Here is a 111,886-nt window from a genome sequence, read left to right as displayed (position 1 = left end):
GCCTTTCCCCGCCTCTTTCCCCGCCCTGAGCCCGCTCTGAGCCCGCGCATCGCTGAGGTAACTAAGATGGCGGCCGCGGCGCTCCCTCCCTCCACGTTCAGTGACCATCACGTGGGCGGCCCTGCTTGTCCTCACACCCCTGTCAGTTTGGGGCAGCGTGGCTCAGTGCAAAGAGCCCGGACTTCGGAGTCAGAACATTCAATCGTATTCAATCAGTCAATCAATCAATCGTATTTATTGAGCGCTTACTGTGTGCAGAGCACTGTACTGAGCGCTTGGGAAGTTCAAGTTGGCAACATATAAGAGACGGTCCCTACCCAACAGTGGGCTCACGGTCTAAAAGGGGGCTCGTTGGAAAGAGCCCGGGCTTTGGAGTCAAGGGTCATGGGTTCAAATCCCGACTCCGTCAACTGGAAGCTGTGTGACTTTGGGCAAGTCACTTCAATCAATCAATCAATCAATCAATCAATCGTATTTATTGAGCGCTTACTGTATGCAGAGCACTGTACTGAGCGCTTGGGAAGTACAAGTCGGCAACTATAAGAGGCAGTCCCTACCCAACAGTGGGCTCGCGGTCTGAAAGGGGGCTCGTTGGAAAGAGCCCGGGCTTTGGAGTCAAGGGTCATGGGTTCAAATCCCGACTCCGCCAACTGGCAGCTGTGTGACTTTGGGCAAGTCACTTCACTTCTCTGGGCCTCAGTTTCCTCATCTGGGAAATGGGATTAAGACTGTGAGCCCCCTGTGGGACAACCTGATCGCCTTGTAACCTCCCCAGCGCTTAGAACAGTGCTTTGCACATAGTAAGCGCTTAATAAGTGCCATTATTATTATTAATTATTATTATTATCATTATTATTATTTATTGAGCAGTTATTGTGTGCAGAACACTGTACTAAGCACTTGGGAAGTACAAATTGGCAACAGAGAGACGGTCCCTCCCCAAAAACGGGTTCTTAACCCGACACCACCACTTATCAGCTGTGTGACTTTGGGCAAGTCCCTTCTCTGGGCCTCAGTTCCCTCGTCATCATCAATCATATTTATTGGGCACTTATTGTGTGCAGAGCACTGTACTAAGCGCTTGGGAAGTACAAATTGGCAACATATAGAGACAGTCCCTACCCAACAGTGGGCTAGTGGCAAGAGCCTGGGTTTGGGAGTCAGAAGTCATGGGTTCTGATCCTGGCTCTGCCACATGTCTGCTGTGTGACTTTGGGCAAGTCACTTATCTTCTCTGAGCCTTAGTTACCTCATCTGTAAAATGGGGATTAAAAACTGTGAGCCCCCCAGTGGACAACCTGATCGCCTTGTATCCCCCCCAGCACTTCAAACAGTGCTTTGTACATAGTAAGCGCTTAAATGCCATCATCATCACTGTACTATGTGCTTGGGAAGTACAAATCGGCAACATATTCATTCAATCGTATTTATTGAGCACTTACTGTGTGCAGAGCACTGTACTAAGCGCTTGGGAAGTACAAGTTGGCAACATATAGAGACGGTCCCTACCCAACAGTGGGCTCACAGTCTAGAAGAAGTCACTTAACTTCTCAGTGCCTCAGTTTCGTCATCTGGAAAATGGGGATTAATACTGTGAGCTCCCTGTGGGACAACCTGATCGCCTTGTGACCTCCCCAGCACTTAGAACAGTGCTTTGCACATAGTAAGCACTTAATAAATGCTGTCATTATTATTGTTATTTATTGAGCACTTATTGTGTGCGGAACACTGTACCAGAGACGGTCACTCCCCAACAACGGGTTCTAATCCCGACTCCTCCACTTATCAGCTGTGTGACTTTGGGCAAGTCACTTCACTTTACTTCCAGCGCTTAGAACAGTGCTCCAGCGCTTAGAACAGTGCTTTGCACATAGTAAGCGCTTAACAAATGCCACCATTATTATTATTATTCACTTCCCTGGGCCTCAGTTCCTTCATCTGTCGTGGCTTTAGTGGCCACTTTTTAATCAAGTGGATTTACAGTGTGGTCTCATAATCATGTTTACACCATGAGTGGAACAAGGAAAATCCTCCAGATTAATTTTTTTTTCAACTGCCTCCTTCTAAATAATTTTCCCTCTAAAGGCAATTTACCCAGTAGAAGGAAATTATCCAAATTGGAATGTAGGCTAATTCGGAATATCAAATACTCAGGTAATTTTGCATTAGCATTTGCCTCCACTAGACTGCAATCCCGAGGCAGATACCATGTGATCAACTTCTATTTCTCCCACGGATTTACATCAATGCTGTCCCCACCAAAGTAGGGGAATGCCTGTTGTGGCAATGCCATCAGTGGCGGAGGTTTCTACCCAAAAGAGCCACCTAAGGCATCCCAAATGGTGGACAAGCTCAGCAGGAATCCTGAAAATATAGGATTTTCAGGAGGCCTTCCCAGACTGAGCCCCCTCCTTCCTCTTCCCCTCTTCTCCCTCCCCATCCCCCCGCCTTACCTCCTTCCCCTCCCCGCAGCACCTGTATATATGCATATATGTTTGTACATATTTTTTACTCTATTTATTTATTTTATTTATACATATTTATTTTCCTGAGGGTAACAGGGAAGGGATTGTAGAAATCTTTGAGGCCGTTCAGCCCTCCCAACCAATGGACCAGTCTGCGTCGTTCCTTTACTCCACGGCGGAGGGCGGGGCGGGAGTGCTAGGACCAGAGACTGGGTCCAGGGGACAGTTCTAGTCCAGAGCAGCCCCAGAAGGGTCATTCCCCACTCCCAGGCTCTCCAGGATGCCAGGTCATTTTCAGGGCCAAATGAGATGTGGGTCCACGAACAGGGTCATAGGACTTGGGAGTCAGAATACCGGATTTGAGTCCCGGCTCTGCCATTTGCCTGCTGTGTGATGGCTAACTTCTCTGTTTCTGAGTTTCTTCCTTTGTAAAACGAGGGAGAAACGCCTGCTTTCCCTCCCTGCTTTCCTTCCCTCCCAGACTGTGATTCTCATGTTGAACAGGGACTGTGTCTGATCTAATTATCTTTGACCCACTCCACCACTTAGCTTAGATCACGGTACCTAGTAGTAGTAGTAGTAATAGCAGTAGTATTAATTGAGAGCCCACTTGGTGTGGCATATTCTAATAAGAGTTTGAGAGGTATAGAATACAGAAGTGACATGTTTCCTGCCCAGGATGCACTCCATAAATACCCACCTCTATTATTATAATTATCATTATTAGTACTGTTACCATTTACTTCCGGATTTCTAAGACCCCCTCAGGGTAGTCTGTTGGTTAAAAGGTATGAGTGTAATGCAAGTTCCTACTCACTTCACTACAATTCCATCCTAGTAGAGAAGCAGTGTGGCTCAGTGGAAAGAGCATGGGCTTGGGAGTCAGGGGTCATGGGTTCTAATCCTGACTCCGCCACTTATAAGCTGTGTGATTTTGGGCAAGTCACTTAACTTCTCTGTGCCTCAGTTACCTCATCTGGAAAATGGGGATTAAGACTGTGAGCCCCATGTGGGACAACCTGATTACCTTGGGCTTAGGACAGTGCTTGGCTCATAGTAAGCGTTTAACAAATACCAAAGTTATTATTAGTAGTAGTAGTAACTTTCAAAAACCTCTGAGATTGGACATAAAGTTGACTTCCATTATTCCTCCCCCTCTTCGTTCTTTCAAGGGAGCAGTGCATTGATGATGATAGTGGAGTCTCCAGTGGGGAACAACGGTTGAGCCTTGGTGGGGCTCCAGTGTAAAGGAATTGCTTAACGAGCCAGTGGTTTGCGTGACGCCATTCACTCTCTTGTCCCTGCCTGTTGTGTTGTCACTGGGGTCCAAAATGCAATGGGTGACTAAGCAGTCAAGGCTGCAGCACATTGCAAAGAGTCTATCACAGTTTTTGTCTAAGACAATTCTCAGCTGTACTATTCTGAATTCACTTCCTCAGTCCTTACGCTTCTTCATTTGCCCTTTTCCAATGCTACTTTGGGTGCTGCAGTTTTCTTGCCTTTTGACAGTTTTATGCCCATCAGAAAGGCTGGGTGTAGTGGGAGTGTGGGAGCGTACAGATGATGTTTTAAAAGTCACTGTCTTTTAAATGTCTTTAAAAGATGAGAGAAACGTTTTCTAAAAGTCACTCCTTCAAGGCCCTAGTCTTACAGAGGGGTAAAAAAAAAAAGATTCTGTGACAGCTTTTCATTTTGTAAACTTGTCCTCATGAATTACATTTACTTTTCACATAAGTACCCATAGTGAGTACAAAATCTGTGATTTTCATAAGAGAAAAAAAAACTAGAAAAATCCACCAGGAAGTTTGTTCAGTACACATAAATGTACTTTCTAATTAACAGGCAGTTAACTGATTGGATTTCAAAAATTCCAATATCAAACTGGTACGAAAACATTCCTCACCTCTTTTCAGAGTGTCTTCATCTGTTCCATATGACCAGCATGGCCTAGTGGCAAGAGCATGGGCTTGGGAGTCAGAGGATGTGGGTTCTAAGTCTGACTCTGCCACGACTGCTGTGTGACCTTGGACAAGTCACTTAACTTCTCTGTGCCTCAGTGACCTCATCTGTAAAATGGGGATTGAGACTGTGAGCCTCACATGGGAAAACCTGATTACTTGTATCTACCCCTACGCTTGAAGCAGTGCTTGGTATAGAGTAAGTGCTTAACAAATGCCATAATTATTACTATTCTGACTTTATTATTTTTTCACAACTTCACCCAATGAAGCTGGGGCTGTGTAGTTGTCCAACCAGATGATTTAGACAACACTGGAGAAGGACAGAGAGGAGGAAAGAGACTGAGGGATCTGGATTGACAACCAGGACTATTCCTAAATCACAGAATAAAAGGAATTCACACAGTCATCATTAGTCTGGAAACCACAGGATGCTGAGTGTGGCTGTGTCCTCCGCCTCCAGGCAGGGTCCAAAAGAGCTGTAGAGTGCCATGTCATACAGCTGGAAGGACTCTTTAGAGAACATCTAGCCCAGCTCCCTGATTTCAGGCAGGGAAAATAATAATAATAATAATAATAATAATAATGATACAGTGGCATTTATTAAGTGATTATTTTGTGCTAAGCATAGAGGTAGAAACAAGGTTATCAGGTCATCACAGTCCCTCTCCCACATGGGACTCACAATCTATCTAATCCTCATTTTACAGATGAAGAAAATGAGGCCCAGAGGCGTTAAGTGGCTTCTCCAAAGTCACACAGCACGCCAGTGGCAGAGACCCAGGAGAAACTTGGATCTCCTGACTCTCATTCCCATGCACTTTCTCCTGGGCCATGCTGCCTCCTATCAGCTTGTGGCTATTCCAGAATGAAGGCAAGGATAATTCTCCCAAAGTCCCTGTCCTGTGTCCTCTCCAGGTACTTTGGCCCGAGTCAGGGGCAATGTAATTTGGGAACAAGAGCAATTATTGACCCCCTCTACTTCTCTTTTGTTGGAGAAGTTTGGCAAATTTTTCTTTACATTTCTGAAAACCATTCCAGGAAAACACTGATACCAGAGTCAATTTTGCCCTGGCCCTGACTTGCTATGTGACCTGGAACAACCACTTAATCTGCTCAGTTCCCCGCCATGCAAAATGCGGGTAATTACTAGTTTCAGATCGTTTTATAAGGCTCTGCCACATTCTTGGATGAAGAGGGCCATGGGAGAGAAGTGAAAGGGTTCAAATGATGCTAAAATGTAGTTCTGTAGAGAGATCTTGGATAACTGATGTATTTATTTTCTTAAATACATTTAAATATGGTACATCGGACAGTAGTTGTACAATAAATTCATAATAATAAAAAGCTGGACAGTAGATCAAAAAAGTCAGTGCTGAACATATCAAATTCTGTACAAGGAAGAATCGAAGAGTATTTCACAAAAGAGTTGCATTAGCAAGGAGTTCAGAGTCTACAAAGATGTAGTCCATCTATCTGAGCAGTTGGACGGTGACTGTCACTCCATTATATATATACAAACACATACCCATTTCATTCAATGTAAAAATTTCGAGTTGGCTTTCTCTTCACCAGCCCTGGCTACCAGGTGGGTCACAGGGCAGCTACCCAGGGGGTCTACTCCTCACAATTTATTTACTGGAATAAATAAGCAAAGGCTGGATTGAGTCTTGTGCTCCATGAAGTGGATGATGCCCCATGTGTACTAAGGATTGGAAAGTCAGTGACAGCAACTTGGCAAAGCAGTGTGCTGTTATAAAATAGGAAAGGAAATATTTCATCAAGGGTTTTCTCTGCTATGGAGGGTGTGAGAGCCTTTCTTCTCCTTTGTAAAGCGGCAGTGCTTTGCACACAGTGGTTTTCCATTTGAACAAGTTCTGGTGTGGAAAGGGCATCTGTCCTCACAGCTGTCAATAGAAAGGAAAATTAACGTTAGATTAATTTTAAGTACCCCTCTACCTCCAAAGGGCCCTAAGGGATTGAATTTGATCTACTCCCACAGCTCCCCCAACTCTGTCCCAGAAAGTTTCCGTGTTCTTGAGTTTTCTGCCTCAACTCTGGTACTCCTATTTTGTTATATTGTACTCTCCCAAGTGCTCAGTACAGTGCTCTGCACACAGTAAGCACTCAATAAATAGAATTAATTGATAATGTTTTTCACTGTAGTGCTCCCAAAAGATTACCAAAAACATTAGGGATCTGAATTCTGAGCGGCCAGACTGGCCAACTTCATAAGCAGTAAATTCCAACCACAAGACCTGTCTTGTTTAATCATTTAATTCCAACTATAGATTAGTTCTAAAAATTGGAATTGCATAGACAATTCATTGCCTGGTATTTCTGTCCTGCTTGTGAAACCCATCAAACCTCACTGACCTTATTTATGCTTATTCTGCCTGGCTCACAGATGTGTAAGGTCATTGCTGGCTAGGATCATTGTCTTTCTAGTCCAGGATTCTTTCTCCAGTAGTGGTAACAAAGGAGCATTCGTGCTGGAGAAAATTAGTCAGGTTTTCACCATTCCCTGAACAAGGGCAATCCCAGCTTCTTTCAGCAATAATCTCAGAAGCAAAAGGCCCCCAAGCAACAAAGGGAAAGTATAGAATGAGTCCCCGCAGGGTACTCTGTAACCAATTTAAGCAGTGGACAATTTCCTAAATGGTAGTTCGGAGGCTCATAGAGTAATGCCTCACTCCCTCAGGCATCAGGATCAGGATGTAGGACAACTGTAATGCAGAATCTTCCAAAAAGAAAATCAAGGTCCCTAATGGGCTCTAAACTTCCCAGGTCCCAAGTCATTACCTGAGACAAGATCAGTGCTTAAGGAGGTTGCCTTCACTCCTCTAGACTGGTAGGAAGCTATTTAGGGCAGCCAAGCTGCCCTATAGAAGGGCTTCATTCAGTGGTTTGAAGGAATGAGTCCCCCTCTTTAAACCCCGACTTACATACTGTACCAGGAGTGGTGGAGCCTGGGGAGAATTGAGCTAACTACATAAAACCTGCAGCATTTGCAGAACAAACTAATTAATGATGCTATGTAGCATGATGCTGTACAGAGAAGAATGATGTCCCGTAGGCTAATGTCCTAAAGGAAATATCCTGAGGGAAGGCTCTGGACCAGGGAGGGTATTATGCAATAAGATGATCAGTATTCTAAGAGCTATGTTATGACCTATGTTATAACATATGTTATATGTTTTCATCATATAATGAACAAGCCTGAGTTTCATAGCCCTGGATCAGCGGTACACGGAAGGGCTAAAAAATCAGAATTATTGCTTTTGCCTGAAGGCACTGGTTCTTGCCTTCCCAGGACACCCTGCATATTGCCCCAAGCCTGGGAAATATACCTTCAGGGTGTAGGGGAAAGAATTCCCACAGGGTCCCAGGGTCATTCTGAACTGGGAAGGAGTTGGGGTGGAGAGGGGGCTCGAGGTCTCCCCACTCAGGGGATCTGCCCCTAGTGTGGAGAAGGGCAATACCAAGAAATTGTGGCCCCTTAAAATTGGCAGCAACCAGGCAAACCTCTCAGAGTCTTCTGAACCTGGCTTTGCCTTCACCTGCAGGTGTCTGGATGAAAAATTTTTTGCTTCTGACAGCAGCTCTCTAGGCTCTCTCTGCATTCAAAGCAGCTGCAATTTTCTGGGTTTTGGATGAGGTCACTGGGGCAGGGCGTTTTACAGACACATTCGCAGCGATCTTCATCAAATTTCATGTGAGACCCACAGATAGCCAACTCTGAAAGATGGGAATGTTCTGCACAAAAAGAGAAAGATATGGGTGAGCTACAAATATAGACATCTTAATATGTTTGTTGCTCAAATGGATAGGGATAGTTCTGTTGGTCTATTTTTCTTTCGTGGAAAATAGCTAACTAGATGAAGGATCTATTTCCTACCTGTTCCAGTATTTCTCCTCAGCTTTTATAGCATCAGAGAGCTGCAGGGACCTTGAGAGATCAAGTGGTCCAGTCCTCTGCTGCCAGAAAGAATTACCCAGGACCAATGTTTTCCTGTACATTTATGTCAATTCATTTACATATATTTTCTCCCTTTTAAAAGATACATTCATCAATTTATAAGGCAAGGATCACTCACATCTTTTGCATATTCTACAGGGACCTAGTGCAATGTTCTTTCTCAAAATATCCATGATACTGAAACAATTCTTGTTAAAAAAAATCTCCAGGGATGGAAATCTTCGTAGGCTAATCCTCTGTTTTATCACTGTGATAGTTAAAAAGTTCTTCCTGATGCCAACTGAAATTTATCTTGCTGTACTGTAAGTTTCTTTCCTTTTGTCCAGATCTCAGAGGGTAAGGAAAAAAACCTTGGCTGTCTCCCCTGACCATACAAATCTTGGTTTAGCCTAGCATAGTTCTGAAGTACCCCTGGGCTTCCTCTTCCCCTCATAGTTGATAACACTACTGCTTTCCCTGTCCCTGAAATCTAAAATCTTAATATTATCCTCGACAACTCCTTCTCTCGCGACACTCATGTTCAGTGTACGTGTCAACAGCAAGTCCCCCAGTCCTAGGCTCTACTGGCATTAGTTACTTTTATTTCGATCCCCAGGTGTGTTTCTCTCAACAGCACCTCTGTTTCTTTTTTAAATGCCCCATAAACAGTGTCTCTGACATTTTGTACTGTAATGCTGTTCTGTTGATGGTTCTGATTTTAACTGAGTTCTTAACCTCTTAACTCTGGTTCATTTTCTTAAGTTACTAAGCCTGAATGTCTTTGTAAGGCCATTCTTTTTTCCTGGTAGTGTTTTCTTTCTCTCCTTCTACACGTAGAAGTCCCAGTTAGTGTGTTGGTGCATCTTATTACATAGCGACTTCATAAAATTGCAACTTCATATCAAAAATGGATATAAAGTTATCTTGGAGCCTTTACAAGTGTTTTAGGGGAAAAAACATGTGTAACTTTGAGGTTATTAGTTAAATCATCATAAGAAAAACGTTTGGAGGAAAGAAGAGAAAACGTCTGTTGCCTGTTATTTGTATTCAGGACAAAACACTCCTAGATTAGCTCACACTATTCTAACGGAGGTCCCTGTAGGCTTGTAAAACCTATATCTCAGATTGGGCAATTCCTACTAATTGGTCTCTGTTCTGTTGAACCATGTTTAGTTTCTCTGGGAAGTGGACCAAAAACTACACTGGTTTCACAGCCAAACATTTATAACCCCCTAAATCCACTTCCGAGGCTCCTGAGGAATTTACAAGCACTAATGATGGCCAATGACAAGTTTTCTTTTCCCTTTGATCCAGAATCACTGTTTGCTTTTTTTTTTTAATCTCAGTTTTATACAAGGCTGCTTATATTCCTTGTTGTGCTCTGTGGTTACAAATTATAGGCCTGTTTCAGCCTGAAGTAGTTCCATCGCCCCAAATAGACTGTAAGTTCGTTTAGAGCAGGGATCATGCCGATCAACACTGTTGTCCTTTTCCAAGAACTTAGTGCAGTGCTCTGAACGCAGTAAGTGCTCAGTAAATACCACTGATTGAATGAATTGATAGATTGACAGCGAGTTTGGAAAGGTATGCTACTTCGGGATTTCACAGAGATCAGTTAGCTGAGTAAATGCTAATGTATCATTTTAGTTGGGTTTGGCATGATTTTCCTCCTAATGACATTTTGCCAGAGAAACGGATTCAGGCCCACAATTACCATCTTTGTTTTTTACAGAAGATGGAGAATTAGATCAGTTAATCGGTGGCATTTATTGAGCGCTTATTGTGTGCAAAGTACTGGAGTAGGCATTTGGGGTAGTGCCGCTCGAGATTTGAGTTGCTATGGGTGCCATTACCTTCCAGTCCACTGAGGGGAATTTCTTCCTGGGTGACACATTTACACTTCCTGCTATCCCATACCAAGCCACCTGTGCAGAATTTCTTAGAGTGGGGGCAGCTATGAAAAGAAAGGAAAAGGAATGAATCACCCTAAAATGCTTTCAAAAAGATGATTCCTGGAGAAGTTAGAGGACATTTTATCTGTCTAACTGATTTGCCTAGAAGACAGTTTTTTCAACAGATCCAAAGTACCCAGTGCACTAACTGAATTGCAAGTAGTCACAGGTAACAATATTCCACACTTTGGAAAACAGACTTCCTTGCAGGGAGTTTGTATTCAGAGCCCAGGCCGGTTCTTTTGGTTTTTTGTATTACGTTTTTTACTCAAAACAGACTAAAACTGCATCAACATTTTCTCATTTTAAAAATGGAAATAATACTATTGGGACATAGAGAAACACATCATGTGAAAAATATGCTCTGGAGTTTGAAGGGTAAGAGACATTTTGTAAAACAAAACACAATATTACAGAAATGCAAGTTATTATATTTCTTATCATTACTTGACTTGGGACTGACTGTCCAGTACTACCTTCTACACAATGGGTTTTAGTTGAAAAAGATTCACACATTACGGCTGACCTTGGTCATAATAATCAGGACATTATTTTTCTGTGGCTTCACACAGTGAAGTGGTTCCTGGTATTTTGAGTGGGGAAAGTGAAACACTCAAAAGCTGGAGAGTAAACCCTTGGGAAAGGAAAAAATTAGTATAGGGAGGGTTTTCAAAAAGTTGCCCAGCCGCTGTCTTGCCCAAACTCATGCTCAAAGTCCCTAGAGCAAACAATATTGAGAAATCTCTTTCAACCTGAGACCCAGATTTTGAAGGCTCAAAGAGGTTTATTTGTTGGTCGTTGTGCTGCTAGGTATATCTTAAGTGACTAGATGAGAAATGGAATACTTTGCTTAGTTTTGAGCCCTCATGGTCAATTTTGAAATCAAGTCAGTGGATACAGTAATCATGATGGTAAGATCTGGAAGCATTTGTGGACTGAGAGAAACAAAGACTTGCATATAATTATCCTAGAAAGCATACTGAATCTCCTGTCTGTCCTAGGTCAGTAGGAGGTGCAGTCAACTGCTGCCCTTGCTGTCAACTGTGTGTAGCAAGGCACTATCGGAAAAGCAAGAAAAAACATCTAAAATGAGCCTTTCTCCTCAACCCAGGCACTGACCACCTCATCCATTTCTGTGGCCTTCACTGCATTTACTTAACAGGCTAGAAGCAAGAGAAGAAACAAAAACGTCCCAAGTTAGTGAAGAAGCCATCGCCCCAAGCCATGGGGAATGGGCAGCAGAAGTTAAATAGGAGGTTGCCTCATCATTAAAAAGTCTTGGAAACCCTTTTCGAGCTCAGAAGGGAATTTCTCCCACTTAAGGATCATAATTGTCTTTAGAGTTTGGTGGGACAAAACACATAGTGCATCAGTAAGTTCCTTGTTTTTGCATTTTGAGGGCTTTAACAACCTACCAGGGTTGAGGAGACTTATTTCATCCAGGTATCCTGGGGCTGAGGATGTTTGCCAAGCTGGACTCTTGGCACCTGGAGAGATGTTTTACTACTTTAGGGAACTGTGCATATTGAAAGCAAAAGTCTAGATTCAGCACACCAGCTATGCAGAGACTGTGGCTGACAAGCTTTTGAGGCTCGCTGTAGTATATAGCTAACACCTAATAAAGACTATTTACTGTCCAGCAACCCCATTACTCTAAAGGGCTGGAAATGTAAATGGAAGCAGGCTGGAATCTTACACAATGAAGCAACAGTGAAAGGCTAGAAGCAAGGCAGGAATCATTGCACCAGAGACACGTTCTACACACGAAGCTTTCCAAAAGGAACAGGAAAGAGACACTGCCTTACCCATCCTCCTCCGGGGCCTGGATGGACCTTCGTATGATGGAATACGGGTGGCGCTGAGTGGTGGGTAAACACTTACAGCCTGTGTGGTTAGCAACTTTGACTGGGACCAGTTCTGGCACGGACGTCAAAGGAACTGATATCTCAAAAAGCTGTTGATGGGGAGAAAGATGATTATGGTCACGTTTGTAAATTCTTCTCCTCCCACGGCCCGCTCCCTGACCTTGACCCTTTGAGGCAGCAGACAATTTTACAGGTTTAGTTAGGTTGCCAATGAAATACTAGTGATGTAGGGTCAGTTCCATTCCTCATTCATCACTTCAGGAGATGGAGGCCCAGGCCCAGAATAGGCGGAGACTTTTTTTTTAATGGTATTTGTTAAGAGCCTACTAAGTGTCAAGCACTGTTCTAAGCACTGGGTTAGGTACAAGTTAATCAGGCTAGATACAGTCCCTGTCCCACACGGGGCTCACAGTCTAAGAAGGAGGGAAAAAGGTATTGAATCCCCATTGTGCAGTTTAGAGGAAACTAAGGCCCAGAGAAGGTACGTACCTTGCCCAAGGATACACAACAGGCAAATGACAGAGCTGGGATTAGAACCCAGTCCCTCTGGCTCCCAGGTCTGTGCATTATCTATTCGGGCCCACTGCTTCCCTTTGGAGTTTGATTAAGCTGTTTCACTCTAGAAAGCGGGTAGATAGTGCTTGGCACATTGTAAGTGCTTAACATGCCAACTTGTACTTCCCAAGTGCTTAGTACAGTGCTTGTACACAGTTAGTGCTCAATAAATATGAATGAATGAACTACCATAATAATAATAGTAATAATAATAATAATAGATGAGCAGAGAGAGGAGCAACCTCCTGGGTCCTTGCTGCTCCACCCCCATAGAAAACTCCATCTTGGGAGTTGTCCTTGAGCTCCTTTCATTCATTCATTCAGTCATATTTATTGAGCGCTTACTGTGTGCAGAGCACTGTACTAAGCACTTGGAAAGTACAATTCAGCAATAGAGACAATCCCGGCCCACAAAGGGCTTACAGTCTAGAAAAGGGGAGACAGACATCAAAACAAGTAAACAGGCATCAAAACCATCAATATAAATACATAGAATTATAGATGTATACACATCAAAACAAGTAAATAGGTATTAATATAAATAAATAGAATTATAGATATGTACACATATACACAAGTGCTGTGGGGCAAGGATGGAGGGTAGATTGTGACGTTAACATCTAGTGCCTGAAGTACTTTCTAATGTAAGCTCTGCACACAGTAGGTGCTTGGTAAATACTATTCATGATGGCGAGAGTTATGATGGCGGGGTTTCTACCTCTACGTATCACCTTCCTGAGCCCCAGAGCACTGTCCTTTCCAGTAAAAACACCAAACCCAAGCCGGGGGTGGTCTCTGGATCACCTGAAAGTCAACAAGCACTGGAAGATAATCAGTGGGATTTATTGAGTGCTTACTGTGTGCACAGCACTGTACTAAGTGCTTGAGAGAGTACAGTATCACTTGGTAGACACGTCTCCTGCCCACAAGAACTTACACTCTACATTATTTTGTGATCTCTTGGCATCACGATATAAAGATATTGTGCTCTCATGACGTGAATTCTCAACAGTATATCCCATGCCCTGCTGAGGATTTAGCTTACTTTGTGTTTGTTCTCTATGTTTCAGCTGAACAGTTTTTTAAGGAGGTCAGAATTCGGAGGTGAAATCTTTCTTGTTTTTAAATGCTCTCCAATTCATATATTAGGAGGAAAATTCAAGTCATATGGTGAGCTACACATTTGAGCTGATTCTTTTGAAAAGTATGTGGGTTGAGTCCTACTCCAAAGAAGAGTGCCCAGATCCCCTCTCAGGCAAACCAGTCCTAGGCCAGCATCTGGGATACATACCCAACAGCTCCCCAAACTGTTTTATTTGCTTTGTTCTCTTGCTGGAGGAATAAAATCGACTGCCATCATTAGCCTGCGAAAGAGATGGTCTTGTAGAGTGGGTTTTGCCCAGGGATTTTATTTCAATTTCAGTGGCTGACATGTTATTACATAAATTTTCATAAGTGCTCTGAGGAATGAAATTTTAAGTTACATCAGTTTAATGACCGTTGCATTACACATGATGTGTCTGGTTGACAACTGCTGCTAAGCAGTATTGACTCTATTTTTCTAACTCTTGAACAGTAGAGGTCAGAATTTCCACAAGGATCCTTTATTGCAACATTACATAGTGTCTCCCATCCATATTCAGCTTCTAGAAACCACCAGGCCTCACAAAATATGAGGCTGAGGAGGCAAACTCCTTTGTGACAAATCAGCTGGTGTTCTGCTACTAACATACAACTACTGGGATGAGGACAGTAGAAATGGGATTGTCTTTCCCTTTTAGGCTATTTGGGACTTATGCTGCAAACATCTAATTGCACAGTGCCGCTGAATATTAGGGTCCAGTAGGCTAGCATGTCAATGTACGTATTAAAACACTCTTAAGGATTTAAGATAAGCCATAAAAACAAGAAACCTGAAACTTGATTTAAAAGCCTTGCCAATTCATTTCTCAACAGAACACTGGATAATTCCCAGGAAATTGGCATCTCTTATGCCTCTTTGCTTTTGCCATTCTTATTTGGAATTCTGAATGCAATTCAGAATCCAGTAGAGCTCCCTAAGGTGAAGAATCATTTTTGCCAAGCAAGTAGAAAAGGATGTTGATTTCGCTTTTATACTTTTGGTTGTGACTGATTGACAGACTACCATTATATTTCTGGAGGAGGGTAGGCTGGTAAATAATGTGAAGTCAGCTCAGTTTTTGGCAGAAGTATTCCTTCCATATTGTGTTTTTACACTCTGTGTTTTGGATGGAAATGGTGATTGAATTAGGGAATGTTATTGCAGCAATCTGGACAGAATGCATTGTGATGTTAGAATAGATGGTTGTAAGCATGTGCTTGGGACAGACCCTAAAACCCTAAAATGAGTTTTCCTTAACACGGGTTTCGGAAGGAATGTTACATAACCCTTGCAACAGAAGAGAACGGAGTGTACTTAGGGATTATATTTATCATCAGGCTTTTTTAGCCTGTGGGTAGGGAATGGGTCTAACGACTCTGTTGCATTGTACTCTCTCGAACACTTAGTACAGTGATCCACACTCAGTAGGTGCCCAGTAAATACCAGTGATTAATTGCATCTTAGAAACTTGAACCTTGATTTCTGTTCTTGGAAAAAAAGAGTCATGATTCCTTCAGTTCAAAGGGGAAGTAGTAGCCTTACCTGTTTTGAAATGTATGATGTGCTGACATTGATGCAGACAAGGCTCTCTTCATTACAGCAGCCCCCGCAACGGAAAACATTCACACATGGAGGCTTAAAGAACGTGTTGGTGCTTCTGCCCAACTCTTTGGCCACTTCCACACATGTCTCTCTTGGCATACACTGAGTTCTCTGCCATTCTTCATCAATGACTATGGGAAGCAAATTCAGAGAATATGGAATGGTATTTTCATTGCTAAAGTAGAGCCAGTGTTTGGTGTATGAAAAATACAAAATCACTTACCCAGTGGTGGAAGATTAAAACCCAGATCCCCAAAGATATCCACCTCACTCACTTCACCACTCTTAAGCTAACTTAACTATCCTCACCCATGCTTTTCCCCGGCCTAGCACTCTCTCCCTTCCCACAGCCAACAGATCACAATGCTCCCCATATTCACTGTCTTCCTAAAATCCCACCTTCCCCCACCAGCCTTCTCCCGAGTTCTACAAACCTACCAGCAGTCTCCAGCACTTAATTTATATTTACTTATACACAATTTGAGAACTTTTGTATAAGTTATTCAATGGTACATTTAGTTACCTTATCCACTCTGTTTATACATAGTTTCACATCTGTCTTCCCCATTAGATTGCAAGCTCCTTATGGACAGAAAACATACTCCCTTTTTGTACTTCCCAAGCACAGTACATTGTCGTTGGTGGGAATGTAATACTGCTACCTTCACTACTACCACCACTACTACCACCAGAGGCAGGGCACGTACACTTGCACTTGGTACAAATAAATTTCAAATTCTCGTTGCATTCATTTGCAGATCTTTTTTTTTTTCCTTCTTGCGTTTTTCCCCTCCCTCCCCAAAACGGTCATGGAGAGGCTGGTTGTTTTGCTTCCCTTTGACGAACATCTGATCTATTTTGTTACCATACTGAGCCCATCTGGGAAAGCTGATGAGTGGAAGGTTTGTGGAAGCATTGCTGAATCAAATAGTATTTATTAAGATGTTCAGAGGAACCAGTCAGAGGGGACTGGTACATTTCGAAACCATACTTGCACACATTTTTAGGACTAATTGGAAATACAGTTCAAATGGTTGTCTAAGAAAACATAGCGGGGGTTGAGTTGGGACATCTGAACTCAAAGTATAAAATGATAAATGGAAGTTTTACGTGGGGCTAGTCTGTCCCACGCTTATGCGAATAATCTCTTTTGAAACATCCTAGATAAGAGATCACATTAAGTGATGCAGAATCCAATTCTGGCCTGCAGAAGGAACACTGCAACAATTCTAACTGAAACAAGGAAGGGAAAAGGAATAACCAGCTGAAAATAAGGATTTCACCCCTCTTGACTTGTATTAGATTTCAACATCGGGATAAGCAGCCTTGTGTAAACCTTCCTGAGTACTCAATTGCTTTCTTGGAAATGCATAGATTTTTCTGATAAGGCCAGTCCTAGCAGTTTGTTACAGCTCTCAAGGAACTGTGTGGCTTTCTAAGCACTAGAGAAAAACAAACTCTTCCATTCTTTTAATTCTTCATTTATAGTCTGAATTTATTACCAGAAGATTCTCACTGCAGGCCTGAGTACAAATTCAGTTAGTTCTGCCTAAACATGTGTTTTTACAGTACATTTTGGCATAATGCTTTAGGGAAGCATCTTTAGCACACATATGTCTGGATAGAATGTGACATGGGTTTGGGAGAAATGCTTGTGTGCCATATGAAAAGCTTTGGGAAGGGGGAGTGTACTAAAATGTAAGTTTCCCGAGGTTGTTCAGGAAAAAAAAAATCCCCCATTAAAGGAGAACTGACTGGAATTCTCCTGAAAAGAAGATCTACTGGTTGAAGTCTTTAGTCAGAATTGCTGGTATCAGCCTCTGTCTCAAGTCCCAAGACCCCTGTCCTGACTCTAACTTTTTTTTAACGGTACTTGTTAAGCACTTACAGAGTATTGGGTACTGTGTAAAGTGCCAGGGTAGTACAGAGTATTGGGTACTGTATAAAGTGCCAGGGTAAATACAAGATAATCAGGTTGGATTTAGTCACTGTCCCAAATGGGACTCACAGTCTAGGTAGGAGGGAGAAAAGGTAATAAATTCCCATTTTACAGTTGAGGAAACTCAGGCACAGAGAGGTTAAGTAACTTGCCCAAAGTCACTAAGTGTTGGAGCAAGGATTCGAACACAGATTCCTCTGACTCCCAGGGCTGTGCTCTTTCAATAGGCCATGCTGTTTCCCTAGGAACCTCTCCCTGAACAACTGAAAATATTTCCCTAATTCCTAATCCCTTTCCCTACCCCAAAATTCTAGTTATGTGACATGTGGGTAAGCATTTCATGTGTTCCATCATTTACCTAGGGAAAAGCTCTCACTTGAACATCTTGCTCCATGAAAGGATTCTGAAATCTATGCTCTAAAGCCTATAGAAGTGTATTCATTCCAAGAAGAACTTTGATCCAGCTTCTCTATTAACTTAGGTAAACCCACTTCATAGCCTGATGAGAGGAAAGTGACGATTTAGGCCTGCTGGTAGTCACTTAACAAGAATGAATAGGAATCGGCCACATGCTGTTACTACATTCTTCTTTCCTTCAAAATGAGCATAGAACTGTACTCGGTTTAGGATGTAAAGGACCTTGCCTAAACTGGTATATTGGAAGACTGTTTTCCTCGCTTGTTGATTTCTGTGTAATTTATATGTGTAAATTTGATTGTAATTTGAGAGTCAGCATGGCCTAGTGGGAAGAGAATGGGTCTGGGAGTTGGAGGACTTGGGTTCAAATCCCATCTCTGCGACTTTTCTGCTGTGTAATTTTGGGCAAACCACTTAACTTCTGTGTGTCTCAGTTACCTTATCTGTAAAAGGTGGTGGTGGTGGTGGTGGGGTGCTGGGGGGATAAGATTGGGAGCCCTACTTGGGACCTGATCTGTGTCCAAGCTGGTTACCTCGTATCTACCTCATATCTACCCCAGCACTTTACAGTTCCTAGCTCATAGCCCTCAAGCTTAACAAATACTGCTTCCCCCCACCCCAATCATATGAAGTTCAACGGTTCTCTCATTTTGTTTTTCCTCCATCCCAGTATCTTTTGATGAGAAGAACCCAAGGGGGGGGGGGAAGAAGGGTTGAATGGGTCAAATAAGTTGAATGGCTCAAAACAGCTTCTTCTAACAATAAAAAGAAATGTACCTCCAAATTCCCTTGCTGGCACTGTTTTGACCCGCTTTTGCGCATCTGGACAAGGAGCCAAAGGTTTGGGGGATTTTGATGTGGAGACACTCGGGAGTACTCTCCCTCCCTGCCAGTATTTTCCATCCCCCCTCCTCTCTGCCTTTAAAAAGCTCTCTAATGGCCTTAAAGAGACAAATTCAACCCAAGATGGTCCCTTGTGTGTGCAGTGTGAGAGGACTTTTGCATTTAGCATTATGTGTATGGTGTTAATGTCTGTTCTTGGAAAACAAAACTTTTTTTTTTCCCTTTGGGGTTTGCTGATCTTGGATAATGTGTGTTATTGGGTTAATTTCTGCTTATTAAAAAAACAAAACAAAAAACCCCCAAACTTCCACTTCCATTGTGCAGAATTGTTCCAAGAGGTGCTCTTTTGCTTTTTTGTTTTTAAACTTCCAAGCAGGTCTAAAATTAGGTGTTAGTAGTAGGTAATACTCCTACATTTGGGTAGTTATTTGAAATTTTATATTTCATATGTTGCTGATTCTTGAGACCTCTTGATAAACAGAGAGGGAGGCTTAAAAGGTCTTTTTCTTCCTTTATATGTGTGTGTGATCTTACCCGGACCTATCTAAACACACGGAAGGAGAAGCTGGCACCAAAGAAGCAGTGGGAATTGGTGGCAAGATCGCAGGACATAGAATCAGGGAATTACAGATTTAGTCCCAGTCCTGCCACTGGCCAACTCTGTGATCCTGAAGTAGTGTGGCCTAGTGGAAAGAATATGGGCCTGGGAGTCAGAGGACCTGGGTTCTAATCCTGGTTCTGCCATTTGTCTGCTGTGTGACCTTGAGCAAGTCACTTCACTTCTTCTGTGTCTCAGTTACCTCATTTGTAAAATGGGGATTAAGACTGTGAACCCCATGTGGGACCTGAATATCTTGTATCTACCCCAGCTCTTTGAACAGTACTTGACACATAGTAAGCGCTTAACACATACTATTAAAAAAAATCCTAAGTCACTTAGACTCTTGGGGTCTCAATTTCCCCATCTGTAAAATGGAGATAAAATATCCGGTCTCCCCACCTTTTACTCTGTGAGCCTCATGTGGAATAGGGATTGAATCTGATCTGATTCTCCTCTAGGGTTTAGCACAGTCCTTTGGCACATGGAAAGCACTTCATAAATATTATAATTATTATCATTACCTTTCAGTGTTTCAATGTCATAAAAGGCAGCAGCAAATCGTGTGGAGCGATGTGGGGCTGAGCGGGAGTCTAAGTTAGTGAAGCTTTTCAGTTTTAATCTGCATTTCCACAGCTTCCAGTCCTCCGAGTGAGTGATCTGCAGCAGCTCTTCCAAACTGGAGGCAGCCTTGATTTGCTGTTCTGATTGCTCTAGGGTTGACCGAGGTGCTCTCTGAGAGAAAAAAGACATCCAAAGAGAGATTCCATAACTTCCAACTGACTTAGGCAATTTAGAAATACCTCCAGTCCCTTGAAATGATCTTGACTTGTTTGCTGCCAAAGAAAGAGATGGCGCACGTTTGAATACATAAAAAGGCCTATGGAATTAGATTTCCTCTGGCAGCATAGTGGAAAAAGCCTGGGCCCAGAAATTGGAAAACTTGCATTCTAGTCCCACATCTGCCGGTGATCCGCTATGTGATCATGGGCAAGGCACTTATCCACTCTGTGGCTCAGTTACCTCATCGGGTAAATGGAATGACATTCATGCTCTCCCAACCACTAAGACTGTGAGTCCTGACGGGGACAGGAACTATGTCCGATCTGGTTATTTTTTTTCAACCCTAGCACTTAGCATAGTGCTTTGGCACATAGTGAGCATTTCATAAATATCATAATTATTATCAGTTATTAATAACTTGAAAACTGTGCCCCCTGAAGCAGTTCACTAGAAAAATGTTTTGGTTTTTGTCTTGGCTTTTCTCTACCAGGTTCCAAACATCTTGCAAGTAATATCTATTCCTGGGAACTACACAGATTAGACATAACATTACTTACATTTGGAAGATGAGGAAACCAAGCCCCATATCAGGCAATGGTAGAGGCTGGTGTAATGGGGGCCTGCCTCTGACTCTCAGACTTCCTTCCAACCTAAGACACAGTTCACTTCTATAAGCACTCTAGGTTCATAGGTTTGAAAAACCTACCTTCCCATGGTGTCTTATGCAATGGAGGTGAGGAGGAAGGAGTGGAGGGTGAATTCTCCATGCCTCAGTGCCTAATGTGTGCATAGCACTGAACTAAGTGCTTGACAGATGGGAAACTCTCTATGCCCTAGAGCTGGGCTTGCCAGGACCTTTGAGCACACAAAGGTAAATTACCTCGTGGGCCTTTAATACAATGCTGCCATTTTCAGCTTCAAACATTGAACAAGTAAAATTTTAGTTAGAGAGATTTTGTTATGTGCAACAACCCAAACAGAGCCTGATCTGACCTTGCAGACCACTGGAATCACAAAATGTGACCATCTTTCTAAAATTTAATATCTACTAATCCCCACCAGACTATCCAAAAAGATATTGAGTGAGAAACAGAAGGCCAGGGTTCACTAAAGATTTCATATAACAGGCCTGGAACCATCTAAAAATGCATTGGTCTAGGCTACTTCTGATGTTGGGCAAGATTTCTGAGACACAGACACCACAAACTGTGAGAGGCAAAGCCATAAAAGTTGGTATGTTTATTTCCGAAAATGTTATTCCAAACAGCTTAGTGTTATTTCCAAGTATGTTTTAATGAAATGTATCTCTCAGATTTTCCACAGTATCATACAGTGTTTTCAGCTTGATGTAAGCATTTATTTTTGAGAACCTACAATAGTTATGAAAATGGCAAAGATTATGAAATTTCAAACAAGCCTAACCACTAAATCTAATAGCTTTTGCTACCTCTCTGCCTTAGCTGATAATAAGTAACTTAACTTCTGTTAGGTATTTTCTTTGAATGGTATCTAGAAGGAGAAACTCTTCCTAGCCGAAGGCAGGAGTGTGAAGAATTTAGAAGCAAAGTATGGTGGTATGTCCTTCTTAAGCTCTAGGCTTTTAAGGAGGCAGTTTGGGTTTTAATGTCACAGTTACCGGCATGCTGTGTGACCTTATGCAAGTGTTTTAAGCTCTCTGTGCATCAGTTTCCCTACCTCAGTGGTTATGCAGACGAGTAACAATAATGGTATTCGTTAAGCACTTACTATGTGCAAGGCACTGTTCTAAGCAATGGGGTGAATAAAAGCAAATCGGGTTGGACTCAGTCCCTGTCCTGCATGGGGCTCCCATTCTTAACCCCCATTTAACGGATGAGATTACGGAGGACCAGAGAAGTGAAGTGACTCATCCAAGGTCACAAAGCAGAAATGTGACGGAGCCGAGATTAGAACCCAGGACCTTCTGACTCCCAGGCCCGGGCTCTATCCACTAGGCCATGCAGAGTATTATCATGCAATATGTGGGTCTTTTTTTAAATTCTTCAGTAGAAAGCCATTACATAGAAGAAAACTGATATAATATTATTGGAATTTGCACTGTTGCCACCACAGCTGCTATATCCAAATGTGGAACTTTTTCAACCTATTAGGCTTTTCAGACTGCGAATTCTAACTATGAGATTCTCCAGAGTGAATGAAACTCAGAACAACAACTACTTGTTAAGTTCCTCCAAAGGACATGCGGCATAAACGGGATAATCACAAATTAAATTCAACATCAACCGGAGGCTACCTTATGCCTCCTAAATTAGGAGTGCATATATGACAGACAAGCAGAAACAATGCTGAGTCCTGATCAGAGCAAACTCATCAGTGCAGCAGAGAATAAATGATCCACGCTTTGGGGTGGAAGGAATCAAGTTCACCAGGCCTTGCATGGCCTTCAAACATGCAGGACAAAAATATTCAGCAGGTCTTCACATTCAAAGGGTTAGCTCCTAAAGGGGAAATCTATGGGAGTGGATGCGGCTGAAAAGTTCAAACCAGAAGTGACCTAGTGGAAGGAGCTTGGGACTGGGAGTCAAGGAGACCTGAGTTCCAAACCTGGCTCTGCCACCCACCTGCCGGATGACAATTAATTAACCAATCATATTTATTGAGCCTTCTGCGCAGAGCACTATATTAAGCACTTGGGAGAGAGCACTTGGGAGAGTACAGTATAACTCAGTATAACAGAGTTGGAAGACATGTTCCCTGCCCACAAGGCGTTTATGGCACTTGGGGCACATAACTGAATTTCTCCGTGCCTCAGGTCGTCATCTTGGGGAGAAGCAGTGTGGCTTAATGGAGAGAGCACAGGCCTGGGAGTCAGAAGGACTTGGGTTCTAATTCTGACTCCCCCACAAGACTGCTGTGTGACCTTGGGCAAGTCATTTCACTTCTCTGGGCCTTAGTTACCTCACCTGTAAAATGAGGATTAAGAGTGTGAGCCCCATGTGGAACAGGGACGGTGTCCAATCTGATTAGAACAGTGCTTGGCATATAGTAAGTGCTTAATACGTACCATCATTATTATTATCTTTAAAGTGTGGGTTAAATACCTGGTCTCCCTCCCACTTAGACTGAGAGCTCCAAGTGGAGCAGAGGCTGTATCGGACCCGAACTGTATCTGACCTGATTAACTTGTATCTACCCCAATGCTTACTACCGTGATCGGCATACAGAAAGGGCTTAACAAATACCACATCCCATGTTGTTTGCTCAGAACGATAATCCTGTCCAGGGCAGCCCTGAGGTGGGGAATGTCTCTGCCATTTGTCTGCTGTGAGACCTTGGGCAAGTCACTATGCTTCTCTGTGCCTCAGTTACCTCATTTGTAAAATGGGGATTGAGACTGTGAGCCCCACATGGGGCAGGGATCGTGTCCAACCCAATTTGTTTGTAATAACAATAATAATAATAATAATAATGATAATGGCATTTGTTAAGCGCTTACTATGTGCAAAGCGCTTACTATGTGCAAAGTACTGTTCTAAGCTCTGGGGAGGATAGCAGGTGATCAGGTTGCCCCATGTGGGTCTCACCGTCTTGATCTCCATTTTACAGAGGAGGTAACTGAGGCACAGAGAAGTTAAGTGACTTGCCCGAAGTCACACAGCTGACAAGTGGTGGAGCTGGGATGTGAACCCATGACCTCTGACTCCCAAGCCTGTGCTCTTTCCACGAGCCACGCTGCTTCTCTCAGTGTATTCACCCCAGTGCTTAGAACAGTGCCTGGCACATAGTAAGCGCTTAACGAATACCACGATTATTACTATTATTATATGTTAACACATGTTAAATCTGTTATAATCGACTGCCCCCAATCCCATGTGCCATCATTATGTTACCCCAAGCACATGCAACACAACATAATGACATCATACACAACCAACTGAAGAAGAGCAGATTTCCACTGCCACCATGACATCACTGCCGCTCCTTCCCTGCCGTCTTCACGGACCCCTCTCAACCGTGGAAGCCCGTGTCAAGCAGATCAATCCATGCCAGGTTGGACTCTCCTCCTAGATTAGCCAGCTCCCTGAACCGATGGGGTAGAAAGTGACGTGGAGCTGGGGGCCAGACTCAACCCGCTCTAGAGCACATGGTGTCACAACACCAGGGTCTGCAGCAGGCCTCAGCCCTCCCTGGAAACATATGTCTTCACATATCTTCTCCCCAGTTACATAGAATTCTCCATCTGTGGGCTTATTGGACAGAGTCCAAGACTAAGAGTCAGCTGACTCAGGTGCAAATCCCACCTTTGCATCTTGTTTACTGTGTGACCTCATCTGTCAAATGGGTATAAAACCTTTGTTTTCCATCCCTCTTTTAGACTACATGGGAAACGGATTGTGTCCCAACTGATTATCTTATCATTAACCCAGCACTTGGAGCAATGCTTGGTGCACAGGAAGTATTTAACAATAATAATAATTACTATTATTTTTATTTGTAGTAGTAGTATTTCATTCAGTCATTCGATCGTATTTATTGAGCGCTTGCTGTGTGCAGAGCACTGTACTAAGTGCTTGGAAAGTACAACATCGGGCTCACAGTATTTACATTGCAGGTTGGAAATCCGTCACTGGCGAAAGCAGATCACGGCATACATTTTTCTCCTAGTAAAGCCCTTTAAGAGACAAGAAAAATTGCCCTATGCGGATCCAGCCAATATTAAGTGATAATCTAAGACAAAATGTTATACTGCCTTCAGAGAACAAAACCATGTGTTGGTAAATGAATCCAGAGTCCACATGCTCCTGGGGAGATGAGGAAATGGCACACCTCTCTCTGACTTGGATGTTCAAATGCATTCTTGTCTCCTGAACTGCGTTGGCCTCCAAAATGAGAGCCGCTTTCAAAGTTCATCCCCTGCTGCTTGGGTGCCTGTGATTTGCCATTCGGAGCAGTTACAAGAATGTTTGCCGAACTCGCATTAAAGTACACAAGACCAGCTATATTTGGCTAATTGAGTGCACCCCACTATCAGAAGCAGTGTGATCTACTGGAATTCAATCATATTTATTGAGCACTTACTGTGTGCAGAGCACTGTACTAAGAGCTTGGAATAGCATGGGCCTGGGAGTCACAGAACTTGGGTTCGACCCTTGGTTCCGTCACTTGTTTGCTGTGTGACCTTAGGCAAGTCACTTCATCATCATCAATCGTATTTATTGAGCGCTTACTATGTGCAGAGCACTGTACTAAGCGCTTGGAAAGTACAAATTGGCAACATATAGAGACAGTCCCTACCCAACAGTGGGCTCACAGTCTAAAAGGGGGAGACAGAAAACAAAACCAAACATACTAACAAAATAAAATAAATAGAATAGATATGTACAAATAAAATAAATAAATAAATAGAGTAATAAATATGTACAAACATATATACATATATACAAGAGCACAGGCTTGGGAGTCAGAGGTCATGGGTTCACATCCCAGCTCCACCACTTGTCAGCTGTGTGACTTCGGGCAAGTCACTTAACTTCTCTGTGCCTCAGTTTCCTCATCTGTAAAATGGGGATTAATTAATTACCTGTTCACCCTCCTGTTTAGACTGTGAGCCCTATGTGGGACAGGGACTGTGTCCAACCTGTTAACCTCGGCACTTACAATAGTGCTTGACACACAGTAGGAGCTTAAAGCAGCGTGGCTCCGTGGAAAGAGTACGGGCTTTGGAGTCAGAGGTCATGGGTTCAAATCCCAGCTCCGCCAATTGTCAGCTGTGTGACTTTGGGCAAGTCACTTAGCTTCTCTGTGCCTCAGTTACCTCATCTGTAAAGTGGGGATTAAGAATGTAAGCTCCCCGTGGGACAACCTGATCACCTTGTAACCTCCCCAGCGCTTAGAACAGTGCTTTGCACATAGTAAGCACTTAACAAATGCCATTATTATTATTAGTATTTAAAAAGTCATTATTATCATTATTATTATTATTATAATTATTATTACTAGAGTCTCCAGACCAGTGTGTGGGCAGCCTAGTCCCAGTGCCCAGAGCAGCAGTGAATTACTGCCACTTCCAAGGAAAGTGTGTCCACTCAGAGATGAAGCTAACTAAATGGCAGAGTCTCCCAGAAAGATGGCAGCATGTATTCAGTCTGGTCTCTGAAGCAAGAAGTTTAATTATCCATCTCAGAGTCCTCACATGCAGCCAGTTGGAGTTTCAGATGTGATATCAATGTACAAACAACTCATGCAGCTCTGTGTGGTTGTGGTGTGATGCTTCGGTTCCAAAAGAGCAATGAAGCACACATTTGATGGTGAAGCTGCGATGGGCACCTACTATTTTGGTCTGAGCCCTGCTAGAAATATACAGCTGGGTGGCATCCGATTATTACTGTGCATGACAGCGTGGCCTACTGAAAAGACCTTGGGATTGGGAGTCAGGAGAAGTGGGTTCTAATCGATCCTCCACCACTGTCCTGCTGTGGGCAAGTCACAATTTCTCTGGGCCTCAGTTTCCTCAACTGGAAAGTGGGCATAAGCTACCTGTTCTCTCCCCATCCTGAGACCAAGGTGCCCGAGTACAATGGACTGTGTTTGATCTGGTGATCTTGTATGTACCCCAGGACTTAGCACAGTACTTTACACTTAGTAAGTGCTTGATAAATACCATCATCATCATCAATATCATGGCATGCTGCCTGGTGTGCTTTAGAAAACTGGTAGGTAAAAATACTGGTATTTGTGAAGCATTTACCATGTGCCAACCACTGTACTATGTACACTGGGGTAGATTCAAGACAATCATATGAGACATAGTCCCTGTTCCACAAGGGGCTCAAAGTCTAAGAGCGAGGGAGGGCACTTGAAGTGCCTAATACTAATAATTGTAATACTTGTTAAGTACATATTATGTACTAAGCACTCTACTAAGTGCTGGGGTAGGTACAAGATCATCAGGTCCCACATGGGACTCACAGTCTAAGTAGGAGTGTCATTCCTTATTCAAAGTCACCTTCCAGCACAGACTGTAGGCAGATCTGTAGTATTAGTTTTGGAATAAATTCCCTACTTTTGCACCAACCTGTTATCCCCTTGCTTGGAGCTCTATTCTTATCCCCCATTGGGAAAGAGAGGTGCCGGTGGGTCTTGCATGAATTAAGCTGGACGAGAAGGTGAAAAGCCAAATCTCTTTCCCTCTATGAGATAACTGGTTCCTGCCCAAGGAAAATGGTTATTTAAGCAGTTGCTAATGTAAATTAATGAGTAGACATTTTCACCCGATTAAAGACTCATTGTGTTTGGAGCACGTAATATTATGCCCTCAGCTGTACCCCAACGTATGTTCTCACTCAACGTTTTGGCTACGATGTGATGACAGAATTAAGGAACGTTCTTCTTGCAACATGAGTCCATTGGGCAGAGGGCAAAGTAAGCCAGAACCGTCTGGAGGGCTGCCCCAGTGAAACAATAAATGCTGGATAGTTCATTCTGGTAGGAATTATTTCTGGGGGGATTTTTTTCTTCAGAGCAAGAGCTTAAGACAGTGCTCTGCACAAAGTACTCAATAAATTGATTGATTGATTGCCATGCCTCCTCTGCTGCAGGTCGAAGCTGGGGCTGGCATGTCTGATGGGGAGCTCTGGACCAGGGATTCCACAGTGGCACAGGAGCTGGTTTTAAAGTCTTTCAGAGTAGGGTATGAAAAGGTGGGCTTGGTCTCACCGCAGTGTCGGCCTCCCCTGGGGCTCAGGCAGCAGCAGTATTATCTGCTTCCCAGCGCACTAGCATGGCTGCAGGTAGGATTCGGGGGTGGGGAGCACTTTACAGTGGGGAAGCTTCTATTCTTTCTGCTCTTGTGGCTGCCTGGAGGCAGTCTGTTGCCTGGCCTGGGAATTGTGGAGGTTGCCATCATCCTCTCTGGGTTCCAGGCGAGTTAGAACAGTTCTCACCCCACCCCTGTGGAACACCTGCTTGGTGGCATGATTTTAAATGTCTCCTTATTCTGCTACGAAAACATTTTACTTTCACCCCACCCATTGGGATACAGCTTAAAGCAGTGTTGGAAGAAACGGTTTGTGCATATGCCTAATAATGATAACAATAATTATACTTATTGTTATTATTATTATTTCATTTATTAAGCACGTACCACATGCTAGATGCTGGGGTGGATGCAAGGTTATCAAATCAGACAAGTTCCAGTACCACAAAGGGCTCAATCTATCTTCTCCATTTTACTGAGGCCCAGAGAGGTTAAGTGACTTACCCAAGGCCACACAGCAGGCCAGTGGCAGAGCTGGGACTAGAGAATGAGTGTCCTAACTCCAAGTCTTGTGCCCTTTCCACTACAGCATGCTGCCTTCCCATGTGGGTATGCTTGTGGTGTCACACATGGGGGTTTGTAAGAAGACAGCTCTTGGTTACAGAGAAGTAGGTGTAAAAAACTCATCTGGATAAACCCACATCCCCTGGATTAAATGGCCTTGTTTGTAAAATTTATTTTTCTCAGTTCTTTTGAAAGCATCAACTGCTCCTATATTATGCTGTGGGTCTGGAAAAGGGGACTATGGTGTCCAGCAGCTGGGTTTTGGAGCAGGGACACGGCCTGCCTCTCAGTCCATGGTCTTTGATTCTCATACCTCACCCTGAAGGGTGAGCAGGAAAATGAAGCGGGGCAGGTAAAGTGTCCAGACCCAGACCTCTGAAAAGAGAAGCAGTGAGACCTAGTGTATAGAACACCGGCCTGGGAGTCGGAGACCGGGGTTCTAATCCTGGCTCTGCTATTTGTTTGCTGGGTGACCTGCGGCAATTCACTTAACTTCTCTGAATCTCAGTTATCTCATCTGTAAAAATGGGGATTAAGACTGTGAGCCCCATGTGGGATATGGACTATGTCCAACCCAATTAACTTGTATCCACCCCAGTGCTTAGTACAGTGCCTGGCACGTAGTAAGCCCTTCAGAAATACCATTAAATAAGTGCGGGGGGTGGAGGGGAATCTTCCCACTAAGCACACAACCCCAAAGCTCCAACTGCCTGATAGCCAGACTAGAAAACTAATTTTCTTGTACAACAGTCTGGGCTCCGTAGAGGCTCAATAAATGTTATTAATTAAGTTTGGGGTAACAATAACTGGTTGCTAAGCTCCGGCTCCATCTCACCACTTTGAAATATCACTTAGGAGAAATTGAGTTTCCCAGGGACCCAAGGTTGTTAGAGCATTCTCTGGCCTTATTCAAAGTGCTGCCAAGAGGTAAAGGAGGCTTTAGAATATTCTATAGCGACCCCCACCTCCAACCAACCATTTGGAGGGTATTCATTTTATGAGGAGGGCACAGTGAAGCAACATTTCCTCGACGTGAACCTGATGATCCAAAAGTCCTGGTCTCAGTAGCTGATGCCACCCACCAAGTAAGCTCGCTGTGGGCAGGGAATGTGCCTACCAACTCTGTTATACTGTACTCTCCCAAGCGCTTAGTACAATGCCCGGCACACAGTACATGCTCAATAAATACAACTGATTGTCATACAGCAGGTGGGTGGCAGGGCTGGGATTGGAACCCATGTCCACTTGACTGCCAGCCCACAAGGAACTTACAGAGAAATCAAAAGATATAATGATGCATCACAACAGCCACAGGGGAAGCTGGGAGACTCGTTTTTGTTCATAAATGCTTCACAGAATGATATGGCACCTTGACTTGCCAATAGCAAAGAGCAGGTTTTCTCCCGGTCATCCCGAATGGCAGTAAAGCAGCCAATTCCGGCTGAACTCAGGTCACCCTGAACACACGCTAACTAGCTTTCCTGGAATCGTGGTTTCTCTTATGTAATATCTCCTTGGTCTTGCAGGGCTCGCAGTCAATGGGAAAAGGCTTGTCAGTGTTTTAATTTAAGATGAATCTCTTGGTCAGATGTAAGCGTGCATCCCTAATGACCACCCAGCCTATTACCCATTCATGGGTGGCCTCCAAGTCCCCCTCATATTATTCTACCAGGTTTGCTTTCATAAAGAAAATCAGCAAGCTCTTCTTAAAACATCAGCAAAGCTTTTGAGTGCAGGGAATCTGCCTTGCTTCTCCTAAGTGCTACACAGAGGTGCTTCACACTTAGGTGCTTTTTAATACCACTGACAGTGAGCAATCAAGAAGTCTTCAGGTGTGAAAATCTCTATGTGGTGAGGAAGTGTGTGTTTTTGTGAGTGGGATGTGCGTGTAAGGGCATGAATGTGTATATTTAGAGCACCGTCTTGAAGATGTTTAGTAAAACCTGAGCAAACAATGACTGAAATAGCTCAATAAAGAGCAAATCCCACCAAAGAGGCTTCTTCCTGTATCGCTCTTCACAGGGCCTAGTTCCAGTAGCTCTAATGGTGTGGTATGTGAAAATTACATGGTAGATGCTAGACCAATATAGTCACAAATAGCAGGAGAACAAATACCCTGCAGCGTGGCTCAGTGGAAAGAGCCCGGGCTTTGGAGTCAGAGGTAATGGGTTCAAATCCCGGCTCTGCCAATTGTCAGCTGTGTGACTTTGGGCTAGTCACTTAACTTCTCTGCGCCTCAGTTACCTCATCTGTAAAATGGGGATTAAAATTGTGTGAGCCCCCTGTGGGACAACCTGATCACCCTGTAACCTCCCCAGTGCTTAGAACAGTGCTTTACACATAGTAGGCGCTTAATAAGTGCCATTATTATTATTATTATTAAAACACATATAGAGGGAGGAGGTGATTTAAATGCTCCTTTCCAGAGGTCCCCACAGCTGGACTCTTAGATTATGAATGTTTAACCCTGTGGTATGCCACAGGTGTTGGCAGGTGCTATAAGGAGATGGTTGGAGAAAAGCAAATCTAAAGGAGCTTGCAGGGGGAGGCTGGAGGGCCACTAAGAGATCCAGCAGGGGGCTTCATCATCATCATCATCATCATCAATCGTATTTATTGAGCGCTTACTATGTGCAGAGCACTGTACTAAGCGCTTGGGAAGTACAAATTGGCAACATATAGAGACAGTCCCTACCCAACAGTGGGCTCACAGTCTAAAAGGGGGAGACAGAGAACAAAACCAAACATACTAACAAAATAAAATAAATAGAATAGATATGTACAAGTAAAATAAATAAATAAATAAATAGAGTATTTATTTATTTATTATCCTCTCCCAATTCCTCAGAATGAGTTATCTCTCTCTGGCTACCCTATTGCTCCTCCACAGAGATATCTGGGACAAGAGGCTTACTTGTCAGAAATGCCCACAGAGAAACAGAAGTTTCTGATAAGTGGATGACATAGGTATTACTCTTCCTCCATTTCTCAGGGTCCCATAGTCAGTCTTGAACTCAGTAATCAGTAGTTCTGGGAAATTTTTTGAAGCATTAAAAAGACATCCTCTTCCAGCAAAAGTGAGATTTAGCAGAGGTATGGGCTGATAACATGTCATATATGCATGACCAATGAGAAATCTACAAAAGTGGGGATAAAACTTTTCAGTAAAATGTCTATTAGTTCATTATAACATGCATTTACTGGCATATTTTCTTTGGGCCAAGGAGGTGTAAGGATGGCATCTACTTTTCCTCTGTTCCTAGCGTGACATTATTTTCTTGTGTGAGCAAGTTGGATCAAAGAGAAAATTAATATGGATCAAAAATAAGGCACTCAAAGCAGCAGTTATCACCCCAAATCAACAACAATGAAAATGGCTATAGCTGTTGGCATTCTATTTAGGTTCCCTGCAAATGGAAGCAATGGAGAAGCTGGGAAAATCCCTGTTTAGCCTGTATTTGTTGTCTGAAGGAAATTATATGATGTTACTCTTACTGCATGACCTGTTAAAATCCATCCTACACCATTGAGATTTGGGCAATAAATGCACAATATTTACAATTCAATTTAGCACCTTTTAATGTGGAATAAAGAGAATGTTACACTCCAAGTGGGCAGGTAGGCTATGTGTTAAGAAGATGTTAAAAAAAAATCGGATGGATCTTGCAAATGTAGCTGAACACACTACATACTCTAAACATGACCGAACTAGAATTATGCCAGTGGGTCACATCTACCGGCAAGTATCATTAGCCAAAGGAACTTAGATTCAGTAGTTTGTAAAATAATTCTTCAATTCTTCCAACAAATTGCAAAGCAGAAGTCAAAGATATTAAATTATATCATTAGAATGTGAGGTGTTTAATCCCCTAGAGCCTCTCAAATTTCCTGATTTTCAAAGACTGAGTTTTTCCTAGCATCTCACCAGGGAATTGATGGCCACTGCTTTGCCAAACCAAGGGGCACTGATATTTCCTGATTAACCAGACTTGGGAAAAGAGCCTGAATATTTCCAGGACAGTTTTCCCACCGGAAAAAGGGGGTGCCAGGCTGCAGGGTGGTCCCAGTGGGAGGAGAAATCGCACACTCAAAAAAGACCTGCTCTGTCTGTGATCCTTGGGATGATTTAGAGTTTTAACTCTGTTTGAACACGGGTGCTTAATAAATTCTATTATGACTACTATAATACGATACTACAATCTCCTTGAAGACAGGGATTATACTTTTTCACTTCTTTGGGGGAATCCCACAAGCAGTCAATCCAGCGCTCTGCTCAAAAAGGCATTCAAAAAATACTGATCAAGAATGCTAGACAATATACCCTGGCACTTCATTGCCTTGAGAACAAGTGCCCCAGAGGAAGAGAGGATTCTGGAAAGTGCTGGGCTGACAGCCAGTACAATTTGTAGAGCTTGGGCCATTATTCTCCAGCTTGTAAGAAAGTGGAATGTTGAGTCACAGATTTCTGAAAGATGATCCAAACATCAGACTCCTGCTGCTAGCTATGCCTTTAAATTCAAAGCTGTCTTTTAGTAGACAAGATGAACTATCATTAAAGTGAGTCCTGGTTTCTTTCACATAACCGGATGTTAGAATGCCTGGCCATATCGCACATTTGCTTGGTGAAAAGGATCATCCTATTTAGAGCAATTAAAAATCAAGCATGATATTTTCTCCTATGATGCAGAGATGTAGGATAATGTCAAAAGACAATCTCTTATTTCTCAGGAAAACCACTTTGATGAGAAATGGAACAGGAACTTGCCTGTCGCCAAGATCTTTCTTCAGACTGGAAAGAAAGCAAGAAATGATGCGGTGTGAGATGAAAAGGATCAAGAATTTCTCCGTGCAAATGTCAAAGAGAGCAACCATAAAATAATCCAAGAAATTTGGACAGGCCAAAGGTAATGGAGTGGTTCAGCCTTGCTTTGTAAAATCTTGCTGGCTTTCTGAAAAATGAGGATGAAAGTTATGAGTGAGGGGGCAAAGTATTCCTCATGGAAGAGGAATTGATGACATGATGAGCAGTCAGTAAAAAATTCATAGAGAGTGCTGACAGCCCAGACCCATTTCAAACTACACCCAGTTTTTCCTTACATGAATGTTTGGCAAAAATGGCTTTTTGGCTATCTGATAACTTAGATCAGTGCACTCAAATGGTACTATCAAGGAAGAGTTGGAAAGTTATCTTTTTAAATATCTTACCTTGTCGTGGCAATTCTCATTCTTACATGTTTCATTTCCCTCGATCCCCAAGTCCTATACTAGGAAGCACTTGCCAGGGAAATACTACAGACACAGTTTCAATCTCTGCCTTGAAGAATGTGACCCATGGGGTGTTCCATTACCAGTTTCAATAGTTGATATTTGCTATTTTTTCAATGCTGTAGGTAATCTGCCGTAAGATAGTGCCAGGTTTCTCTGACCTAGGGAGGGATAAAGTGGGGTTTAAAATCAAAAGAGTGTTTCTGAATGAGGTACATCACTGGAGGTAAAGTGTGTGGGAGGACTATCCACTGATACCAATCCTCTGAAAAATTAATTGGAAAGAAACCTGAAGAGATTGGAAGAGACGGCTGCGAACAGCAATCCACGCACAACTCGATACAAATAGCGACCCAGAAATAAACGGCCTAGTCACAAGTCACGAATAGTTCTCCTGGAGAGCTGCCAAGTCATACTCTTAAGGGACAGTGAAACTGGCTAGGGCTTGCATGGCAATTCTTTTGAGAACTAACTCATATAGTGCCTTTGACCTTAACTGCCAAATCAGCGTGGTGTTTCAAGCTTTCTTATTCTGCACATAAAAGGTGACTGTCACAGGCACACAGCGTACTACATCAGCCACGTGATTTTGAGCCACTTAGCTCCTTTGCAGGGAAAAGAGAGCTTATTCCATAAGGCCTCCCAGATCTTGGAATGATGCCACACTCTCCTAGAGTAGAAATAACTTGAGCACTGTTGAATGATCTTTCTGGGAAGGGAGCAGAGGGAGGAAAGGGCAGCAGCACCCTTGCTTGACAGGAGTGTTTTAGAAGGTCCTCTCAACCCCTGGAAGTGTTTTCTCCATGGTGACCTTGAAAGACCTCACTTGTGATGGGACTGATTGTGTCCTACCAATCACTCAATCAGTTGGTCAGCCAGTGGAATTTACAGAGCACTGAACACTTGGGAGGGTACAATACAATACAGTTTGTAGACATGATCCTAGCCCTCAAGGTTATAATCTCACGGGGGAGATAGACATTAAAATAAATTACTGACAGCAGAATATATGGATATGTAAATGTGAAGTGCTGTGGGTGGGGTGAGTATCGATGTGCTTAAGAGGTGCATCACATGATGGCCTCAAGGAGATGTGCAAACTGGGATACAAAGAACGGGGCAATTCTGCTCTCCATAACCCCTGTGTAGACACATCTGGGATAGAAACCAGTGAATTAGCAAGAATACAGGGCAACGTCTGGTCCCAGAAAGATGTATAACTAAAGCAGACGTAAATGAAAAAAGACAATATCCCATAGCACTGGAGAGGCTGCTGTGCAATAAGTCAAGGATCATAAGCACAAAAAAATTCTTGTATTACTAGACTTTTCTGAAGGAGAGACACAGGTAGGAAAGTGAACGAAATCTGCATATTTTAATCCTCTCCTGGCATAGAATAGAACTCACCCCCAGGTTTGGGAAGAAGCTACTTGTAAATGACTTTGCAAGTCAGAGGTTCAACAGATATTGCTCAGGTAAGTAACCTTTCCTAGCGTAGAAAACGGTGGAAAACCGCACCAGGCATTAAGTGGCTCGGGGGTTTATCCTTGCACCTACCGCATAGTGGGATACCACTGGCGGGCCCTCTGTGAAGTGTGATTCTGTGACTGGAACTAATATCTCAATACTAAACTCTCACTGCAAAGAACCTTGGGTTTCAGACCATTAACATGGTCAATGAGCTTCAGTTTCATAGACTTGAATTTAGAACAACAGAAGAGTTGAAGTGAAAAGTACACTTTCCTATAAAGTACTTCATTCCTATAGAAGGTAGGATTTTTTTTTCCCTCTGTCTTTATCCCATCCTCCACCTTTCCCCTCTGCCATTCCCTTCCAGGGGCAGGAAAGCAGGGAGGAAGAAGCAGATCCACACTACCTCTGCGTTATTTCTGGAGTATGACGGATACTTGATTATTAAATTGCAGCAACAGCTCCTGGCCAGACGAGAATTAACCCCCGTGACTTTAGAAATCAACCTTTTCCTTATAGCATTATGGCTTAACCTAGGTACAGAAAACTTGAAACTTGGTATATATCCTCAGAGGATTTTGTTTCCTCCACAAAACATCCCATAAAGCTGCAACAATACAGTACTTATGAATTCTAGGAGAAAATTCTGAGTGAAAACAAGCCTCATTTTAACATTCATTTACCAAGCACATCCAAATCTTGTGTTTGCATTATGTCTAAAATAAATGTGAAGCTTAAGGGATTTGATTTCCCTCAAGTGAAAATTATTTTGCTGTTCAAGCCATCTAATCCAGTTTTACCCTCCAGTCTTGAATTAATACATCAGTCAATCAATTGAATTTATTGAGCGCTAACTGGGTGCAGGGCCCTGCTTAAGATGGGTTTGGGACACCAGGCATATCAGACACTGAACCTGACTCAGAAGCTGTGTAGTGGTCACCGTACTAGGCTTTATGAATTTCCTGTGCTACTTCTTCCACAAAGGTTGAAAATTCCACAGGTTGTTGAATTTAAATGCATCAAGAAAATCAGTGTTGGCTGGGTGGATCAAAAAGGAAAAAAAACCCAAGAAAACCCTATAGTTTCAGTGCCACTCAGAGAATGAACTATTTTATAATTATTATTATATATGCTAAGCACTGTACTAAGGGCTGGGCTACATACAAATTCCTGTGCTACATGGGGCTCACAGTGTAAATTGAAAGAGAGAATGGGCATTGAATCCCCATTTTACAGGTGAGGAAAGCGAGGCAGAAAGAAGTTAAGTGACTTGCCCAAGGTCACACAGCAGGGGCCTGGCAGAGCTGGAGCTAAAACCCAAATCCTCTGATTCGCAAGCCCCTAACGCTTTCCACTAGGCCATGCTGCCTTAAAGCCCTAAATCATGTGATCTTTCCAATTAACTGCTTGTTTCAGAAAACTAACCCAGTGTTACATCTGAGATCTCGTGGAGCCCAGTGTCAAACCGGATCCAATGTGGTTCTGCCAATGAGTCTAGCTAATCAATCAATCAGTCAATGCTATTTACTAAGCACTTACTGTGGGCATAGCACTGTACTAAGGGCTTTGGAGATTACAACAGAGTTGGTGGAAATGTTCCCTGTGCACAATGTACTTACAGTCTAGAGGGGGAGACAGACATTAATATAAATAAATAGTTTAATATTGCACCTTAGTACTGTGGGGCTGAGGGTGGGGTGAATAAACAAATGCCCAAAGGGGCAGGGGTGCTAATTTGTAGCATATTCTCTCATTCTCATTTCAAAGGTTCTCATTTCAAAGGCTAAATCCAAGACAGTGGCTTGTTATTGCTATGTTTTGTCGCTTAAGAAAATCCCTAAGGATATCAACTCTGAGAACATTTTAAGTGGTCCCAGAAAAATGTTTTACCAGCAAAATCCCTTGAGGATGTAGTGGTTTCTACAAGGTTTCAGGCAATCGTTGAGCAAAATATGAATGACACTGGCAGTGGGTTTACGAAGAAATTCTGCTGTAGAAAGTACTTCATTCTCTAGAGTTTTTGCATAACAAACTAAATCGGTCCACACTGGGAACAGCAAAAAACGCAAAGCCAACTGTAGCTCAAAACTAACAACTGCTTCTCATGAAATACTGGGGAAGAAAGATACCAATTTAGCAGAACAAGTCCACTTGATACATTTTTCAAAGTCTAAATTTTATACTAATCCCCAGTGCCCATTTTCTTCTACCTTTACTTTTCTTTTTCATTTGGTGCTCACATAAACATTTCATTTACGGCTGGGACATTAAATGGGTGAAAAATGAAACAAAATTCACAAGTTAACTCTAATGTACAATATGCTCTCAATATGCTTCTCTAGTCTTCTGTATTTTAACAACAAGTTACACCAAACCAAGGAGCAAAGATAGTTTTCTAGAAAAGCTACTAAAATTCTCTCTTAGAAATAAAATGTCCTTATCACATTAACCAGATATAGTTCACTTACCTTTACAGGTCCATACTCATAATTGGATCCCTGCAGCAGATGAAGAAATGACATCATGAAAATATTCACAATTGCCCACTGTTTATCCATTTTGGTTGTTTTTTATATCCACCGAGTACTAAGCAGTTGATATCGTACAGCTGGACGAATCTCTTTCGAAATGCATCTCTCTTCCAAAGTGAAACTTTCCAAGTCTGTGTTTTCTGAAAAACCCAGGAGTCTTTACATAGAAGAGCAAATAAAATTATTAATAATGTTACAATCTAAAATAATGGATTCGGCTCTGTCAGGTTTTTTGTATAATCTTAGGGGGAAAAAAGGAAGTTTTAAAATTGTTCTTATGTTCTTAAAAATAATTAAGTCCAGATGGTAGGTCTTTAAGTTGAAAGATCTCCCACCTGAAAATCCAAAGTACCCCAAATCCATTTCATGTCCAGAAAATTAAAAAAAAATCTTTTTCTATTCTGTCCAAGTTATTGCCTCTTTTTAAGTTGGTAGAATAACAGCCAATGTTTTGCGTTTGAGAGAGCAGTAATTCAACTCAGTATTAAAACTTTTTTCACAACCTTCATGGAAGCCTGCAGAAGCATGTGTCTTAAATTTGATACAGGCTTTGGCAGAAAATGCAGTAAAGTCTTGGCTCTAATCCTATTACGTTCCTACCAATAGCGTGGCTGGTTTTAAACTAACTGAAACCCTCTAGACTGCTATTATTTTAAAGTAGATAACTGGTAACATGAAACTCCTACATGGGCTAGGTATACAGTCACTAACATTACTGAAGAAGGGATTTCAGACACTCGTTTACATGCTCCCAATGACCCAGGATTTGCTTAATGGAGTTTCATAAAGAAAGTAACCAAATACATTTAGGTTTGTTTGTTGGTTTTTTGTTTTTGTTTTTTCTAAAGGAAGCTTAGGTACAGATCAAAATGAGGACCACACTTTCGTTTGGAACCAAAATCAATCGTATTTATTGAGCACTTATATTTCTGGGCACCAGAAAACCTTGTTCCATAAAGCATATTATATGTGTTAATATTTATACATGTGATTTGAGAAAAGCTAAAGTGTGCTTCAAAAATATCTGTTCTGGAAAGAAAATTGCCACACATGCTCTTATTGTTGTTCTTCACTTGTTTCCTATTTTTGATTTCCAAGTTCGGGCTCTTTCAAATCCATTCTTCGCACCTCTGAAGTCAATAATGGCCTGTGAGATTTCTTCTTCGGTATTCATTACAAAAGGACCTATGATAGAAATACACAGTTTTATATGACTTCTTGAAAACAATATTTTGCATAGAAATATAGAAATATATTAAGTAGAAATATATTGTATCAGTGAGTTGTGAGCCCATTTTTGGGTAGGGACCATCTTTATATGTTGCCAACTTGTACCTCCCAAGCGCTTAGTATAGTGCTCTGCACACAGTAAGTGCTCATAAATACTATTGAATGAATGAATGAGTTTTTATTTCTGAATTTCTTTTATGGAAAATGATGTCAGATCTGCAATTTAAAATACAGGGAGAGATTGCGAAGAGAAGAGACTAACTTTTCTGCCCTGGGCTTCTATAATGTTGGCAGTTATTAAGTGCTTACTAATGAAGCAATCAGTGGCATTTATCGGGTGCCTACTGTGTGTGGAGCATTATACTAAGTGCTTGGAGTGGTAAATTACAGAGAAAGAGTACAATTGTGGAATAAGTAGGCACCATCTGGCCCTGAGGGGGATTACAATCTAGTGCGTGGGAGGGTGGGGGGAGACAGATATTAAAATAAATTACAATTAGTAGAAAGATATGTAAGCCAGCCAAAGCACTCTAGTATATACAAGATAATTGATAGCTCACAGATGCTTGTTCCATCTGGGGCTAACAATGTAAGAGGTAGGGAGAAGGCAGGAATTTTATCCCCCTTTTATAGATGAGAAAATTGAGGCACAGAGAGGGTAAAAGATTTCCCAAGGTCTCACAGTGAGCCGGTGGTACAGCTAGTAGTAATAGTAATGGTACATTTGTTAAGTGCTTAGTATGTGCCAAGCACTGTTCAAGCACTGAGCACTGTTCTAAATACTGGCTTTCTCGTTCCCAGTCCCTTGGTCTCTTCCCTTACCCCATAGAAGCAGACGGACACCTGGAAATGGCACGGCCTAGTGGGAAGAACTCAGGACTGGAAGTCAGGGGACCTGGGTTCTAATCCTGTCTCCATGACTTGTCTGCTTTGTGACCCTGAGCAAGTCACTTTACCTCTCTGTACCTCAGTTACCTCATCTGAAAACGGGGATTAAGACTGTGAGCATCACATGGGACATGGACTGTGTCTAACCTGATTAGCTTGTATCTACTCCAGCCTTTAGTACAGTGTTTGGCACCCAGTAAGTGCTTAACAAATACCATTAGAAAAAATTATTCTCCCCATTTACCACCTCAGCACTTACACACCCACAACCATCCACTGTACTTTGAATCTCGAAGCCTCATGGCCTAGTGGATAAAGCATGAACCTGAAGTAAGAAGGACCTAGGTTCTAATCCCAGCTTTACCACTTGTCTGCTGTGTGACCTTGGGGAAGTCTCTTCACTTCTCTGGGACTCAGTTCTCTCATCTGTAAAATGGGGATTAAGACTGTGAGCCCTATTTGGGATGGGGGCTATGTCCAACTCAATAATCCTGTATCTACCCCAGTGCTTAGAACAGTGTCTGGCACATAGTAAGTGCTTAACAAATATCACAATTATTATTATTATTATTGTTATCTTGGGAAGTCACTTGACTTTGCTGTAACTCAGGTTCCGCATGTAAAACAGAGATAAAATGTCACTTCTCCCTTCCCCTTAGATGATAAGTTCCAAGTGGGTCACAGAATGTGTTCAACCTGGTTATCTTATATCCATTACACGCTACGTTCCTTGTGGGAAGGAAATGTGTCTACCAACTTGACTATATTGTACTCTCCCAAGCTCTTGGTACACTTCTCTGAACATGGTAAACACTCAATAAATGCTATTGATTGCTTGAATCACCTCAGCTCTTGGCTTGGCAATTAATAAATGCCTAACAAATACCACAATTAATAATTATTATTATTTCCAAGAGATCACGATGCAGATAGAGACCAGCATCTGATCTTAGTTGATCACTGATGAACAGAAACAGTCAAACTTCTGAAAGATAAAGGCATCACATTCCAGCCATCATTGGGACCTTCGTACAATATTTGATTTCCAAAGAGCTTCAAGTCTTGTCCTCTGACAACTGTTTTCCAACAGCCTCCAAACGACAAATGGCAAATGGAGGGGACTCCTCTAAGAAAATATGTCAAGTGGTCATTTTCGTGACTGCCTATGTTTATCACAATCTTCCCCCTGTGAAGAATCCCTTCTTTGAATATAGCTGAATGCTACAGTCCTCAGAGTGTCTAATTCATTTTTACAATTATAGCATTTCCAAGCATCATTTTGACAGGAAATAGATGCCAATGAGGTAAAAGTAATAATCTGATCCCTCTAGACTGTAAGCTTGTTGTGGGCAGGGAACATGTCTGCCAACTCTGTTGTATTGTACTCTTCCAAGTGCTTAGTACAGTGCTCTGCAAACACTAAACACTCAATAAATACAACACTGATTGATTGATCAGTCAGGATAGTAGAGTTTTCCAAACTAGCTGACTCTGATACACCTCACTATTCTATGGCAACGCAGGGGTAGAACAGTATGGATAACTAAAAGCCAGTGCCAAAACTTCATTTTAATCAATACCTGAGTCTCTTCCCTCACTTTTCCTAGTTTAACTGCATAAGAAAAAGCAGATTAGAGTTTCATACATTTTATTTCCCCAGTCAATACTAGCAGTTGCACATCAAAATGATTAGCACGCAGTAAAAAAAGAGAAAGAAGGAGAAGCAAAGGCCCTAATAATCTACAACTTGATCACAGGTTGGCTGAATGAGGAATGACTATCAAAAAGTGACCTGGGATCTAATCCCAGCTCCACCACTTTGGTGCTGTGCGACCTGGGCACGTTACTTAACTTCTCTGTGTCTCAATTTCTTAACCTGCAAAATGGAAATTAAGATTGTGAGTCCCACTGTGGGACATGGACTGTGTCAACCCTGATGTGCTTGTATCTTCCCCAGGGCTTAGTACAGTGCCTGACACATAGTAAGTGCTCAACAAATACCACAGAAAAAAAATGACAGCCTTCTACAGACTAATGAGAGATTCCACCTGGAATAGAGAATGATGAGGCAGTTCAAGGCTCAAAGGGAACTGCAGAACATTCATTTAATTCACTTGGCAAAAGAGGCATCTTTCCTAATTGATGCTGACATGAAAAGCTTGACTCCGTAATGCCCTTGTGGAAATGAATGGCTTTCGGATTCCTTTAAGTCCTATTTCAAGCAGAACCCTTTGGCTGCTAGCTTGCCTGCAGGCTTTATCTAACAGATTTCAGAACTGTTCAGTAACAAGACTCCAAACAGAGATCTGAGCCTCTGGAGTGGAGATCAGCAAACTGCAAGAAAGGAAGAAAATGTTCCTGTTTGGATTACATTGGGAAAGACTTAAAGACTGGAATGCTGTAGGAAACAGTGCTACTCACAGTAGTATACTTTTTTTTTTTTTTACTGGAAATTCAATGCTCTCCTAGGGCTGTCTGAATGCCACTCTTTATTTGAGGTCACAAAGAAAGGGAAATGATGTTTTTAAAACGTGTGGAGGAAACTTCACAGGTAATCTGTACAGCAGAATGAAATGGCAAAGGAGCCCAATCCCCAAATTGAGTACCTTTAATGAAAAAGGGAAAAGCAAACAAGAAATGCCACCATGGCTGTTGGCTTACCATGCTGCACAACCGGCTCCTTAATTGGCTCCCCCGCTAATAAAATGAAATGGCTTCTTTCAGGGTCCTAAATCAGTGCAGAGGAGACATGAAATAACAAACATATGCTTAATACTAGATTTTTTTTGGAAGGCGTAACAAGGAACAACTGGAATTCGTAATTTCGGCCGGAAGGGTTATGTGTTCAGTTTGGGGTAAAATTTCCCAGGCATTAGCTGAAAAAAATCAATCCCTGAAATTATTTAGGAGCAATGGGGCCCTGAGAATAGGACTGGGTCAATTAACATTTTCCAATCACTAAAAGGAAGAGAGAATGAGAAATAAAATTAGTCATAATCTGAAACCTTATTCCAAAAAATCAAGTGTAATCCAATTAAAAATGGTTTAACTTTGTTATCTTGAACATTTTCAAATAGGTATATGATTTAGGTGCATTTTGATATTCATTACCATTCATTACAGACACATCAAAATAAAAGAAGTGAAATGAGAAGTAATCTTAAACTGAGTGTGTTGAAAATAGGTAACCCGGTAAAACAACTACTCAGTCAGATCCTTGATACCATTTCAAATTACAAGAAAACTCAGGTTCAATTATGCAAAGTGCTTCCAAAAGTATTTCATGGTTTATGGCTTGGCAATTAATTATTTTTAAAACATACTGCAGGTTTTCTAACCATTAGACTATTGTTTCATTGCACAAATAATTTATCTACTGATATGTTTTCACTGCTGGCAGAAACTGGTTGTAAGCCCCAGATTTCTACCTAGAAATAAACAAGTTTAAAATTGCTAATTGTAACAGTAGTTATTTAATGTTGAATAACAATCATATTTAATAATTAGGTTGTTACAAAAGAATTGAAGAGGGTAACAGACATTGATCACACCATGATCAAGGAGAAATCTGAAACATCTCTTTGTTTTTATTTGATGAGACCTTTCAGACCTCAGTAACCCATTAATTCTTTAATGAACAAATTTGATTTAGTTGTGCTCTTTTCAGACAGCCTTCCTTTAATGGAAAAAAATCCAAATTCCAAACTACCGTTATTAATAATAATACTCTAACTTGAAAATTACATAATGAAAGAGGAATGTAATTACCATGACTACTCATTTCATTCAATTACATTTTTTGAGCACTTATTGTGGGCAGAGGACTGTACTAAGCACTTGAGAGAGTAAAATTTAACAGAGTTGGTTTAATTCCATGCCCACAGGAGCTTTACAGACTAGAGGGGGAGACAGACATGAACATAAATACATAAATTAAATTACAGATATGTACATAAGTGCAATGTGGCTGATGAAGGGATGAATAAAGGATACAAATACTAGTGCTAAGGCAACACAGAAGGGAATTAACTTAAGTCACTGATCCAGGAATTTTATCAGTGAATTCATTGAAGCCAAGAGTTGGTTCTTTTAAATGACTGGAAAAGCAGTATAGCCTAGTGGAAAGAGCATGGGCCTTGGAGTCAGAGGAACTGGGTTCTAATCCCAGCTCTGCCACCTGTCGGCTGTGTGACCTTGGACAAACTGCTTTACTTCTCTGTGCTTCAGGTACCTCATCTGTAAAATAGGGACTACAACTGTGAGCCCCACAAGGGACATGGACTATGTTCAACCTAATTAGCTTGTTCTATCCCAGGGCTTCGTGCAGTGTCTGAGTTATAGTAAGTGCTTCCCTGGAGACTATAAGCACATATGGGCAGGGAATGTGTAGGCCCTTAGGAGAGTACAATACTACAGGGCTAGTAGACATGATTCCTGCCCTCAGGGAGCTTACAATCTAGCGGGGGCAGACAGATATTAAAATAAATTACAGATAGGGGACACGGGAGTAAGTATAACAATCATGGCTATGTAGATAGGATGAATGAAATCAGGCACAGGATGCAGGCCTGCTTTCCTTTACTGATGATTTCCCTAAACTTATTCATTATGTTCAGCCAAATCAGAAAGTCTCTAAAACTCCGTACCTGCTTAGGTTTCCATCCATGGGTAATTTGAGTTGCTTAATTATTCTAGAAGTGTCTGTGTTGCACGTTCAACTGAGCACTAGTCAATAACTCACCACTTGAGCAGCACAATGTGTGAATGTGTGTGTGGTGCGCGCATACGATGTTTGTGTCCCAAGCCTACATTACTGTGTTCTTGCAGAAGAAATTGCCACTACTTTACTCCATTTTGTGATGGAGAGAGGTTCAGGCAGGGACCCTCCAGTTCTTGCTCAATCAACTAAATCGTCATGGAATAATCTAAAACTCATTTTTGTTTTTCCAAAGGGTTTCAGCTTGTCTTGATCCTCGGGACAGCCTTAACCAGAAGTGTTCTCGGAACACCAGTCAGGGCGAGCCATAATAGATGATCTCAGGGAATTCACTTACAAGGCCAGGCTGGCAACAAAAGTCCCAAGAGTGTGCCTTGAGTGATTTATAAATGGCAAGAGAGCTCTGTTTTGGCTCCAAGACTCTCTATTATAATGACGCATTAAGTGAAAGAAGTTACAAACAGCAGTAAGTTGGAGTTTTGGATGAATCTGCCATTTCTATCTGCCATTATTAGCTCTCAAGGGTCTATAATTCTCAGGACAATGAAAGGATAAAACAATGGAGATCAAGAAAGGGACTTAATGTTTAATTGTTCTATGGAGTTGCATAGATGAGTAAACTGGAACTTGCATATTAAAAGTCAGTATCTGAATAAAAAGAATTTTGGCTTTGCAGCTCTAAGTTTCCATATAAAAAGAAAGTACGCATCCTTGGCAAACCCTTTAAATGACAGTTGTGTTGGCCGGGATGGGCAAGGGTAAGGGGACAGAATAGGACCTGAGTATATCTATGAGAGGAAGAAAAGGGGCAGCTACAAAGGAAACAGTTCTATTTTTTAGGATCCTTCCTTTCTGCCCTAACCAACAGCAACCAAACTGAGAAGTGGTGTAGCCTAGTGGAAAGACCACAGGTCTGGGAGTCAGGGGATCTGGGTTCTAATCCCACCTCTACCACTTGTCTTCTGTATGACCTTGGGCAAGTCACCAAACTTCTCTCTGTGCCTCAGTTACCTCATCTGTAAAATGGGGAGTGAGACAGTGAGCCCCACATGGGACATGGACTGTGTCTGATCTGATTAGCTTGTATCTGCCTCAGCGCTTAGTACAGCTTCTGGTATGTAGTAAGCGCTTAACAAATACAATTAAAAAAACACAACCTGGTCCAAAATCTTTTATCATGATTTCACTACTGTACTGGCTTTCCTACCGCCAGCCTATTCCTCCCTCAATCTACTGCTGCCCGTATCATCTTCCTGAAAATATGCTCACCACTTGCACATTTCCTCAAAAAACCTCCAATGGCTATCTCTCTCTCTCTGGATCCCCCTCAATGCTCTCCATGAGGTTCCTCCATTTGGGCAAGTCACTTCGTTCTTTGAGCCTCAGTTACCTCATCTGTAAAATGGGATTTGAGACTGAGAGCCCCACATGAGACAAGGACTGTAACCAACACGATTTTCTTGTATCCACCCCAGCACTTAGTACAGTGCCTGGCATATTGTAAACCCTTAAGTAATACCACAGTTATTATTATTTTTAACTTTTGGGCAGGGAATGTGTGTTTTGCTTTTATTTTGCTCAAAGTTGCTAAATAAATTGATTGGTCCTAATGCTTTGGGATCCCTAAGACTTCTTCAAAGTGTGCCAAAATTTCCCTTGTTTAACTCATTATGGCCCGCATGTCCATCAATTTATATTAGCCCTTCTTAAATCTATTGCTATCTTCTGCCTGGACATCATTCCATAGTAACAGATTCCATATGCTTATCATCTTGTGTGTGATAAAGTGTTTCTATTTGTTTGTTTTGTGCCTCCCACATTTAAGGATCGATGGCTGTCCTGGAATTTGGTGAACAGTACCATGTTTGTCCTGTCCACATGTTTCAGGATCTTGAATATTTCAACCGTATCCCCACTCAGCTTGAGTCTTTCCAGATTGATAAATCCTAATACTTTCAGTCTGTCCTCATAAGGGGCCTTATTCATTCTCCTGATCATTGGATTGCCCTTCTCTGAACCTTTTCCAGTTCTATTATAATTGTCCATAATAGAGACAATGTGGCTCACTGTGATTAAGTAGGAATGATTGACTAGACTACAGAAATGGAGAAAGAATCTTCAATAAATTCATCAAAAAAGCTTGAAGACTTCATGGATCTTGTGAAAAACTGAGTAAGAGTTGATATGGAAATATGAAGATTTAATTTAAGAAAAAATAAGAAAATGGAGCATAAAAGAGGAGTCTTTTAATTGCCACTGGAAAATAAAGAAAAAACATAAGATTTTTTTGGAAGGTAATTTTGATGTAAAGAGTTTAAAACTGAAGTTATACGAGTAATTTAGGCAAAGTGATGGGAAACTTCCTGGATTACAATAGAATGAAAGTACTAATCACAAAGTGAAACCAACATTTTAGGAATAGTTACCTTATTTTCTACCTGGACACCGTCACCTTCACCCAACACTGCAGTGTGATGAGGTTCTACTTTTTGTTGGGCATCATCAGGGCCTTTAAAGACAGCAAGTAAAGATAAAACATTGAAATAAAAAAAATCCCAACAATTTAAGAGCTGTTTCCAGTTTGAGAGTATTTATCTTTGAGTAATCTTCAACTTTCATGTCCGCAAATGAACACTCACATGCGGACGCTGCTCAGAAATCCACTGCAGAGTAGAAGGAGGCAGTGTTTAATGAAAACAAATTCAGCTTTAAATCTCTCTTCCCCTTCTACACTAAGTACACATTGAGAGAATGGGAGTTTGGTAATTTATTCATTCATTCAATCATATTTATTGAGCGCTTACTGTGTTCAGAGCACTGTACTAAGCGCTTGGGAAGTACAAGTCGGCAACATATGGAGATGGTTCCTACCCAACAGTGGACTCACTGTATAGAAGGGGGAGACAGACAACAAAACATTTGTTCACTTCAGTATCACTTTGACACAGGCAGAGCAAAAATCTGGGAAAATAGCTAACAGTAACTTCCCGTGGTTGATGCACCCCTTGCCTGCCTACTTACTTGTTGCACTCTGGGCCCCAAATGGAACACTAGTGTCAGGGGTAAGACAGTGTTCAGTGGCACTGCACAAATCACTCTCACTATGCTCAATTTCTCCATTCGGTTTAAGTCCTCAAGTTTCAAGCCAGATGCTCATCTGTCACTCCTGATAGGGGACTCTATCACTGTACTTCAGGAATAGCTTACATGGTTCTTCCACTGCTTTTTTATGGACAGATAATCTTTGTTAAAAACAACTGGGTAGGCTGGTGGCTGGGCTGAATTTGAAATATATGACTAAGTAAGCAGTCTAAACCAAGAGCCTGCTGTTTATTCATGTGAACCTTTAATACTACATTGCTTGTGAGTGGCTTTTATTGCTCCAGAAAGCAGAATTTGGAAATTCAGAGAAAAGATTTGACAGAGATCTGTACCTCTGACTTAACGTGGAATTCATTCTCTTACGTTTACTGTTCTTGAAAAGACTATTTGAAATGAAATTATGGACAGAAGTAGATCTTCACACAGCCATATGCACTGTTGGGGTAAGGGGATTTACTTCACCCTGGCTTCATGGACCCTGACTACATTTTAATAAATATGTCACTTCATTTTACAGTACCATGGAAACAAAAGAAATGGTAAGAGGGAGTCATGGAATAGTGGAAAGACAGATAATATCTTTGTTCACTGGTCATTGCTGTGATTTTTCATTGAACTATCTCCTACACTAAAAATAAGTCTCAAAAAATAAAGTATTCTTTTTTTCTGACAGCTTTCAATTGCAAATCGAGCCAAATCAGATAATAAGTATTTTCCATTGCTAACCTTGGCCAAGAATATCAAGTCCAGAGTTTTAAAAAAAAAATTACAAAAAGTTATAAATAAAAATCTCCTAAAAATGATATAACTGCATATATTTCTTTTAACTTGGCTGTGTAAATGTTCATAAAAATACAAAGCAATCAAACCTATTCTAAACCTGTTTCATTAGATATAACCATCAATTATGGTCCCACTATCAATGTCCATTTGCATTATCTTCATTTTACCATAAACCACTTGAGGTTTTTTTTAATATGCAATAAACTTCAGAAAATATCCCCCCCCCATTTCATTCATGTATTTGTGTTTTTCAGTTATTGAAGCCACTTTGCTAAGGGCTAGCTGAATATTAGAGCAATGAAACCAGAGGAAGTCCTTGGGCGATACAAAAACAGTAAGTATACTTGACAAACCCTAAATACCTACAATATGCTCTTTTGGGTGTTTACATTAACTAAATGCAAAGTCCAGCAGTTGAAAAGACCGGGCAATGTAAATTTTAAAATTAAATAAATAGAATACTTACTTATCCAAAGAGAGAACACACACTATCTTATTCTACCAGAATAGGTGTCCAACACTTTGAACTTTTATCCTAAATCTGTCTGGATAGAGAAACAGCAGATGCTATCTTGGACAATTTGGACTTTTTTTATGGAATTTGTTCAGTGCTTCCTATGTGCCAGGCACTGTACTAAGCCCTGAGGTAGATACAAGGTAATCAGGTTGGACAGAGTCCCTGTCCCTCACAGGGCTCATAATCCCCATTTTACAGAAGAGGTAACTGAAGCACAGAGAAGTTAAGCGATTTGCCCAAAGTCACTCAGCAGAGAAGTGGCAGAGCCTGGATTAGAACCCATGTCCTTCTGACTCCCGGGCCCAGGTTCTTTCCATTAGGCCATACTGCTTCTTCATCTTCTTCTTTAGGAAATGGCTAATGTCACAAATTTTGTCCTTAGGTTGACCCTGCAGAAATCCTTTTATCTCTATTAATCACTTCCTTCCCTCCACTAATAAGCTCCCTTTTTAGGGCCAGTCTAAATTTCTCTCCTCTAAACATTTGGGGGGGTCTAAAGGGCCCTGGCCAGGCTCTTTCCTCACTTAGAAAATAAGGACATATATCATTATTAGCTGATTTAACCAACAATATTTATTTAGTGTCTAATGAGTGCAGATAACATTTGGTTATTTATACATTTTTTTCTTTTATCCTGAGCATTTCTAAAATTTCTATAACCAGAAAACCACATTCCCATGTATTAGCAAAATAATGATTTTGAATGAATAGTCCTTACCATACCAGGATCATTATTAGTACATCATTTATCAAGCACTAATTTTGTGCCAAGCCCAAGTGCCAAATGCTGGGGTAGAAACAAGATAATCAGATTAGATTAGTCCCTTTAGTCCCTATCCCACATGGGCTCGCAGAAATCATGACAATAATAATTAAAATTATGGTACTTGTTAAGTGCTTACTATGTGCCAAGTACTGTTCTAACTGCTGGAACCCAGTCCTTGTCCCACATGGGGTTCACATTCTTAATATTCATCTGTAAAATGGGGATTAAGACTGTGAGCCCCGGGTGGGACAACCTGATCACCTTATATCTACCCTAGCACTTAGAATACTGCTTGGCACATAATAGGCTCTTAACAAATACCATCATTATTTTACAGATGAGATAACTGAGGCCCAGAGAAGTTACGTGATTTGCTCAAGGTCACATGGCAGAAATGTGGCGGAGCTGGGATTATTAGAACACAGGTCCTCCTGACTCCCAAGCCTGTGGTCTACCCACTAAGCCCTACTGCTTCTCTTGATGGAGAGCAGATATTTTACCCTCCTTTTTGCAGATGAAGAAACTGAGGACAAGAGATGTTTAGTGATTACCTGGGGTCACATATCAGGCCAATGGCAGAGGTGGGATTAGAACCAAGGTCTCCTGCTCTTCTGACTCCCCGCCAAATGAAGCGAGTCAGTAAAAATCATGCCTATTTTACAAACATGAAAACAGAGGTAGAGATCATGTAACAGAGCCAAGCTTCTTGACTCTGAACCCCTGTACAAGGCTCTAGCCATTCAACGTATTAGACAATTTTGAAAACTTGGTTCATTTCTAAAGACTTTTCCCATTTTCTCTGTTTTCTCACTCTTACTGATAAAAGGCTAAATTATAAATCGTCACCTCACTTAGTACTTAATAGGATGGTCTATATAATCAAGAAACAGACTAAGTGCACTTTGCAGGAATACCAAAATTTCCTTTTGAGTGAGGGATGGGTGGAGTGTGGCACACGACTCTGATGGGAAGAAAGTGACAAAACAAGAGAAGAAAGAGAGGGATGGGGCTGAGAAAAAGGAGGAGAAAGAGGGGCAGGGGAGGAATGGAGGGAAACAAAAGGGAAGGAAAGGCCAGACAGGGCAAGGGAAGCAAAAGGGAGGGAGAAGGAAGAGGAAATGAGGAAAGGAAAAGAGGGTAGATGGTAGGGGGATGAAAAGCATTTACTTTCTCATTTGTTTTTTGTTTTTTCTTGGCCTCATCAAAGCCATAACCTGGGTTTGCAGACAAGTAAACAGGTTTAAACTTTACTACTTCTTTAGCAGCTTTGGCAAAACCAGGAGATGTGATTTTGTTTTCCTCTAGAATGGATTTGACATCTTGCTTGCAGCTTTATGACTTTAATTTTGAGGAGAATACTCACATTCCCTTCCATTTGGGTAGAATATTGGCTTCTAAACCATAATAAGTAACTCCATAAAGGTTCTTCTTCCTTGATAAAACATTCCCTGGCATTCAGGATGAAGGATAGTCTTTAAAATTCAACTTTCAGCTGCAGCTATAGTTTAATGGTCATGACCCTAGGCTGGTAATTCTTCATACTTCTCAAAATAATTAAATAAATGAATTTTGTCTATTGTCACCTAACTATAGGGATACTTACTGAAAGCTACTTTTAAACTGTAATAGGAATCGGTTCTAAAATAAATGGATCTTAGATTCCCCTACTGCCCAAAGAAATCATTTTAGGAAATTGAATCCTCCTTCCAAATAATTTAAATAAAATGGAGAGTAAATTTAAAAATGAGATGACAACTCACCAATATGCACCTTACCGGACAGTGTGTAAATGAAGGCTGTCCACCCTGAAATACAATCAGCAACATTAAAAAGTTAGTGTGTCATACAAAACCAGCAATGGGGGAGATAACACTTGAACACTGACTTTGCCATTTCCTTTTTAAGAAAGGAAGGTATAACTCTAAAATTAAATACTTTCATGTGGAAAAAAATCTGCCGAACCCAAAAAAATATTCATTGTACATTTGTATTCCCAAAGATGAACTTTAAAATGACTAGCCTTGTCATGTAAAATCTACACTTCTACATACCTCAGCCCTGGACTACAGCACACCAGCTAGGCGTTATTTTTCAGCTTGGACTTTTTAAACAGCGAGAACATATTTCAAAAAGAGAAAATTCAGCACTTAGACCTCCTCTCCCCAAATGCTATCCCAGGAATCTGCAGCAAAATTTATTCAAATTTAACATCTTCTGATTCTCCTTGGTAAATATGCTTAGGCACAAACCCCTAAATAACTGACACGTTGATAAACCCCCAGCCAGTTTGGTCTTATACTATTTTCCCTTGATATGTAGGTATAAACTCTTTCAAGGAACTTTACAAGGGTTCTGGCTTCTTCAGCCATATGCTATCTTGAGTATGCTCCCAGAGTAATCGGATCCTAAACAACAAAGTGTCTGTGTGGTCAGGCAGTTTAAACGCAGAAGTGGAAAGCAGGAGTTCTTATCCTGCCTTTGCACTGGATTTGTGGCAACTCTTACTGCTTTTCATTTCAGTGTCTCGGAATACTAAGGTTACCTTCATAAGGTTCCCTGGAGAAATATCAATTCAATGAGCAAAATCTCCCTGGGACATTCACTAGGGTACTGTATATAACACACCCTTGGATGCACCGATCGGTGCTTTGGCTACACTGGGCTCCTCCCATAGCTTCCCCTTCTTACCCGCAGCTGAAGGAGCAAATAGTCCCCCAGCTTCTTGCAGACAGGAGGAGAACTTACATAATCACTTTCACCTCCCAGTGGAAATAACACAGCTTCTGCGAAAGGACAGATTTGCAGTCCGGGCTGGCATCAAAATTGTTGTTGCCACTTGGCCACTGCTCGACCCTAACAACTCACAGCCCTTTAACCCTACTGGCATTAAAAGCTTGGGGCACACAGAGGTGATGTGCCCTGGATAGCATGGTGCCCCATCCAATCTGTCAAAGATTCCACATCATCATGGAGGAATGGTGTCAGGCTTGTTGACTGTAAGCTCGTTCTCTAGACTGTAAGCTCGTTGTGGTCAAAGAATGTGTCTGTTTATTGTTATATTGAACTCTCCCAAGCATTTCTAAGAGTGTTCTGCCCATAGTAAGTGCTCAATAAATATGATTGACTGACAAAAGAAATGTCATACTCAACACACACCTGCTCAAAAGTCAGAAGCCTAGTCTCCTGTCAGAAGAAAAATGTGCTTTCACTGAAATGTAGATACCAATGATCCATTCACATTCAAAGTCTTGATTAAGCGAGTGTGTCTGATGGACTAGAAACAAAATCTCAGGTGACAATGGTCAGAAAAGAACACATTTATCAAATCTGACTAGCAGAAGACTTTATTTGTACATCATGATTTGGAAAAAAAATCCAAAACCCACAAATTTGGACACTTACATTACTCGGTTTCATTAACCAAAAATTTCTCAAAATGAACTCGGTAAGTCTTATAATTCTTATAACACAGTCTGTGTTTATGAACCATGGGGACATTAACGTTTAGTGCTGTCTCCAGCTGGAGACTCCATTCTTCAAACAAGAACACAAATTGTAATGTACAAGATTACCATGAACTATGATTTTGTCTGTAGAGGTGAAATCAGGCCTACATTACACCAGAGGTTAAAAGAGAAACCCAAAAGTATTTAAAATTCCATCCTAGCTGAAACAGATAACAAACTCCTTGAAATGTAGCTCCTAGAGGCCAGGGACTAGAGGCTAAAGCTAAAAACATGGCTTACATTTGATTTTTATTATCTCAAATGAAGTAATTTTGCAATGATTAATTTCTCTCTAAATGGACATTTGAGGATTTCACATTCCTTTGGAAAACAATCGAAATTTGTAGATGGAGAGTTGAGCTTTAAGCAGTGAAATTTAAAATAAGTTCTACACAAATGCCCATGTCAAAATAGTTACAAAACTCCAGGAGTAACTCTCAGAAATCAAGGGAAACATGCTGTAAAATTTCAGTGTGGGATCTCTCTGTTTTAGCATTTTACTTCTTCCTGGCATTTGCAAGTGACACAAGTGAGTAAACGAATGCTTGACATCACTGCTCTATGCTGCTTTTCAGGGCAATGTTAAGGTAACCTGGCTTAATTTAGCTTTTGGCCTCCACATCAATCCAAAACAACACTATTCAGCTCTTGTTTTTGAAGTGTGCGTTCTTCATTAGAGAAAGAAGAAAAATTAAATACCATTTATGAGATGAGCAAAAACTGACCACTGGTGCCTGTTACCCAAAAAAACCCTGAAAAATTGTAACCAAGTGGAGAGAAAGAAATCATCTAGGTAAAATAATTTACAAAGCTTCAAGTGGCAAAATGCTAATATTATTAGTAATCATCATAATAATCAAAATTGTGGTATTTATTTATAGTACATGCCAAGCATTGTACTAAGAGCTGGGGTAGATACAACATGATAAGGTCTCAATGGAGCTCACAGTCTTAAGTGGGAGGGACAAAAGGTACTGAATTCCAGTTTCGCAGATGAGGGAACTGAGGCACAGTGAAGTTAAGTGGCTTTCCCAAATTCACACAGCAGGCTAGTGGCAAAGCCGGGGTTTATCTTACGACGTTCAAGTTCCAGTTTTAAGATTAATTGAGCCAATGGATCATTGAGAGATTAGGGAAAGTCCATTCCAGTTGGTTTGATGCCATAGCTAGCCTGTAAGCTCCTTATGAACAGGGAACAGGTCTACTGACTCTGATATATTGTACTTTCCCCAGCTCTTAGTACACTGCTGTGCACACAGTAAGCATTCAATAAATACACCTGATTACTAGCTAATCTGAATTTCCCACTCTGGCCCTATTTAATGAAGACTTCTTGGCACTTAACAACTGCCAATATTCTCCAGAATCTGTAAATATTATTTATTTCAGTAGCACTTAATGGGTACTGAATAATTAATACGAAGACAAACTGAAAGAACTGCAAAAGTTAGGACTCATCAATTTTGAAAGATGATGATTGAGAAGACACATGAAGGGGCGTATTTATCAATAAAAAAACCTTACAAATACTAGATTCCAAAACGCACATTGAACATAGTGATATACTGACAATTCATCACATGTGGTAGAATGGATTCACAAGATGATTTAAGTACATATCTTGCTAATCAAAATTTAAAAGTATTGTTTTTTTATTCTTTGGGTTTCACCATCACCTAAAAGAAGTTATTTAGATGGTAGAAGTAAAGTGAAATTGACTAAAACCTAAAAATCCACACCCTATTAAACACATGAATTGAAAACATTCCTTGGTTTTTGGTAAAATGTAGCCCAATTATAAATAAGGCTTGGATTGTCAAATTGCACATCGATTTTATCAGCCACATTCACACTCCACCGATAACATCTTAATATCAACAGCATCATCTTCAAGCTTAAAGGGCAAGTGTGCTCTCACATTCAATCTTGTGTAGGTATGTATAAACACACATACACATAGTAATAAATAATAACTGTGTTATCTGTTAAGCACTTACTCTGTGCCAGGAACTTTACTAAGCACTAGGGTGGATACAAGCAAATCAGGTTGAATATAGTCCCTTTCCTACATGGGGCTCACAGTCTCTACCCCATTTTACAGATGAGATGACTGAGGCTCAGAGAAGTTAAGTGACTTGCTCAGGGTCACACAGCAGACACGCGGCAGAGCCAAGATAAGAACCCATGACTTTAATTTGTGCGTTTTTGATTCACTTATCCTTGTCATAAAAATGCTATTTGCTAAGAGTAGTTTTATGGCCTTAACACCAATAAGCCTTTTTCAAAAGGTTTATGTAGTTTTTAGAAATATTCAAATCAGTGTCATATTTTACTAGCAGGGAATGGTATCTGAAGCCCCCAAGGTTTGAATTCATAGCTCAAGTATCATAAACGTAAAAGAGGTTTCAAATATGATAAACATGTTTTCCCATTTTCACATACACTACCCAAATAAAAACAAAGGATGTATATATATACTATATTTACAAAGGTGAATAGGCAGAAAGACAGACACATGCACACACAAGATGTGATGCTGTTAATCTGATCACACTTCAGGTTTTAGTTCATTACCATCCTGTAGATCACTCAACCAATCTCAAGAGTATTTACTGAGCATCTACCATATGGTAAAGATTATACTAAGTGAATAACAGACATGATCCCTACCCTCAGAGAGCTTATGATCTTCAAGGGGAGATTAGCAGACAAAAGTCATTGATAAATAAACACAGAGGAGCAAGAAATAATGCTACGGTTGCTGATGGAGGAAATGTGGAAAACTGATAGAAAATAAATGTTACTATAAATTGAAAAAATGCATTAGCCTAAAAGTAGCTGTAGAAATATGTGCTAAGTAATATTATATTTGTTAAGCACTTACTATATATTAACCACTGTACTAAGCACCAGGATAGATACAAGATAATCAGGTTGGACACAGTCTTTGTCTCACAGATCTGAAGACAGCTGTTGGATGGACATCAGTTAAGAAAGTGAAGCTTACTCATGGAAGACGTCCTGGAGGACATGGGATTTCCTGGGGGTGGGGGGTGCGCTTTGAATATGGGAAAAGCTGTGGTCTGGAGAATTGGATAGGAAGAGGAAGTTCAGGCTGGAGGAAGGGCAGGAGCAAGAAGACAGACACTGGAGAATGGACAATGAGGCACAGTGACAAGATGGGCTTGGCAGGAACCAAAAGAATGGGTAACAAAGTCTTCTGAGGAGTAAAGATATACGTGTATGATGGCACGATGGGATGAAAGTACCTGGACCAGGTCAGTGGCCATTAGGATGGAATGAGGGCAATTTTACGGATGACAGACTGAATGTGAAATTTTACAGACAGCAATACCAAGTTGTGGGCTTCTGGAACAGAGAGGATCGTGGTGCTGTTGACTATGGGTTTGGAAGGAAAGATGAAATCTGTTTGAGCTTGAGGTGCCAGCAGGACACACCTGTGGAGATGTTCTGGAGGCAATAGAAAATTTGAGCTTCTATAGAAGGTGAGAGGTGATAAAGTGCCAAGTGTGGAAAATGCAATTCCAGCTTCTTGAGTGAAAGATGCTATAGTATAAGACCTTGTTTTACACTACAAGCTCAGTCTGTTTTAAGTTACCAGTGAAAAAAACTATATGGCTTTGTGGTCTAAGCAGCCAATCTCTTCTTTCCACCCTGGAAAATACTTAAGAAAACCACACCACAGTTCAGCACAAACTATTTATTTGGGAGGATATATGCTCATGTAATCGACAGAAACAAGAAAGCTATCTGTTGTTCAGAAGTGGGGCATACTTGAGGAAAACTTGTAAAAGAGCTTGAGAAAATACCTTTGATCTAACCAGGTTACACAGCAGGCATATGGCAGAAACAGGATTAGAACCCGGGTCCTCTGACTCTCAGGCCCCATGCTCTTTCCACTAGGCGACATGGCCTCCTGTCTCCATAACGGTGAAGGGGAACCAAAAGGATTTGGGGAGATGTAAGGAAAGACTTCACAGAGGAGGTAAGACTTGATTAGAAGGCTTTTGAAGGCCAGAAAGGAAAAGGCTGGGTGAACGGGAGAAGAGAGACTATTCCAGTTGAGTTGTAATGGTTCAGAGCATGGAAAGGGAAGAACCAGAGTGAGGAAAATAAGGATTTTTGTCTGAATGATGGGAAGGGAGTCTAACGGCATGAAATGAGCTCTGTGCCAGGGCTTAACTTCCAAGACCAATACCATCATCATTACCATTGCCATTATTCACTCAGAACTACAGATGATTGTCCTTTATTAAGTACCTCCTGGTGTAAAACACTGCATTTAGGACCTTGGTAACAAACATACCCAGAGAGCATCAGTACAATGTGAACAAAGAGGAAAACATCGATTCAAGTAGTGACCGCAAAAATCATCAGAAAATGAGCAAATAAATGAATACATGAGGAGAATTAAAAATTGATAGACATGTAAATATTAAGGATAATTTATCGGAAGAACTGATCAGGGGAAGTTGGAGAATAGTTGGGGAATGCCCCCTGGTGTTCTATGAGGGATTTAAAGGTGGAGAAGGATGTGGTTTGGCAGATTTTAGGAAGGAAGGCATGGCATTCCGCAGGAAGGGCATTCAGCAGGAGTCAGGACTGAACAAGTCAACAGTGAAGTACAGCTAAGAGGCATGAAGAGTGCAAGTTGCGGTGGAGTGGGAGAAGAGAGCAGGGTGCTAATACGAAGTGAGTTGGAGAAACCTGAATCCAGTGGTCATATTTTTCTATTTGGTGTGGCCAGAAGTGGGTAGATAGTGCAGGTTAGCCTACCTTCCACCACTGAAGAACCTGGGATTTTGCTGAATGGGGAAGTTACATAAATGCCACAGCTGAAACTGTGGGAGTGAAACAGTATTTAGACAGGTATCCTCTTCAATTCAGGAGATTATCCTGATTGGATCAAAATTTTTTTTAAGGAATTTATTTCTTGGTGGGGAATCAATGTAGCATTAAGACACTGTAGACCAAAAATGCTTGAACTGGTATTTCTTCTGCCAAAGCTTTTTTTTTTTTTAAATTATCCAATGTCTAGGCATGGTCTCAATATCTCTGATAGCACTTCAAAATGTATATTTATACCAGGCATATTTTCGGATGTGAAAAGTAATTTATTTGTTGTGCATATCCAATTCATTTGATAAATCATCTTTTCCTAGAAATACTGTTTGTTTTCCTTCTCACTGAATGATAGCTCACAATTTTTATCAGTTTACAGAATTTAAAATCAGATTACTAGGCAAATGGAAAGGAGTCAAAAACAAAGAACAACAACTTTTAGTTCTTTTTTTAGCTAACAACTAACAGATGAAAAACGTGTAGCAGATGTGAAGGAATTTAATGATGTTAGATTAGATTCCTTACCAGTGATGCTCTATCAGATTCAATGCCTAAAATCTCTCTGGCTTGGTTCAGCTGTCTTTCAAAAAAGGGCTCCAAAAACAGCTGGTTTCTGCCTGCTCAACCACTGAACTGATAAACACTTAAAAGTGCCTGGTCTGAGGGAAATGGGATGTTGGTCAGATGGACCTCACATCTGCTTATGGGAAGGAATTAAAATCAAATTCAGGCTGCTTTCAGGGCAAAGAGAATGAAAAATGCATGCAAAAATCTTCCAGAAGGGAAACACCACTTCTCGGGGCTTGCTAGCGCCAGCTGGGATGAAATTGAATGGTGCCGTCTCACATTTATAAAATCTTTTAGGTAGTTTTCATTTTTCAAATCAATCAATCGTATTTATTGAGCGCTTACTGTGTGCAGAGCACTGTACTAAGCGCTTGGGAAGTACAAGTTGGCAACATATAGAGACGGTCCCTACCCAACAGTGGGCTCACAGTCTAGAAGGGGCTCAAATCCATTCTTTTGTTCAGATAAGTACACTATCCTATGTTTTATAAGACTGTGTAACCTTCAAAGCTACTATCTGTAGTTAGAAACCACATTGATGTTTATAAAGACAGAATAGCTAAATCCTAGCAGAATCCATGTCTCTATTTATATACGCTGCAACTTTCAAAACCAGGCTATCTTAGCCTGAATCATCTAAGTGTAGTCTGGAAGGCTTTCTAGTATCAAATCTTTCGGTGACTGATGCCTTGAGCTACTCCAATTAATTCTAAGGTCCTGGCTGCTTGCTAATCAGGGGACAGCAGAGATCCCATTTCATGACCCAGAAACTATATGCACTGCATTAAGAGGAAGAGACAGAAATGTGAGCCCTTCTATTTCCATTTCACTTATAAGAAAGGTAAATGTTTAAGTAAAACAAATGAATAGGGACTGAAGTGTTCCAGACTTCTAGACAAACAGACCCAAGCTTTCTGAATCCCACCAACAATTTCCTTGACAAAGGATTATAGGAATCACCCTCACATGCATAAAGTGGGTTCTTAATGGTGTCAGACTGGCTTTGCTAACAGCTGTCACTTCTCAAGAGGTTGAATGTTTTCATTTTTAATTAGTATTATAAGGCAACACTGAAACCTGGATAAAATTTGCAATCACAAAAGACAGTCACTTAGTTATTACATAGCAGAGCATGGTTCAAAAGTTAGCTTGCATATTCTCATGGTAACTGATTCTTCTTAAATTTCCAACTCCTGGCACTATATTTCCCAATAAAAATCACATCTCCATTGGGTAGTAGTGGTAACAATATTTGAGTGCTCACTGGATGCAATGCAATAACATCATGTCCTTGAGTGGAAGCTCAGTGCCAACAAATGGAGGAAGAAAATGCCCTCTCTGCCTTTCTTTTGTGAGGGGATCAGTATTAGCCAGAGATTTCCATACCTTTAGGAACTGGCTGTACATGCTTTGCTCCTTGGTCCAATTTGAAGTCCAAATATAAGGTTGGTGTGCGAGTGTACACTTTGGACTAAAAGAGAAAAAAATAATCAATATTTTTTTTCTGAAAACATCACTCTTGAAAAAAACTTATCATTGGGTTTTGAATAGCAAAGACTAAAGATAATCAGATAGGATTACCTTGAATCTACTCCAGTGCTTAACACAGTGCTCAGTGCCAGATAAAAGCTTAGTATAAACCACATTATTATTATTTATACCCACATTTGGTATTACCGAGGTTCATTCCGCTCACCCTCCTTGTCAGGTGGGACAATTTACTCTCCCTGCCCTGTTCTGTCTCTTAACAGTGAAAGACGGGAAAATGTTTTTAGTCTTCCCTTGCTCTGCACTATTTCTTCCAGTGTCAGAAGGGAGGGCTTCTTGAGCCCTGGAAATACAAATCTGGAAATATGGTTTCCATTTCTGGATCTGTCCCTGATTTGCTTTAAACCTGGGGCAAATTACTGACTCTTTCCATGCTTCAATTTCTTCATTTTAAAAATTAAGGCTTATAAACTTGTCTCTTATCTTACTTAGAAGGATATTTTTAGGATCGGGTGGAATTTTTCTAATGAATTCAATGGATTTGCCCTCTCTCTCTTGTCTTCCATTTCTTTCCTTTCCTCTATTCCTCCCCTCTAGAACTTCAGGCAGCTAGGCACTGTCACTTACACAGAAGAGTAATGGAGGCTGTAGAGGAAGGGCAAGGGAGCGGGATGAAAAGAGGGAAAGGAAATCTTTTTTTTTTCCATTCAGTTCTTGCTTCCTGAGAAGCAGCGTGGCTCAGTGGAAAGAGCACAGGCTTGGGAGTCAGAGGTCATGGGTTCTAATCGTGGCTCCACGGCTTGTCAGCTGTGTGACTTTGGGCAAATCACTTAACTTCTCTGGGCCTCAGTTACCTCATCTGTAAAATGGGGATTAAGACTGTGAGCCCCCCGTGGGATAACCTGTTCACCTTGTATGCCCCCAGCGCTTAGAACAGTGCTTTGCACATAGTAAGCGCTTAACAAATACCATCATTATTATTACTATTACAGTGTTCAGAGTACTGTACTAAGTGCCTGGGAGAGCAGAATGAAGTTAGAAGATACAAACAAAATGCGACATGGGAAAGGAGGGGTGGAAATGAGAAGATCAGAAAGTGAAGTTATGGGGAAAGATCTAAGGAAATTACAGTTCCAAGAAATTATGCCAGTGGCCGCAGACATGAGCACAGTATGAGATCCCTAAGCCTCACCTGTGCGCAGTCTGACAATCAGGTGGCAACTCAGCCCAACAAGACGGGACTGAAGCGTTTAAGAGTACAGAATAGGTTACAGCAGTTGTGAACACAAAGAGTTTCTGAAGCACTAAGACTGCCCCAAGACTACCCCCTCCAAGTAATGCTCGACCTGCATTTTTTATACTGATATTTCAGATTGTTGAATTGTTAACGTGGCTTCATTTTTGTATGATTTTCTTACAGCTATGAATGTCTGTCTTCCTTCACTTGGGTTGTGATCCCTAGTGGGACAGGACTGGGTCTTAATTGATTTTTTTCTGTATTTCCCTCCTTTATGAGCCCAATCTGTTGTACTTTCAACCCTACAGATTTGATTGTGACAAAATGTACTAGCAGCAAATCCCCTTCGTGTTAATTGGGTAGTAAAGCAGGCGCTGTTTGTACTCTTAAGACACAGGCAGATGCCATAAATTTTTGTTCATCTGCCATTATTTTCTCCGTGTAGACACGGATCATCTGAATGTGAATGTTTTACATTTCTCGATGATGGAAAACAGTTGAATGTGTTTTACAGTATTCGGATGCAAAGAGAGCCTTGGAGAAAACAAACATGTAATTTGTTAATATAAAAAACTCTTAAAATTGGGTTGCATGCCGGGCTCTCTCATAAAGTCTTTTCTAAAAAAAAAAAATCAATCTATTGCACAACTGCAATGGAAGCAATTTTGATGATTTCAATATTTCACATCGTATTGCTTAAGAAAAAATGGTAACCTAAATGTGCATTTTAACTAATGTAGCCTAAAATGAAACCTTAATTTTAAGTCACAACCAAGAAAACATATTAACTTGGTTTTGAAAAAGTATGCTCTAATCTTGATGGGCAGGTAATTCTGTTAGGGTAACAAATGCAAATTTTAGATGCATAACTCAAAGAAGCAATTCAACCTAGTTAGTTGTCTACAATACACAGTTGAAAAGAAACACCGTAGTTAACTCACATTCCTTAACCCAAGTCATTAAATCCTCTAAACCCTAGTGAAAAGAACAGAGTTGGTTAAACAAATTATCAGATTCACTACAGTTCTGATCAACTCCAGAGGAAAATTTGGTTCAGACTTCTAACTTGGTGACAGCGTGCATGTTGCAATTATTAAAATGTTTAAAATCAAATGGGGAGTATTCTGAAAATTGGTATACATCCATTACAGAGCATGCTGCGTGTTTTATCATTTTGCTCTTTGGGTTTTCCCTTTCTGAATTTCTGAGCTAGTACCCCAATACAACGTGTGAAGGAAAAAAAAAATCAAGCTTTTCCAAAATTATTAGAGCCCAAAAAACTCTTCTTACATTTTTTTGCTGATATTCAATTGGTTTTTCCAACTTCTGATGTTTGATCAGAAGTTTCCTTTCAAAGTTTCATTACATGTTTCAAAACCGGGGGTTATCTACATTCTGATTGCTTCAAAAGACTTCCCTTTCACCCAGTCTTCCTTTACACCCTAATTTTTCTGCTTCCTTACTTCAGATTTGTTTCTGTGATCCTAATTAACCAAAGAAATTGTTGCTACATGTAAAATGAGTGGCTCAAATGTGACACCGAAGAATAAACCCATAGTTTCCATACAAGTATGGCAAAGTAAAATGCCTTAACTTTGCTATTATTTTTTTTTAATACATCTCAAAACTGTCAGTTTCACCTTGGTTGCTTTACTGCCATTCCAGACTTCTCCTGTTAAATGTAATTGGCTTCCCATGCCAAAGTTGTCATAAATATTTTCAACACAGGCATTCAAAGGTCTCCGGAAATATTTGTGCTCTTTCGAAAGACAGTTCTGATTTAGTTTTTTTAAGATGAAAAATTCAGTTCACAATGGTGCATTTCCAATTATAGGCCTCTGTACTCAATCTCTTTGCAATTATTACAATATCAAACCCCAAATTCCATGAGGGAGGGGAAAATGGTAAGATCTGTTCCTGGACACCCATAAATTAGTTATGCATAGTGCATTCCTAAGCAGGCACACATATGTGACTTTAAAAAAAAAAGTAGGCAGCATGTCATGAAATAAGGAGCCGAGTCTTTTATGTACTGCCCGGCAACAAGTACACTGTGAAAGCTTAATAAATACTGAACAACGATCGGGTTGCACAAACTCTGGGTCTGTCAGGATTTCTTAGAAAAGGAACATTTCCATTAAACAACTCTTTCGATCGATACACTTTCATTATCATGCAGAGTCCTCAAGGATAGCTCTACTGTGGTTTCTTCTAATTTCCACCACACATTCTGCTCATAATTCTTTCAGGAGTGCTTGAACAGCACCCGTAGAAGTGATACTTCCCCAAAACAGTGGGACAGATTATTTGAGAGGTACAACGGGTGTTTTCTACTTAGAATTCCCCAACACACTAATGAGTCCATTAGAACTCTGAAGGGATCGCTCTGAAAATGTTCCTGTAGAGAACCAGGGTTGTGCTATCTCTAGATTGTATCTCAAAGTTCTGGCCAACTCAATTGGCCATATCCCATCTGGTTTAACTTTTAAGTTAGACTTGGCTTATAAAAACCACACTTCCTCTCTCTATTCTGGGTCAGGTACTGAGATCAAGTTGGAGTGTTCTCTTTCTAACAGTCCCTGAGATTGGATAGAGAACTGGATTCAGGGAAGAGGACTCTGAGCTTTAGATATATTCTCTATACGCTCCCAAGCACCTTCAGGACATTTGTAATTAATCAGCTACAGCACAGTAATATTAAAAAAAGACTAGTGTTTCCTATGCCAGCTGTCAAGCTCTCTCAAATCTAAAGCCCCCTGATTTATTGAACTGATAATTCTAAATATTTCCAATAACAAGAAAAAGAGATTAGCTACCACCCTAAATGCCAAAGGTAGCGTGGGAAGGACACAGAAGAATGATCAAGTGTTGACTTTCGTATGAAGTGTTTCAGAAAAAGAAGGCAAGGCTATCTGACAAAATACCAGAGGCCTGGGAGGGAATTAAATTTAGAAAAGGGCAACCCCCTCCACCCCACCCAAAAGTGAACTTATACTTACCAAGAGATAAAATATGACAATCAGAAGCTTAATGGATTCAGAAAGGATTTTGAATTTCAAGGAATATACCCACTCTCCTGTCTGTGTGGTATGTGCGTTACGCTAAATTGTGTAGTTACTAGGTAATGGCTATATCATAAAGTCCCTCTTTTTATGCAGGATAGTTATTTTGGAGGAGAAGTGAGGATAAGTAGGCTTAAGGAGACTGCCAAGAAACAAACAACTATTAGAAGCTGAACTAACACCCTATTAATTTTATCAGGTAATTGCATATCAGGGGGATAGAATCTGATAACTTCACTCACTAAATTAGACCCTGCCTGAAGTTGGACTAAAGATGATTTATGAAGCTTTCTGCCAGAGAAATGGTAAATATCCTTGTCTGTCCAAAACAACACATCTATAACCCCAGAAATTCAATAAATGAACTGCAACTGCAGCAGAGGCCCAAAATATCTTAGTAAAGGCCCTGGGAACTACTCAATTCACTCTGGGAAATTTCATCAGAATCTGAGGCATTTACATTTTTATCCCAGCATCTTAAATGACTCTTCCAACAGAGATATCCTTCATAATCTCTATTATCTCAATTTGCTGATATTTAAATAAGTGACTGAGAAAGATTTTGCAAGAAAATATGTGTAGCTGTAGAGTGGGAAACTATTGATAATGACAGAACATTTCATCAAACTACTAAAGCTTTGGAAGAGGGAGAAGGGTGTTCATGATCCAGAGCAGAATTATGCTCTCACATTTATGACATAATGGAATCTGGTTTGATTCTGTCTCTTTTTGTAGTCCTCATTTTCCAGGATATTCCTCACTAAAGCAAGATTCTTATTTTGAGCTCTCTGTGCAGGAAAAACCCACAAGGGATTTGGAGGAAAAACACAAAGGATTTGGAGGACTCAAAACATTTCTTTGTGCCATTATTATTAGAATAATATATGTGCCACTAATGGCAAAGTATTTTATTCTGGTTGGTTGAAGTGCACATACACAAACACAGGCACACTGATTTTACATTTGAAAATACTACTAGCACTGAGATTTCATCATTGCGCATTGTGGGCAGGGAGCCTGTCTACCAACTCTCTTACATTGCACTCTCCCAAGTGCTTAGTACAGTGCTCTGCATACTGCGATCAATAAATACGACTAATTGACTGTGTGAATGTTGCTGATGGACAAAGGCATAAGAAATCCATACTACCGTACTATCACACAAAGATTGCTCCTTCTTGTACTGTTGATGGTATGTAACCATCATAGTGGGTGATCTTTCCATTTTTTCCTCTTGGTGTTGCAATCTTCCTGAAGTTTCTATTCTAAGGCGATGATCTGTTCCTAATTTCCTGATCCAAAGCTAGTATTTCTTGCATTCTGATCCAACTGCCTACAGCTAAACCACATTAGGTTTTTACTCCACTGTGTCTATAAAGTGTTTTTACTTAATATTAATGTCTGCTTCCCCCTCTAGACTCTAAGTTCACTGTAGGCAAGGCATGTGCCCATTATATTGTTATACTGTATTCTCCTAAGTGCTTAGTACAGTGCTCTGCACACAGTAAGTGCTTCAATAAGTATGATTAACTGATTGACTGATTACTGTTCATCCCACTTACCAGTACCCCATTTCAGTTCACCAAAGGATGAACTACATTAAAGTATGTATTTTAGTTATTCTGTAAATACTTGTCTCCCTTACTGTATTATTAATGATAATAACAATGATGATGATGGTTGTTGTTCTTAAGTGCTTACTAGTTTCCGGGCACTGTACTAAGTGCTGGGGTGTATACAAACCAAGTTGGATACAGTCCCTGTCCCATGTGGGGCTCACAGTCTCACTCCGCATTTTACAGATGAGGTAACTGAGGCACAGAGAAGTGAAGTGAATTCCCTAAGATCACACAGCAGATGAGTGGTGGAACCGGGATTAGAACCCATGACTTTCGGACTCCCGGGCCCATGCTCTATCCAACTACACCATGCTGCTTTTCTGCAAGGTGAACATGGGCCTGGGAGTCAGAAAGTCATGGGTTCTAATCCCAGTTCCACCACTCATCTGCTGTGTGACCTGGGGGAAGTCACTTCACTTCTCTGTGCCTCAATTACCTCATCTGTAAAATGGGGATTGAGGCTGTGAGCCCCACATGGAACAGGGACTGTGTCAAATCCTATTTGCTTGTATCCACCCCAGTGCTTAGTACAGTGCATAAAAATTATTATTAAATTATAAAATTCATTATCAAAGCATTCCCAAAGTATTGGTCATATGAGAAATCATATGATTGGCAATGGTATTGAAAATTTCCTAGTTCATATGTTGCTTCAGAAATTGTGGAGCAATATTTAGTCCTAATTTTATTTCCACAATTTTTCCAAATTGTGATGCTTTGTGAGTCACTACCTTGAGCCTTTCATACCTACTAACTCAGTTACTCAGTTACTGACTGATGGCAAATGCTGACAAAAACCCAAGGAACTATTTCTGAAATGCAATGTCAAATCACAGCTCTGCACGCGGTAAGCGCTCAATAAATATGATTGAATGAAAACAGGATTCATTCTCTGTTCCAATTTGAAGCATCTTTAGAAATGCAGTAGCAGTGTAGCCTAGTGGAGAGAGCACGAGCCTTGGGTGTCATTAGGACTTGGGTTCTAATCCCGGCTCCTCCACTCACCTGCTGTGTGATCTTGGGCAAGTCACCTAATTTGTCTGTGCCTCAGTTCCATCATCTGCAACATGGAGATTAAATACCTGTTCTCCCTCCTACTTAGACTATGAGCCCCATGTGGGACCTGATCATTTTGTATCTGCTCCAGAGCTTAGTACAGTGCTTGGCATATAGTAAGCTCTTAACAAGTACCACAATTACAGTGCTCTGCACACAGTAAGCGCTCTATAAATACAATTGAATGAATGAATTCCCCTTCATCTGAAGCACAGTGTTATACCCTGGAATACCAATAAACACGAGAAGCAGTGTGGCTCAATGGAAAGGGCACGGGCATGGGAGTCAGAGGTCATGGGTTCAAATGCCGGCTCTGCAAATTGTCAGCTGTGTGACCTTGGGCAGGTCACTTTACTTCTCTGTGCCTCAGTTACCTCATCTGTAAAATGGGGATTAAGTCTGTGAGCCCCATGTGGGGCAACCTGATCACCTTGTATCCTCCCCAGCGCTGAGAACAGTGACAGTGCTTTGCACTTAGTAAGCGCTTAACAAATGCCATCAAAAAAATTAATTGATAATGATAATCATTTCCTTTCTGCATGTTCTCATGCCTGGCAGTGTATTTTCTAGTATTCAGCACACATCCTCTTGGATCATTGGGTTCCCTAATTCACCTCAGTTAAATTAATATCATAAAATTCCAGGTCAAATTCATTTTAGCATTTTCTTTTATAAACCATTAATTTTCTTAGTTGGAAATCCCCCCTGCCATTAGTGAGCTGGCTGCTTTGGCACCCCTCTCTGCAGGAGGATGCTAGTTAAAGGGTTCTAGAAAGGTTATTTGTCAGTTATGTCCACAGGCTTGCCAGATGTCCTGCTCGGCTGGTGGGCTGGGTAGCTACTGTTCATCTTCAAATAGTTCAGACACCCATTGAGCACAGCCACCGAGCCCTGGAAAGGGAGCAGACATTTGAAGCTTGCGAACGGGGCCAGTGCTGAGTGTGCAGGTTCTTGCCCTGTGCCTTTATTTACAGAGGAAAATCTATCATGCGCCATTGTGAATCATGCCACACAGCTTACATCTCCAGGGGTTTCTGGGAGCATAGGAATACTGCTAATGTTTCTGCCACTACCACATTGCCCTAACTGTGAAATGTCAGTTTCAGCAACTGACTCGAGGAATTTATTTTCCTTGTAATGATGGAAAGCAAAATTCAGCAACTTGGAAAATCAGGGTGTTTGTCAGCAAATGGTGTATTGCCTCATTGCAAAGTTGTTGGCCCCTTTTCAGTATCCGGGGATGGGATTCCAAGGGAGCAGCCCCAGTGATTGGGGTGGCGGCAGTAGCAGTGGACCATCTCAGGTTGGCATTTTAAAAATTATTTTTATGTGATGATAATAACAAAAATAATGTGGTATGCATTAAGTGCTTCTATGTGCCAAACACTGCCTTAAGCACTTGAGTAGGTACAAGTGAATAAGGAAGACCCAATCCAACCCTCACTGGGCTCACAGTCTAAGAGAAGGGAGAACAAATACTGAACCACCAGTTTACAGATGAGGAAACAGTGGCACACAGAAGTTCAGTGATTTGTCCAAGGTGACATAATAATACTAATGTTGGTATTTGTTAAGCGCTTACTATGTGCCGAGCACTGTTCTAAGCGCTGGGGTAGATACAAGGTCATCAGGTTGTCCCATGTGGGGCTCACAGTCTTATTTCCCATTTTACAGATGAGGTAACTGAGGTGCAGAGAAGTGAAGTGACTTGCCCAAAGTCGCAAAGCTGACAAGTGGCGGAGCTGGGATTAGAACTCACGACCTCTGACTCCCAAGCCTGGGCTCTTGCCACTATGCCAAGCTGCTTCCTTCCTGACATATCAGGCAAACAGTAGACCCAGGGTTAGAACCCAATAAATATCACTGATGGATTGACTGACTGATTCCAGGCCCGTGATCTTTCTACTAGGCCACAGTGTTTCCCGCTTAAATGGGATTCTCCAAAAGGAAAATGGAAAGGAGATCAACAACATTCAAGTAATGGCAAATATAATTCACTTCAAACAGAATACAAAGACTGTGGGTTTAGACTGACAAGGGGTGTGGGAGAGGTATTCTATTACACCCAAAACAACTGGACTGAAACCCCACATTTTGCCTCTGCAGATTTTTCCCACCTTCTCGGCTTGAAAGGTTGTCCCTCGTCTCCTCAACACCTTCCAGTGGTTCCTGTTCATTTCTGCACAGCAGTTCATTCCATCGTATTTATTGAGCACTTACTGTGTGCAGAGCACTGTACTAAGCCCTTGGCAAGTACAATTTATGACATGCTTAGTATGTTTGGAACACTGTACTAAGCACTGGGAAAGTATACAGAAGTGGGAATTGGACACCTTCCCTGACCTTGCTGGGGCTCACAATCCAAGGGAAGAAAGAGAACACATTCTAAAGCATCCTCACTACTGGCTTTAAGGGAATAGATCAGCTTTCTTTCACCCTCTTACCTATCGTTCTCTTCCTTTCTATCCCGGCTTCCACTCTGCATTCCTTCCCACCTTCTCACTGTGCCTCATTCTCATTTCTCCCAGCTCCAAACTCTGGCTCCCACCCTTCCTCCTGCCTCAAAGTTTATTCCTTTCCACATACACCAGACCACAGCTCTCCTCATCTGCAAAATCCTTCTGAAATCTCACCTACTTTAGCAGGCGTTTCCCAGTTAATGTTTCTTCTCCCCAGATCACAGCCTCCCTACTCCTATCTAAGGACTTTTGTTCTTCCATTGCACTATTTAAATCAGTTCAGTACTCTGCACACAGTAGGAACGATTAATTGGCAGATAGAGAAAAAGTATTACAGGCTTTGCCTGCAAAAACCAATGGAAACATTTAATGGCAACCACAGGAACCCTATGTCAAAATTTTTAATCCTGCTTAATATATATCACATGGCCTTAAACCAATCTGGGAAAATTCAGAAGCCAAGTCAAAATAGTTACCCACAGGCATTAGAAATATACCATGTATGACAGGGTCAGGGAAAAATGTCTAATACTGGTTGGGGACAGATCTTGGCTTTGGATTTACTGAGCTGACACAGCTGTGGGGCCTGTGATGTCAGCAGCCCGAAAGGAGCTGGCATATTGATTGCAAACCTCCAGCTGGAGATGTCACAGGGAACTAGAGGGAGAGAGGATATGAAGAGAGGGTGAAGATGGGGGACAATCAATAGAGATCCAAAGAAACCAGATGAGTCAATAGGTTTGAGTAACTCTATTCTGACTCTTCCCCACCTCCCACGATGACACTCACCTATGCCATAATGATTCTTCAATTTTGAAGGAGATGATATTTATCCTTATGGTGAACACCACCCACTTATGATCAGTAACTCCCTGCTAACTGGGCATCAATAAAGACACTCCTTTATTCTGTTGAGTTTCTTGCCACCATGGTCATGGTGCTGTGTGCATTTCTGTCTCTTGGTGCCACGATCTTCCTGAAGGTTCTATTAAAGGAGAGGTGCCCCTCTCTTAATTGCCTGTACCAGAGTGATCTGGCTGCTGCTGCAATCTGCCAGAAGGCCAATACCGTGCCACTTAGATGGACATTCTGTTTCCCTATACGTTTAAAATGTTTGCTCTGTCTCTCTGCCTGAAGGATCTCAGTTTCAGCTCACTCTCCCAGGGTTGCTTGGGTAAACTGTTGCAATGCATTCTCCTCAAAGAATGACGCACTGAGAATTGCTTCAATGCTGGTAGACTGACTGCATTTTAGGGCTCAACCTACCTTGCCTTTTGATGTTAAGCACAGCTCATGGATCATGTTTGGCTCTTAGTAAATAAAAGCTTGCTTGGCAAGTCAGATGTGATGCACGAAATAAGAGCAGGTCTTGCAGTCATGTATGAAGTTGGACACGGCAACCACTCTGTTGAAGGCTCGTGACCCCAAAGTTGCCACCACATTCTAATAGGCTCCTGAAGGATATGCTCAACTTCTTTATTTTGGCTTTCTACTTGTCTATCTGTGCAACATCGGACAGGAAGCACTGAACCTAGACTGTGAGCCCACTGTTGGGTAGAGACTGTCTCTATATGTTGCCAACTTGTACTTCCCAAGCGCTTAGTACAGTGCTCTGCACACAGTAAGCACTCAATAAATACGATTGATTGATTGATTGAAGCAGAATTCAATGACAGCATTGAGCTGTGTTTTCATGGAGTGCTTCGTGGCCCTCCGTGGGCACTATGGGGGAGGTAAAGGTACTGTAATAGTATACTGCCTCGATATACTCACCACCTTCATCCTCTTCTTCCCCTAATCACCCAATGGTCCCTGACATCTGCCTACCACATTCCATTACCAAGCAGTGTGGCCAGAGAAATGGCATGGCCTAGTGAATAAAGCCCGGGCATCGGAGTCAGAAGGACCTGGGTTCTAATTCCGGCTCTGCCACGTGTCTCCTGTGTGACCTTGGGCAAGTCACCTCACCTCTCTGTGCATCAGGTACCTCAACTGTAAAATGGGAATTAAGACTGTGAGACCCATGTGGGTCAGGAACTGTGTCCAACCTGATTAGCTTCTATCTCCCTCAGTGCTTAGAACAGTGCTTGACACATAGTAAGCAGTTAACAAATGATGTTATTATGATTATTACCAGTTTAGGAGACCAAGTGAACTTTGGCAAAGTGAATAGTCCACTCCCGCTTTGGCCAAAGAGAAGATGTACAAAGTTTCCTGAGCATCCAGGTTTCCCCTTCCTCCTACCTTCTCAGAGGCTTTATGAGGGAAAAGGAAGAGTGATCATAGTTAACAATAGACCTGATAGTACCATCGATAAATTTGAGTATAACGATCAATGTCCCTTGATGCATAAAGGAGGATAGGGTCTACTTTAACAAACAATTCATTCAATTTTGCTTCAGGCCCTCTTTGTCAATCTAGGAGGCAGATGCTTCACTAATGGGCATAGTGTTCCTTAAGGTTTAATCCCATGTCCAAACACACTGTTTCTGGCAGAGACCTCTGAATGTGGTGACAGAGTCTATTAGCTTTCCACCATTTCCATTCTCTGGCTACTAGCCTCAATGAATTTTTGAAGAATCACATCCCATTCTGGCCTCAGGACAATTTGTTTTGTTCCACTTAATAATAACGATGGCATTTGTTAAGTGCTTACTATGTGCCAAGCACTGTTCTAAGTGCTGGTGTAGATACAAGGTAATCAGGTGGTCCCACATGGGGCTCACCATAGTCTTAAAATCCCCATTTTACAGATGAGGGAACTGAGGCACAGAGAAGTCAAGTAACTTGCCCAAAGTCACACAGCTGCCCATTGGCGGAGCTGGGATTCAAACCCACGACCTCTGATTCCCAAGCCCGGGCTCTTTCCACTAGGCCACGCTGCTCCACTTGTCTGTTGGGTGACCTTGGGCAAGTCACTTCACTTCTCTGTACCCCAGTTACCTCATCTGTAAAATGGGCACTGTGTGAGCTCCACATGGGAAAAGGTCTGTGTTTAACCCCATTTGCTTGTATCCACCCCAGCGCTTAGTACAGTGCCTAGAACAGGGTAAGCACTTTATACATTCCATAGTTATTATTGTTATTATTATTATTATTATTATTCACTGGGCTGCAGGGTGAGCCGCAGCAGTTCTCAGTCCCCTGCCACCCATGCACTGCCCACCTGCCTCCTCACTGTGTATTCAATTGCCCCACCTCGCCACCCTCTTAGCCTCCGCACAACACCTAACCACCCACACACCGCCACCACTGCTCTTATAAATGCTTTGCTGCTGCCTTCCACCCCCATCCAGGGGGGCCATGTCACCTTTACTAGACCATCCAAGAACTTAAGACTGCCACCGCTACAGCTGTAGAAGCCATCTTAAATGTCTCGCCATCCCACCTTCCCACTACTGCTTGCTGATCCTGTAAGATAATAATAATGATAATGATGGCATTTGATAAGCGCTTACTATGTGTAAAGCACTGTTCTAAGCACTGGGGGGGATAGAAGGTGATCAGGTTGCCCCACGGGGGGCTGACAGTCAATCCCCATTTTACAAATGAGGTAACTAAGGCCCAGAGAAGTTAAGTGACTTGCCCAAAGTCACACAGCTGACAATTGGCGGAGCCGGGATTTGAACCCATGACCACTGACTCCAGAGCCCGGGCTCTGTCCACTGAGCCACGCTTCTTCTCTAATAATTCAACCCTCCAAAGATGATGTATCTGTCCTGTCTGTTTCACCTTGGTAAAGAGACCGGATGCAAATGTTCATATGCCTTATCAGACATGACACACAAGCTTTTGCAATGGCAGGAACCCATTACGACTATTCTCGTAATGCCTACTGATGCATATTACAGGTGTTATTTTTGGTTTACTTTAATGTACTTCTATTTTAAGGTTATCCTCTTCATCATCCTGATTACTCCAGCCTATGAATCTCAGAGACTCAGGATATGACTTTTGCCTTAAAGGTATATACTCTCATTCCTACCAATTTGATTTCTAATTTGCCTTCATTTACTCACAAGGGAGGCCCTGTTTGAAGGCGCGGTAGTATACTGGAATGTATTTCCTAGGTGAAGAGGTGAAAGCTTACATCTTGAAGGGATCAGAACATCTGGCACCCTTTTTCCGTGCAATGAGAATGTTATTTCTGGGCTGAGTGAGCAGCCCTAGGCAAGAGCAGATTCTTGCACAAAATGGGTAGAGTGGGGTCCGCACGACTGTTTGTTTATTTGAGAATTTCTAATTATAAATGAAGCATCCATTATTCATGCCTACAATACTTTGTTCTGCAACAGGTTAAGGTTATTTTTAGTTGGAGGAACATACCACACTAGTTTTCCAGGGGTGCCTATATAAAACCAATCGGGAGAGATGACAGACCTCCTGGTGGTTAAGACTAAGGAAAAAACTCCTAAAAAGCAATAATCAAATACACATCAGGCTTGCTACTGAAATGCCTATGTAAAGTATATCAGACTAAGTCTTTACTTGGTCCTTAAATTAATCAAGTATGACAAAAAATTTCACTTGGATCAAATAGGTACAACTGACCAAAAGAAAGAACACTACCTACTGGAAGAGGTTCATGTGGGATTTTAAATTCCTCTTGGGCATTAAAGATGATGAAAGCCACATTTGTTTGCCAGAAAACAGCACTGAGACCATAAATGGAGAAAAAACTCTTAGAGTATTGGCTCAAAGGACCATTCAAAATCTTATAGAATAACACTACTGTTTATAAAGCACACTGTTTTTAAAATGGTAAAAGATTCTGGGAGAATGGCTGCACACAGTTTTGAGTAAGTGTTGTTTTACATTTGTATTTTCAACAGATGGAACCTGTTAGATCAAACTTCCTTTGTCAGAAACCACACAGTATCACTCATACCCACTGCTATTAGGAGCATATTTGTCATTCTTTGGCATTAATCTGCTACAACATCCCTAAAAGACAAACAGCAAACTATTTGTGTTCCTTATATTGGCTACCTGTTGATTATTCATGAAACCCTTTAAATTATTAAAAGTTGGGTTTGTTTTTTCTTAACCACAGTTTTAACAAAGGCACATCTTTCTATTGAATTACCTTAAAGGATCAGGAAGGTTTCTTTACCTCCCCTGGACTTATATATAAGTATAACTTATATTATATATAATAGTATTTACTAAGCACTTACTATGTGCGAGGCACCGTACTAAGCACTGTGGTGGACACAAGCAAATAAGGTTGGACACAGTCCTTATCCCAAGTGGGGCTCACAGTCTCAAATCCCTATTTTACAGATGAGGTAACTGAGGCACAGAGAAGTTAAGTGACTTTCCCAAGGTCACACAGCAGACATGTGGGCAGCCCCATGAAGCTATCAACACTGCACAAACCTTACTTAGCATTTACACTCTTTTGAAAGATTGAATCATTCAATCTTGCCTATAATGGCAGGTACAAGTAAAAGTTCACCTGTTGTAGAGGCTACTTATTAATGCAGTTTATCCATAATTATTAAAGCATAGTATGGCCATGAGCTGCAGACCAAGGCAAAGAGCAGGCATTCAATAGGGCTCCTCACTGCAGCACACCTGACAGGTTTTGTGTGGCCTTTCTAATGATGCCTCAAATGAACATTTCCATCTTCTCCCAGTGGTCACTAGAAAAATCTATACATATTCCTGAAAGGAGAACATGTCCAGTGATAACTATCCCCTTGAAAATGTTGTTGAGGTAGAGCAGGAAAGATCAAGCCTCCATTGAGGAAATTAGCAGGGGACTCATTTGGGGGGTAGGAGGGGAGAGTGTGTGTGTGTGTGTGTGAGAGAGAGAGTGACAGTGTGTGAGACTCTCAGTCAGACACAGCTTAGCTATCAAAGGAGTTTTGTTTTTCTGGTTCTTCATTCCTCGGATAAAAGCATACCTCTGTTCTCCACTTGAAGATCAGAAGGTCACAATTCTGTTTCACAAAGAATTTACTAAAATACAATCGCTTAGGCCTCGCCATACTACAGGTCTACGTGCCAGAAATGAGGGGGCCAAGACTCGTCCGTCATTTTTGACAGAGTCCATCACGACGTATGGCGTGAGGATGCGTAGTGTCGGGTGAGTGGAAATAGCTTGTCAAAATCCCCAAATGAGTGAGTGTCATGAAATTACATATCTCATTTTAAAGGGCTCACCTCTGCAAGGCACAAAGAACAATTTTCAGCCAAAACTGAGATGTCTGCTCTGCAGTCTTTCAGGACATAAAAATCCATATCCTGAGTTTCTTGGAATCCTTTTAATAAGATGCACCCAAAGACTCCCTCCAGCCGGAGGAGTGCAATACACCAGGTTTGGGCCACAGCACACACAACAGTGTGTGGCTCTGGGCCCCTTAGGTTGTGATGTCTTCTCCTTCCCTGCCTGCCATTTTTTAAAATTGAATTTGTTCAGTATTTACTGTATGCCAGGTACTGTACTAAGCACTGGGGTTGAAACAAGATAATCAGGTTGGACACAGTCCCTGTCCCACATGGGGCTCACGGTCTTAATCTCCATTTTATAGATGAGGTAACTGAGGCACAGAGAAGTGAAGCGACTTGCCTAAGGTCACACAGCAGACACGTGGCAGAGCCGGAATTGGAACCCAAGTCCTCCTGACTCCCATGCCCATGCTCTTTCCACTAGACCACACTGCTTCCATTATTACCAGGGAGGAGTTTCATCCCTGCTGGAGTGGAGGATGGGTAGTTGGGCACAACATCTGAAATGCTGAGAAGACATTATCAGATTTTTAGTCAGCATGGTTTGCATATTGACATACCTCAGGACAGTCTCAAACAGACTGCAGTGAATGGTTCTGTTTTTGGCTGGTGAAGCTTTTCAATCGTTGAATTTCACCTATTCTTTCTTTGTTCTGATTCAGTTGCTGACTTTTCTTTATGTTAGTCCTTCCTGTTTTGGACTGTGAGGCCCTTGTGAGCCAAGGGCCATGTCCTAACCAATTTCTACACTTCACACACTTGAAGGAGGAGGATGAAGACAAGGAGAAGAGGGAGAAGGAATAAGAGTAGAAATTGGACCACCTCGAAAACACAGGCTATAGTTGAACCAGCATGACTGTGCTTATGAGTACCTGGCTCACTGTAGGAAACCCCACAAGTACAATCATTTCAAGTGTTCTTGCCTTTAGAGGAGGGGAGCAGAGCTCATTCCAAATCACGCAAATTCTTACTTACACATAATACTTGGAAAGAGAATGTATTTATATGTCTGAAAAAGTGTATTCCTGGAGTTGGGTGCCAAGAAAATAGCATATAAATTCTGAAAGAACAAGACCTCAAATGCAAAACATGTTCCTCCTGAAAAACTTTCCTGTTTGGACATCTTGACTTGTTTTTAAACAGGAAAAAAAAAAGCACTGTGGCACTTTCCTTTCTGTTACCTTTAAAACGATGAATTGAATGGTTCTTGGGCATAAAAACACATTCTGCCTGAAATTATCAGAATTTACTAGCTGGATCAGATGCCTAACTTTCTAAATATAATAACGATGGCATTTGTTAAGTGCTTACTATGTGCAAAGCACTGTTGTAAGAGCTGGGCACTGTTCTAAGTGCTGGACATCACACCTTAAACAAATTAAAAGTACTTTTTTTTCTAATGATAAGCATTAGAGAAGAAGTGTAGCCTAGCGGACAGAGCACAGGTTTGGGAATCAGAAGGAGCGGGATTCTAATCCTAACTCCACCACTCTGTCTGCTGTGACACATTGGGCAGGTCACCCAATTTCTCTGTCCCTCAGTCTCCTGATCTGTAAAATAGGGATTAAGACTCTGAGCTCCATCTGGGACATGGACTGTGTCCAACCCAATTAACTTGTACCTTCCCTAGTGCTTAGTACAGTCCCTGGCACATAGTAAGCACTTAACAAATATTAAAAAAAAAATGTTGGGTGCCTGTTCCCTACCCCGGCAAAACTTTGTGCAGTCTTTTCATTTTTCTATGTTTAGTGTTTCTTCTTGGGTACTCAAATTTCTTGCCCCAGAAGTCTGAATGGCAACCACAATTTGAGAGTAATGCAAACATTAGGAGCAGCGTGGCTTACTGGAAAGGGCACGGGCTTGGGAGTCAGAGGTCATGGGTTCTAATCCCGACTGCGCCGCTTATCAGCTGTGTCACTGGGCCTCAGATTCCACATCTGTAAAATGGGGATTAAGACTGTCGGCCCCACGTGGGACAACCTGATTACCTTGTGTCTACCCTAGCACTTAGAACGGTGCTTGGCACATAGTAAGTGCTTAACAAATACCATATCATTATTATTGTTGTTGTTAATAATAATAATAATAATAATCATAATAATAATAAAACAGGGAACTGGAGTCCCCAAGCTCCATGGAGGATTGAGATAACCCCTAAATACCGGCCCTACCAGGGATTCAAGCTGGCCAAGGAGGGCTTATTCTTAGCTGTGGGTGCCCTCAGGAGCAGCTAGCCTCTGACAGGCCTATTTCTGGCTTTCGGACCCATGCCAGGAGAGTCCTTTGGATACTCCTGGACTGCTAAAAAACATATGAATGTGCACTGTTATCCCATCTGCCTGGAGAGCCCATTCCATCACTGTCACTGAGAGGGTAGGAAAGGAGCCTGGACTCCCATTGGCAGCTTTAGGGTGACAGTTTGAGGGTTAGGATTTGACGTGTTTCTAAGAACCCCTTTGGGGATAATAAGGGTTAATTAATATGACTAAACAGCCCTGTGAGAACCCCTAGAAACATAAGATCTGTCCAGTTATCAAGCATATTGATAAACTAGATGATATTCTTTCTAGGCCCTTGAATTCACCAGTTTGGGCCTTCTGTCTAGACACTTAAAATAAAAATTGACAGCATTTCTATTAAAAAAACCCTCAATAATTCCAATGTTAATCCCCCGACCCAGGTCCTTGGAAGGGAGGAAACTTGGATTCACAACAGTATCATTTTCCCAGTCTTATCGTCTCCCAACCTACCCCAATACATTAAAAAATATATTTTACCTTTATGCCAAGGGCTTCTCCAGAAATGACAGCTACAGTCACACCGTTCTTGGTAGGTTTTGGTATTTCTTTGTTTTTCAATTCTTGGTAATGAGGTTCTACCATCTTCTCTGACCTTCTCAAATTGACCCAAAGTTGTAAGCCATGGACTGGTTCCTCTGAGCATGGCATCTCCGCATGAAGAATCCCACGACCAGCTGTCATCCACTAGAAATACAAGCAGCAGAAGGATTAAAAAGCAAAACTAAAATAAAAAATAAACTCAAGTCCCAAACAAACATCCCTTGAATACAGACAGCCAAATCGTAGCCTTCCCGTACCAGGCCATAATGTTATGTGAATAAAACTGTAAACTAGAGAGATGTTGGAAACCTTTCCTTTGAGGGGCCTTAACAAGGAATAAAATTTTGTCTGTGGGATTCACCCTATCCAAAGGCCTTCTGGGGATTCTGTACACACAGCGGTTGGCTCACAGGGAGTTTAACTATAAAAGAGGAAGGGGACTACAAATCTGCCTAAAGAACAGCTGGATCAGCTCTTTAAAATGATTTTTATGGTATTTGTTAAGTGCTTACTATGTGCCAGGCACTGTGCGTACGTACAAGGTAATCTGTCTGGACACAGTCCACATAATAATAATGATGGCATTTGTTAAGCGCTTCCTATATGCAAAGCACTGTTCTAAGCACTGGAGAGGATACAAGGTGATCAGGTTGTCCCACGTAGGGCTCACAGTCTTAGTCCCCATTTTACAGATGAGGTAACTGAGGCACAGAGAATTAAGTGACTTGCCTAAAGTCACACAGCTAAGTGATGGAGCTGGGATTTGAACCCATGACCTCTGACTCCCAAGCCCGTGCTGTTTCCACTGAGCCACGCTGCTTCTCTATGGGGCTCACAATCTTAATCCCCATTTTTCAGTTGAGGAGACCGAGGCACAGAGAAACTGAATGCCGCCCAAGGTCACACAGCAGACAAGTGGCAAAGCCAGGATTAGAACCCGGGCCTTCTGACTCCCAGGCCCATACTCTATCCACTAGGGCATACGGCTTCTCTACGCTTTCTCATCATCTCATCACCTAGCTGGAGCCACATCTAAATTATGTTCAACGAAAGACTTGTGTGGACCCAGATATAAGCTGACTATATAGTGTCTGAGAAAACCAAGACAAGTGGCTTCCAAAAAGCTTGTTCCATTGGATAAAAAGTCTCCTCAATGGGATAATCACTTGAACTTTCTCTGCAGCCGTTGACTCTAAAAGCAGCTCACCCCATTTGGAATCAGACTGTGAGCCCATTGTTGGGAAGGGACCGTCTCTATATGTTGCCGACTTGTGCTTCCCAAGCGCTTAGTACAGTGCTCTGCACACATTAAGCGCTCAATAAATATGATTGAATGAATGAATTCCTGAGTCCTCATTTAATAATAACTGACTAAGATGTATCTCTTCCACCCTCTCCTTGTTGCGTGGAATTTGGGGCTGTCCAGGCCAAATGATGATGCCCACTATAGAGGGAGGCCTCTCAGCACAGAATCCTGCAGAACTGGTGACAGAGATATGTCATCCTGTATACATGGTTTTGGGCCTTCTCAAAATGATGAAGAGGGGTGCCGTTCCTGAAAGGCCAAACCAAGCGACTGATAGTGACTCCTTACACCGTCATTGTTCCTACACCCTTTGCCTTACCTGTAAATCACCTGGATTCAGTTTACCGGTGTGTCCACAGAAATCCTCATGGGCCATGGAACCCCCTTCCAGCAGATAAGAGACCTTCAGGAAACAAAAAGGGGACAATTGGAATGAACATGCCAATGAACAGAGCAGAAAGAAAGAGTGGAAGGAAGGAACAGGTTCTTTTCTCCTCCTGGATCCTATCACCTCCACTGCCCTGTCCTCTGACACTTGAAAAGCAGCCAAGGCCACTGGCTTGTTACAGGTCTCCTGCTTCCATGGCTGCTCCCATAGTGACTTAGGCTATCCTAACGGGGAATGTGAGATGGTTGTATGGGATTCTGCTTTAGCAGCCATCTCCTTCCTCTCCAAGTGCTTCCAGAACATGAAATCATGTAGTCATTCATTCAGTCGTATTTATTTAGCACTTACTATGTGCAGAGCACTGTACTAAGCACTTATGTCATGAGAAGCAACATGGCCTAGTGGATTGAACACAGGCCAAGGAGTCAGAAGGACCTGGGTTCTGGTCCCAGCTATGCCACTTGTCTGCTGTGTTACCTTGGGCAAGTCATTAATTTCTCTGCTCCTCAGTTACCTCATCCGTAAAATGGGGATTACGACTGTGAACCCCACGTGGAACATGGAGCGTGTCCAACCCGATTACCATGTATTTGGAGTCAGAGGTCATGGGTTCAAATCCCAGCTCCACCAATTGTCAGCTGTGTGACCTTGGGCAAGTCACTTAACTTCTCTAGGCCTCAGTTCCCTCATCTGTAAAATGGGGATTAAGACTGTGAGCCCCACTTGGGACAACCTGATCACTTTGTGTCCCCCCAGCGCTTAGAACGGTGCTTTGCACATAGTAAGCACGTAACAAATACCATTATTATTATTATTATGTATTTAACCCCAGCATTTAGAATAGTGCCTGGTAGATAGCAAGAGCTTAACAAAAACCATAAAAAAAGTCTTAGAAACTACATGTATTGGAAGGACTGGAGGCTCTTATCTTCAACACCAAATACATCATCTTCCCTCCTTGAAACATTTACATTCTGGAGTTTATATTGAAAGGTAAGATCTAAACTAAAATCCAGGAAAGCTGGAATCCCTCTTTAAGACGAGAGGGCATGAGCTCACATTATCACATATTTGACAGGGGTCAAGGAGTTTAAACTAACCTCAAGAACCCTGGTGAGAGGTCCTTATGAAGTCCTAACATTAAAGTTTAAGGAATAAGGTCCTGCTTTGAGCAAGAGTTATTAAATCAGACAAATCTGTTTTGATGATTTTGTCCTGGTTTATGGAATTCATCTGCAATCCCCATGAAAAATAGCCATCAGTCTAACCAGGTCAGAAAGGCTGTTCTACACTACATGTGCCCTTCAAACTCCAGACCCAACCCTAATGAAAGTTCAATTAAAATTTACAAAGAATAAGCTGTTCCAATATTTCACATGTGAAAGTTTTTAAGTATTTAGGTCTCACTAGCCTTAACAAAGCAATGCATACCACACTAACTGGACGATTGAGGCTACAGATAATCACATCTGGTGGCCTCTGTAACTTTAAGCCAGTTCAGTTTTTCCACTCAAAGAGCTATTCCACAAAAAATAAACTATTGAAATCAGTATTAAAACAATAACTTTTATTTTTGTAACTACCTGAAGATACTTTGACAAAATTGTGAAATTCTGAATTGTGAATTCTTAAGCTGGAAGAAAAATAAAAACACTTTTCTAAGATTGTAGGCAGAAACAAAAAAGATTATGAGGTCCTGAGCATTTGTATCTTTTTTTAAAACACAATGTGATTGGATTTCCCTCTGTTAAAGGAAGTAAGACTTTAAAGGCAGATGGACAAAAATCTCATCTGCCTAAATTAGACTGTTCTGTGTTCTACCTTTTTGATTTTGCAGTATTGGACCGAGGTGAACACTACTAATCTGCTTGGAGATAAAACTTCATGCAGCTGTTGACTTGCATTGCTTTTGACCAGTCACAGTTTTTTTCCAAATGATCAAATAGGATCATTCTGAAATTACAAGATTCTGGTAACCTAAAATAATCAAAGTCAGTAACATACATGTTTCTTTAAAAAAAACAACCTCTCAAACATGTCAAATTTCAATGGTGAAGACATTTATCTTTGGGATTGAACTATGTTAAGGAAATGGATAAAAACTGACTTTCCTCCCAGAGAAAGCAAAGGAGCCTTTTTGTTCAAAAGCATAACTCCCATAGAAAAACACCTTAATTATTATTATTTTGGTATTTATTAAGTGCTTTTTAGGTGCCAAGCACTTTCACAGGTTCAAGATAATCAGATTACATCCAGTCCCTAGCCCATACGGGGTTCACAATACAAGAGTTAAAGAATGCAGATATTATATCCCCATTTTGTAGATGAGGAAACTGAGGCCTGGAAAAATTAAGTGACTCACCCCAGAAAACACTTCAGGCCAGGGGCAGGTCTGGGATTAGGACCCAAATCTCCTGCCTCTCAGTCCTGTATGCTTTCCTCTGGACAGTACTGCTTCCTCCCACTATCTCATTTGCTATTAATCCCTTCCCCTTCATACCTAATATTTTTTACAGTTCTTATCCTCCTGGGGTTCCACACTGAGAAGCACTTAGCTCAGTCCACACTCTCCTTAGTGGAGCTCAACTATACCTGTGGGCCACAAGCCATCAGTGAGGACTTGGTCGTCACCCAGGGGAGTTCCAGAAGAGAAAAAATGGAAGAAGGGAGGTTTGTTATGAGCAGGGAATGTGTCTACCAACTCTGTTGTACTTTCCCATGCTTAGTAAAGCACTCTGCACACAGTAATGCTCAAAAAATACTATTGATGATGGTGATGATGACGAAGATGATGGGGAAAAGAGGGATCACAGAGCAGACAGGAAAAGCAGTGGTGATCTATAGGATTGCCATAAAAGGATTAATTTGTAAAAAAGGAATGGCATCCAGCTTCCAGACATGATTAACCCTTCAGAATGCAGGGAGTAAAGTTTCTAAAAGCCAATCAACTTGGAATTATTCTCCTCTCTAGTCCACAGATGTAGATTTACTAAGATTTTCCAGAATAAGGCCACTTTTACGTAATCATTTACATCTGCAACTCAAGTCTATTACATACATTTTCCCCAAATTATTTTCATTATCAAATCCTAGAGATTTGAAAGTTCGTAATTCTCCAAAAATACGAAACAAATTTTCAAAATAATGTGTGGTTAACATGAATCATTCAAATTGAGAGAAAAATTAAAGGATACATGTGGAAGAGATTCAAATTGTGCTTTAGGGAAAAATTTAAATCTTCTATTTTAATATATTCTTTCCGCAAGTTTTGCCCTTTTTTAGCAGAAAAATAATCTGACATGACATAAAATAACTGAAATCCATACAGTCCTGACTCAATAGCTCATCTCCTGTTCTCACAAGTGGTAAAATTTAATAGGCAGGAAGATGTGGGGACAATTATAATGGTGAAAATAGAACCTAAAACGTCTATTCTTGTGCAGCCTGATGAGAGAGGGTTTCTGGGAAGTTCTTAAGAAGGGAAGGGGGACTGAGGTAATGAGTGATTGTGCACTCCCTGGAAGGAAGTAAAAGTGAATTAAAAGGTTTCATGACCGACTGAAGGGTCAATTCGATACTATTGTACTAATTAAATTAATGACTCTGGTTAACTCCTTCAATTAAAGCTTAAAATGATGTAGTCTACATGTTCAAAGCCAATATCTGAAGGTTGGTTTTTATGTCCTTGGCTAAAATGGAGAAACCAATACTTTCAAAACCTGAAAGATATACTTTTAACTGGAGGAATTGGTTTCTCTCAAACCTAGTTCCTGTGTTTGTTTTGCAACATGTACTGGAGGAATAATAAGTACTTATGAAAAGTGCTTTTTTAAAATAAGAAATCTGCACCTTGTCCGTTATTGTTAAAGTGATCTGTGTTGCATTATGGATTTGGGTATTAAACCAAGTAATCAAAATTCATATGGAACCCAACTGGTCTCCACAAAGCATCCGATGTACGTGGGCCTTCAGTACAAGACTTTCTTCTGTTTACTTAAATAGGTGTCCCAATCTGTTCCAGAAAATAATTCTATTAAATAACTGTCAAAATAAGAATAATAGAAATAGTCATGATACTTGTTAAGCATTTATTATGTACTGCCCAGCACAGTACACTAAGCACTGCTCCCTCTAGACTGTGAGCTCATTGTGGGCAGGGAACATCTGCCTGTTGTTTGTATTGCACTCTCCCAAGTGCTTAATACCGTGTTTTGCACAGAGTAAGCCCTCAATAACTACTACTGAATGAATGAGTGAATAGCGTAGATTTTTTAGGTTGGAAATAGTCCCTGTCCCACATGGAGTTCATCTTGATTTCAAGATGCCTTTTATTCTAAACAGAAAATCTATTCTGTTTCTTCAGTATATGGCACATTTAACAATGTTAGCCTAGTTTCAACCCAGAAACAATAAAACACAATGCAAATGTTCGTTAGCTTCAGTCCGTAAGCAAATGAAAGAACCTGTTCACAGGCAAAGGTTGTAACAATGTGAAAAAAGAAGGACCTGAAATTTTCAGAAGCTTCAGAATACAACTTTCTCATTATCTCCTATTGAAGCAACCTATCTCTAACATTTTCTTGATGCCACAAATACACTGATTAAGGTTTTTAAACATATTGATGAGCTAGCTTTGGAAAATAACAATCATGGTATTTGTTAATAAGAATAATAATATAGTATTTGTTAAGTGCTATGTGCCAAGCATCGTACTAAGTGCTGGAGTAGATGCAAGATAAACAGGTCCCACATGGGGCTCACAGTTTAAGTAGAAGATATGAAGTAAAGAGGGAAAGAAGATTCCTAATATATGTTAAAGCCTGCATTGGGAGATGGCTTTTGCTGTTCTTGGGTTCCTAAATACAGTAATAAAGTACTGTATACCCTATTTCCCTCATTCCATTACTTTACTTAACTTTCCTACAAGACCTGAGAGGAAAGGATGCCTGCTAGTTCTATATTTGAAGACACAAATTCTGCCTCGCTCGCTACCAGGGCTGAAGGGCAAGGGGAATTCAGACTGCAGCTGGTTGTCTCATATGCTCAAATCTGAAATCTGGAAACCTCATAGAGGGATAATGTCTTCCAGAGTAGCCAAGACAATTGAGTCCAATTCCTAGATCAGGTCCGGAGAAGTTAGTCACCAGGTCCCAAACTTTCCTCCCAGCTATCCCTGCTTACATCATCTCCAAAGAGAAGTAGCTGCCAGGCATAGCATTTAGAGAAACTCGAGGTAGAGAAGTAGCTGTACAATACTCCTATTTCCTTCAAGAAGAGTTTAGCTGAAGGAAATAGTATGTGGCTTAAGTGAAAGCACATGTACTTTTTTCCTCTTGTCCCAGCTAAATGCATTCTTTAAGACCTGGATTTCTACATCAATTTATGGCGGCCCTCTAAATTTCAAGACGATACTATTGACAGCATTATGCACAAGTTGGGACAGTTATTGATGCAATATGCAGTTTATGCAAATTATTTGGATTTTCTTGGCCTCAGTTTCCTCATCTGTAAAACTGGGATTAAAAACTAGTTCTCCCCCTCTCTTGGTTTGTGAACCCCAGGTGGGGCAGGGACAGTCTTTGATTTGCTTATCCTGAGTCTACACAAGTGCTTAGTAGTGTGCTTGGCACTGAATAAACATTTAAGAAATACCACAATTATTATTATTCCTGTGCCAGATTTCCCAGTTTCAGACCTTATTCTTGAATGAACAACAATGACTTGTTTTGCACAAAAGTAACCCCCCTTTAAATAGGCAGCATTTTCATGTCTATTTTTGGGTGTTGCTATTCATATTAAATTATAGTTAGGGCAAATATTTCCTCATCTTTGTTTTAATTCTTAGAATTTTTGATATTCTACTTAAAATTACAGGTATTAAAGATGTAATTAGTGCCTAAGAGCTATGTACAAAAAATAGAATACAGTCCTTTTGATTCTTTAACTGCCAAAGAGATAAGCATCTGTTCATCTAAACCTGCGAGATAGCACCTAGCTTGAGACAGGAAGCAATGAGTTGGAGACTTACTGGAAGAAAGAACAAAGGGGGAGATGGCAGAGGATAAGAAAGACACAGAAAAGATGGGAGAAATGGTGGCAATGTGGAATGACATGAAAATGGAGGGGCAGCCTAAGAAGAGTCCAAAAGGAATAAAAAAAAACAAACCTCATGAATATCTACATAGGGATATAGTAAGATAAATTGCATTTGCCGTTGCTGAAAAATGAATTGTTAAAAAAAAACCATGGCTATAAAAGTTGTCACAAGACACTATATGTTACATTATGCCGGAAACCGTACTAAGCACTTGTGAGAGTGCTTACTCTATTTATGTATTTATTTTACTTGTACATATCTATTCTATTTATTTTGTTTTGTTAGTATGTTTGGTTTTGTTCTCTGTCTCCCCCTTTTAGACTGTGAGCCCACTGTTGGGTAGGGACTGTCTCTATATGTTGCCAACTTGTACTTCCCAAGTGCTTAGTACAGTGCTCTGCACACAGTAAGCGCTCAATAAATACGATTGATTGATTGATTGATTGATTGAGAGGACAATTAATTGACATGATCCCTGCCCTGAAGGAGCTAATAACCTAGCAAGGGAGACAAATGCTATCTAAAATAAAGTGCTGTAGGGAGGAGGATGAGTGGGAAGTGGTAAATCCCCAAGAATTTAGGTGATACGGCTGAAGTGGCAGTAGGAAGGCTGTACATGTGGAGATATTATTAGGGAAAGTCTTCTGGAGAGATGACTTCAGAAAGGGGAAAAGCAAGAGTCTGTCAAATATGAGGAGCACGGTGGCTTAGTGGAAAGAGCACAGGCTTGGGAGTCAGAGGATGTGGGTTCTAATCCAGACTTTGCCTCTTGTCTGCTTTGTGACCTAGGGCAAGCCACTTAACTTTTCGGTGCCTCAGTCACCTCAGCTTGTAAAATGGGGATTGAGACTGTGAGGCCCATTTGGTACAGGGACGGTGTCCATCCCGATTAATTTGTATCTATTCCAGCACTTAGTACAGTTTCTGGCACACAGTAGGCACTTAACAAATGCCAGAATAACTTTTATTATTATTATTATTACATGAAATGGGAGGGAACTTCAGGGAGGGGGTGGTGGGACAATTGTGGGGCACAGTGAGTAGCACAGAGAAAGAGTGACGTAGTGGAAATAGCACAGGCCTGGAAGTCAGAGGACCTGAATTCTAATGCCAGCTCTGCCATTTGTCTGCTGTGTTACCTAAGGAAAGCTGCTTAACCTCCCTGTGCCTGTTTCCTCATCTGTAAAATGGGGATTATCCTATTTATTTTATTTTGTTGGTATGTTTGGTTCTGTTCTCTGTCTCCCCCTTTTAGACTGTGAGCCCACTGTTGGGTAGGGACTGTCTCTATGTGTTGACAATTTGTACTTCCCAAGCGCTTAGTACAGTGCTCTGCACATAGTAAGCGCTCAATAAATACGATTGATTGATTGATTGATTGATTGATTAAATAAGTGTATTCCCTCCCCACTACACTGTGAGCCCCAGGTGGGACAGAGACTGTATCTGACCTGATTATCTTGCGTCTATCCCAGCACAGCACTTAGTACCGTGCTTCACATACAGTAAGCTCTTAACCTAAATACTAATAACAGTTATAATATTTATTATCTTAAAAGAAACCAAACTGGGGTGTAGTGGAAAAAGAGAGTAGATGTATCTACATTTCCCTGATCACTGTTTAGCATCAAGTCTAGCACTTGAGTATATTTCTCTGTACTTCTCTCTAAAATTTGTGCTATTAAATATTTTCTTCTGTAGTTGAGAAACTGATCCAGCGCTTAGAACAGTGCTTTGCACACAGTAAGCGCTTAACAAATACCAACATTATTATTATTATTATTATTGAAAAGTAAAAAGCATGTGGTAACAATATGAAATTTATTTTGAAATCTCCAATAGGCCTATTAAGCAAAATTGGAATCAAGCAATATAACACAAATTTTTTTCCTGCAAATGTGCCAGTTCTTCCCTAAAGTTAACAATGAAAGGTATTCCTCTCTGGCAAGAGAATATATGATCTATACACCTGGCCTCCCTAATGCAGACATGGTAGGTGGAGTTTTAAATATTTTTGTTTTTGCACCCCTCCGATATCTTCAGTATAGGTTTTAAACCATCTCCATAAAATTTAGTTATTTCTCAATATTTGAAGAAGACATCATCTGTCTTGTAGTGTAACCAAGTTTACAATCTTTTTCTAACCTTCTGCATTTAGGGTGTAGTAAAAATGGCTGGAATTGTCTTTTGTCTTTTCTAAAAACTTCCATATCAGGAAAAACCATCGCTCTCACCCATGTTATATAAATCCTGCCTTGGAATCTAAAAAACAAGACTTCTTTCTATATTTTTTTTTAATCGCATGCAGTACTCCTGAAATTTGACAAAATCCAGACGATTCTTGACCCAAACACAGGATAACTATTGCAGGGAGGACAGAGGTGGTGTGTTTTATGTCTAAACTCAAGAGTTACAGGGATTTGAACGATTAAGAAATCTGTAATCTCTAGCAGGTGTTTTCTGAAGCATTTAATATTATGGAAAAAAATCAAATTCCTCACATCCTAATTCAGCCACTCCACTTTTATTTAACGATCCCCAATGATGGCTAGGACATAAGGTGTAGAAATGATGAAGAAAATGACAAGAGCAGACAGTTAGGTTATAAAAGGTGAAATGGGGTGGGGAAATGTCTAAGAATTCATGCTCCAAACTCCGATTAATGGTTTAGTGGCAAGAGCACGAGCTTGGGAGTCAGAGGATGTGGGTTCTAATCCCGGTTCTGCCTCTTGCCTGCTGTGTGACCTTGGGCAACTCACTTAACATCTTCGTGCCTGTTACCTCATCTGTAAAATGGGGATTAAGACTGTGAGCCCCACATGGGACAACCTGATTACCTTGTAACTACCTCAGTGCTTAGAACAGCACTTGGCACATAGTAAACACTTAACAAATGCCATAATCATTATTGTTATTATTATTATTATTATTATTATTATTATTATGGTATCCCTTTCTATGAGTTACTTAATAGGCGCTGCTAACCCAAGGATAGGATCATGGGACCTAACCCCAATCCCAGCCCAAATTCAGAGGCATTGGAGTCATCACTCCAATTCACCCTGGGAGCTTCATGTTCCCTAGTAAGTCAATCAGAGCCCCCAGAAAAGTTTTCACACCATGCAGATGTATGGAAGACCCTAAAGGAAAAAAACATCAATTTAAACAAGAAAAAAGCTGCAGTAGAAGAATACCTCTCAGAAGTTGAGGAAAAAAATGCAGGAAAATGTAAGTTTCCACTAAGAAAACGGACTATTTTTCATCATTTCTTTGTCATTTGGGGGTCCTCTGCAGGACTCTGTTGTGAAGCCAGTTGCCATTAAGGCCATTGTTGGCAAGGCATTTGGGAAGAGTTTATTACACTATGAGCAAGCACTCCCAGATGCTTTCTGAGGTGGGGACACTGCTGGGGAAACACAAAATAGTAAATGGAATTTCTCCAGCGGACAGGGTGACCTTAAAGGATGTCCTGTGGAGATAAATAAGGAGTGACTCTGGCTCTAGAAAATCAAAGGCATACAGCCAACTGAACCTGTGGAATGATGGCATTCCTGACCAAATCCAGGAGTTTAGTCTATTAGTCTTTGCCATTCCAAGGTCAACACTGGGCTCTCCTGATCACAAAACACAGGCACTCAACAACTGCTTTTGCACGTTAGCTTAGAGAGGGTTGGGCTGAAAGCATGCCAACCAGGCTTCCCACACACTCTTACAAACTAAGAAAACATTTGAAAAGTGTTTTGTTTCCTTTTGATAAAAAACAATACGGGACATTATCAAGGAGTTTGAAGAGAAGCTGCTTCTATTTTACAATTACTGTTGAGAGAAAGAGGGTTGCTTTAGAAAGGGTTTCCGGACAAGTTAGGGTACAGACTAAATACACTGAATGAGAGAATGAGAGAGAGTTATTGTTATGTTGCACTCTTCCACGTGCTTAGTACAGTGTTTTGCACACAGTAACCGCTCAATAAATACGACTGAATTGAAGAGCAAGAGAGAATATGTGTGTGTTTGTGTATGTGTAGATATTTGCCTGGAAGACAATCAGCTCAACAACACTGAAATTATAGCTACACGGCCCCCAAATGGATGGAACATGGAGAAGAGAGGACAGCAGGATTGCCAAACAACTGCTCTATGAACAACAGAAAAGGAACAAACGCAAGCATGTCCAAAACAGAACTCCTCATTTTCTCACCCAAACCCTGTCCTCCCCATGTTTTTCCAATCACTGCAGAAAACACCACTAACCACCCTGTGTCACAAGCCCATATCCTTGGCATTATCCTCGACTTGTTACCCTCATTCAATCCACATATTCAATCTGTAGCCAAATCCTGTCACTTCTACCTTCACATTTCTGAAATCCACCCTTTCCTCTCCATCCAAACTGCTACTACACTGATCCAAGAGCTTCTGCAAAAGAATATTCAGTCAATATCTCCCCACTCCTCAAGAACCTCCAGTGGTTGCCCAGCCACAACCACATCCAACAGAAACTCCTTACCATCAGCTTTAAAGAACTCTATCAGCTCTTACCTTGCAGATCTCCTACTACAACCTAGCCCACCCCCTTCACTCTAACACCAACCTACCCACTATATGCCAATCTCATTTACTCCACTACCAACCCCTTGCCTATGTCCTCCCTTTGGCCTGGTACTCCCTTCCCCTTCACAGACGACAGATTGCCACTCTTCCCACCTTCAGAGCCTTCCTAAAATCACATCTCTTTCAAGAGGCCTTCCCTGACTAATCCCTCATTCCCCCTACTCTCTCCTGCATCTCCTATAGACTTAAATCTGTGCCCTTTAAGCAGTTGATATTCATCCCACCCTCAGCCAAGCAGCACTTATGTCTGTTTATTTTAATGTCTATCTGCTCCTCTAGACTGTAGGCTCCTGTGTGCAGGGAATGTGGGTACCATATCTGTTAGGCTGTACTCTCCCAAGTGCTTAGTACAGTAATCTGCACACAGCAATCACTCAGTATTGACTGACTGGTTGATGCAAGCTTGGAGGACAGAAAAAAAAGAGAACTAAGCTGGCATCATTTGGAACCATTTTATAAATACATCTGACTTTAGAAAATGTACCTCCTATTTCCACGGGACACAGAGTGGTCTGTATTTGGCCCAAGGCTTGAAAGAAGTTCCTTTTCCTTGGTAATGATCTGGGTTGATGTTTGTTTGACACACGAAAGTTAGTCTTAAGGGAAAACATTATTTCATCCCTGGTGACATACAGGAATTTGGCAAGACCTGTGTTTCATTCTTAGCCCAAGTGTCTTTCTTTAGAACTGTCCTCTAGCGAACTTTAAGAATGTAGCCTCTTAGATATTTAGAATTTTTGTTTGTAATCAGGCTTAGTTACTGGAAAAAAAATTAAACAATTGCAGAGAATTCCTTCGGTCTAATTGAACTGGAACCTTTAGTTAGAATTGCTTCTTTCCTACACATGTCCTTTGCTGAAATATCTTCCTGCTCATAAGATGTCATCTCATTTGAAATTCAACTAATGTACAACCTATAAGAAAAAAAAAGTTATAAAACAAAATTCAGCAAGAAAGGATGAATGGGCATACTAAAGAAGATGGGAGAGGTGACTATCACAGACCCTGTAGGGAGGTATGAAGAGTATGATCTTGCCCTACTCCCTCTCCTGTCTGCATCTCTTACACACTTGAATCTGTAACCTTCAAGCATGTGATATTTACCCCAGCCTCACAGTGCTTATGTACACATCTGTAATTTGTTTTACTATCTGTCTCTCTCTAGACAGTAAGCTCCTTGTGGACAGGGGCAATGTCAACCAATGCTGTTGCAACTAGTACAGTCAGCACACAGTAAATCCCACTGATTGATGGATTGATTGATTGTGCTGGGGTACTAAATTTCGAGTGACAGCAGTTGCAGATAAAACCTATAACCAACTGGGGGTAGCAAGAAATTCTGCCAGGCTACGGTACCTTCAGGGAAGTGGCCATAATGGTAAAGAAAGGACCTAGGTAGGCTTCAGGAACGCAAGAAATCTAGACCAAATAGTACATGAGGGAAGAAAGATAGCAAATCAGTGGGAAGCATATAAAGGGGTCTTCTGTTGGAACAGATGTTGCAGGAAAGCTGCTCAGCAAGGGTCAGATATGGAGAAAATGTCATAGCATCACTTCTAGTCCCTCAAAGGTATTTCACGGTATCCAAATGGGGAATAGGGTGGGAACTTTTTCGATGGATTGATTAACCCAACCAACAGGGCCACAGCAAATGACGATACTGGCAAGCCTACAGGCCAGCGTTTTTCATTAATTACACTCACTATAACTTTCTGTGCTCCATTTGAGGGATTTGGGGAATTCAATGTGTATTCATCCTGGTTGCCACAGTTAGATTAAACACTTTAAGGGCAGAGTCCACTCCTCCGGAATTCCTTATTATTCCCCCTAGGATCTAGCATCCCTGGTGTTTGACCTCCCTACTCAGTCTATTCCTTTTTAACAGTGCCCTCTGCTGAGGCAAGTGAGATGTACCATACTCTGGTACACCACACCAAAAATGGAATAATTTAGCTGGTGTCGCGTAATTAGATCAATTACCCAGATTTTCTATCATACGCACAAGTATCATTCTAGGCTAAGTACTTCATTTTCTAAATGTGGCTTACTTACCAAGTGCGCCAACAATCCAATGCGCTCAGTAGGCGCATAAGAATCGCCCCACAATCTGACTGTAAATGATACATCGAAAGGCTAAAAGCTTGTCAATGAGTGGTACAATTACATTCTGAATTTAGAGCGCACTTTTATCGCCAAGGGCTCAGAGTGCTTTGAACTACTGATCCCAGATCTGACAAGTGAGTAAATGACAGAGGGGAGGGATGGGGCACAATGTCTACACAGCATGAATGGAGAACCGGCAATTATAACTGGCAGATGCCAAGGAGGATTGTGGGGGGAAGGGGTGCACATGCACCTAAGATGGACAATCTATTTCGGCTGACCACACGTTTCAAATTAACTATTTGCCATATTTTCACTTCAGTTTATGTGGGCAAACATGACCTGGGTAAAGCTAATTAGAAAGTTGTGCTCCCTCTTAGAAAAGGTTTCTCTGAGAGGGCTATTTTAACATTTGAAAAATGTTTCACTGCTTGAAAATGTGATTTTCTAAGGCTGTTGGATACCTCTGTGGATATTTATACTTCAAAAATGTGCTTCACTTTATATTTGGACTGAGGCAGTGGCTATGGAGAGCACAATTTTTAAAACTGGAATAAGTAACTAAGCACTCTAGAGAGCTGTTGAGTCGATTATTGCTTCAGCTCACCATCAGGCCATATCAATGTCACTGAAAAAAATTAAAGTGATCTGAGATATTGATGCCTAAAACCCACTGTATTTAAAGAAGGGTTTTAATTAGTATTTTTTGTAATAATTTCTAATGTTCAGACCAATATTCACAGGTTGAGTTTGTGAAGATTAGGCAGGAGGTTAGACATCAATCATCCAACCAATCAATGGTATTTATTGAGCACTTCCTGCGTGCACAACACTGTACTAACCACTTGGGAGAGTAAAATACAACAGAACTGGCAGATGCAATCCTTGCCCACATGGAATTTATGGTTTACAGGAGGAGACATACATTAAATAGATTTGTGATAGGGAAAATATAGGGAAAGTATAAGAATACTTACAAGAGTAGTATGGGGTTGGAATGAGTATCCAAATGTTTAAGGGGTACACAGCTAAGTTCACAGTCAATGCTGGGGGAGGGCAGAAGGGGGAAATAAAGGACAGTTTGGGAAGGCCTCTTGGAGGAGAGGTGACTTTAGGAGGGTTTTGAAGGTGGGGAGAGTGGTGGACTGTCCAATATAATAATAATGTAATAACATTCATTCATTAATTCAATTGAATTTATTGAGCGCTTACTGTGTGCAGAGCACTTTACTAAGCACTTGGAAAGTACAATTCGGCAACAGAGAGAGACAATCCCTACTCAACAACGGGCTCACATTCTAGAAGGGGGAGACAGACAACAAAACAACACAAGGAGACAGGTGTCAATAGCATCAAAATAAAGAGAATTATAGATCTGTACACATCATTAATAAAATGTATAGAATAATAAATATGTACAAATATACACAGGTGCTTTGGGGCAGGGAAAAGGGTAGAGCAGAGGGAGTTGGGGCGATGAGGAGGGGAGGAAGAGCAGAGGAAATCCCGGCTCTGCCACTTGTCAGCTGTGTGACTTTGGGCAAGTCACTTAACTTCTCTGTGCCTCAGTTCCCTCATCTGTAAAATGGGAATTAAGACTGTGAGCTTCACGTGAGACAACCTGGTTACCTTGCATCTACCCCGGCGCTTAGAACAGTGCTTGGCACATAGTAAGCACTTAACAAACACCACCATTATTATTACCACCAACCGCGATTATTCAAAAAGAGAACCCAAACCGAAAGCATCACCGGGCCTTCTCTCTGCCCTCCCCCTCCCGCCCGCGCCAGCCCTGAGCCCGACCTCAACGGCCGGGGAAAGCCCGGAGGGCAGCGTGGGGGCGGTGGCCGGGGCGCCCCCTGGTGGCTGTGCTGGGAAATGGCCAGGGAGAGGGTGGCCGGGGCGCTTCCTCGTGGCTGCGCAGGGGAATGCCCTATTTGTTAAGCGCTTACTATGTGTCAAGCACTGTTCTAAGCACTGCGGTAGAAACAAGCTAATCAGGTTGGACGGAGTCCCTGTCCCACAGTCTTCACCCCCATTTTACGGAAAAGGGAACTGAGGCACAGAGAGGTTAACTCACCCAAAGTCCCAAGCAGACAAGTGGTGGAGTTGGGATTGGAACCCAGGTCTTTCTGAATCCAAGGCTCATATTTTATCCTAGTTTATCCATGCTGCCTAGTTGGGAGTATAGCCTGTGAACGGGGAGGAAGAATGCGGGCAAGGGGTCAGTGGCGGGAGAGATGACCTCAAAGTACAGAGATTAGGTTGGTATTAGAGAAGCGGAGTACGCGTGATGGGTTGTAGTAACAAATCAGCATGGTTCGGTAGGAAGCAGAGAGCTTATTGAGTGCCTACACAGCCAATAGTGAGGAATTACTGTTTAAATGCAGAGGTGGATGGGCAGTAGCTTTAATTAATAGCTTTAATTCTATTTGTTCTGACGATTTCGACACCTTTCTACATGTTTTGTTTTGTTGTCTGTCTCCCCTTTCCAGACTGAGTCCGTTGTTGGGTAGGGACTGTCTCTATATGTTGCCGACTTGTACTTCCCAAGTGATTAGTACAGTGCTCTGCACACAGTAAGCGCTCAATAAATATGATTGATTGAATGAATGAATGAATGAACCACTGACGTGTGGGTTTGCTTCTACCTGCCTCCCACCTACAGGCTACCAATCTGGGGCAGGACTTAAGAACCAAAAATGCTCACTCAGGGGCAGGTTTACATGTTAATAACCTGGACAGGAGTTTGAGGTCCGATGTCATAGGAATCGGTTTTCAAGTGGAACGTTCCTTTGGGAAATTCTAATTCCGGGTGCAGTCAACTTAAATAGCTCTGTTGAGGCCAAGGAAAGTTTAATAAAGCTCTTTGTCGAACAGGGAGGGAAGGGCTTTGTCACAAGCAGAATTTGATCATTCATAAATTAGAATGGCCAGTTTGACAAATAAAGGGAAATTACGCTTTCACATTTATAGGCAAGTTGAGGACCTGAAGTGTTAGTGCACAAAGTAAACAAAAAACCATAAATGACCCAGGTCTCTTAACCTCTCCCGCCCTCTCACCCCCCACATATGTATGTTCTCTGGTCTGATAATGGTTGTAGGATTTATTCATTCATTCAATCGTATTTATTCAGCGCTTACTGTGTGCAGAGCACTGTACTACACTCTTGCAAAGTATAATTCAGCAGTAAAGAGAGACAATCCCTGCCCACACCGCATGTACAGTCTGGAAGGGGGGGAGACAGACATCAAAACAAGTAAACAGGCATTAATACAAATAAATAGAATTAGATATAAAATATGGAACACCTCATGTATTTGCATGCTTACTGTGTGCCAAGCACTGTGTAAAATAATGGGGTGGATACAATACAATCCAGTAGACAAAGGACTTTTCTTTAAAAATCTTTATATGAATGGATGGATTCTTTTGAAGACTATCATTCATCACAATGATCTATTGGATAATGGGAAAAAAAAATAAATTTACAACTTAAGGAAACTGAGCAGCCACCTGAGCTTCTGCCCAACGTGAGCACAAGGATGCGTACCAACTCCACTGTATCGTACTCACCCAGATGCTTAGTACAGTGCTCATTGATTGATTGATGGATTGAAATACCCAAACCTTGAGCTAACTCCATGATTTCAGATGTACCTTTACCAATCCAATAGCGGGTACCTGACTCACTCTGTGGCAGCTTTGGGGAGGTAGAGGTACAGTGTCATGCCAAAAGGTCTCCACACCAAAGCCCCTTTACCTATTTCATTAGAAGTACTACTGTCCATAAAGATTCACTCTGAACAGTGGTCTGCCAGTCACTGGTATTTCCTGAGCATCTGCTGGGCAATGTAAAAAAGTTAAAGAAGGAAAAGCAAGCCATAGTCCCGGCCCAAACCACATGAAGAGGTGCATGTGTGGGGGTGTTTAGGGGCGGGGAACAAACATAAAGATACATTAAGCAAAGTTGAGAGAAATATATACAACACAATTAAACATACCCAATTTTAGAAGCAACACGTTTGCCAAGTCACATAAGACACAGATTTGCCAAGTCACAGAATACAAGGATTTGTCAAGTTTCAGTATACATATCAAAGCCCCAAAACAAAACAAAGGGATTGCCTGCTAAATTTGATCTCAGTCAAATTTAAACTTAAAAAAAGTGAGAGGTTATTTTGGGGAAAAAAGCATATAAGTAATCATCACAACATGATAAAATTTTAAATATTCTTGCTGGGAGGATAGGGGTGGAAAGCCAAAAAAAGTTTTTTTAAAAAAGACAATGGGTTATTTAGAAAATAAAACTGTAAAAAATGCAGATGTTAGGAAAATACTGAAAAAGAGTAAGTGACCTATGAGAAACTTAAAGGCTCTTTAAAGCACCATTTTAGGAACCCAGAAAAATGTAGGCCACAAGAACAAAAATCAAGCAACCAAACAAAGCCTGTATGGTTTCTTGGCAAGGGTAAAGAGGTCAACAGGAAGTAAAAGTCATCCTTTCAAAAATGGAAAGCTTACCTAAATGAGAAAAAGTGTAACAAGAAGCAGAAAGTCCCAGAGGCTGGTCAGGTGCACACTGGAAACTGGGAAGACCAAAAAGGTGTTGAAGAGTACAGTAAGGGGATGGCTAGAAGTAATAAAGGATTCTTTTAATATCAGAATTCTATCGATCATCTTACTGGATTCTGGGTTAGTTGGGGCTCTGGGATTAAAAACTGCTTTGGGCAAAGGAAAAGAGGTAAGTAACAGGCTCCTAGAATTCTTTACAATGATCTTTTGGGAAGAATTGATCAAATTATTGTTTGACATGGCCAGTACAAATTGGATTAAATTGCTGTCCACACAAGATGCTTTAGGGCACACTTATGAGTTCACTGTAAATAAAGTACTGGGACCAGATGTTAATGTTCTGAAAGGACACAAAGGGAAAGTTGGTGAGAAGGGGTAACTTAGCTTTACAAACCGTCTCTGTTTTGGAGGACTGGCAGAACACCAGTGAAATGCCCATCTATAAAAACAGTTCCACTGGTGATATTACGAATTCTAGGCATGGGGAGTTTCACTTATGTATCTAAAAAATTAATAGGCGGTTGGGCCATTTGTCTGACCCAGAAATGGCATTTATATTCTTAATGAGACCTTTTTCATTAAAAGGTCCTTTTCATGCTTCACGCTTCAAAGCTTTAACCCAAGAGAGCTCCTGCAATATAGCCAGAATCGTCATAACACTTTAATGATAAGAGAACACAAAGCTGAAAAGAGGGAAGAAAGCCATGTACATTTAAGAGACACGAATTATGTCACAGAGCAAAATGAATGCTAATTAGCTCGGTGGCCTAAGTGGCTAGACTGGCCTGCAGTTCTGCTGATTTCTGTCTTTGAGCCAATTTCTCAAAGATCCAGAAGGTCGTGAGGGGGAGGTGGGAGCCCCTCTGCTACCTGTGGCCAGAGGCCTGGGACATAGGGCCTTTCCCAGGCCAGAATCCTCAAAATTCTCCAGTGGTTGCCTGTCAACTACACATCAAGCAAAAACTTCTCACTCTCGGTGGCTTCAAGGCTGTCCATCACCTTGCCCCCTCCTACCTCACCTCCCTTCTCTCCTTCTACAGCCCAGCCCACACCCTCCGCTCCTTTGCACTAACCTCCTCACTGTGCCTCCTTCTCAACTGTCCCGTAGTCGACCCCCCGCCCACGTCCTTCCCCTGGCCTGGAATGCCCTCCCTCCACACATCCGCCAAACTAGCTCTCTTCAGAGCCCTACTGAGGGCTCACCTCCTCCAGGAGGCCTTCCCAGACTGAGCCCCTTTTCTCCTCTCCTCCTCCCCATCCCCCCCGCCCTACCTCCTCCCCCTCCCCACAAGTGCTGTTTATTACTTTATTTATTTTCCCTGTACATATTTACTATTCTATTTATTTTATTAATGATGTGCATATAGCTATAATTATATTTATTCTGACACTTTTGACACCTGTCTACATGTATTGTTTTGTTGTCTGTCTCCCCCTTCTAGACTATGAGCCCATTGTTCGATAGGGACCGTCTCTATATGTTGCCGACTTGTACTTCCCAAGTGCTTAGTCTAGTGCACTGCACACAGTGAACGTACAATTGAATGAATGAATGAATTTTAAACTATGTCAGCAGCGGTAACTACGTCCAGAGCAACACCAATGCTGATGGCTAGCTGGCTGGAGATTAGAGACTCAAATAAAGAAACTGCAAGAGGGAAACAGAAGAGAGAAATCTGGGGGACAGAAAGCAGTATGGAGTGAATTTCCAAACTCCCCTCTCCCTTAGGCAGATTGAGAATTGGCCATAAATATCTACAGAATTGTTAAACGATTACTTTCAAATTTTTGAAAAATAAAAACCAAGATCCTAACCTCCTTTCCCCAATGATTCAAGAAGAAGCAATGTCCTACTTCCCTATGTTTTCCAAAAACACAACTCCAGGGTTTTGTGGAGTTATACTGTAAGCACAAAAAAGAGAGCCAGCATGGCAAAACAATGAACAGATCAATATTTGCTGGGCACAGATATACACAGGTGCTTCACAAGCATTCACAAAACTATTTCCTCTTAAGGAAAAATGGATTCAGTATTTTCAATGACCAGTTGGCACTGGCTCTTGGGAAGCACTGTTTCCAGACGGTAGGAGACGGGCAGGGTGGGAGTAGTTTGCAGTTACCTATTTCTGGACAGGCTGGGGATTTGGACTTCAAGAATTCGAAAAGCAAAGGACAAATACAAGATTTGAAAACTGGACGGCACTTTTCCTTTGCACCTCAGTAAGGTGGGAAAAAACACCACTGTTCCGAACAGTCAAATTTAAGAAATAGTTTAAAGTCCAGGTAAGCTGTTTCAGACTTCTGTTTGACATGCATTTTCGTTTTTGCATATTTTTTAGGCTTCTTTTCTTTGTTTATGGTAAGGGAAAGTTGTTTTCTGTTTTGTTTTGTTTTTTCCAAAGCTTCTCAGTACCAACTAAAACCAACTTTCTGATTTTGTTTCGAAGAACAAAGCTATTCTGTTCCCTAGGGTGTGTTCACAAGGAAACCTAGGCATGTATTTATCAAGTGCCAGTAATTTTGCATGCTATGTCCCAAACACAAATTATTTTGAAGAGGAAGAGAAACATCTGGTGGAGTATTTGCCATGCACTCTACTAAGCTTGGGGAGAAACAAGATAATCAGGTCGGATAGGATACCTGTCCCACATAGGGCATACAATTTAAAGGGGAGGGAAACAGGTATTTAATCCCCATTTTCTGAATTAGGAAACTGAGGCAGCACAATTTGCATACTAACTATGATGCTAGTTCTCCACAGCCAGGACAGCTTTGGCTACTCCAAGAACCAACCTCGGGTTCAATAGTAAAGATTGGGAGAGTCCCAACCCGTGGTGTGCACGACTGCTAGGATTTTTACACATTTGCCCAGACAAAGTTCTGGGGCTTTCTGACAACAAACATTTTTTCCTCTCAATTTTCCAGTGTCATAGCCCAACACGCTTAAATATTTTATTAGTCTTCATCAAGGCTCCCAAATACACTGTTATAATTAATAGGATGTTCATTCAATTCATTCATTAAATACGATTGATAATTCAATCATATTTATTATGCACTTACTGTGTGCAGAGAACTGTACTAAGCGCTTGGGGAAGTACAATACAACAATAAACAGTTACAATCCCTGTCCACAACAAGCATTGCTTCTCTGCACCACTCTAACATCAGAATTTTACAATTTCACATTTCAGCTCAATATCATCTCCTCTGGAACACATTATTGAGAATCTTTTCCTAACATAAAAATCACAAGTAATTTTCTGGAAAATAGTAATTTCATGTAAAATATTTTTAACAGGTTGATTTTTTTGATGTCTAACAGTCACTTCACTTGTTTATTTTTAAGAATAGAGTTCGTGTTTGGGATTGAATCTATACATCAAAAAACAGTTACACAAATGTAAAAGTATTTGCAATGAATCACAAATATTTACTTTCTGGTTCAATTCACATGGAAAAGTAATTCTCTTGACAATCCCATTTTTAAAAATTCTACAAACATCTACCCCTAGCCAACATCTTGCGGGGAAAATCTGGGCCTAACATTTACAGTGCTGAAAAGATAGATTTTTATAGCAAAAGCAATAAAACATACTCCACTTCCAGGAAGACAGAAAGTATAAGTTTTAACACTGTACACTTCCTCTGCAGAATTACTCACAGTTTCAAAGCCTCTGTGGGGATGATCTGGGAATCCAGCTGGTCTGCCCCCTTTAAATTCATCAAACAGTAAAAACGGATCCAAATTCTTTAGCTAAAATAAAAGCAAAATTCAAGCAGTTATGGATGAATTTGAAAATTTCACATCTCCGTGGTCAGTTGGAACTATATTAACTTTATGGAATATATTTAGATCCTGCGATGATCTACACTCCGAATCAGATGGCCTCATGGAAAGAGAGCAGGTCTGGGAGTCGGGAGACCAGGGTTCTAATCCTGCTCCGGCATTTCTCTGCTGTCTGTGACCTTGCGCAAGTCACTTAGTTCTCTGTGCCACACTTTTCTCATCTGTAAAGTGGGGATTCCATACCTGTTCTCCCTGCAGCCCCTTAGGCTGTAAGCCCCATGTGGGCTACGGATTGTCTGAAAGGATTATTTTATATGTACCCCAATGCTATCGCTCAGTAAGTACTGAAATAACAGTTATTATTTTTGTATTTTCAACAACCCTGACAGCTGTGTGCACAGCACTGTACTAAGCACTTGGGAAAGTACAGTAAACGCTGACATTCCCTGTCCACAACAAGCTCACAGTCTAGAGGATAAGCTCACAGTCATTAACCACTCAGGACTTGTGTGTGTATATACGTATTTTTTTGACTAAAGATTCATTAAATCTAATTTAACTGTGTAAGTATTTTTATAGTTGTTTCCCCACTGATCGAGTATAAGCTCCTTATAGGCAGGGAACATGTTCTGACCATCTACTGTACCTCCCCAAGTGGTTCATTCATTCGATCGTATTTATTGGGCATTTACTGTGTGCAGAGCACTGTATTAAGCATTTGGGAGAGAAGCGGCATGGGCTAGTGGCAAGAGCACAGGCTTGGGAATGAGAAGATGTGGGTTCTAATCCCAGATCCACTGCTTGTCTGCTGTGTGACCTCAAGCAAGTCCTTTAACTTCTCTGTGACTCAGTTACCTCATCTGTAAAATGGTAATTATGATTGGGAACCCCATGTGGGACAACCTGATTACCTTTGATCTACCCCAGTGCTTAGAACAGTGCTTGGCACATGGTAAGCACTTAACAAATACCATAATTATTATTATAATTATTTCATTCATTCAATCGTATTTATTGAGCGCTTACTGTATGCAGAGCACTGTACTAAGCGCTTGGGAAGTACAATTATTATTGGGAGAGAACAATACAAAAAGTGGTTAATACAGTGCACTGTACTAAGTATATACTGAGTAAGCACTATTACTAGGTTGAAGTAATAATAATATTAATCGTGGTATTTATTAAGCACTTGGTGGCCAGCACTGTATTAGGCACTGGGGTAGATACGGATAATCTAAACAATGACCGATGACAAACATCAAAGTCTGCACCTGGGAAATAACCCACTAGCTCTCATACTGTCCACTGGCCTAAGAAGAAAAGCCAAGAACTTCAAGAAAGCTCACAGTGAGCATGTAATTTGGAAAGTGCTGTCAGACATGAACAGTTCTATTCAGTCACATCTGTAATACATCCACTGAGAGGAATGTAGCAATCTGTGTCTGCTGATGGAGAGTACTGTTGGGGGTCGAAGAGATGCAGGGAGGGTGAAGATGATATGAGACACCCAAAGCTTCCTACAGTGGCACCAGAATAAACAAAGAGAGAAAAGAAAGAAATCAGCTTCCCTCCTTAGGCAGGGGTTATCTTAAATGTGATTCAGTGAGATGAAATGTTGAGTCAAATCATGCCATTTTCCACAGCTTTAACTCTTAGGTATTTTCCAATACTTTTGTAAATTTTATTTTTGTCACATACTTAGTCGGCTCCCTCCAACACACTCACATAACCGTACTATCCCATTCTTCTTTCCCCCATTCTTCCCTAGTTACCTGTTCTCCACTATTTAATAGCAAGAATAATGGAATTTGTTAAGTATTTTCTATATGCCAAGAACTTTACTAAGCACTGGGAGAGACCCAAGATACTCAGATAGAACACAGGCCCTGTACCACGTGGGGATCACAATCTAAGTAGGAGGGATAAGAGGTAATCTAAGTAGGAGGGATAATAGGTATTTAATCTCAATTTTATACATGAGGACACTGAGGGACAGAGAAGTTAAGTGACTCGCCCAAGGTCACGTGGCAGGCAAGTGGCAGAGCTAGGATTAGAACCCAGGCCTCTTTCCACAGGACACACTGCCTCTCAAAGCATATAGGCAGGAAGACACAAAGCATGCTGCAGCCACAGATGACAGTCTCCATTAGTCTCTCTGTCCTTTACAGTGATTAAAAAAAGAGAACCTCAGATAATTTAATGATATTTATCGAGCACTTATGTATGACAAACACTGTATTAAATGCTTGGAAGAATATAAGAGAGTAAGAGATGCTTCTGATTTCCTCTGGGAGTGTGTTTCCCACTGCATTTTTGAAGAAACCACTTTCCTGTAGCCTATAAACTCAATGTGGGGAGGGAACGTGTGTCTACAACTCTGTTAAATTGTACTCCCCTGCACAGAGTAATTACTCAATAAAAATGATCGATTTTCAACACTGGCCAAAAATATCTCAAGGCACATAGATTAAACTGGTTTAACGAAACTCAACTAGTGGATTGCAGCCCACTAGCTTAACAGTGACTGACTTCCAGGATGTGCCCTGGCAGTTTTAAGTGCTGCCACATTTCAGTTTACCTGGGAATACAGAATAGAATATATGAAAACAAGTTCCTTGTGGGCAGGGAGTATGTCCCTTTACTTTGATGAAGCAGTTTGGCCTAGGTAGGAAGAATGCAGGCCTGGGAATCAGGGGACCTGGGTTCTAATCCCAGCTCTACCTCTTGCCTGCTGCGTGACAATGGGTAAATCACTGCATTTCTCTGCACCTCAGTTTCCTCATCTGTAAAATGGGATTGAAAACCTGTTCTACCTACTTAAAACAGTGAATGGCACCAATTGGGTGCTCAATAAATATTAATACTATCATTACTCCCCGATCAGGCATGTACAGTGCCACATGTCTACTGTGTGACCTTGGGCAAGTCACTTAATTTCTCTGAACCTCAGTTCCCTCATCTGTAAAATGGGGATTAAGACTGGGAGCCCCCCGTCTGACAACCTGATCACCTTGTAACCTCCCCAGCACTTGGAACAGTGCTTTGCACATAGTAAGTGCTTAATAAATGCCATTACTATTATTATTATTACCCCTTGACTGTTTGGGCTTATGGAGGGGATAGGAAGTGTAATGGGAAACCTACCCATGTTCCCGGCATTTCACAATCACAGTGGCTAGCTACTACGGTTAGCTCTGCACACAGCAGGCGTTCAATAAATAAGATTAAATGAATGAATGAATACTATGGGGAAAGCAGTGAGCCCCGGTGGCTAAGCAACACACAAACTCAAGAGTTTGTAACCTAAAGCTACATTCCTGAAGGGAATAGGGAGTAGATCACCATGAAGTCTCAAAAGAGAAATTGCTTTCCTAAACCTATGCTTCAGAACAAAGACTCCTCCCATCCTTACTCAGATGAGATTAGTAATTAATAATAACTATATTTAAGCCCACACTCTTTTCCAAAAGCAGTCTGACGGATGAGTCATTAAGGCCATTTTATAAATGACACTTGGTACCTGAAGCCCCTCCATCATAAATCACCTTTGTTTTCTGTCCCTTGTTGACCACCCGTTGGATGACATTGAGGGTTGAGAAACATTAAGAAAACACACTGTACCTCAGGCCTGCCGATGCTCCTCCGAACACGAGCGCCAACGCCTTCTGACTGCTCCTGGCTTAAGATGGTCAGGATGACTTTCTTGGAGGAACCCATCGCAGTGTGTGAATCAGATAATTCTAGCTCCTGAGGGACATGGAAATAACAATAATAATTAGAGTTCATTAAGTGCTAAGCACTGTACTAAGCACTGCAGTGGACAAAAAAAAAGAGGAAAAAAAGGAATCCCACCCGGAAGGGGACGCTAGTGGACATTAAGTAGGTCACCAACATTATTGCGGACGGAGTGAAGCGCAGAAACCGGGAAGCATTCTGAAAGCATTAGGAAGGAATCAAGCACTGTAGTTTAGTGGATAGCCACCTGAGAGTCAGAAAGATCTGGGTTCTAATCCAGACTCTGCCACATGCCTGCTGCGGGACCTTGGGCAGGTCACTTAACCTCTCTGAGCCTATCTGTAAAATGGGGATTAAGAATTTTGGCCCAGTTGGGGCAGGGATTGTGCCCAAATGAAGTTGAATTTACCCCAGCACTCAGAACAGTGTTTGGCACATAGCAAGTGCTGAACAAGTACCATTATTATTATTATTATTAATCAATCAATGGTATTTAGTGAGAGTCATGTGCAGAGCACGGTACTAAGCTTTCAGGAGAGCACATTACCACAGAATTAATGGCCACTTTCCCCGCCCATAATGAGCTTAAAGTCCAGAGGAACCATGAAATCCTCACTCTCAGCTTCAAGGCTGTCCATCCTCTCGCCCCCTCCTACCTTACCTCCCTTCTTTCCTTCTCCAGCCCAGCCCGCACCCTCTGCTCCTCTGCCGCTAACCTCCTCACTGGGCCTCGTTCTTGCCCGTCCCGACGTCGACCCCCGGCCCACGTCCTTCCCCTGGCCTGGAATGCCCTCCCTCTGCCCATCCGCCAAGCTAGCTCTCTTCCTCCCTTCAAAGTCCTACTGAGAGCTCACCTCCTCCAGGAAGCCTTCCTAGACTGAATCCCCCTCTTTGCCTCCCCCCATCGCCTCCCTCCCTCCCTCTTCCCCTCCACACAGCACTTGTGTGCATTTGTACATATTTATTACTCTATTTTACTAATGATGTGCATGTAGCTATAATTCTTTTCATTCCGATGGTATTGACACCTGTCTACTTGTTTTGTTGTATTGTCTGTCTCCCCCTTCTAGACTGTGAGCCCGTTGTTGGGTAGGGACTCTATCTGTGGCCGATTTGTACTTCCCAAGCGCTTAGTCCAGTGCTGTGCACACAGTAAGCGCTCAGTGTGGCTCAGTGGAAAGAGCCCAGGCTTGGGAGCCAAAGGTCATGGGTTCTAATCCCGACTCTGCCACTTGGCAGCTGTGTGACTTTGGGCAAGTCACTTAACTTCTCTGGGCTCTGCTGTGTGCCTGTGGGCAAGTCACCTCTCTGGGCCTCAGTTCCCTCATCTGTAAAATGGGGATTAAAACTGTGACCCCACATGGGACAACCCGGTCACCTTGTATTCCCCTCTCAGTGCTTAGAACAGTGCTTGGCACATAGTAAGTGCTTAACAAATGCCACCATTATTATTTGAGAAACACTGTGGCTCAGTGGAAAAAGCCTGGGCTTGGGAGTCAGAGGTCATGGGTTCGAATCCCAACTGCCACATATCTGCTCTGGGACCTTGGGCAAGGCTTCACTGAGACTCAGTTCCCTTATCTGTAAAGTGGATATTAAGATTGTGAGCCCCACTTGGGACAACCTGACACTCTGTATCCTCCCCCCCAGTGCTTAGCACAGCGCTTAGCTTTGCAAATAGTAAGTGCTTAACAAATGTCATCATTATTATTTGAGAAGCAGCATGGCTCAGTGGAAAGAGCCCGGGCTTGGGAGTCGGAGGTCATGGATTCTAATCCCTCCTCCGCCACTTGTCAGCTGTGTGATTTTGGGCAAGTCACTTCACTGGGCCTCAGTTCCCTCATCTGTAAAATGGGGATGAAAACTGTGAGCCTTGAGTGGGACAACCCGATCACCTTGTATCCTCCCCAGCGCTTATAACTGTGCTTGGCACATAAAAGCTGTGTGGTTTAGTGGAAAGAGCCCGGGCTTGGGAGTCAGAGGTCGTGGGTTCTAATCCCTACTCCGCCGCATATAAGCTGTATAACTTTGGTCAAGTCACTTAACTTCTCTGAGCCTCAATTCCCTCATCTGTAAAATGGGGATTAAAACTGTGCGCCCCACATGGGACAACCCGATCACCTTGTATCCCCCCTAGAGCTTAGAACAATGTTTGGCACAGAGTAAGCACTTAACAAATGCCATCGTTATTATTTGAGAAGCACCACGGCTCAGTGGAAAGAGCCCAGGCTTGGAAGGCAGAGGTCATGGATTCTAATCCCTCCGCCACTTGTCAGCTGTGTGACTTTGGGCAAGTCACTTCACTGGGCCTCAGTTCCCTCATCTGTAAAACGGGGATGAAAACTGTGAGCCCCAAGTGGGATAACCCGATCACCTTGTATCCCCCTGAGCGCTTGGAACAGTGCTTGGCACATAGTAAGCGCTTAACAAATGCCATCATCCTTATTATTAAATACGACTGAAGGAATGAATGGCAGAGGAGCCACGCTAACGGCTGGCCAGAGAAGGAGACCGGTCCTACCTGGGCGGTCGTAGGGGGGATGGGGGGATGGGGGGATGGAGGGGGTTAGCCTGGTGTCCTTCTCTCCTCCTCCTCTTCTTCTTCTCCTCCTCCTCCTCCTCCTCCCTCCTCCTGCCCGGGCAGCGCCACTGTGACCTCCTCAGCCGCCTTTCCTTTTGACTGGGCTAGGGCGGGGGTGCGCCCAAGGAGCGAAGGCCTCCCCGACCGAGCTCCCCGTGACTCAGCAGTTGTGCCTGGGCCTCCCCCAGGGGCACGCCCGGACCGCCATGGCGGCGGTCCCTCAGGGGCCGCCTCAGGGCCCGAAACGGGGACAGTGGGCGCCCCCGGCGCTCGGCCCCATGCCTTGTTTTTACGGCATTTATTCATAATAATAACAATAATAATAACGGTATTTGTTAAGCGCCTACTATGTGCAAAGCACTGTTCTAAGCGCTGGGGAGGTTACAAGGTGATCAGGTTGTCCCACGGTGGGGGCGGGGGGGGGGACTCACAGTTTTAATCCCCATTTTACAGATGAGGGGACCGAGGCACAGAGAAGTTAAGTGACTTGCCCAAAGTCATTCATTCATTCATTCAATCGTATTTATTGAGCGCTTACTGTGTGCAGAGCACTGGACTAAGCGCTTGGGAAGTACAGCGTGGCTCAGTGGAAAGAGCACGGGCTTTGGAGTCAGAGGTCGTGGGTTCAAATCCCGACTCCGCCAGTTGTGGGCCGTGTGGCTTTGGGCAAGTCACTTCTCTGGGCCTCAGTTACCTCATCTGTAAAAATGGGGATTGACTGTGAGCCCCCCGTGGGACAACCTGATTGCCTTCTGACCTCCCCGGCGCTTAGAACAGTGCTTTGCACATAGTAAGCACTTAATAAATGCCATTATTATTGTTATTATTACAAGCTGGCAACATATAGAGACGGTCTCTACTCAACAATGTACTTCCTAAGCGCTTAGTACAGTGCTCTGCACACAGTAAGTGCTCAGTAAATACGATTGAATGAATGAATGAATAAACAATGGGCTCACAGTCTAGAAGGGGGGGGTCTAGACAACAAAACAAAACACATGGACAGATAGGTGTCAAGTTGTCAAAGCAGGGATTTGAACCCATAACCTCTGACTCCAAAGCCCATAATAATAATGTTGGTATTTGTTAAGCACTTACTGTGTGCAAAGCACTGTTCTAAGCGCTGGGGGGGAGACAAGGTGATCAGGTGGTCCCACGTGGGGCTCACAGTCAATCCCCATTTTACAGATGAGGTAACTGAGGCACAGATAAATTAAGTGGCTTGTCCAAGGTCACACAGCTGACAAGTGGCAGAGCAGGGATTCGAACCCATGACCTCTGACTCCCAAGCCCCTGCTTTTTTCACTGAGCCACGCCGCTTCTCCAGCATCTGCTATGTGCAAAGCACTGTTCCAAGCACTGGGGAGGTTACAAGATGATCGGGTTGTCCCACGGGGGCCTCAGTCTTCAACCCCATTTTATTCATTCATTCAATCGTATTTAGTGAGCACTTACTGTGTGCAGAGCACTGGACTAAGCGCTTGGAAAGTACAAGTCGGCAACATCTAGAGACGGTCCCTACCCAACAACGGGCTCACAGACTAGAAGGGGGAGACAGACAACCAAACAAACTATGTAGACGGGTGTCAAAATCGTTAGAACAAAGAGAATTATGGCCATACGCACATCATTAACAAAATTAATAGAATTGTAAATGTGTACAAGTAAAATAAATTAAGTAATAAATCTGTACAAATATATACAAGTGCTGTGGGGAGGGGAAGGAGGTAGGGCGGGGGGGATGGGGAGGAGAAGATGAGGTAGAGATGAGAGAGGAGGTTACAGATGGGGTAACTGAGGCACAGAGAAGCTAAATGAGTTGCCCAAAGTCACATAGCAGGCAAGTGGCGGAGTCGGGATTAGAACCCATGACCACGTAGCCAATTTGTACTTCCCAAGCGCTTAGTCCAGTGCTTTGCACACAGTAAGCATCCAATAAATACGATTCATAAATGAATGAATCCCGGGCATCCCCGCCTTGGGGGCCGAGCGCCTCCAAGCTAGTTCTCTTCCTCCCTTCAAAGCCCTACTGAGAGCTCACCTCCTCCACACTGAGCCTCCTTTTTCCTCTCCTCCTCCCCATCTCCCCCCGTCCTCCCTCCCTCCCCTCCCCACAGCACCTGTATATATGTTTGTACAGATTTATTACTCCATTTGTTTTACTTGTACATATTGACTATTCTATTTATTTTGTTAACGATGAGCATTTAGCTTTAATTCTATTTGTTCTGACGACTTGACACCTGTCCACATGTTTTGTTGTCTGTCTCCGCCTTCTACACTGTGAGCCAGTTGTTGGGTAGGGACCGTCTCTAGATATTGCCAACTTGTACTAAGCGCTTAGTACAGTGCTCTGCACACAGTTGGCGCTCATAAATACAAAGCGCTCAATAAATGCGAATGAATGAATGAATGAATGAATGAATGAATGAATGAATGAATGAATGAATAAGCGAGCGCTGGGCCGCCCATGCATGCGCACAGCGGCCCCCGCCCCGGCTCTCCTCACGGTCACCTCCACCGGGCCTGAGGCGGGAAGGGCGCTCCGTTCATTCATTCGTATTTATTGAGCGGTTACTGTGTGCAGATCACTGGACTAAGCGCTTGGAAAGTACAACCTGCGGACAAGAGCGAGGCCCAGACCCCTACATTGAGCCCCACACTGCGGCCACCCCACAGCTGCCGCCCCTCCCCGCCAGGCCCGTCGGGTGGTCGTTTCAGTCAGAGACTCGACTCCCTCAGGAGGGCAAAACTCTCCCCATATCGGTCCTAGTGGCAAAGAGCCCCCTTCTAGACGGTGAACCCGTGCAGCGTGACTCAGTGGAAAGAGCACGGGCTTTGGAGTCAGGGGTCATGGGTTCTAATTCCGCACCACCGCTTGTCAGCTGTGGGACTTTGGACAAGTCACTTAATTTCTCTGGGCCTCGGTTCTCTCATCTGTAAAACGGGAATTAGCACTGTGAGCCCCCCGTGGGACAACCTGATCACCTTATATCTCCCCAGTGACTAGAACAGTGCTTGGCACATAGTAAATGCTTAACAAATACCAACATTATTATTACCATCACACAGTAAGCGCTCAATAAATATGATCAAACGAATGGGTTCTAATCCCGGCTCCACCACATGTCTGCTGGCTGACTTTGGGCAAGTCACTTCACTTCTCTGGACCTCAGTTCCCTCATCTGGAAAATGGGGATGAAGACTGTGAGCCCCATGTGGGACAACCTGATCACCTTCTATCTACCAGCACTTAGAACAGCGCTTGGCACATAGTAAGTGCTTAACAAATACCATCTTTATTATTATAAGAAATTAGTACAGTGCTCTGCACACAGTAAGTGCCCAATAATTGCGATTTAAAGAATTTAACTGCTTGCTATGGTGTAGACATTGTTGTAGACGTGTTCACTGCCCACACAGAGTTTGAAGTCTGGAGAACTTACTCTCTAGACTCTAAGCTTGTCTCTACACTGTAAGGTTGTTATGGCAGATAACATGTCTGCTAACTCATTTGGACTCTCCCAAGTGCTTAGTACATGGCTCTGCACATGAGAAACACTCAGTAAATACTACTGATTGGAGGGGGAGACAGATCACAGCTCTGTATATAAGTACTCTGGCACTGAGAGTCAGCGTAATCAATGAAACACACCCAAGTGCAATGGCACACAGTTATTATAACTGCCTTTCTTGAAAGTTTCCATCTGACCGTCCCCCTTACTTATTCAAATCACCTGCTGCATGTAGCCATCTGATCCCTTTTCTAAAATATGGGGTGAGGATGGAATGTCCCACACCCCGAGAAATTCTCTTATCAAACATTTCAAATCTGCACTCTTCCCCATCCAACAAGAAGGCGATGAGCTTGACAACTTAAGGAAGAATTGACCTTTCTCAAATGGCCACCCACTATGCTCGTTCAGTTGTATTTATTGAGCACTTACTGTGTGCAGAGCGCTGTTACTAAGGCTTGGGAGATACAGTGCAACAATTAACAGGCAGATTCCCTGCCCACAACTAGCTGGTGACCCACGCTTGACCCATGACACGCCACAGTTTGGCCCCTGCGCCCCCCCCCCCCCCCCCCAGCTTCACAACTGCCTCGCAGGAAATAATGAACAACAGCAAAACTGCAGATG

At 41.9% G+C, this 111,886-nt stretch overlaps 2 protein-coding genes across 3 annotated transcripts; both read right to left on the bottom strand.

Moving 5' to 3' along the window:
- Positions 1–5,737: 5,737 nt before the first annotated feature.
- On the bottom strand, positions 5,738–37,650 carry VEGFD (vascular endothelial growth factor D). 2 transcript variants are annotated; one of them, XM_038757183.1, is made up of 7 exons: positions 37,561–37,650; positions 19,800–20,010; positions 15,419–15,609; positions 12,139–12,287; positions 10,235–10,335; positions 7,984–8,179; positions 5,738–6,330 (listed from the first exon to the last, which is right to left on the bottom strand). In XM_038757183.1, the coding sequence occupies exons 1-7, from the start codon at positions 37,648–37,650 to the stop codon at positions 6,204–6,206; spliced, it is 1,065 nt and encodes a 354-aa protein (XP_038613111.1). In that variant the 3' UTR covers positions 5,738–6,203. The 2 variants fall into 2 exon arrangements, with proteins under 2 accessions (XP_038613111.1, XP_038613112.1); XM_038757184.1 differs by having other exon boundaries at positions 6,258–6,330; positions 7,949–8,179.
- Positions 37,651–38,505: 855 nt separating this feature from the next.
- On the bottom strand, positions 38,506–107,713 carry PIR (pirin). The gene is made up of 10 exons (XM_038757185.1): positions 107,685–107,713; positions 105,050–105,175; positions 101,303–101,395; positions 80,183–80,266; positions 78,495–78,701; positions 59,949–60,033; positions 51,387–51,431; positions 46,885–46,967; positions 42,403–42,469; positions 38,506–38,808 (listed from the first exon to the last, which is right to left on the bottom strand). Exons 2-10 carry the CDS (start codon positions 105,143–105,145, stop codon positions 38,693–38,695), a joined length of 876 nt encoding a protein of 291 aa, XP_038613113.1. The 5' UTR covers positions 105,146–105,175; positions 107,685–107,713; the 3' UTR covers positions 38,506–38,692.
- Between the last annotated feature and the right edge of the window lie 4,173 nt (positions 107,714–111,886).

This window comes from Tachyglossus aculeatus, chromosome 15, assembly GCF_015852505.1.
Source record: "Tachyglossus aculeatus isolate mTacAcu1 chromosome 15, mTacAcu1.pri, whole genome shotgun sequence".
Lineage (NCBI taxonomy): Eukaryota > Metazoa > Chordata > Mammalia > Monotremata > Tachyglossidae > Tachyglossus > Tachyglossus aculeatus.
Note: the sequence above shows the minus strand (reverse complement) of the source record. Positions and strands in the feature narration are given on the sequence as shown.

Coding starts and splice junctions, on each gene's coding strand:
- VEGFD (XM_038757183.1), bottom strand. CDS start 37,650: ATGGATAAACAGTGGGCAATTGTGAATATTTTCATGATGTCATTTCTT. Junction 12,288..15,418: donor CATCATACATTTCAAAACAG/GTAAGGCTACTA, acceptor CCCCATCAACAG/CTTTTTGAGATATCAGTTCC. Junction 6,331..7,983: donor TTTCATCCAGACACCTGCAG/GTGAAGGCAAAG, acceptor TTCTATTGACAG/CTGTGAGGACAGATGCCCTT.
- PIR (XM_038757185.1), bottom strand. CDS start 105,145: ATGGGTTCCTCCAAGAAAGTCATCCTGACCATCTTAAGCCAGGAGCAG. Junction 78,702..80,182: donor TGAATCCAGGTGATTTACAG/GTAAGGCAAAGG, acceptor TTGTATTTCTAG/TGGATGACAGCTGGTCGTGG. Junction 60,034..78,494: donor GAGAAGCCCTTGGCATAAAG/GTAAAATATATT, acceptor TTTCTCTTTTAG/TCCAAAGTGTACACTCGCAC.